Source organism: Phaseolus vulgaris, chromosome 7, assembly GCF_000499845.2.
Source record: "Phaseolus vulgaris cultivar G19833 chromosome 7, P. vulgaris v2.0, whole genome shotgun sequence".
NCBI classification, from domain to species: Eukaryota; Viridiplantae; Streptophyta; class Magnoliopsida; order Fabales; family Fabaceae; genus Phaseolus; species Phaseolus vulgaris.
The window spans coordinates 35180297-35316259 of record NC_023753.2 but is presented as its reverse complement, the minus strand read 5'-3'; the positions used below and the strand labels follow the sequence as shown (position 1 = coordinate 35316259).

Sequence of the window (135963 nt, the reverse complement as noted above, 5' to 3'; positions counted from 1 at the left end):
TAATTATAGTAAAAAATTATTAAAATGCATTTTTATCAGTGTTTATCATGTAAAAGATTTTAGTAGTTTTCATTTTCTTATTTAGTATTTAAGAGATATAAAATTTAAATTAAGAATGAAAATCAATTTTAAATATAAGGAGAGAAACGAGAAACATATTGAACTCTTTAAAAATATAGAATTCATTATTTTTTATATAAACTATAGAATTCATTACTTCTAATCATTATCATTATTTCACAATTATCTTATTAATTAATTATTTAAAGTTGGGCATAAGTTCATATTAAAATATTTTTTAGTTAACAACTATTCTTTGAAAATATTGATTGATATTAATTTTTTAAACCCTTTGTGTGTGTGTGCGCGAGAGAGAATGTAGGGGACCAGAAAGAGATCTATTATGTATGAAGAATATTAAAAAACTTATGTGTAGTAAAAAACATGAAGCAATGTATGTGTATAAATATCATTAATACACTATAAAAATTAATTCATATAATAATACTGAGACTTCGTGCCTTTCTTGTTTTTGTGGTAAATAAAGAGATACTATAAGAAGAAGGGGAAAACAGAGACGAAAATGGATAGAAAATATAAATCAGTTTTGAGAAATGACACCTTAAAAGAAAAATGAGAGAATATAGATCAAATAATAAATTAGAAAATTGGAAATCAAAATAGAGGACTTTCTTTTAATGAGACCAAAATAGGATACCATAAGTGTCATAATAATATTAATTGCCACATATCTTTTAATCTAAAATCCGATAAATAACATAACTAAAATCAATTATTTTATTTAAGATATTGTCTGAAAGTATAAAAAATATATAAAATTTGTTACAATTTTATCTTTAATTTTTTTTTACAAATTAAATATAAAGAAGTATATAAACTATCTTTAACCTTAGTTTCGGAACAATGTTAAATTATATACGAAATAATAATAATATTAATTATAAATAATATAAACTAAATCAATTGAAAAAAAAATATTATTTACCTTTTTGAGATAAAACACCATTGATATATTTTTTTTTAATTTTTTAATAAGTTTTAAATTTTTCACAAAATAAATATGACATATTTCCAACTTACATTATATATTAAATTAATATTTTAATCATGTCTTTTTATTTATAATTTAAAAACATATTATTATATTATTAAAATGAGTTGTAAAGTAAGTATTTTTTTTTTAGAATATGAACGTACATATTGGTATTTTAAAATGAGTAGTGATTAAATATGGGTGAAATGGTGGTTTATTAGAAAAACATACTTTTAATTAAAAACATCTTATAATGAAGACAAAAATGTTTGAAACATAAGTATAATATTTTTTTCATATTCAAAGTATTAAATAAATGTTTTGTTGACCGAATGTAAATTTGATTTATAGGAAAGGTCTCAAGTCCCAATAAGGAGATATTTTTTTTTAAAAGTATGGTTGGGATAAATTCTTTAAATAAAATTATTAAATAGAATCTTCGATGCATATTATCTAATATAGTTTATATTGTATGATGAATATAATTAAAATTATTAAGAGTATATTATTGGAAGAAGAAATAAAAGATTCATTCTGTGATAAAACAGAAAGGATTTGACAAGTTGCTAAAGGTAGGATGTACGAACATGCATTATTACGCATACTGCTTTTTCTGACTCCAACCACTACCCAATCAACAACCGATTCAATGGACCCCTACGATACTTAATTATATTTCTTAAATTCAAATCACATATTCATCTTAATTATATTTTCTTAATAACATTAATTGTTGAAGTAGAGATTAAAACTTTTCATTAAGAGGTTTTATGAGATTAAATTAGATTTAAAGTTTATTTTTATAATAAAAAAATTTAAAATTAGTTTATAGACCCGTAAAAGTGTAAGAAAATAAGAATTTGGCATGCTTTTAAAAGTACTAGCTAATCCAATAATAAAATATTTATAAAATTAACATTGGTATTATGGTTAGAAAAGAAGATAGTATCTTTAATAAAAATTGATGTGGGTATTAGATTCCCTCAACATTTGGTTATGAAGAGCAAAGAGTGTCCCAATTTTTGGCTGCAACTCATGTACCTACACGTGTAATGATTTGGGTATGACTGTATAAATTGCTCTCGACACTTGTCGAACACTCTAAACTGATGACGTCAGCGTTCGCATTCCACACATTTTATGTGCTTCTAACCCTAAATTATCGACAGGTAGATTCAAATTGTACTACTCCTATTTGGAGTATATTTTTATTATAGATACTAATATTTTATTCATTACTTTTCTAATCTAATACTTTATTAATTCATTAGAATATATATATATGTATATTATTAAAGTAAGTACGCATTAAATTCTTTATAGTTTTATTTATCATTTTAATAATAAATAAACTTTAAACCTAATCTAATTCCTTTCCATCATCAGTTCAATAAATATAGCTTATAAATAGTTTGATACTATATTAAAAAATAACTTTAAATTTAATTCAATTTTATAAAACAAATGTACTTAGCTTATTTTTTTTTCAATACATTTTATTTTATTTTCACATGTCATTCAACAACAATTCATTTCACAATAAAAATATAAAAGAAAATATTTTAAATCAGAAAGAGGAAAGTTATATATAATATATACATATTAAAATTTAAAAAACAATTTATATTATTATTTATTTATAAATATTTTTTTTATTGACAAAAAATTAAATATATAAAAGTATTTAAATAATAGTTCAACCTTTATTAAAAAAAAAAACTATATACTCATAATCTCCACACACCTAAATTCCTGATAACAATGATTATTCCATTGATATAAAACATGAGTAAAAACTTTAAACTAGGATAATGCTGATAAGTTTAACTTTAATAATAATTATCTCTAAAAATATAAAGAGAATATATTGACTATTTTATTAATTTTTTTAGATTAACAATACAGCCAATGAAATATTCTATGATTAAAAAAATCAAATATAATTTTGTTGAGTATATATATTTATTTTGGATATTTTTTTTTAATTTTATGATGTATATTTTATGAATTTCAAAAGATATATTTGGTTTTTATAAATATTTTCATTAATAATAATAATAATAATAATAATAAGTTTTCATTCAATGTTATTAATGAAAAATATTCATTATAAATTGTTTATTAAACAAATAAAGAATATTCAATGTCATTGTTTTGTTAACACTGCTTTTATTTTACAAAAACGAAATTGTTTGCATAGATTCTTCTCTCTCGTAGTTTTATACTAATAGTATGATGCAACACATTTATTACATATATTATTTTTTTCTTAACAATAAATTTATTTGATAATATTATATGTAACTTTTAAATAAAGACTAGTATTTAATATTTAATGATATTTATAATTGTTTTAAAATTTTAAAAGGTCAATTTTTCATTAATTAAATTTCTTGCATTTTAGTTATATGTTTTACCATTTATAAATAACCTCTTAAAGGTCTTCCCCAAAAATTTATTAAATTTGTTTATATTTTACTCATATTTATAAATATTAAATTTTCAGAATTCTTGAACGAAGTTCCAAGGTTGGAGTTCCGTACTTCTGTTAATTCTCAGAAGTTTCTTATTCAACTCACCTCTTCCATCATCTACACCGTCATTTCCAACTCTTTTTAATTTATTATTAACTCTTTTCTTTATTTTAAAAGCGGTATCCGAATGGAAATTCACACACACATATATATATATATATATAAATAATGGTTACACTGATAATAATTAAGTTAATATACCAGAGTCACACACAAAAAACAAACACTATTCATCAAGTCAATTTTAAACTATGATTTTTGAAATTAATTATAAAGATTCAAATTAAACAAAATTTAACAGATAATTTTACTACCAACGAATCTAAATTTTCTTATTTTTGTACACCTTCATAATACAGAAAGTCATTTACAAATTTTAGTTTTCAAACACTGAATCTTCAAGCTTATCCTCAACAACCCTAGAAAACTTTGTCTTGCTATTTATTTTTAACCGGAATAACTTTTAGTCAAGGATTGAGATAAATTTAGATAGCAATATCTATAATGGGATTTTATTTATACTCATAACTTAAAAATTATATCTCGAATCATACATTTAAAAGTTATATTTCGAATCATACATTTTAAAATTAAGATTATTTATCAACCATATTAACCATAACTTCTTTCTCTTACATTGAGTATGTAATATAGTTTAAAGTGAAATATTTTGCCCGTATTAAAAGAAATTATGATTGAAATTGAAAATCTCTTTTCACAGTGATTTCTTTGACATAAAGTTTATAGATTTATTTCTAACCGAAATATAGCAACGTTTTTGAGAGATGATTCTTATTTGAGTATTGATGGAATAAAAAATGTGCTTTGCAACATTTTTTTAGGTAACATAGTGGGGAGGAGGGGAAAATGTTAATAATTAATCTTATTAACACTACCTCAACAAAATAATTAAATTGTAATTAATGTTAAAAATCAAAATAATTAATTACTATTGAACTAAATTAGAGATAATTTTAAAAATTAAAAAAATTATTAGTATATAAAATAATTTTTATTATTAATAAAAATGTATAAAATAATTTTTAAATTGATATTTAACTATTAGTTACCAAGATCTTAGTAACAAATATTTTAGATTTTAAATTAGTTTTTAAATTACTAATTAAGATTAATTTATAATTTAAAATATTAGTAGCTAAAACTGTTAATTTAAATATCAATTTAAAATTATTCTATAAATTTTTATTAATAATAAAAATTATTTTAAATATAAATAATATTTTAATTTTTAAAATAATATTTAATTTAATTATTATAGTAATTAATTAATTTTTTTTCTCTAATTTTAATTACTATTTAATAAATAGATTTATCATGTAAAGTATAATTATACCCACATTAATCGTGAGAATATGCAGAGGTAAAACAGGAACAGAATGAACAAAGAACAACCTTCTCTCTTCTCAGTGCCGGAATAAAATTTACCAATTTATTCATTTATATTTACTGCAACTTTTATTCTTCCTCTTCGTTCAAAATGACAGGTTTTGAGATGTTTAATTGTCAATTAAGACTCAGTTAATTAACAACATCAATGTCACGTAAATGCATGCATTTCATTAATTAAGATAGTAAAAAAATGAAAAATACTGCTAAAAGTTAAGCTAAAAAAACTACAGTAAGATAAAAGATGAAGAACAAAACATGTATTTTTGTTAAAAAGAAAAAAAAAAGGAGAAACCTATCTTAATAGTAGCCTTGGAGAGGATATAAATATGTAGTTCATGCTCCCATTTTCTTCACCATTAATCAAGTAATATTTTCTATTTTTTTCCCACTCTTCTATTTCCTCTTTTTCCTTGTTGCTGTAACGATGGCAAGGGTATCGACAGATCCACTAGTTATTGGGAGAGTCATAGGAGATGTTCTTGATTCTTTCACTCCAAACATAAAAATGACTGTGACTTACAGTATGAAGCAAGTCTACAATGGCAGTGAACTCTTCCCTTCCACAGTCACCACAAGGCCCAGGGTTGAGATTGGTGGAGGAGATATGAGGTCCTTCTTTACACTGGTATATATATACACACACATATATGTATATTTTTATAACCCCTTAATCTCGTTTTCCTCGCATTTTATTTTCTTTATTGAATAAAAAAGAACTTTATATGTATGTGTGTTTTTTTATTCATAATTCTTTCGAAACTTCAATCATGTACGCATAACTTCAATCATTTGAAATAAATGTCTCCTTTTCTCTTTGCAGATTATGACAGACCCAGATGTTCCTGGCCCTAGTGACCCTTATCTGAGAGAGCATTTGCACTGGTACTTGAATAGATATTGCCTGAAATTAACCATTTATATTTTGCTTGATTTATTGGCTGAATAATCTGTATCATCATTACCTGAAAACCAAACCAATTCTAAATGAGAGAAGGAAAAACTCTGAAACAGTAAACTTAGAAGAATTAATGTCAATGCCATTCAGAATTTGGTGTGTAGTCGTTGGTAGAATTAATCTTAAGAAAATTCAGGTTATATAATATATATATATATATATATATATATATATATATATATATACTACTGTGCAAAGCAAACAAAGCAAAGCAATTCTAAGGTTTCAGCCTAGACTATTTAAATGGTTGAAATTGAGCCCTTTTGCAGGATGGTGACAGACATTCCAGGCACAACAAATGCCTCATTTGGTAACTTTCTATCTATTAATATCTACTAAAAATGAAAAATGTATGCTCACACATATATATACTTAATCCATATTTTGCACCCTTCTTTTTTGGGTAGGGAATGTGTTGGTGAGCTATGAAATGCCAAAGCCTTACATAGGGATACACAGGTTTGTGTTTGTCCTGTTCCAACAAACACGTAGGCAGTGTGTTACTCCACCCTCTTCAAGGGATCACTTTAACACTCGCAAATTCTCATCTGAGAACGATCTTGGCCTCCCTGTTGCTGCTGTCTACTTCAATGCACGGAGGGAAACTGCTGCAAGAAGACGCTAGTATGGCTAACCAATGTACTCAATAAGTTATCTTCACGTAGGGGCCTATATGTGAGTAGTTTCAGTTCTAACCCTCATGTGCCTTCAAATAGCTTGCAGAAATCTTATCTTTTATTCTATTAACTCTTTGAAGCAGATAAAATTTAGATGGGTGTGTGTTTTGATCTGTGTTTGGTGAAAAATCATACATGGTGTTGAGAAAAATTATGTTGTGTCGTAAGGGTGGAGTTGTGGAAATTAAACGTTCCTATAACTATATATAACCCTTCATAAAAAATGGAGCTCTCTTCAATTCTCCATGTCACGTATTTGAGTTAATTTGAAGGTGGTGCATGTATCCTTATCCGTTCCATCATGCTTATAACCTAGAGATTTATATTTCTATGTGAAATAATAATTTTTATTTCTATCTGTAACCTAGAGTTTAAATTCACTTTGTTTCCTTGTTTTTTTAAAGTCTGTGGAAATGGAAGTTTTTTGCAAGGAAACGAATCTTGATTAAGCAAGGAGGAGAGATTATAATATAGTCTAATTTTAAGTGTTAATTATTATTTCTTTCGTATAAATTGAAAATTTTAACTTGTAATCAATCAGAGATCTGAGATTCACTAGAATCTTTAACACATGATAGTACGACGTACGAGAGGGTTGAATAATTTTTCTTCCAAAAAACCAAATTATTTGTCAATTTTGTATTGGAATGAAATTTTGTCTACCTCTTCAATCATGAGCAACTTTCCAGTGCAAGCTTCCAAATATATATTGAATATTTGATTAACCATATCTTTACTGTGAAGTTGACACTGCTGAGTGTAATTCAATAAATTAATATAAATGAAGATGATGAAATCTTTCAGTCGTAATTCGATTGAACAAAAGCAGAAAGTATGCATCACTAAGTGACTATTAAGAATATCAAAATACACTTCATATGATAGTTTCAACACAATTGTGACATGAACTTACTCAACATGAAAATTGTTAAAAGAGTATGAAAACTTTAGATAAAGGGGACTAAGTCTTTATTAATAACTTACAAAATATTTATATAAATTATCTGCAATATCTGTTTAAAATTGATGTTGGCTAGAGATAAGTCAGGTATATAGGGAAAAGAAAAGTAAAGCTATGAAAAGTATATAGCAACACCCAAATTCCAAGCATAAATTTTTATTTGCTGACTCTACTATATGCGGTTGGAATGAATTTGTTAACGTGGACCAATACTCTCTCACCTCACCTAATAATTGAAGTATGCAAAAATTGCTTACTCTAACTTCTAATGGATGTGAATCTGTTTTGCATCAAAACGCAGACAGTTTTCTATATCTATATATATATATATATAGTCAAGAAAGCATATAGGATATTTCAGCTTGGAATATATAACATGGCAGTTAAAAAGGGTTTTTCAGAAAATTTAGGAGGATGAGCATTATAGCTTTGAAAGTATCGTGCAGACAAGATTTTAGGTAAAGAATCAGATATTCCAAAGCTCAATTATGTAAAGCTTGTGTGAGAGAAGCTTCGCCTTCATCCAGTGGTGCCTTTTAATCCTCCCCATGTCTCAAGCAAATGACACAATGGTGGAAAACTATTTTATTCCATATGTTTTTATCAGCAAAAATTTAAGTAAATTAAATGAGCAATGCTCCAATTCTTATACAAAACACAAACAAAGACAGTATACATTTCTTATTAAACTATAAGCTTTTCCAGTCACTGTTTAGAACAACAAGCATTAAGAATAAGGGTTTTGGACATTTATGAAATTAAAAAGAAAAAAAATTAACCAGACCATATAATCATTCAGTTTTTGTTCCTCTATTTACTGTGTAAGCTAGAAAACGTAGCTCTTCTGCACCTTTTAATCTTCAGCTTTCTCACATATCTGGATGCGTTTGAATTCTTTAACAATTGTAAGGTACACTGGGTTGGTTGAAGGATAGTTCAGAAACAAAATTTAGCATGACAGTTCATCTAGTTGGTATTGAAGAGTTATACAATATAAACATGACACTAAGAAATATTAGATATTAAGTTGACAAAGAACATTGTGAAAGAGCACAGGTATGATTCTTTAAATTATAATTGAAGCAACAATTGTATTTAAGGATGTAATAATTTTACTAATTTGTTTGCAATTTTAAGATTATTCGGTTTAAAAGTAATAAATTGATAAAGTGATACAAATTTCACAAAATTATTGGAGTTGTTGACAGAGATGCTTTTAGAAGTTAACATGTTACCTAATTACAACTATAAAGCAAAAAAAGATATTATGTGTGATAAGTATGGAGTACAAGAAGATATATGCATGACCTGCTGATTGTGAATTATAGGATAATGACTTGATAATGAGTTTGTTGGATTAAAGGTGTGTTTCACATGTGGATTATTATGATTCAAAAAGAAACTTGATGAAAATAATGGTGAGAAAGAAATAAATGACCCCTTCTAAAGTATTATAGTACTTGCCAATAAAACCTCAGTTTAAAAGATTGTTAGTCATTATAAAAGATGCAAAACTCGATATTCTTTTATAATGCAAAACTCGATATAACACGTAAATGGTAGAAAATGTGACAAACTTCATCATCCTTTTAATTTTTCACAATGAAAAAATATTGATAAAACATTTTCATAATGTGAAATTAAGAAAATTAAGAATTGGACTAATGCATGAGATGAATCTGGATAAAAACTTAAATAATAAATACAATTAAGACCAACTTTGTTTAATATCCCTCCTTAGCTATCATGCAAATGGTAGAAAATACACTCGTATGACATTATTATACTTTTTTACTCATCAATTATTATTAGTATTAAAAAAATTATGTAATAACAACTCAAAGTATAAGAATGTTCCAAAATATTGAATTGAAGCCTAATGAAATTTACAATTTGTTTAAAATAAAAATTGTTTACTAGTACACCATTTTAGTATTTTTTTTGTTTTTTATGCACGGTAGACGATGTGGTCTCTAGTTGTATATAAATTCCTTAGCTTGATATATAAAAGAAAGGAATTGAAGTGTCTTTCTTATGTCTCTTCAAAACATTATCTTGACTGAGGCATCGAAACCTAGGGATAGAAACTGTGTAGTGAGTTCATTCGTATCCACTCCAATGGTGTGTACTACGCAAACCAGATAGAAGACACATATGTTGTACTTCTACTTCCTTTTCCGCATCCATTGGTTTTTTTATAACCCTACATTGCTAGCTGCTGCATACTCTACTTTATTCAGTAACAGGAAACTAGAATAAATAAACAACTATGAAACTCCCATGAAACTGGCAAACCTACGTTTAAACCTTTTTTACCCTAACCAAACATTATCTCTAGCTTCTGGTATCAGATTCTTCTGATTTTTATTTTTTAGCGTCTGTAAAAATTAAACTAACAAAACCAAGTTCTTAGATGAATATCTCTCCGAGATTGTTCTACATCAAAACCTAACAAGGGTCTAGGAATTGACTTGGCTTCACTCGTTGTATGTATAATTAATGGCAAAATCTGACACGAAACCAAAGGAGCCCCCAAGTAAGACCTAGCTGCTCATTAGATACAAATTACAGAAGTTTTCTCCAGAATAAACCTTTTATTATATATTGAAATAAACCCTTCTCTACTTTGATTAATTAAGCTGACCCCTTTCATCATGTTAGGAATTTGATATTTTCAAGATCTTCTAGTGCTACAAAACCTATCAAAATTTTATTATTAGAGCTACATTCCGGTCGGACTTTTTTTTTTAATTTCCTTTTCAAAATAGAAAAAAAGAGGGTAAGAGAAAAAAATAAAAATAATTAAATTTAAATAAGTATTTAAATTTTTTGAAATTAATATTAATTTTGATTGGAAAGGAAACAAAAAAGTTTGAACGTAAGTAATTTATAGAAAAGTTTAGTATGATTTTAATTTGAGTTTTGTAATTTTTAGAAGAAAAATTATAGATGTTATATAAATACATGTGTAAAATATACATTAATAACACTATTACTAGAAAATCATTAAAGAAAAATCAATTTTAGAGACAAAAATTATTAATATCTAAATTAGTTTCTATTATTGATAAATAGTTATTTAATTAACTATCAAAATTTTAGTTATCAACTTTAAAATCTAGATAATTGGTAGCTAAAACATATGTAACTCATTAAATAACAATTTAAAAACTAATTTGGATACCAATATTTTTTTATCTCTAAAATAGTATTTAAAATTGGTTTTTTTTTTAAATATTTTGTTAGTAGTGTTAGTTTTTTTATATATAGATTGTGAAAAAATAATATATATATATATATATATATATATATATATCGAAAATCATGAAATAGAAATCAATTTTTACAAAAAAAAATAATTAGTTAATATAGTGACTAAATTAAAGACCATTTTAAAAACTAAAAAAAAATAGTTTCTAAATTAGAGATGTGTAACATAAAAACTTTTATTAAAATATATATATATATATATATATTTTATTATTTTTATTTCCCGATAACGTGACTTAAAAATATGTGAAAGTTATAGTCAATCAATTATTAAATGATTAAAAAAATTGTTCAAGCCTATGGAATGTATTGTCTAGAGCTAGCAGAGAATGGGCAAAGAAATACTAGTGGGTTTGATTTGAAATGTATAATCTCATATTCCCAAACACTATGCATATTAGCAGTGGTTCTTGATAGTTTGTTGTCTTTTACGGTTTGGATACAGATTTATTTTTTTTATGTGTTTGGAATCATCAGCACCAATCAAACTTAGACACTTTTCTTAAATGACGTATTGATGTTAGATACTCATATCAAACACCAAATACCGACACTCTGTATGACATTTGTAGGACATGTATTCGTGAAGTATCAAATTCAAAAAGTATTTATTGAATTTCTGACAATTCTAGTACTGTTCTAATACAATTTTAAAAAGGAAAAATACATTAATTTTCTAAAAACTCAAACTTATTGTATAAATTTTTATTATGATTATAAAAATAAAAAACAAATCATTTTGAACCAGTTATGATAAACATTTTTAGATATTATACGTATTTTCGTGTCCTGTATCGTATCAGTGTCTGTCAATGTTACATAGATCAAGACTAATCAGATGTGTGGATGACTTTCTTTTATCAGAATTTTTTTATTTGTAATAGGATATAAAATATCCTCAAATACTTTTATTTATTATATTTATTATTATCAATGAAAAAGAAATATATTAATCATATTTTTTAAATTATTTTAAATACAAGGACAAATTTATAATGCTATACTTTTATCCATTAAAAATAATTTCAATTTCAATTCCACGTCATTTCACTTACAAATTTTCATAATTTTTTTTCACTTTTCACTTTATATATCTTAATTCAAATAACTTTATTTTTTTCTCAAATTTACTCCTTTAAATTTACTTTTTAATTTAAAGACAAAGGGGTATGCATGATTTCAAATAATATCTAATGACACAAATTTTTGTTTTGTTTTTAGTATTCAGGATAAAAAAAATTGTCAACTCTTCCTCGGAATTTCATTAAAGAGAAAAGGGAAGGAACACAACTATGATTCAACATAGAAAAAAACATGTAAAAGACTGAAAAGATCATGAAAGCAAGAATGCTTTTCAATTCTTATCATATCTAAAATGTCGAAGAAGCAGATTTTCAAAATATTTCTCAATGTAAAGATTTCTCTTCATAAAGTATAATGAAGAAAAAGTACCGTATATAAAAAACAACTATGTAGATATTTTCCTCTTCTTTAATTAAAATTAAAATCCCAACATGTATAAAACTTGCAATCAGATATTACAAGTCTCTTGCTATCGCTGAAATTGGAAATGAAACTGCGGTTCCATTTTCTGGTGTATAATCCCCAAGAACGGTAGCCTAAGATACTCCCCCAACGATGTGGCCTCTGCAATCAACACAACACTGCTCTTCCCTGCACAACACACTACTGGAACAGCACTTGAGACATCAGATTTTGGTAGCAAACAATTCGCCAAAAGTGCAATGTTCCCTGTCGAAGTGTAGCAACTTTCCCAGAAACCAGGTGGTGAAACACAGTTCACAGCCTCAAGGTCAATCTCAAACAGATCCTCTTCCTCTTCCAGTTCAAAAGTTTCGGAAACTTTTCCATGATGTTCTGAAGCTCTAAGTGAAGAAGTTGCCATGGTCTCCTTGGGAATACTGTAACATAACATGTAACATAACATGCATATATATAGTGGCAATTTGATGATGTTGAGGTGGATGGTGGCAAGTATAACGCTCCCCAACAAATGTGCAACGGTCAAAAAGGATCAAAGAGAGAGGTGATTATGTTAGCAATATGTTTTCAGAGAATCAAATAGTCCTCTGAGCTGCTCCACCATAATTCAACGCTCCTGCTGCTGACTTATATTTTATTCACTTTCACCAAAATCATAACATATGAAGTCAAACGTAGAGCTACCTACCCAACAGAATCGTAAACTCATGCCATTGTTAAATGGTAATGAAGTAGCAATGGAAGAGTTCCACTTTTCTTTTTCTAACTTACAACTAAAAGATTCATAGAAATCTAAAAGAAAAAATTGTGATGATTTGGACATGGGAGAAACAACAACCAACACACAAGTGACCAAACTCACATTCAAGCTTTGTCGTATATGGCTTATAGTTAGAAGTCATAAATTTCTAAAAGTAGAAGCAGGCCACATTGACAACACCAATTTGGACTCAATTTATCTATGGACGAAACGTTAAATAATTATTTTAAAATTTATATGAAATACTTCACATGTTTAAGGGAGATAAATTTAGAATATGGATTGAGGGAAAATGATTATGAACCCAGTGGTGGTGTGTAGTAGTAGCGAACAAAAACAATTAAGGAGTCCGAAAATGGAAACACGAGACTGAGGAGGTGACAATTTTTTTTTATATATAATTATATTACAATTCTTAATATTATTATTTTAATATTTTTTATATTATTTAATTATAATTTTTTTTATTATATATATTTATATCTAAATAATCACATTAGTAATTATATACATCTTAGTTGTCAAATTATTATTTTTCATTTATTTTTGCTTTTTTCACCCTCAACAATTTTTTTTGTGTGAAACTCTTTTAATATCTATTTCTTCATACCTGCCCTGCATCCCCTCATCTCGCGCAGTAGCGTTGTCTCCTTCTCTTCTTTAAATATCTTCTCGATATATTATTTGAGTCGTTAATTACTTTTATGTCCTAATGACACATTAATAATATATAATTTTGAATAATAAATTAAATAAATTATAAGAACATCATAATGTAAATATTTTGATGAAAAAAATATTTTTATTATAAGTATGAGATTCTTTTGTATATTTTTAATGGGAAGACAATGAATTACAATAGTTACATTATTATATGTAAATTTAAATAATTAAAAGAATTTAAAAAGTGCATATTATTAATTATATATATTATTTGTTATTAGTGGACCTTTATTTAATGGAATAAATTTGTAAACGATGAATTCGTTTATATGAATAAAAAATATAATTATGAGCATCATTATTTCAAAATATTCTTATAAGGTCGGGTATTTTTTAAAATGATTCAGGTACCTTTCGTCTTCTTGTCCTCGCGGCTCTTGTGTTAGGCGTCTCTCTGTCTTGCAAGTCTTTCTCCAAGTACGGCAGGGCGGGGTACCTGCGAAGACACTCCGACGCTCAAGTCAGTTTGGGTATAATATGTAAATGTGTTAGAGATCAAAAAATTAGGTCCATTCTGATATTTATAGCCTTGTGTTGGGCTTCAGCTGTTATGGGCCTTCTTTTGGGCTCAGGCGAAGGTCCATTTATGCCTTAATCATGATTTATGATTAAACTGGCTTAATTATGGTTAATCATGATTTATCATCTGCTTCTACGTTCGTTCGGTCTTATCGACTATTCGGCCTTTCGACCTCTCAGTGATACATACTATATTTTATTGTCAATTGGCAAAATATGAATAAAGAAAATATAATTATCAGCATCATTATTTAAAATCACTATATTTTATTGTCAATTGGCAGATGTATCAGTGCTTTGTTTTTAGATCTTCATTGAATTGAATGGTAAGATATTTATTATGCAGATAATGCAAAACAATAGAATGATAGGCTCTATTGTAAAAATGTGTTTAGTGAAGATAAGATATTGAAAAAAAATTCAAACATTTACTAAAAAAAACATGTAATTATTAATATATGTATATTTTATTGTTTTGTAATTTTTAATAATTGACATTCCTACCTATGAAATTGAATTTATAAAGCAATAAAACACTTGAAAAGATGTCAAATCATTAATATTGGTGGTTAAGTCAAATGACAACAAAATAAGAAAATTAATTAAAGTTTACAATAATACATGTGATGGTTAAATATACTTTCTTTGTTGAATGATTTATATAATGATAATGTCAACAACTTTTTTATTCATATAGATCGTATTATTCATTATAACAATAAATAAAACTAAACTATTTGATAAAAAATAATTACTCTTCCAAAAGATAAACACATAATATATATATATTCTAAAAAAATTTAATTGTTCAAATTTACATATAATAATGTATATAGTATATAAAAGAATTAAATATCAAAACTCAATATAAATCATACTCACTGTAATAACAAACCTTATGAAAAAAAAAATCTACATTATATTATTAAGGTGTCTAAATACATGATATTAGTTTTTTTTTATGTAAGTTGTTAAAACTCAACAAATGAATTACGTATTCTAAAAAAAAAGCCTAGATGAAATCACATAAAATCTTGAATTTAATTGTTATTTAATCTCCTACTTAAAAAAATAATTTATTATTATAAATTTATGAGATCATCAGTTAGTACTTTGTTTAGAACATATGTCTCTAAAATATATATTAAAATTTGTAAATTTAATAAACTTATAATGTAATAATATTTATAAAAAAATAAAACATAATAAACTTTAAAAAATATAAACATATTTACACGTGTTTTTCTGCTAGAAAGATAACGAGATTATAAAAGATATAAAATTATATATATATATTAATATAATAAATATGTTTTCGCTAATTTGTTTAATATTTTTAGTTTGTAGTTCTATTGTCTAAGATGATATAAAAATTATCCTGAGAATAAAATGACTTATCACGTCATCACCAGATAATTTCGTAAAATGTTTTTGATGACCAAAATTGCATAAAAAGTGAATTTACATTGAATTAACTCAGAAACAAACGTCAATAACTAAGAGAAAGTTACAAATATTTTTTTAGAAAAGAAAACACCAAAATGTATCCTTTGCTTAAAGTTGATCCTTTGACGGCCTTTTGAGGTGAGGAACATATATTTACCGTTCTCAGGTAGTCAACCTAAGTCCTAAACAAATTGAAATTGGATTCAGACTTTGATTCCCAATTCTCACAAACCCTAATTTATGCCCCTTTTCCTCCTTCCTCTCTAGGTTTCTGCAACTGCAGCATTAAGCTTCCGCAATGGGGGAAGAAGGCGTTGTTTCGGATTCAATGGCGTTGATTGCTTGCATAACAATGGCCCTCTTCTACGTCGCCATCCTCTACGCTCCCACCCTCCTCCTCCGTCTCCCGCCTCCTTCTTCTTTCGAAACCTACATGATTCGACGCTTCCTGTGCGCCATCGTTTCGTCTGTCCTCTCCCTCTTCCTCTCCGTATTCATCCTCCCCGTATGCACGTCCCTTCTCCTATCATTTTGGTTATGGTTACAATTTTTTTCCTTGTAGTTTTAGGTCCTGTAGTTAAAATCATTCTCTTTTACTTCCTATGATTAAAAGTACTCTCATTTAGTTCTTACAAGTATCGTTTTTAATTCCCATATAAGTAGTCTCTATACATTACATTGTAGTATTTTTGGTCCTTGAGGTTATGACTAAAAGAGTTATAAAAAATACTTGAAGGGACTAAAATATATTTAAAAGCATAGAGACTATTTTTATTTCATTTTTGTAACTATAGAAAGATATAAGTAATTAAATATAATACTACTATTAATTATTATTTTTATTAAAATGATTAGATGCATTTGTCTTATATTTAGTGTCTAATAGTGTGGTAGTGGAAGGATTGCCGTTGAAGGAAAATAAAGTTTGGAACAAGAAAACTTAGATGCTTCTGTTTAGATACTTTTGGTGTATTCCAATTTTCATTACAGTTTAACTTTTATAGTTTTGATATTTTTTTCTGCAAATATATATCATAGGGATTCCTTAGGTGAAATTTTAGCTTTAGTTAAGTACCAAAATACATATAAGTTTATGAAATTGGTGAGGGTTTTAGAGTTATTTTGGAAAAATTAGCTGAGATGGTCACAATGTTTGAGTTTACTCTCGTGATCATTTATGGCTTTATTTTACTATGTGTTCAGGTGCAAACTAAGGAACTGCATCACATTGTTGGTGTATTTGGCATCCGGAGGGACCATATTGTGAGTAATGTGTATGAGATTCACTGGTTCAATTGAGGGACAAAAGAGCATTTTCTCTTGTGTGGTGATGTAAAGTTGTATTTCTTGCTACATTATGCAGATTTGGAAAAAAAGGTCATTGCTGAATTTTCTTTCTGAAACGTGGTTTTCTGTATGAAACAGTGGCAAGCTGTGGTCCTTCCTCTTTGCTTGACCTCCCTAATGTATGCTGGGTCTATCTTTGACAAGTGTCTTTTGTTTCTGGCTTCTTGGGGGCAACACACAAGTTCTGGAGATGCCCTGTCCTTTGATTCCTGCAAATTTGCCTTACAGCGGTTTCTTGACTGGTTATCTGTGATTTCGTCAAATATTTTGGTGTGGCGAAACTATGTTGTGGTTAGTACCATTGTCATCATTGTTCATGTTGAGCCTTAATGCTTCCAACAAGCCACTGAGCTTGTAGCTTATTTTTCTCTCGTGTTATAGTGAGAAACTGAAAGCACAGTAATAAATAGTTTAGTTTGGTAACTTGTGAATACAGCTTAAGTAATGTGCGTTTTATAGAATCAGTTTCATATCTCACATGCATTATGTGAATGATTTGTTATGGTATACCTTACAGGCACCCCTTACCGAGGAGTTGGTGTTTAGGGCATGCATGATACCTTTACTTCTGTGTGGAGGATTTAAAACATACAGTGTTACTCTTCTTTGCCCTATTTTCTTCAGCTTGGGTAAGTACGTGGAAGATGTTTAAGATTTTTAGGTAGTAGAATTTTCTATTCTTACATGTATACGAGTATCTTTTGTCTTTTAAGAGAAGTCATCAATCATCCATAGTACTACAACCAAGGTTGTCAAACTCTCGAGTTAAGTCTTAAACTCTCACGAGTATACGGTCTTCGGTGGATGAAACGAGTGAACTCTTCCTTTTCTAAGTAAACTCATATACACTCATGTAAATTCACATAAATTCTCTAGTCATGATTCGACTTGACGAGTTTGAAATCAATGTAATTTTTACCTACATTAACACCACAGTGACTTTTTTTAGGACTCAAACTATGTGAAGAAATTAGCTCCTTTTTTTTAAAGGTTTTCACTTTAAGAACTTATGTTTTTATCAATTTATATATGATTAGGTCATTTATGTAAATTTAATCTTATTATACACTATTGTACTATCTTACTTTATTAATTGTAGTTTGCTACTTTTCTTTGCTATGAAGTTGAAATGTTGAATTATTGTTATGTCAAAAGTATCATGATACGCATATAGGCCATCAATAATAGATTTTATAATATTGTTTTTATTTCAGGTAAACTCTTACGAGTTTATGAGTCAAATCTACAAAAGTTTCACAAGTTTACATAGACTTTTAAGTTTGAAATCCCTGAGTACAACAATGGCATTGTACCAAGTTTTGTTAAGCTGAAGTTCATCAGGCTTTCGAAGTGCTTATTTTTAATAATAAATTTTCCAGATACTTCTGGAAGGACTTATACATGAGAATTTGTCTTCTAACTGAGTCCGGTGGTGTCATTTGATTCATGTAATTAATCTCACCTACTGGGATAAGGCTGTTGTTGTTGTTGTTTGGAAGACTTTCGAAGGGACACAATAAATTCATTTTATGGTTGTAAGCTGAAGAAGCATGTGTGTATGCATGAATGGGGATGCATATTTATACAAGAGATTTCTTTGTACATTTCTTAGTAGTGTATCACTACTCTAATAATGAATTAGCAGACAATGTTTTAACTGTCATTTAATTAGAATATATGTGCAAAATAACTTGCTGCCTTTATATTTTACACAAGATACATGAATAAATGTTAACTACTAATTGGTAAAGATTACATGTACCCTAACAAAAAGGAAATGTAGTGGATAAGATTCTGTTCAGTATTCGTACTATGTCTAATGCACAACCCTTTTCAGCAGTGTTGTCCTAAGATGTAAGCACAGAAACAGTTTTGGTTTACACTTGAGTGAAACTAATGCATGTTTCACATAGCATAGATGCCAGATAAAAGTTTTAACAGTGAGATAAATTCCCTTACAATATTCAGCAAATTTTCATTTGCCTGTAGATTGAAGAAAATAATGAGCAGATATTATTGTTTTCTTTTTCAAATGCAAGGTTTATTGAGAAGTTTTACTGCATTATTGGTTTGCAGCACATTTAAATCATTTTGTGGAGATTTACACCAAGCAAAATTACAGAATAATGAAGGCTGTTATGGTTATAGGTAAGGTTATGTTTATGTTATTCATCAGCTCCTGGACTTGTTATATGTTTATGTCACACTGGCTAAGTCCAAGTATCTTTTGTAGAGTATTTAAGATTTTAGGGCATTTCATAGAATCTCACTGCAAAATAAAATTTGTTCACAGGTCTCCAGCTTGGCTACACTGTTGTCTTTGGGTCATACGCATCTTTTCTTTTCATTCGAACTGGTATGTGGTATTTTTGAGCATTTGATGCATGGTTATGAGCTTATGGCTTTCATATATTTGGTCTGACTACTATTGATGATAGAATACGCTTCTGAAACACAAATTTAGATACATTCAGCGTTGCTAAAGAATTGAATGGATAATGACTATGGGGGGTAAATTACTCAAATTTACCCTTTCTACAGGAAAGTGAATGCACTTTAAGTTCAAAATACAGTGAACCTTTTTTATAAGGTTTAAATACCTTTTTAATCCCTGTAGTCTACCTTTAGCATAGGTCCCTATAATAGTTTGAGTTCTAGTCCCTGTAGTTTGGGTTTTGTTCGTGTCACTAACAACATAACACCACACATTCTTCGAGAGACAAGTCATACAATCATCAAGGCTAATGTTTGGTATACTATAGAAACCAAAACCTTAACAGAATTAAACTATGGGGACCAAAAACTTAAAAAATAAAGCTATAGTAACTGAACCAAATATTTGTGGGACAAATGTAACGTAATGCACTTGCCTTAATGTACAGAAAGTTTCTCTGTTGTCGGTTGAGGTTGACATGGTAGGAAAGACATCATGAAATTATATTACTATGACTTGGTATAATTTTATTCACACTGTTCACTTAGCCTTCTTTTTCTGAGCCGTAAAAGGTGTTGTTATTTTTGGGCATTGGATCAATTCTAGTAAGCTATTTTTGGGGATTAGTTCAGTTCTAACGAGGAACCAACGTATGTTAGGGTGGCCTATTCTTCCTTTTTTTGTCTCTTATATTTGTTTTTCGCTGATGGTTTTCAGGACACCTTGTGGCTCCTTTAGTGGCGCACATATACTGTAATTTTATGGGACTGCCTGTATTGTATTCGCAGAGAAGTAGTAAGTTGCCTATTGAAGTAAATTGCAAATGTGACTTCTATGGTTATAATATATCAATTTATCAAACTACCATATATTCTCTCTTCATCGCCTTTTATTTTCATTCCAAGACTCTTTGCTAATTTTTTCTTTTCTTTGAATTATTCTGATCTTAGTATAATGTAAAGCTTAAAAAGGTACTGCAAGATATAATAGTTTTTGAAATTTAGTTTCAGTCGGACTTCTGACTGTAAGTATAATTGTAAAATTTAAGTTATTAGGAATGACTTACGTTGTACTATGAATTAATATTCTTCTATACCTCTTGTCATCATGGATTATTTGCTAAAATATGAAGCAAAGAATGGAGAACTGTAATGTAGAAAAGTACTTTTATATGTTACAATTTGTTTAGCTTTCTGAAATTGATGTTACTTGTAGATCACTAAAATATCGGGGCAACTAAGAAATTTCACTTGCAATAGACAACTTTAATTTTTAAAGCTTGGTACATACTTGACAACATTACATGGTTGGCTGAAGTTTTACACCAACAGTGAATCAGGATTAGAAGTATGTTTATTTAACTAAAAGCCTGTTCTGTGATTGGAAGTATGTTTATTTTAACTAAGGTTTCTCCAGCATGAAAGTTGAGATAGATTCTGATTCTTCCGTGGACATTATTAAAGTTTTAGATCTAATATCTGATAGTGACACACTAAGAACTGGCACTCTTGGTAAGACCTATATTGTGCATGTACAGGAAGATTTATTTTATTTTTTTAAAAGAAAAGAGGGGGCCAGGGGAGGAAAACAGTGTTACTTAGTACGATAAACTGTACTCATGGTCTGCTCATTTTTTGTCATGGAACTATGGATAAGGTGATCTATGGCTTACTATTCATTTCCATATAAATGTGGTTTTGGACTTATTCATTTGTTTCTGTTTCTGTTTCAGGGATTGTAAGTGTAACATTCATAATAGGATTCCTGGGCTTTTTGTGGCTTCTTTTCCCAATGACGGGCCCAGATTTGTATAATGAAAGAATAGATAACTGCAGTTGTTGGCAAGGGTACTGCACATGGAGAGAAAGGATAAGAATGCCCCAGATGTAAATGTTAGTGTTTTTTTTAGGAGGGGTTGGTGGCCAAGTAAGAAAGAATTCTATATGTACAGAGTTTTCCTTAAAATTGCTTCAAGTTAAAATTTTCCAAAGGGTTTTAAAAGACTCCACATCATTACATGATTATAGTTTTCAAGAATTTTGCTCCTCTAAAGTAAAGTAATAATCAAGATGTTAAAATCAACAATTAAGATTATAACTAGAATAGTATAAACAAATAATAAATTGTAAAATGGTTCAATTTCAAATTTTGATATATAAAAGGGTTTAATTTTAATGTGGGTCAGACTGTCGTGTTTTGAAAAAAATTTAGAATTTCTTATTATTGACGGTTGTTTTCATCTAAAATTTGTATTCTTTCAAATAAATATCCCTTTGTTGAAAAAATGGAGATAAACATTTGAAGATTTTTTTATTAACTACAAGTAACTAGGAAAATATACCATGCAGAGTATAATAATACAATATTAATGAAATAATGAATATATACTAATAAAGTAGAAATAAAATAATAAATAAAATTGTTTAAATGTATTTAACACAAACAATTAATATGACAATGAAAGAGCTAAAACACACTCATTACTTATTTGTCTTTCAATTGCTCAACTACCGACTTAATTCTTTGTGCACTTCAGTAGTCTGAGGCTATGCAAGCCATTTTCGAAGCTCAGAAATGGTGAGTTTCTTCATGTGCATGAGGAAAATAATACTGTTTTGATTCTGTAGTTAGAAATGAGTTTTGTACACCTCTCTTTTTTTCAAAATGAGCATTAAAAAACTGCATGAATCACCAACACCACCTCCTTTTCTGTGGAGCAATCATAGTTTTCACTGTATTTTTTTTCTACTAAATGGCAGGTGGTTGGAATTTTTTTAATGATTACTTTCACTCAAAACATCCTTCTTATATTCATTCATTCACATAATTTGAAGGTTCCCCACTTTTCTTTTCTATATGTTCCACAGTTGTTATTTGCAAACTTAAAATTTCAAACTGGGATTCAATATTACAGCTCACTAAAAACCAATAGCAGTGTGACATGGAGGAGCAATTGAAAACCCCAGCAAAAAGATACTTTGGAGTCAACTTAAAATTATTGAGATTCCTTTTAAATTTTCAGTTTGCTACTTGAGTTAATAATTTATGTTTTCAAAAGGCAAAAGTTATTTATGGAGAAAGAAAATATAGTTTTCTGTTTTGGTATTGATTTTGGTTTGTGAAACTCGTCCTATAACTCCATAATATGGTGTTAGATATGGTTATGATGGCCGAATCTGCAGGCTGCAGATACTCTGTAACAAAGAGAATATAGTTTCAAGAAACATTTAATACAGCTAAGTTAAATCCAAGAGCAGCAGTGGTAAATATGTGGATATGTTGGTCCTGCTCTGAGGCATCTCTTGGTTAAGCCATATGCTTCTGTTATACTTCCAACTCCACCTTACTGTTGGTGAATTTATTTATTGTTTTGCAATAATATCAAAAAAATTTAAGTATCTTTCCTCATATTTGGACCCATTTATTAAAATTTTGACTGACTTGTGGGTCTTCAAAGGGAATCTCAGTCATCATGCCCCTCTCCTTAATTCCATATCAAAACTTCACACACTCACCTGCTTTCGTGACCTTAAGACCTCAGTTTCAGTTAGCTGCAGAATTACATGATGAAATTTTGTGAAATCCCTTTCAATTTTTATTCTGACACTCTTTATTCTATTCTATATTTATTTATTTTATCCCCTCTTAATGGAAACTTCAATCAGGTTCTTCAAATCTTTCAAAAATCACCACTTTTCATCCAATTAGGTATGAACATATAAAACTACTACAATTTTACTTTAATGATTTATTTGAATTAAAGAGTGGAATTGAAGAGGTAAATTTGAGATGATAAAGTAAAAATATAGAAAAAACTCATGAAAAATTGTAAATTATAGTTTTTTAATTGATAAAAATTGTAAGTTTACACATTTATCTTTATATTTAATTTTTTTTATAAGAGTTACATTTACATTTAAAATTTCAGAATTTAATTAAATATTTTATTAATAGAGAGATTAAATTGAAAAAAACAACATAATTACAATAACTACTTGTTGAAGACCATTTTTTAAAAATTTAAATAATAAAACTCTTAAAAAATTCTGTAGTATGACATTAAACAGCACTAAAATAATAAAAAAAAAATGAAATGAATATATGAGATATTTTAATTACTCCCTGTGCAAACCTAAGATGAGGAACAAGTTTGGTTGGAGTTTTGAACTCATCAATCCATTTTAACTCTCTTTGCTTAACCGGTCAACGAAACAAGTGAGACAAGTTGACTAGTCAGGTTAAATAAAAGTGAGATATTTCTATGAAAATAAAAGTTATTCTCTATAATAATTACTTATATTTACTATATTCTTCTATTTTTATTTTACTCTTATCTAGTTTTTAATTAAATGTCTTTGTGCTAAAATTACTAAATCCTAACCTATGACATTTTTTTACTATAATATTCCTAAAAATGTGATTTCTACTGTTACTGTGTATCTTACTTTGTTGCATGATAAACCTAAGTCATGATTAATTATTGATATAATTCGATACTCTATTTTTACTCATAATTTTTTTATAGAATAGTAATAAAAAATATAATTAAATAATTTTTAATATTTTATATTATTATTGAGTCCATTATTAATTAACTTTTTTTTCCTTAATAAATGAACTCATCAATATCATTGCTATATAGAGTTGGTAAAGATAAATTTCCTCCTACGCACTTTTTGGAATAAAGAAATATATATATATATATATATAGTGTTTTTCATAAATTAAAAATGTAATAATAAATAATAATTTTAGTCCTTTTAATTTTACTTCTATTCAATTCCGTCATTTATATTTTAAAAAGTTCATTTTAAAAATTTATTGTTTAAATTACTCAAAATAGTTATTCCATCCATTTAGAATTAATTTTACTAATAATTTAAAAATATTAGCAATTTAAAACTGAATATTTCTTTTTTAAATCACTAAACATATATAATGCTACTTTTAATCGCCACTATAGTTTTAAAAAACCACTCATTTCTCCTGTCTCCCATCGCATTGCACCCCGATTCATTGCAGGATATGGATCCTTCTTGTCCGCAACAATTTCTTCCATTGCTCTTCACAGGGTTAAATTTTAAAATACAGAAAAAAGAAATACATATGAGTTCAGATTTAAAAAGTAAAGAAATAATAATTTTATGAGTACCATTTAAGTTTAAATAATAATACTAAAGTGGATGTTCCGATTTCAAGTCTCATTTTTTTTTGTCACTGAAGTTTTGTTTCGGTAAGTTTAATAGTTTCACATTAATATTAAGGATATTTTATGATTGACCTAGTGATGTCATCTCAACGTGAAAATAATTGATATTGAAATTTTAGATTTATTGATTTCAATAATAAAATAAATAAATATATAGTATTATTTATTTAAACTCTTAAGTAATGTTTTGAAACTCTTATTTTTATTTTCATAGATGGAACCAACATTTTGACCTTAAATCATTTAAGATAAAATGTTTATGACTAATTATTATATTTGAAGTATGGTTAGTTAAATTTATTTATTTTTTCTTAAAAAACACATCGATGGGTTAACATAAGTTATATATAAGTTATTCTTAATCTCAATTCCTAAATAATATAAGACTTTTTCTATAATACTTTATAATATATGTGAGAATAATATACAACAACAAATATAAAGAATAAGCAAATTAACAATAAATAGATACTTACATAAAATAACATGATATGTGTTATACAATATTATAAATAAACTATAACAAAGAAATACTTTATACAGTATAAAACTATATAACTGTATATTAATTTATGAAAGAAAATATACAAAGTCCTTCCAAAAATATAACTAAGAGACTTATGAAGTTGTATCAAAATTAAAAAATTTGCTTAATATTTTTAACAATACAATTTACTTTTGAACCTATTCATCTGAAATACATAATATATGTGAGATTAATTGAGTAGGTGATAAAATAAAATAAAGTAAATTAATCTATCATAATCCATTTCATAACTTGTTTCAAAAGTAATAAGAAGTTATATTTAAATTGTACATAAATAATCAAAATTTAACTTATGAAATAATAATGTGTGTTTGCCTATAAAATTTTTTTTAATCTTTTTGGTTTTTTTCTATTGGAATAATGTTGAAATCAAACATTATGAGAGGTGTCTCTCATATTCCTTATATTTATACTCATGAGGAATTTGAACTAAAGGACTCTCATATCCTTTTAAAGTCATTTAGTTTAGTGATAAAGACAAATACTTTTATAGTGATATATTTGAAACAATCATACTTACAATTGACTTTCTCAAATTTCTTAAAAAATATTATTAAACTTAAAATTTCCACATATAAAGAACTATATTTCATGACAATAGGGATTTTAAAAATAACTTATTATATGAAGGTTCAAATACAACCTTTATTTTAAAAAAAAGAAAAAGATTATAGGATTAAGGTCTCCCAACCCATGATTCTATACTACTCCTAGGACACATCTCACACCATAAAGACACACCTTAAAGAGGAGAAAAGATAGAAATAGGAAAACCACTTACCTAAAGAGAATTATTATTGGAAGAATTTAGAGAGGAGGAAGAAAAGAGCAGATTGACAAGCATCATTAGGGTCAATTATTGCATTTGAGATATTGTCTACTTTGAAAGTCGGTGTTTCATCACGGTTTTGTTTTTAAAAGGCACCTGAGTGGGTTGGAGGAGAAGGGAGTATATAAACTACCATTGGTCTCGACTCCTGAGCGATATGAGACTATATTGACAAACCGGAACAAGCCCCCCAGTCAAGGTCTAAGGGGAGTTTATATACTCTCTCCTCCTCCAACCCACTAAGACGCCTTATAAGGACAAAATCGTGACATAACACCGACCTCCAAAGCAGACAATACCTCGAATGTAGTGATTGTCCCTAACGATGCTATCTCTCGAACTTGAGGTCAAAACACTTGGTATCCTCTTCCTTTGGCTGATAAGAAAACATTTTTTTCTCCCATTTCTTAGCTCTATTTTTTGTCAAATGAAAAAAAGACACAAACTTATGGCTATATATATCTAAAATCACTTAGAGGGTTGCTAAAAGCAATTTGTCTCTGCCTTAGTTTTGTTTAATAGATATCAAAATGTAGATTCACTTCAAAGAGCAAAGTTGGAAATTAGGAATTTAACAAGCTATATTCATTGACCATATTTCAAAACGTTGAGTGGATTAGCTTTGGAGAAAAAAAACTTGATTTTTTAAGTGCAAAGCTCAAAAGAACTTATCGAATTGAGAAGGGTTAGGCATTGGGAAATAACTGAGTGAACTATGCAAAAAATCTTCCAAATTCATTTTTTGCATAATTTCATTGAGCGAAAATAAAATAACGAGATTTTCTTCCAATAAAGACATTCTGAAATTGAATTTGAAAGATGTTGAATTACTTTCCTACCTAATGTCCTAAACATCAGTTTTGAATGTTACGATACTTCTCGCCTTCTGAATTTTTCCTTTAATAACGTTCTTTGAATGCATTGTATTCTAATTTTAGTTTAAATAATAAGAATAATTTTTTTAATTATAATTATAGAGATAAATCTAATAAACGGGAAGGAAAAGAAATTTTAAATAAAGAACGTACTTAACATAATTTATGAAAAAATATTTTTAATTTATATACAAAATTATTTAATTTTTTTTATTTTCTTCTCTTAAAATTACTTTTTGAGAGTGATTTTCAATTCTTTCTATCAATGCGTACTAATTTACTCCTCTTCGTAAATGAATGACGAAATGAATTACTCTATTTTTTATTTTTAACATTAAAGTTTTGACATCATTACTTAAAAAATGAATTTATAAATAAATATAATGACAATATTTATTTTTGATTAAGAGAGGATAAGAGAAAGGAATGAATTTATAAATAAATATAATGACAATAGTTATTTTTGAATTAAGAGAGGATATATAAGAGATCATTTTCATTAAAATATACATAATGAAAAAAAAAACTCACAAGATCATATTGAACTGATGTTTGAAAATATAATTAGATAAATTTATTTATAAGATAGCTCTAATTTTAATAAAGAACATAAGTCCATCAAATAAAGTAGTTATTATAAATATATTTTTAGGCCATTACAATCTTAAGTGTTGTGCTCGCATTCTATTTTATTGCTTATTGAGAACAAATGTCTATTAAGAGCCTTTAATTAGACATTCGTCTTATTAAGCGTGAATTAAGTACCATGTGCTTGTTTTAATGTTATTTTCTTTATTGCGGACTGTTTGTGTAAATGATAATAAAATTATAAATATTTTATTATTAATAATAACCAATGTTAAAAAAATCTAGCATATGTAATGCACTACTGAAAAAAAAAAGACTTTTAATATTAGTTATATTTTACATTCTACATCAATTAAAGACCTAGTAGCTGATACCTTTCTATATTGAGTTTTAATCAAAGTTATTTATCTCTTTTTATATCGATTCATGTTATAATGGATGTAAAATGATCCTATAATCAATGTAGTATGTAACTTATTTTTAATGTTACTTCTATTTATGTGTTCCCCAACATGTAATTAAAAATAATTTGAATTAGCTATATCAAATATATATTTCTCAGCAATATACATCCTAATATTCATTCCAGATAATAAATTATAAAATGTATAAATGATTCTACTTAAAGTACATCAACATTTAAATAAAAAAGTTAAATCAAAACTAACAATAAATTATTTACTAATCAAAACTAAATTAACTTACTAATCAAAACTAAAAATTAAATACAATAACTAATTTTTTTTAGCAAAAAATGAAATAATTAATATTAAAGCGGAACATTTTAGGGATGCTTCAACCCTTATACAATATCCGAATAATAAGTAAAAACACCCAAAAAGCTAACTTAACAAGATATAGTATTCTCATAGATAATATAATTGCTTATAAATTATAGCATCCTCTAGTTTACTCTACTACGAAAGGATTATGCACAATCTACAATAACGTTTTTTGCCATTACTCTTTAGAAATGGTTTTCATATTGCTTCCAATCCAGGTGATCTATGAGATCAAATGATTATCATCAACAAACAAAAGCAATAAGAATGGGGCTGCATATGTGTAATTCTTCACACCAACTGCAATTATGCTTATTTGCAAATAAATTTCACTTTCTTTACACTGCTAGGCGTTTCTTCTTTTGTCGCTGCTTCCCAACATAACAAGTACATTCCCCAGACTTATTCCTTTGCAGCCTCCTTGATGCATTGCACCACTCAAGCATAACCTGCACTAAAAAAACTCAACCTTCCGCACCTCTTAGCTCAAAGATACAAAATGAACCCATAATATTTGACAACAACAACACATGCAACAACTTATTACATCAATACTAACAACACAAATAAGTGAATAATGAAATATGGAGCAAGTAAAGCTTATATGCACTATTGTACTTGAACCATCTGTTTTCGCACCATCTGGATTTATACTTGTTTCAAACCGATATACTTGAATTTGTCATCCTCCACAAATCATATTTCGATTCTAGGACATTCTTCCAAAGGCCAGTTTCAGGGAAACCTATTTTCCATAACCATTTAGTCAAGAGTGCCTTACTAAATAGATCAATGTGCCTAACACCAAGGTCACCCTTAATATATTTTTCCACTATTAATATATTTTTTTAATTTTCTATATCTTCTAGGTAGAAAAATGTTTGTTTCACTAATTCCCTCGTAATCAATGTAATATATATATATATATATATATATATATATTTACATTAATTGTATATTTAACCATTGTGACAAAGACTATTAATAATTATGATAAAAACATGATATTTTTATTCATATTTTTTTAGCTTAAAGTGACTTATTTATGGGTGATCATAGATCGGAAATAAAAAATATAATAAAATATATTAGATTTAAAATTAATATCTATTTTAATTAGCTTAAATTGATTTGTATTTTTCCAATTTCCATTTAAATTTAAATTTAAACTAAATTGAATATAGTTTGTGATGGTCATTTGGACTGGATCAGTTTGTCAACTAAATTAAATTTATATTAATTTTTTAAAATTAAATTTGAATTGGTCTGATTTGTGCTTGACTCAGTGACCCAACTTAACATAGATTTGGTCCATCTATATTCAACTTGATGTGGGCTTAGCCCGACCAAACCTAACTCACCCTAAACTAATCTAGCTTATCTAAATCTTAGCTCAACTCAACGAAGTTTAACCTGAGCTTGACCCATTCAACGCATCCTAACCTAGGTTAAGCCTAACCAAGCTTAACATGGGCTTAACCTGGCCCGACCATATTGAACTAAGCTCGACTAGACTAAATCGAAGCTTGACATCGACTTGACCCAACCCAATTCAACCTAAACATGGGTTTGACACAACCTAAATACGTGAGTCCAACCTGAGAAATCTTAACTTGAGCTCAACCCGACCCGACTTGACCTTGGAAGACTTGTGCCTTAACCACCTTAACCTCTCTTTACTTGGACCCAATCTGACTTAACCTGAGTTAGATCTGACATGACTCAACCTAAGCTAATCTTGACTTTGCCTAACCTAAGTCATACTCTACCTAACTTAGGTCCGACCAAACTCAATCTAACATGGACCTAACTCAACTTTGATTAACATAGGCTCATCTTTACTCCAAAAACATGGGATTAACTCAACCTGACATGCCCCCTTCCAACTCCTCCTAACTTAGGCACCTTTTGACTCAACGTGATCTAGACCCAGCCCAACATCGTCCAACCTAGGCCCACCTAACTCATAAGGATTTGCCTCGACTCAGTTTGACATGTACCCGATTGATTGAGCTTGACATAGACCCAAGCCAACTCAACCTGACGAGGACCCAAGCTAACTCAACCTGGCATGGACCCGGGCTTACTCAACCAACGTGGACCCAAGCCGAATCAGGCTAACCCTTGCCTAACTCAAATTAGTCTGACAGGAACCCAAACTAACTTGGCCTAACCTGAGCCTTCCCAACTTAGCTCCATATGGGTCTGCCTCATTTTGGCTCAACTAGTTCCTCGCCATCTTGGCTTGACTTAGTCTTAACCCGATTTAGCCTAATGTGAGCATTCCCTAACTTGGCTTAACATGGATTTTAGGCAAACTCAACCTGAATTGGGCCTGGGCCAATTCAGCTTGAAGTGGGCCCGTGTTGATTCTACCTTAAGGACCCATAATAAATCGACACTACTTGAGCCTGGACTTACTCAAAGTGATGTGGACCTAGCTTAACAGGGCTCAGCCCTGTCGACTTGGCCAGACTTGGACTCGACAAAACTCTACTTGACGTGGGTTAACCCTAATTTGGCTTGACATGTATGACGTGACTTAACTTGATTTGTGTTTGGTCCACCCCAACCAACTTGACATGGTTCTAGCTTTACCTAAACTGACTTGATCCTATTCCAACTTGAGGCTTAGCCTGATGTAAGTTTTGCTTGGTTCAACCTAACCTAGTCAGACCTAGTCTAGTTTGACTTTTGTGTGGCCTAATCTTACTTGTCTTGGGCTCCACTCAACCCATCCTTACTTAACTTAAACCCAACATGGTTGACCTTGCATGAGTTAAGTCCAATCTAACCCAACATTTTCTTAGTCGGATTTGGCCTAACCTAACAATTCATAACTTTAAGTAAGCTAGACTAGTAACTTAATTTTGAATTTTCAAAGTCTAAATAATTATTAAATATATATTCAATCCAATTATTTTTTGAATTTTCAAAATCTAAATAATTATTCAATTTCTATTTAATTCAAATTCAATTAAATGGAATGAACTCAAAATTAAAAGATATAAATTTGGATTAGAGATAAATCTATTAAATTAGATTTAAAATAATATGAATTTAAATAATTATAAATTGAATTTGATGATTTTTGAATTTATTTTCTTACCACTATGTAAAATAAATTTTCCACCCTAATGAAATGTTTAACATTAATAGATTGAATAAAAATAAAAACTGTTTGAAGTTATAAAAAGTAACAAAAAAATACGTGTAATGATAGGATGTACTTAAGAAGATGGGTAAATAAAAAAGTAGAGAAGAGAGGTTTATTTTTCTGAATGGGATGAAAATACTCTTAACACTAATATCGGTTAACTATACATAATTTTGAAGACTTATTTGACCTACTAATCATAATACGATCTTCATCTACATTATAGTCAACCATACGAGGCATTGACAATGTCATGTCCTGCACTCTGATATTTTCTGGGTTACCTTTGTTTCTTCCTCACATATTCTAATGAATCCTCATTGACTTTCATTCCTGAATCTTTTGATGACTTCTTTTCTGATAAGAAGATCTCTTCTAAAAAGAATCTGAACGATAAGCCATCTCTGTCACCCTTCATTTTCATTTTCTAATTTTCATAAAAAATGTAACATTTCTTTTCACTTTGAATGTGGACTGACTGACAGACTACCCACGTTTTCTTTTTATTCCATAAACTTTATTTGTTTAGTATTTTGTCATCGAACTAATACACTACCAACAATTATTTGTGTGTCAAGCCAAGTGAAAAGAATAAAATAAAGCATGCAACACGACACCATTGATCCCGATTATCACTTTGCTTCATGGGGGAGCTTCATGTAATAATTACCATTTTCCATAGAAATTTCATCCAATTCATGAATTTTAAAATCAACTAGAATTCATGGAATTGATTATGTTAGTGTATATATTATTTCACGACATGGAAAACCAGAGGCAGTGGCAATCAGAGCTAAGCATATAATAACTTTATATTCCTTTCTAGCAGATAGACCTGATACACCATCTTACAACCTTGTAGTTCAGAAATTCACATCTAACCCCCCAAAAAAGAAAAGTTGATTAAACATGGAAATGGAAGTAATAGTGCCCTGGTAGAGGATTGCTAGTATTGTCCTATGGAACAGAAACTACAACTACACTGCTCACATTGGTTTTACACAAAAAAAGATTAAAAAAAACAATTACTGTCACTAGAGGGGTCAATGCTTCTCATCGCTAAGCACATTAGTTGGAGGAACTAGAAGGATTTTGACTGCCACTTGAGCTGAGACTCAGGTCAAGAATGGAGTTTGAAGCATTAGCTTTCTGATTTCCCTTGGAGAGTTTCTGTTTGAGCTCAGACAACAGTGCCTGGTTCTCTTGATTAAGAAGCTGTGCCTTCTTCCTTAGTCTCTCGTTTTCTTTCATTATGTAACAGTTCTGCAGGTACAGCTTTGAGTTCAACCTCTCCATCACGGCTAATCAAATCTCCAAATTTTCCTGCACTGACCCTGAAACCAGAAAATAATTGTTATTGTTTGATCCACAGGATATGATATCGAGCAAAGAATCCAAAGACTTAAAGGGGTAGATTCATATACAGATATATATTATATTGGATTGAAAAGAAGAAGAAGAAGAAGGAAAATATAAAGTAAGAAAACAAGAAAGGAACAGAACCACCTTAATAATAAGTGAATGGAAAAAAAAGAAAGAAAGAAAGAAGAATATGCAAGCTTCCTAGTGAATGTGTTGCTTTATGAATTGCTTTGGTAGATATAATTATGACACTTAAGAGAAGAAGGCAAGATGAACAGGGAAAAGCATAGGGGGGGTGGAGGGCAGAACAATTGAGTCTTTTGGACCACCTTGTCAAATAAATAGAGCATATGGGGTTGTCTGAAAAACTAAAGAAGATGGATGATGCAGGGGGGGGAGGGGGGGGAATAAGTTAATAACAGTTGTCCAAACCTGCACTGACTTGAAAGCAGAAAAAGAAGATGGCTTCTTTCGGCTATCCCAAGAGGGAAGAAAAGGATAAAGGTCCTACCTACGTAAAAGAGACAAGCTTCGTACACCGAGATCTTCTGTGTGTTTGTATGTCTATGCAAAAACACAGTTCTTGGTGTTCCAAGCACACATAAGAGGCATTCCAAAAGGTTTTTAATATCCTCAGTAGTGCCAAAAGTTGCCAAAAGTAAAATGGAAATAAATAAATAACTAAATAACTTAATGGAAGGCTATGGCTAGAGAAAGACAAAGAAACCATTGAGGGTGTTTTCCTTTCTTTTTATTCTTTTAAAAAACTATAAAATAAAAATAAAATAAAATAAACGAAACAGAATCTACAGAGAAAAAGGTTTGATAGGCCAAAAACATTCCCTCCACAAAACAAGGTGGAGTGAAACTAAGATACCTCAAACTATGTGAAAGCCTTAAGTTAGAAGAAGCAAGCATGAGTACAGGTGATTTGGACTCAGATATCTAAACCAAAAAACACTAACTTTGCAACAGCCTAAAATACCATGTCTACATTTGTTTGTGAAAGTAATGAGGAAAACAAAACAGCACAACAACAACAACAAGAGGATGGATAATGTGTGTGTGAGAGAGAGAGAAAGAGAGAGAGAGAGAGAGGTGGGGTCCCCTTGTCTTTCCCCCCTGAACTTTTCGAAAAAGATCACCTTTTGAAGGAGGTTGGGAGACTTTGGTGGAGGAAGCAGAGTCTGGATTGTGGAAGGAGTAGCAGTGTGAAAAGGGTGAGTTTAGGGATGAGGAAGTGAGGGACAAGGGGAACAAAGGGTGTTAATTTATAGAGGAAAAAACACACAAGAGAGAGGAAGAGCACAGAGTCACAGACAGACACAATGGATGAAAATAAAAAAGAGAGAGGGTGGGGGGACGTGCCCCTCTTCTCTCTGACACAACAATCATGCATGTGTAAGCATGGAAGGCGGCCGGTTAGTAGCCTAAAAGATTTTATGTTTCGCTTCTATGATGATGCTTATGGCGTCATGCCAATCATGATGCTCTACCTTTCATTTTGCTTTTCTATTTTTTTAAGGGTACGTTCCTTCTTCTTTTCTTTTATCACCCAAATGTTGGTTAGGATCACATTTCCCACCAACTATGCTTTCACATGATTGGTGTACATATATCTAATCTACATTATACACATACACAACATGTATGTATCTGTGTATAACTTTATGTCCAAGATATCCTATTCAGCAGAAACAAAGTGTTTTGTTAAGAAACTGATCTGGTTTAAGTATGGCAGAAGAAGCAAAGCAATCCCTGTTGGGGGAGGGTAGAGTGGGAATAAAAGTGGTTATAATGGGGAGGAGAGGAACAATAATGGGGGCTTTCAGTTAGGGTTTGTAAAATGATGATGGGCTAGGCCGTCCCAAGATATGCAATGATGGTTTGGATTGGGTCCAAAACCACCATCAGCACCCTTCCTTACCCCCTCACCCCTATCATCAATTACTCTTTTGTTTTATTTATGCTGTGGTTCTTCTATTTTTAGGCCTCCATAATTTACACTTTCGTTTGTGTAATTTTCATGTGTTGGGAAGTGTTGGCAGTAATCATTCTTGTTGCCGTAATGTTATTCCTCCTTTTGTTGAAAATGGCGATTTTTGTGCATTGAGACCTGAGTGAGAGAAAGATAGAGAGAGAGAAGAAGAGACTGCCACTTGTTTATGGACTTGTCTCCACTACACGGCACTACTTAGCTACTAGTAGCTACTTGTGTGTTTAATTGTTTACCATCATCGTTTCCCATATTAATTATGAATATCCCTCATTTTACATTTGAGTGATGATACCAAATTTTGTTCATTTATGTAGGTGTATCATATGATATGATATGATAGGATATGATATGAGTGAGTGAGATGCCCAAAATCCGTTGCCTTACCTCCTGTTAATTCACTTTCTTTGTTTCTATATGCTTGTGCCTGAGAGAGAGTGCTTTAACTTTTTAACAAACTAAATGTGAAATCATTAAAAAGGTTCCACAAAAAGGGCAAAAAAGAAAAGGATGGGAGGAGTGTTATGCATTGTGATTATACTAAAGCAGGGCTGTGTTTGAGAATTAGTGAGATTCCATTCACATTCATTACCCTGTGGCTTATATGAGGTAATTAGAAGCACTGATGGTGTTTTGTTTTACGTTATTATATATAATGATAAAAAAAAATAGTAATAATTATGAGGAAATGTGTATGGTAGTGTGTTAAGTAAAGCAGTGGTTTTGTTGCCAAATTAAGGAGAAGAGGTTGAGATAATAATTGTTTGGGGGAAAAAAAGATGGTTGGATGAGAGTTTGGGCCAGGCAGCCCCGAAGTCCCTCGTGGGTTATGAGTGGTAGAAACGTGAAACATGATGGTTGACAGATGGTATTTTGGATGCGTCTATTTTTCTTATGTGAGTCAATTTGTCAAGCACTTCGTGGGTGTGCCCCCCCTTCTTCCTTCCCCCTTTCAATCCCCTCTTTCGGACTTTCCTTCCATCAATCTATCTTATCTATTTCTGGGGTTTCAATTTTCATCTTCTTTTACTAAATAAAATTACTTTTTTTAACTACAATTATCTTATGCATAAATTCTAAACTAATTTTAAAAAACCTATATTAATGAAGAAGTTTGTTGATGTTCACCATCAATCGTTTTTATATATCATGTTTAAACTCTAACTAAGTTTGTTTAATAAATCATAAGAATTATTACTTGAGTAACGAAGTTAATTTGATTAGATTTTTAGGATTCAATCATTTATTTTTATTTTTATCAGAGTTATGCATTAGAGATTTTTTTTTTAATTTTTTGTCTTTTTTTCGTTTATACATTGTTTAGATTATTTTTGGAAGTATATTTGTTTCTTTTTCATAAGTTTAGTCTACTATTTTTTTTATATCATTTTCATGTGATGACACATGCTCTCTAGCATGACTTTCATGAAAAAAAAAACATATAATTTTTCTTATGTCAACTATCTTATACTTTTTTTTATAATTGTTTTTTAGATATTAATATTTAATTTTAATTATTTTTTGACGTATTAATTAATCAAATTAATAAGCTTAGACTGAATTTTTATTTCTAAATTGTTTTTATAATTTTATTTTCAATTTCAAAAGTCTCAAATCTCTTTAATTTATTCATATATATATATAATAATGAAGGATTAAATATACAATTGAATTTTTCTAAGAATAAAAATTTCACATTTGTAAGATTATAAGAACCAAAAGTGGATTTTAGCTTTAAATTTTTATGTATTTGATGAAAGTATCCAAATGACATTAATTAATTTGTGTAATGCAATGCTAATACATTAGTTTTGTAATTTCTTTTATATTCAGTAATAAATAACATGAATTATGAACATGTGGTGCTCCCCTAAACATGCTATTCTATATCTGAATTTTACTTTTATTTTTATAAAAATTAAAAATAAGTTTAAACCAAGGAAAAAAAACAGAGAAACAAATTAAACCATATATAAGTACATAATAAATAGGAAATAAATTAACAACTATTTTAGTTTTGGTTAATTGAAAATTACTATAAAAAGTTAGATTTCAATTTTTTGAAATTATTTAAATTTTATTATCTAATTTTATATGACTATGCAAACATTAAAATATAATTAATAGGTTAAAATGAAATTTTAAACTTCAATCTCATTATTTAATATTTTATGTAGAAAAATTATTATATAAAAATCAATTTTTTTTAAAAATAATTAGTTATTATATTGACTAAATTAGATATTTTTGTAAAAATTGAAATAATAATTAAAACTTTAATAATTAATTGGATATTAATTTATAAATTTTAATATTAAAAAATATTTTAAATATTAATAATTTTTTAATATTTATAATAATATCTAATCTAATCAATATAATGATTAACTATTTTTAAAAAATAATAATTTTTATTTAATAATTATAAATATTAGTTGGGTGGGTACCTATATATTTATATTTTAAAATGATGTTAAAAACGTCTTTACATTACATAAAAAAAACGTTAGTAGTTATGAAAAATGTTAGAAACATAACTTATTATTTAAATATTTTGAATATGTTTTCAATTTTTATTCTACCTTCTATAAAAAAAAATGCTTATTTTTCAGTTCTCTAAATATACAACTTGTTTTTAGTTTCTACTATGAATGACACTCGTGACTTATACGTTTAAAGAAAGATCATGTGTCTATCTTATATAGTAGTCACTATTGTATTTTATGATGACAAATTCGATACCTCCAAAAAAATTCTAGATTTATAAAAGAAATTGTATTTATATATATTAGATTAAACTACAGGAATCAAAAGCAATAATTTCAGATTTTGGAGGGATCCACGTTGAAAAAAAAAACCTTTTACAATTAAAATAAATAAAAAATGATTCCATAACGATTACAATTAATATTTTTAAATTTGTGAGTAAACAAATTCTAATTCAAAATCAAAACACACTAATATTATAGGGACAAATGTTTATTTAAGTTGTTATTTTAATTGTTAGCTAAATTTTATATTAAATTATATTTCTCAATCCGCTCGTAAGCTAGAAAAATATTAAATAATTATATAAAATAACAAAAGAAAAATAAGTTACCTCATTGATGATGATGCATTTCTAATAAGTTAAACGTATTGTCCAATAAAAGTTACACACATTAAAAAAAGTTTAACACTTTTTTTTTATATAATAAATTTCAAGGATAAATTTAACAATTTTAAAAGTGTGTTTGAGAAAACCAATGATAATATAAAAAATAGGTTATAAACTAGTTTAATATATAAAAGGATTTATAAACTAAGAGATATAGATATAAGACTTTTAGAAGTAAATTAATATTAATTTTGTCTTTTTAAATTCTTAGTTGTTTCTCTTTATACACATGTTTAGCATTTATTTTGTCTTTTCTTATTCTAGTCTTTATTGACTCTTTATTTTACATTATGTCTCTTTAGTTACCCAGGATGAGTGTACTCCTTCTATATATATTTAGACTCTTTGCTTTGATTTAATTAAGGAAAATAAAATAGAAGAAATATTTGTTCTCAAATCTTTTGTCTTCATTTTTCTCTTTTGTTTATCTAAATTCTTTTTTATAATATGATAATTTTAACGAGAGTTTGTTGGGTTTATCATGTCATCTGTTATTGGATCGTTATCGGAATATATTGTCCCACACACGAGCTGTCACTCTCGGGGTGTGAGTGGTGTGTGTTAGAGATCCCACATCGATTAGAAATTAAGACATTTCATAGTATGTAAGTGGGTGCAACCCTTACCTTATAAGCTGATTTTATGAGGTTGAATTAAGCTTAAAGTTTATTTCTTAATTCTTAATATGCTATCGGAGTCTAGTTAATAGATGCATGACTTTTGGAAGAAAATTAATATTAATTTTGTATTTCTAATTCTTAGTTGTTTATATTTGTATATATGTCAAGCTTTTGTTTTATCTTACTATTTTTTTCACATTTTGTCTCTTTAACTATCTAGAATGATTGTACTGTTTGGATTTTACTTTGATTTAATTAAAAAAATAAAATAGAAGAAATATTTCTTCTCATATTCTTTATCTTCTTCTTTTTTTATCTAAGTTGTTTTTTATAATATAAATACTTCAAAATAATTTATTATAGACTTTTTTCTTATATAAACTATAAAATAGTTCAACTTACTTAAATTATAATTTGTAGTTTATTAAATTTTATTTAATTATTATATTTAATAATTTAATATATTTTTTATTATCTTTAATTTCGTTTTACTTATTATTATTTTAATCTTATAAATATAATTAATGATACAAACTATTACTTGTTAATTTCCTTTTTAATTTTTCGTGCAATTTGTATTAAAAATAATTTAATATTACAAATTAAAATAATAAATATTTTATTAAATAATTATATGTAAAAGTCACACATAATAAAAATTGTAAAAAGGAAATTTAATATATAATAATTTAAATTAAAAAATTAAAATTTTGAAAACATGTATAATTTAAAAAATATATATTGAAAAGTTTAATAAAAATATTAATTATATTAAAAAGTTTAAAAATATTATTATTGTTGTTTAAAAATATAAATTTCATTTATATAATAATATTTGTATAGTCCTATTTTTATTTATTTCATATTTATCAGCTAATTTATTAAATAAAAACTTATTAGTACTAACTGGCTTATGAGATAAAAACTAATTTATCAATTATAAGCTCCTTAAAGAACTTAAATCTGGACGAGAACATGGGAAGATTATGATTACACAATGGAATGAAATGCAAATTATAATTTTTTTATTGGTTTTGTACTTTCATCTACTTTGTACAACGAAATCCATAACATTTTAGTTCAAACAGGGCCTGCTTTCAATTATTTTGTTTCTCACTACTTTCACTCTCTATACAGTCAAATAAATTTTATGTTTTTTTAATTATTTAATATTATTGGTATATCTCCTATAAAATATATAGTCTTATATTTGAAGTATCTACAGTAAAATGATTAAGTTTTTTTTCATATCTATATTCAAACTTTATTCAATGGATATAGTCCATTATTAAGTTCTTTTTATGTTTTATTCTAAATGACTTTATCTATACTAGTGGGAACATAGGACACTCGCTACGATAGGTCCAAAATGACTCTAATACCATATTACAAAGTGGACTTTAAGCCTAACTCAATCCCATAAAACCGGCTCATGAGGTTGAGGTTTGCACCCACTTATATACAATGAAAGACTTTAATCTCTAGTCGATGGATCTCCAACATAATTAATAATAGTTTTATTAAGATTTTATGTTAATTTTTTTATATTTTCATTTTATTATTTTTGAATATTAAATTTTGATTTAACTTGGATGTAGTCTTGAACTTTGTAAGGTTATCAAGATTAAAATTAAGGTTTAAAAAAAATGGACTAGCAAACAATGTCAAAACATGATGCAAATGGTTGTATGTTGGAAGTGGTATAATCTATCACCATATCAATTGAATCCCCATCTTCCATGGCAAAGAAGTTGAAAAAAATAAAATAATAAACTAAATACAAATTACCAAACTTCCAACTTATGTAATATCTAATAGATCAAAGCATCAGTAGACATAAAAACTTTGCCTGCAAAGCTGGGCTTAGGATTCATACAAAAATATAAAAAAAAATTAAGAAAGCAATAGAAACAAAAAGGTACAAATCCTATAACAATGAGACACGTCTCTGCTTCGAACGCTTTGGGAAGTGCGAGAAGGAGGAAACAATGGTGGTTGTTGTTGTATAGTGGTGATTGAAGAGGGACTAAGATGGGTGAGAGTAGGAGAAGAACATGGAGCGTGAAAGAAGAAGGTTCAAAATGTGTCAAAATTTATGAGCATTTTTTTTCTTTGGATACAACTGGGGAAAACTACTCCTTATAAGGAAGTGGAAGAAAGTGGTAACCGCTCAACTACTCCTTATAAGGGAGTGGATGTAACTGGTGAAAACTACTCCTTCGTAAGAAAGTGGATGTAAATGGTGACGGTGAAAACTACTCTAGAAAGTGGTAACCGCTCAGTAATAATCAAATTGTTCACGTTTGACCACTACTCACATTTCCTAATATTTATTTTTCTTTCATAAAACAAACACCTTCATTTTCAATTCAAACGGTTGTTCCATTTATTTAAAATATTTTATTAAATTTATTTCTCTCTCACACAACAGACACTCTCTCATTATGTAATTCATTTTCAAAATAAATTATCTCTTTCAATTCATAACCACTCTTTCACCTCTCTTTCAATCAATTCATAATTGTTCCTCCACCTCTCTTTCAATTCATCAATTCATAATTGTTCCTCCACATCTCTTTCAATTCAAAACCGCCCCCACTACGTATACCAAATATTGTATAAAAAATAAGAAAGGGCACAATGACCATAATACAATAATAAAATTAAATATTAATATAAGGATAAAATGAGAAAAAAATTAAGAGCATTTAAGAAGGGAATAAGAAATAACACAATGACCATAATACAATAATAAAATTAAATATTAATATAAGGATAAAATAGGAAAAAAATTAAGAGCAGTTAAGAGAGGAATCCCCTTTATAGGTATAGGTATAAAATATATTCAATTTCCCAAAGTTAATTCAAGACTTATAAAATAACAGTTAGATGTACAACAAGTTATATTTTTTTTTATCAGCAATAAAAAATCAATAAATGAGAACCACTTCAGGGGTGGTCCAACCCTTTTACAAACACACATACAATTTAACTCCTAACTCGACACCCAAAACCGCCGGTCAAAAGACCAACCAAACCAAGCGCTAACTAGCTTTACCGAATCAGCCGTATACAGGCCAAAGGATCCAGAACCCAACAGGGATAGGAAAAATAAACTTCGCGGGACTTTGCAGCAAACCAAGACCACACCTTTACTTGTGCTGAGGCAAAAACTTCTAACGCATCTGCCACTCCTCCATTAAAGACGACCGAGTTCCTATGCTTCCAAATTTCACTCACAATTCCAACCCAAATTGCCCCCCAAACATCATTAACTGAAACAGATGCCTGACTCAACCTGAATTGAATAAAATTTTGCATTGGATCCGAATGGATTACGAACGACACTCCAAGCCACTCAAAGCAAAGGCACCATACCCTCCAAGCAAAGTCACAAACGGCGAACAAGTGACTCGACGACTCATCGACCTTCCCACACAAGCAACATACAGGATTTTCAACCACCATCCCGCGCCTTACCAAATTAACCCTAGTTGCAATCCTATTTTCCAAAACTCTCCAGGCCAAGAATACAGCAGAAGGCAAGGCTTTACACCTCCACAACCTACAGTAGGTCGGAGAGGACTCCCCATCACTAACCCTCCTTACCTTGCTATAAGCTGAGTTAACAGTAAAACTTTGAGACCCCTCAGCCTTCCAGATCCAGCTATCCACCCCTCCCACATCCATCTTCACCCCTTGCAGCAACTGACTCAACTGCTCCTCCAACAACTTCTCCCAGTCAAAGAGGGATCTACGCCAGCACAAATGCCAAATCCAAACACCATTAAACCAGTTCCCGAACTCGGCCACCTTAGCAGCTTTAGCTGTGCTAAGCGAATATAATCTCAGAAACATTCCCTTCAGAGCACCACAATTCAACCAGCTGTCCTCCCAGAATGAAATATTTCCTCCATCACCAACTTTCCACTCAACCCCATCTTCAAAACTTCTGCCCCAGCCCACCGAGGCCCAAACCTCCTTCAAGTCTCTCCACCAAAGAGAACCCCTACAGGGTTTACCTTCCGCTCTCAAATTCCTCTATCCACCATATTTAGAGTCAAGAATCTCTTTCCACAAACCTCCCTTGGCCGACCCCCACCTCCAAATCCACTTGCCTAGCAGGGCCAGGTTAAAAGTCTTTAAGTCAATGATTCCAAGACCCCCGTAGTCCCGAGGCTCGCAAACCTTATTCCAAGAGGCCCAAGCAATCTTCCTTCTGTCAGAACCCCACCCCCAAAGGAAATTTCTTTGGATCCGAACTAACTTGTCAACCACCCCAGATGGCAGTTTGAATAGGGACATAAAGAATAACGGAACTGAGGAGAGGACTGACTTAATCAAACAGATCCTCCCAGCCATCGACAAACACCTGCCTTTCCACCTCGACAACTTGCCCTGAACTCTCTCTAACACCCCGTTCCAGAAAACACTGCGCTTATGGCATCCTCCTACCGGTAACCCTAAATAGACAAAAGGAACATTTTTTTATATCTCCTTCCTATTTTGTCATTTATTAAATGTCCTTATAAAAGAAGATACATAGATAAAAAAAATTATGTTGTATATACATCATATCTATTGCATTATTGTTTGACTAAATATAATTTTAAGAATACTTCAATCCTATAAAATTAATCTTCAAGGGAAGTTTGTTTTCAATTAGAATTAACTACATATCTAATACAAGACTAAAGCCTTATTCTTGAAGTATTTTGAATGACTTTAAAAAATGTTAACTTAACTAGTTAAGAATAATTAAGATAATTTTTCATCATTTCACTATAAAACTTGAAGTTTGAAAAGACGATTCTACATTAAATTTATATAATTTTTAATATTATATTAAAAATTGAAATAAAGTAATTGTAAGATCATAGGTCTCACTCATTTTTCTTTATTATCTCTTTTTTTTATCATTTTTTTATTTTTTTTCTAGTTCTTGTCCTATATATGCTCTTTTCCTTTTATTTTTTAAACCGTTTATTTTTTTATTTTTCATAAACATATCTTACGTTTATAAGATAACTAGAGATATAGAGTATTTTTAGTTTATTAAAATAACTAGATATAAAGTATTTTTAGTTTATTAAAAATTAATTTAAAGTAAGTTGTCTTTTACTCTAACATTTTTCTACCCCCATGCTCTAACATTTTTCTACCTCCTTACTCTTCTAACTTTATTTATGAATATTATAAAGTTTCATTCATTAACTCATAAATGTTAAATTTTTTAGTTAGTTCATCTTATTAGGTGTGTTTTGGTTATCTTAGGTGATGCTTTCTTCTCTTAGATATGTGGTGTTTTTAAGTTATCTTTTGTTTATTGCATTATAAAAAATTATTTTGAATTTATAATATTCCTATATTTTCCCATATTTAATAATTAAAATCTGCAATATATATAACTCTTCATACAATTCTACAAAATATATCTCTTTTCATTAAACAAAATATTCAAAATAAAATAAATATTTCATTCCTTCAGCTTCTCACCAAGGAGTTCTATCACCAGCATTTGCTCTCGTGTAAATACACGATCATCACATATTAAGAAAAACAATCCACAAAACAAAGCAAATGGTAAGCTAAATATTTTTAAGAATTCTAATATAAATATAACTTTAAATATTCGCATAAAGTCATCAATTCTCATGCATTTCCACATAACCATCAAGTGTCTATCAAAATTCACAATTTATTTTTCTCATGTCACACTTCTACTCACTGAGAACACATAAACACTTGACTTTGCTTTTGGAAGACTCGTGTATTGAAATTAGCATCCAGAGACCTGCAATTAATCCTAAAACAAAATTTGAAACTGGTGACCACGTTACCCCCACATCCATATTTTCTAGCCTAAGGTTTTATTGAAAATTTAAACTAGTTTCTCTTACCTGAACTTGAGCAGATACTCACTAAGTGTTCCAAATCTATCAAAAGTTTAAAGGTAACTTAACCTACACCATAGAGTCCTGATAAAAAAAATCTAACTATATCACTAGGGCCTTGAGCTATCAGAGATTAACCCTGAAGCTAAAAGGGTCACATGCAAAGCCTATGCAGAGACAAATCTAACAAATTCAAAATTTAACTCAAAGAGAAGAGCAAAAATGAACTTACTCTATTAAAGATTATGATCAGGTAGTCTTGTAGTATTTACTGCTAGGAGTTTGATGATGGCGGACTCCAATCGTTAAACTCATGAGCGAGGAGATCATAATCTTAGAAAGAAGGCAGAGGAAATGAAAAAAGACTTTTTAGAGAGATGATGGTTCTTTTAAAATGAAACCTGAATAACTGAATTTCTATTTATATGCTCTTTTAAATTTAATAATAAAATATTTATGTGTCATTTTAATTGTACCTCTTCTACTCTAAGACTATTTTTCTCGGTCCTTACAGAATTTGGTTATGAATTGTTATTCATGTTGAAAATCAAAATGAATTATTAATTATTATTAATGTTGAAATTGTTAAAAATTTTGATTGGGAATGTTTGACTTGAATTGGATGTGATATGCTTTCACTGGTTTTAAACATAATTTTTAGTTTGGCATAATCAAATTAAGTTGTATTGTACATTTTTATATAAGTGTATATAGACATCCAAACATGTTTGAGTTGATAGAACAATAAATTATGGATTGTAAAATTGTTTCGTTAATTTTTCAGATTTGTTATTTATGCATATTCTAATTGAGTTATGCTTAAGATTTTGAGCGTAGAGCATTATTATTTTAGCAACTAAGTTGACACTCAAGTAATAACACTTCTCACTTAAGTTCGGGTTGAAAATTAGGGTGAGAGAAACATCATAACAATTCTATCTCTTCTAGAACTTTAATCGTTACATAATCATTTAAGTGATGAAGTACCACTGAATTACATGATATTCTTAAATTCTTTTAAAGTAAATACAAAGTCTCATTGCTAAAATGTAATCTATATCATTCAAGTAATATAGTATATTGTCCGATAGCTTGATCAAGATAAAGTTAACAAATTCTACTCTAGTTCGTTAGAGTATCTCTCTCAAGTGATAAATACTTGCTCAATTCACTTTGTAAATGTATATTTCACTCTAGATGGTTTATGTAATGTATGTAACTATTTAATGACATAATATTTAATCCATTTGAACTTTGAAGTTTGATACCTCAAATGGTATTAAGTATAAAAAACATGTATCATTGTTTTTATTTATGGAAATTATATAAATTAACAAAGCACATGTTTTTTAATAACTGTTCTTGGTTGTATACCCTGAAGGTTGATCTTGATCTTCATGTAGTAAAAATGTGTCATGTCTTACTAAAATAAATTTAAACCTCCTTATTGATAGAAGAATATTATTGATAATATATTAATAAACACTTGTTAGAAGGTTTTATTGAGATTAGTAAACCCCTGAAGCCAATCTAAACTTGATATGAAAAAAAGTTCCAGTCTTTAACTTGTGATATTTTGCAAAGAATCTACTGTTAGTTCTAAAATTTCTTGCTCTGTGTTTCCTTCAGAAGAGTAGTGTGTAGCTAGCTAGTTTCTGGTGCATAGTTTAGTTTGTAGAGTTGGACTGAATTAGAAGTTGGGGAAAAAATTGCAATTAGTAGTAATAGTAGTAGTGAAATCCATAATTGAGTTAGTGTGGCTTTCTGCAAATGAATGACTACCCCTTTGTAACGGCGATATAGCTGCGGCTAAGGGCTTCCTCTGCTCAACAAAAGTAGTAGCCTCATGAGTTCCTACCCCAAACATCTTCACTACTACCCCAACATGTGCTTAGTCAAAATGCCATTCAACTTGACAAAAAATAAATAAAAAATCATGGTAACAAAAACAATGATGATGAGGATGGCAGTGAAAGAAGTGAATGGAAGCAAGAGCATAAGCACAAAACACAGAGAGTAAATTGGATTAAATGCTTGTGTGAATCTAATAAAAGGGTGTTATAAATCTGGTCAGAGTGAAACAATGATGGCAAAGGGCCAACAATAATGGTTCTCTTCCCCTGCTAATCCACTCCTTCTTAAATAACCATTTTGCTTTTCTCCTGCAGAATTGAGTCCCATTTAATAGTTTATTCATTCATGATTTAAGGGTGGTTAGTTTTTTCATAAATGAGCATGACAGTGGTAAAGATTTTTGTTTATAATATTTGCATGGCCACAGAAAATAACTACCACTCATCAATACCCTACCCATCATCATATACCTTCTCTATAATTACAATTATGCAGCGTGGTAATGACCCATCTTTATTTTTTACCAAAAGGAAAAAAATAGAAATTGAAAAGAGTTTGAGATGATTGCATGAAGCAGTGAGAAAGTGAGAAGAAGCATAAGAAGTGATTTGTGGAGCATTTTGAAGCAACACACGTGAAGGGTTTGAAATTTCATCCCCTTCTCTTATTTATATGTGCTCATCATGGGTGAGCGTGTGAGAGAAAGATCACAGAAGGGTAATGAGTTGTGGAAGAAAGAAAGATAAAAAGGTTAGGCATTTAACGAGACCAACCCCAAATGCCATGATTTCATGAATATTTCAAACCTTCCATTACTTCTTTTTCTGAGGTCATTTACAATGATTTCGCATAATACCAATCCCTGCACTGCTAATGATGGTTTTTTACATTATTACGGTCCGTAAGTGCATTGAACCCTACACGTGAGCTTAGGGGTTCCATCAATTTTTTTACCCTCTCTGGGGGACCACACCTCACCCCTTCTCCTTCTCCTTCTCCTTCTTCTCTTCACTCTTTGCTACTTTACTAACTCCCATAACCACATTTTTCCATTACTAATCTTTCCAATTCCCTGCATGGCATAATAATCTCTTCAACTACTCACTTTTTTTCTAACTTTCCTGCAAAATACCAACTCAAAGTTTCATAGCAATAGTAAGTTAATCTTTCTTACCACATAAAAGAATTCCACGAAATTGAACATCCTTGTACAGATTAATAAATTTATTATTTATTTTTCTTGAAAATCTCAATTTTTTTAGTTATTAATTTTTAATAAAATGTTAATGTTTTATTTTTAAATTATATAAACCTAATATATTCATCGATAGAGTGAAATTATTTTAGTAAAATCATTTTTACTTTTAATTTGTGCTAGAATTTTTAACCCAGTAAGTATATAGTGGTTTGTGATTTACATTGTTGTTACAACTTTTTTTTCTATTTTGAAAGCAGTCTTAAAATATGGTTAGATGCTTTTAAGTTAAACAGTGATTTTGACTTTGAACTCTGGCATGTGTATCTACAATAAATAATTGTAAAAAATACTTTTTTGTTTGTATGGTGATCTTATCCATTTGACAAACATTAATTCTATATGTGCTTTAGTCTTAAAAAATGTATTTTATTATAAAAGAAATACGAAATGTTGCAAAATGTTCTCAGGTGGAAAATTTTTGGATGAATTAAATGTGGATTAAATGAAATTGTATTATTATTATTATTATTATTATTATTATTATTATTTAATAACAAATACAGAAACCATGAGAAAAGTATGGGAGTTGAAGAATATTGGTGTGTTAAAATAAAATAAAGATATGAGGTCTGTTGTTTCTCTCTTTTCCTTTTGCATTTTTAGGCAAAAACTATTTTTGTCTTTTTTCTTACCTAGATTTAGCCTTTTCAGATACGAGGCACGTTTTCGTTCTTTCTTTATGTTCTTTCTTTATTTAAAGATGAGGCGCATTTATAGTACTACAAGGATTTTTCTTTATTACATCACTTCGTCCACCATACATCATTTCCTGTAACACTATAAATTATTATTATTATATTTTTAAAGCATTGAATATTTTTATAAAATAATAAAAAATGCAAGAAAAAAATAGAACATTACTCTAGTATCAATGAATTCATTAGTTATACAAACTAGTTAAGGAAATAAAGGTCAATGTAACACTAAAATAAAGGTTCTGTCATTAGCCGTTCAACTTTTTTACCCTCTCTTAGGTTTCATGATACATTTCCTAAATTTACTTATGCTAATTATAAGTTTGTGGTAAAATATTTTACCTGATACTATATGAGTGTTTTGGTTTTGGTTATTTTTATTTTCTATTTGACTTCAATTAGGCTTTTGTTATTCTTAATTTATTTTACTTTTAGTCTTGATTGTTAGTTCTTTCTGTTAACTACAATGATGTTGTAATCTTATCATGTGTTAGTAAAATTGTCAACTTCAAGAACATCAAAAATATTATGTCAGTATATGACATCATTAAAAAAATGTATTTATATGGTTGATTAAATAAGAATTAAAATTTTGAAAACTTCTTCCTTCTTCTCTTCTTTTTCAATAAACCTTTATTGAGTGAGAAAAAATTGAATTATCTAAGAAACTTGGGAGAGTTTATAAGTTTTCTTTCATTGCATGGTGACTGAATGTGTTTCCATTATTGTCAAAGTTTAGATTCTACTTAGATAAAAGTCAACAAAGTAAAAAATGGATTCACATCTCAGGTGGATTATTGCATTGCACAATTGTTTTTTTTTTTAAGAGATATGTTTGACGAGATTCATCATACACACCTTTAACAGAATGTTTTTTAAACTTATTTTTACAAAACTTTCATTTTTCTATTAGATTCAGATAAAAACATGCAAAATAAACAGATAAAGTATAAAAAAATATTTACATAAGATATTTTTAATTCATATTAGTTAATGTTATTCATCAACATAATCAAGGTTCACTAACAGAGAGTTACAAGATAAATATTGATCTTGAAGAAATTCCTAATCTTCTTAATAGTCTTCAGTCTTGCAAACATTCTTTTATTATTTTTTATAAAACCACATAAGCAAGTACATTGCTGTATTATTTATCTATACGTTAAATACATGAGAAGGGGATTGTATTGTGTATTAAAAAAATATAATATAAATGAGTTTAAAAAAAAAAAAAGATTTACTCTTGTTGCTTGTTATTTTTATAACGCTTGATATTTTTATAATGATTAGTTTGTAAAGCATAATTCAAACTACATCAGCAATTGAATTTTAGGAAATCCTCCAGTTCCAAATTATGCAGATTGATAAAAAGACTTCAATATTTTAATTATAAGAGAACACATATATTTTTACGAAAAAGTATTTTTATGAAAGATTTTACTTTAATTTTTAAAAAAAACATATATTTTAATTAAGCATAATTACATTATAATAATTTCAAAATTTAATTATAATAATATTATAATAATATATATTTAAATGTACTTATTATTTTAACATTCACATCATAATTAATATTACCTACAATAATTAAATATGAAGGTTGGATGTAATGTTATGAGTTTATTAAAATTATTAAGAAATCTTATATTTATTTATATTTTAATCAGTTTTAATAATTTAAAATTTATCTTTTAAATAAAAATCTTGTTTCAAATATTAACTATTTTTTAAATAATGATAAAATAAATAATAAAACATATAGTAATATTTAAATGCAACTATATTTAAATTTAATCCTGTTTTTATTAAATTTTGTATTCTAGTTTCTATTCAACAACTAACAATTATATATGAATATTTATTTTAAATACAATTTGAATCAAAATATACATTTGTTTAGTATTTCTACAAGATCAAAATCATGATAGAAATACATTTGATTTTTCATTTAAGAATGTGGTAGAGAAAGTTGAAATGGTTTAGGATCTTGTAATCCTCTGTTGATAGCTTTTATAGAGAAAGACAAGAAAATGAATGTCCTTAGAAAGTGATTTAGAAAACCATAAACCTTTGGCCACAGAATTGTGTTACAACACAACTTTATCCAATGATATTTGGTAGGGTAAAGCAGGTTAACGTCACATCAAAGTAAAAGGTGCAGTCACAAACGATTAAGAACATAAACATATCTTTGACTTATTTACAGAACATAGTTATGGTACTATGAACAAATTAGTTTGTTTTAGGATTCTTAAAAGGGGGGCAAAAACCACTTTAATTACTACAGGGGAATCATTACAACCTACGAATAAATGTGTATCGATTTGTAGCAATCACAATTCAACTTCAAATAGGAACACTTTCACTTTGCATGTGGCATGAACTATGTAGCCTTCATTATAAGGATGCCATTTCCTAATCATAAATTTTCACTCTCTAACTTCTTGTCGCAATCCTATCGAGTGCCCATCATGAATCTCACATATAAACTATAATAACCAAATAAATAAACCCTTTTTTTTCTTTATATATTCCAAAGATATTGTTGTATAACGATACAAGATGAATATGCTAATTTCAAAATTTTGAAGCCTTTCTTTGCAGAAAGTTAAACATATACAGACATAATATTTTAGATATTATATCCAATAAATTACTTAAAAAATAGTAATGAATGAATAAATTTGTGACACTTGGCACCACAAGTGTGTACACTATGTCTAAGCCAAAAAAAAATTGATGATGGCAAAATATAAGATGCATATTTCATTGCTCATGAATCACATGAGAGTGGAGAAAACATCTTGTAACCATTATTTCTCATACGAGTTTGACAAGATCCACACGATGAGGTAAGTGGGTTTCTTTTGGCCCAATATAATTTACTACAATAGAACCGGAGGAAAAGGGCCTGAGCTTTCTTTTAAGACACCTCCATCAACGTTGCCTATTCCATTTTGGAAAATTCTTTCTGCACCAATATCTAAATTACCTTTTGATATTTTTTATTAAACTTTTTTTTAAAATTTAGAGTGTGGAATTCAAAGATTTTCATAATTATAGAATCAAAAGGTTAAAATTTGTGGGTTTTTTTGTTCTGTATTACACAATATGTAATATAAAAAATAAATAATTTTAACATTTTTTAAAGTATGGGTATAGGAATAAATCATGGGGTGTAGGAAGAAAACTCCTTTGAATGTGTTATTGAATTTGTTATCGTAGGTTGGTTTAGTTTCTTTACATTCACAACTTGTGTTTTGTTCCTTTTTTTCTTTAATTAATTATCTTGAGTTCTATGATATATCTTTAAAGATGTAAATTTTATTTGTTGAACTAATAAATTCAACATCTTGACTAAAATAAATTGTTGGAAAAAATTATTAGATTGATTTTCAATTAAACCAATTAAAAATCACTTAAAATAATTTTTTTTTGTGGTTTTGTCAATTGATTCATATTTCAATTTATTGAAACAAATTATATTTGATTTTAAACAAACACTTTGTAATTTTAATTGATTACTTTTTTTTAATTAATTAAAGCATTTAAGTTTGTGTTTATAATAAGGGTATGAACATTTGAACATGTTAAAATTCATTTCACGCAATTGAAATTTTTTTGAAAAAATATTTAGCAGACAAAATATTAAGATCCAGCATTACATATCCATTCAAACATAACTTAAATCTAAGAATTATAATTCAACACAAGGTTAACTAAATAATCATCTCTTCAATACATTCATCATCAAATTCAAGAGGTTGGGAATATCAAATCAATTCAAAGAAACTAGCTTGAATCTTCAAGGTTAGCATGTGATTCACTTGAAACTTATCTCACCTAACCTTCACCACAAGACAATTGATTCAACCTAAATCTTCCTTTTAGTAATTACCTCCTTAGAAATCAAACACAATTTGATTATGACAATCTATTTAGCTTTCATCACGAGACAATCAATGCAACTTTTAACAAATTTTCTTTTAGCACTTCTCCTGATATTAATAAAATATGTAACATTGTCTTTGATACTCATTGTTGGATCAAATTAGAGATGATAAACAAAACTCGCACAAATGAATATTACCTGAACTTGTCCAGACTCTGATGGAGAATACCTGTATTGACCAAACACAAGTATCGATGATGATCGATTTTTCTAATTTGGTACATGAGAATCGATATTTACTATCCCACCCTAATTTTCATCTCTATTTTTATTTACTAAATACCCTTAAGTTATTAGTTAATCTTAAAATTTATATTTCACTATTATTTTTTATTCTTTGACTACTTTCATTTGAAGAACTCTTTTTCCATTACATTTTTCACTATTTCTCTACTCTTAAACTCATTTAATATGCATAATTTCACTAAAAATCCAAGATATTTTTCCTTTCATCACATCTTCAATTACACATTTTTTTTATTGTGTAATTTTTATTTAAACAAGTATATTGTATTTCATGAAATACAATCTCCAATTTCATTCAATTAAATTGTTTCATGGGCACTTATTTAATAATTTTTACTGCTTCTAAGTTTTCATTTGTTTACTCTTTTTTTTTCATATGAGAATATAAAACTCTTAATTTCGATCAACACTATAAAACCTTAGTAGATTATTAGTCTAAAAAATTTATCTTTACTTTTTCTTAATTTCTTAGCTCCTTTCACTAAAAAAAACTCTTTATTCGTTATATATATTTTTATTTAATTTCAAAGATTTAATATGTTTAAAATTCATTATAGTTTTCCAAAATATCTAAAGTATTTTCCCTCCAATCATTTGTAAAATAATAAATTTTATAACTATCATAAAATTCCAATTATACATAATGAGTTATAGTTATCTGTCCTTTATACAAATATTATTTAATTAATATTTATATAAAGAAAATAAGATGTGACATTAAAAATATATACTTTTCATATTTCATTTTTTCCTAAAATAATTATTTAATCAATACAACTCGTAACAATTTTTAATAATAAGAATAAATAATAACAATCTACAATTATTAATAAAAGAAATTTCTTTATACCTTTTTATATAATTTATTAATATGTTTACCTTTATTAATGTAATTTATTTTATTACTTTATCCTTTAGATCTTGTAGTTACTTTTTTATTATCATAAACATAAACAATATTAAGAACGATAATAATAATAATAGTATGAACACAATCCTAAATGAATAATGATTGTAACGCATCCAATTTAAGTCGACATAATATGAATGAGTTTACAAAGAAAAGAAACTAATCTAATACAATTAAAATTTAAAAAGATGAAGGACTAAAATAATCACTTTAAAAGGTAAACGAACTTAAAAGGTGAATGACTTTTATTCATTTAACAATATATTAACGAAAAATTACCTTAAATTATTTCAAGATTAACAACGTTATCTGGTGTTTTAAAAAAAATGCGTACAAATGATTGAGGATTGAAAAAAAAAACCATAAAATCGTGGAGAGTAAAGAACGAATATTGGTGACACTTACGACGAGTTCACTCTCACATTCATTACCGAAAGCACAATAAAACGCTCCACCGCACTGCGCTGCCCGGAGACTCTAATCACAAATCATTTCAACCACTACTGACGGTGGTGGACCTACAAATTTTAATCTGAGTGCTGTTTTTTTTTTTTTCTTTTTTCTCCCATTTTACAAAGCCAAATAAAAATATGACTTATTCATTTCAATCCCTTCTATACGAGACAAACCGACTATTTAAGTTTTATCTTAACATTGAAGACAGATCATCATCATCATCATCATCATATTCATAACATCATACATAACGACATCTCTCTCTCCCTCCCTCGCAGTACACGTGGACGCTTGTTATCAAATCATCAAACTCCGGTCCCATCGGACGGATGAGATCGAATCATATCCTCCGCAGCTTCTCTGCTTTGATCACGGGGTTAGCCCGAGCAATCTCCTCTCGCCCCACCGTCTTAAAGTCGAACCCGCACGCGTGCTTCTCCGGATACCTGTGAGCCCCACAGAACGTGACTCCGCACCTGCACTTGAACCCAGTCAACCCCACGCGCTTCCGACACGCGGCGCACCGGTTCGGTTGCGCCGAACCTGTTATAGAACTAGACGTCACCGGGACCTGAACCGGAACCGCGACCGTAACTTCTGCCGGAAGCGGAGGCGATGCTTTGACAAGGACATCGACCGCCGCCGCCGGAGGCGACGTGGAAAGCGGCGTCTTAGCGGAGGAAGAGAGCGCGGCCTCGATCGTGGATTTGGTTGTCGCGTCGTCCTGCTCCTTCAAACGGATCGCGCCGTAGCATTTGGAGCAGAGGTTCATGGTGGCGGAGCTACCGAAGAAGCCGCAGTTGTTGACGCAGAGACGGTGACCTTCCGGAGTCTCGCATCGGTGTTCTTCCGCCATGTTTCTGAGTTCGGATCTGTCGATTTAGGTTTTTATTTTCTCTTTCTTCTTCTAGGAATCGGAAATTCGCGACGGAATCGGAAAGGTCTTCGAACCTGCCGGAATTTCCCGGAAAAAGAAAGAGAAACAAAAAAGAGAACACGATTAAGATTCCGTTTGAATCCGAGAAAATTTAAAGGAGAAAAAATTGAAACTCTGGGTCTAGCTGGAAGGAAATAGTGCATATAAGTAGAAACCGAAAATACGAAAAATACAGGTTGTGAAATTAAACAAGGTAGGGTTATAAATAGCCGAAATTAGTTGCTGTAACGAAATTTGATCAAATAATGAGAAACAAATTAAAATAAGAAAATAGAGGGTTAGAAGGAAATAGAAATAGTACCTTGTTGAGGTTGAGGATGAGAAGAATGAGAAGAATGAAAGGGGAAGAGAGGGATAATAAGAACCACGGTGGAAAGAGAAATGCGAGAAGAATCTTAAGGGGGAAGGATTGATTAACAGAGTCAGAAAGGGTGTGTGAGAGAAAAAGGAAAAGACGCCGAAACTCGACAAATCTTAATAATCATTCTCGATTATTAATATTTTCTATACTTTATAAATTAAATTTAATCATTTCTATAAATATTCAATACATATATTTATTATAATACTTTTACACGGGAATGATCCATCTTCAGACTCACAACGCAAGTGGTGACAACGACGTCATAACTACGTCTTTATCACTTTTTTCAACTTCAATTCCAATTTCTCGCTTATTTTATTAGCCTGTTTCATTTGACAAAAAATAAAATAACAAAATTCCAACATTTTCCATTTTAAAAAAATAAAATACTAAATAAGTCTGTCTATATGTACTAGTGGCCTATTTACTTTTTTTTACATTAACAATTAAAAACTAGATATTGTAATATTATTAAAATAGTAATTTATAAATATAATTATAAATAGTGGAGGGTAAATTATATTAATAAGGATAAAATTAGTGACATTTTTTTTATATAAAAGATGGATACAATGATAAATGTTTTTTTATTAATGATTATATATATTACATATTTTTTATTAAAAACTTTATTTTTAACATAACTTTTTTATTTATTGAATGATATTAAATATTTTACTATTACTGTAGTTTACTTTCTTTGCTTTTCTCTTTTTTTCTTAAACGAAACTTAGCATGACTTATGAGCTTTTTCTGGATTTCAATTCTTCTTTCTTCTCCCAATGATGGAACGGATGCTGTACCATAGCTTTTTGAGCATTTTAAGCCATTAGATTAAACTAATGTTTTAAATTGTAACACGTGTCCTAAAACAAATAAGTAAAGACTAAATAAAAACATATTAATTTTGATTTTTCAGTCATTAATTAACAAATCAAAATCTATAGCTATATATAAAAAGTATTTTCCAACTATTTTTATGTACACAATTTATTATTATTATTAAACTTTTATAGTTATGTATAAATGTTAAATATAACTCTTTAGCTTTTTTTATTTGCTCTAATTTAAACTTTTTTAACTGTATGGGTTTTAATTTTGGTCACGTATTTTTTATTATAGTTTTGTTGTTAATAAATAAATATGAGATGTTAATCAATGTGAATTTCATATATTTTTTTTATCTTGAACGATGTCTTTAAAAGATTAAATTAAAATAAAATTTTAAGTTTAAATTTGTAAATAGAAAGATTCTACTGTGAATAAAAGAATTTGTAATGAAAAAAAATGAATGTAAATACCTTTTCAGGACATCTAGCACAATTTAAAACATTAAGTTAACTAATGGTTGATAATGCTTCAAATTCACTGAATCCATTCTTCATTATCATGGTAGTTGTGCTTTTTATTTATTTATTTTATCAAAATTTTGTCTATTACTTTATCCATCTCCGTACGCACAATCTATTTGAATTTAATGTTTTTGTCAATAAATTAGGTATTACATTTTATTAGGAATTAAATAATTTAAAATATATAACATTGACTTCTAATAAAATAAAATAGTAGATATATTTAGTTAATTATAGAAATCTGTGTATAACTATTGTATCCTCAAAAGATTTGGGAGTTAGATGATTAAAGACGGCAAATTCTGATAGTTGAGTTAGATGCATTCGTAATAGTTATTTTAGCAAATTCTGATTATTGCTTAAATTTTATAAAAAGTAAATAAATATTTCAAAAAAAAAAAATTTACAAAGAGTTTCATTCATTACTTTTCCATACAAAGTAATTGTTTTTTATTTATTTTTATTCACAATATTTTTTTATTTTTTTCACATTGATTTCCTTTATTGTAAATTTTATATTAATGTAATTATAATTTTTAAGTAAAACAGGAAACAAGTTGTGCAAACTCAATTGATGAATCTTATTATATATTATTATAGATTTAATATAAACATATATTTAAATTTAAATTCAAATATAACTATATAATTAATTTAAATTTAAATTTACTGATTAAATTAATATAATTTTATACCAACTGATTCAGTGTTTAATTATGGTGGGGTTGATGAAAAATGATAAATATATGTATTATATTTTTTAAAATAGCAGAGCACTTAAAAAATAGTGTTATGAAGAGAAATAGAGAGAGGCCAAAAAAAATCAAAGGTTAAGAAATGATTAAAAACCTAATGTACTAAAACAAGTTGTTAATGTACCAAAAAAAATCATTAAAAACTTTTTGATAATATTATATAGAATGAAAGGGACACGCTGGCAGTGGTGGTACTGAATATGGATTTGGTAAGCACTTTTTAAGTTCAGCGTCTTTCTAGAATTCAGAAAAGCATTTGTTGAAAAATAAATAATAAATAAATAAAGTGTTGGACAATATGTCAATACATAATAAATAATAATGTTTTTCTTGCCATAAATTTTGTCTAATCTTCAAATATTTTTCAAATGTGTTGTCTATAAATATTCTTTAATTCTTTAAAAAACTTTTTTAACAGTGGAACTGACATGATTAAAAACAGTAATGATTACTTAAAAATCGTAATCATTGATTAAACCTGCTAAATTAAGATAGTTTGGATGCTTTAGTTTCTCAATTTCTCATATTTTTAAATTTATATTATTTTCTGCAGTATGCGGTTATTATGATTCATCCATGTGGGACTTTATAGATTATAGTTTTTGAATGAATAGTATTATCTGTAAGAAAAATTGATAACTGCAGAATAAATCAGTTTACTACGTGAATAAGGTAATTTTAAAATAATATTTTTGTTTTCAATTATAATTATAATCCAGTGCAAAATTTTCAACATTATGAATATTATTTGAAATAGACTTGAGGAAAATAACAAGGAGGGTTTATTGTGTCGAGTCCGTGTCCAACGCGTGGCTTCAAGTTGGGGCAGAAGTGACAAGGAAAGAAAGAAAATAAAGAGTGAAAGGTTGAGGCAGAGATATTTTGTTAGATGAGTTTGTGTTGTGTGCTTAGCTGGATGCACTCTGGTTTAGTTCTTGATAGAATGAATCCACTCAGGTAAAGTAAGCAATGAGTTGGTCACTCACTGGATCCCTTTCAACACATATCTTCATGCATTCTTTTACTTGTTAGGTATCTTATTACTATATATATTGTACTTTTAATTGTTTTTTTTTTTCTTTTCCAAATTTTCACTTATTTATACCATTGTTTTTCTTCCTTTATTTATTCTAATAGGATACTTTGCAGACTATTTATTTAGATAGATACTACACTTCATTATTTATAGCTGAAATTTGGAAGTCGAATTCTGGATGTCATTTTTGCATTTGAGAACGGAATTCCCATATAATTTTTTCAAAACATTAATTTAAATTTAATAATTTAAAAAATGAAATAAATATTTAAAAAATAGTTAAAGTATGTTTATTTAAATGTAATAAATATGATAACTAAAATATAAATAAAAGTAATAATTATTTAGTTTTCTGTTTAATTGACATATTTAATATTAATATTGAATAATTTATAATATAAAAATGAAGAAAAAGGAAAAATAGATAAACTAAGTAATTGAAATATAAAAAATTAAATGATATTTTAAAAAAATTGTAAAAAAATAAAAAATTATACTTGACCAATTAATGAAAAAATAATTAAATAATAAAGTTAAATTTTGTTTATTGACTAATAATATTTACAGCATATAAAAATATAGATAAATAAAATGTGTGTTTAATAAATGATTCGATCGGTCATCGGTAGTCGATGACGTCAGCAGCAGAAAACCACGTGGACCACTCGAAGGGTGACACGTGGACCAGGTGGCAGAGAGGTCGGGGGGACGATCGCCAAGAGAGGTGATCGGTGGTCAGTAACCAAGTGACCACCAGCAGACCAGTTCCCAGACTCGCGCCTGGAGGCAGAGCGCGATAAGCGAATAAACACTGATCAGTCATCGGGTGTATAGTCATCGGGGTCTCGTGTTACACGCAGTTAAACTGGGACTGAGGTTCCCAGCGAGAGCGTTACGCATGGACCTCGCATGAGCACACCTTAGGGAATCATGCACGAGAGTGGCCTGAGGGAACTAGTAAGCCAATCAGTGATTGGTGATTCCCTCAACCCATTACGTGCGTGGTATCGTGAAGGGTAAGTCGCCTGCACAGAGAGCAACGTTTGGTGAGTGTGCCTAGACCAGCCACACCCGACGTTTTCCTAAGAGTATGCGATTTACCCAGATAAGAGAAGCATCCTAAGTTACTCCGCAAGGGCGTAACTTAGGCAGACAAAGAGAGGCGCTAGAGCCCTTCCAGTAAGTGACACGTGTGTGGTTAGATGTGAGTTGCAGGCCTCCACGTGTCATCATCTGAGAGGGGTGCGGTCCAGACAAAAGAGCACTCCGTACCACTAAAGGTACAGACAGGCGCAGCCAAGTGCAGACATGCGCAGACTCTCACGCTCCCCATTGCTGATTCTGAAGGTACGCTTTCTCTGAAAAGCATAACAGGGTTCTAACACATGCCAGAAAAGCATAACAGAATTCTGTTATGCCCAGAAGCAGGGAAAGAGAGATAAAAGAAAGAATCGGGGTGAGAGTGAGGGGGAGAAAAAAAACAGAGAGCAAGATTTTTACACACACACATTACTAGTTTCCAGTTTCTGGTGGTTCTGTTGGACTAACTTGATCGTCGGAGTGCAAACGGCCGCTAGAGGCGCCGTCTGTGTGTTTTGCAGGTCACATTTGAAGACATCTGAGAGAAAGTTCGGAGGGTGATTCTGCAGAAGACGCAGTCGCGTAGATAGGGCAGAGAGTGCCACGAAGCGATTCCTCCACGTTCGAGTTGCCGGCAGGATCATTTGGCGCCCACCGTGGGGCCCGAGTGAATCGATGTCCCATATATACCACAGTTTTAAAGCTCACCAGAGTTTTATCAGTTTCTTTGATAGAGAAGATGCCTAGAAACAGACAACCATCACCTGCGCCATCCGCTGACGAAGGAGCTGTGACAATGGCGCAGGTCGTGGAAATGGTGCGCACGCTGCAGGATAACGCTGCAGCGTCGAAAGTTGAACAAGAAAGGATGCAGATGGAGTTGGCTGCGTCGCAAAGCAGGAACGACGAGCTGAATCGTATCAACAAAGAGTTGAGAAGGACGCTGCAGGCGCAGAGGGAGCACGTTGTTGACGAAAGGGTGTCTAGGCAGCCCTCACCTCCAAGGGCATTTCCCATGCCATTCTCCCCTGAGATCATGGGAACCATGGTGCCTCCCAACCTGGTGGGGGTAAAAGCGTCGTTCAAGGGGGTAGAAGACCCGGAGGCGCATCTGACGGCATTCCACACCCAGATGATGTTGTCTGGGGGCTCAGATGCTGTGTACTGCAAGATGTTCATGAGCACATTGAGCGGAATCGCCATGGAGTGGTTCGTGAGTTTACCAGAAGGGCATATCACGTCTTTCTCTCAGTTCTCGAAGCTCTTCACTGAACAATACATCGTCAACAAGGCACCTGCAGTGGTGTCCTACGATCTGTTCGACGTGCGCCAATACCAGGGGGAGTCGCTGAAGGACTACCTCAACCGCTTTGGGGCACAAGTAGTTAGACTGCCCAACAAAGATGAAGATATGCTTGTGCACGCGTTTAAGAAGGGAGTGCTGCCTGGCCCTTTCAGCGAGTCTCTCATCAGGAGCCATCCCAGCACTTTTGCAGAGATTCGACGACGTGCGGTGGCGCACATAGTGGCAGAAACAGAGGTTTCTGAGAAGAGGGGAAGTGCTGCACCACCCAGATCGCGTGGAGGGCAAGGAAAGCCACAACAAGCAAGGGTGCATGAGGCCAAGGAGGGGAAGAAGGTGCGAGAGAAACCTCGTCCCTATGCACCAGGCAAAGACCAGAGCAGGGGGCGTGCAAGGGAGAACAACGCACCCCCGAGATATAACTTCATGGTAGGATTGGCGGATCTCATCGCCCTTCCTGCTGTAGCAGCAAGACTACGAGTACCAGAGAAGACAGATAAGGTGTTTGGAAGGAAGAAGAACGAATGGTGTGAGTTTCATCAAGCTTTTGGCCATACACTTCATTCCTGTTTGGCGCTGGGACACCAACTGGCAGAGTTGGTGAAGTCTGGTTTCCTAGCAGATTACCTGCGTGAGCCGCAGGGTGATCGCGCGTCAGGATCCCAGACTGGAGAACAGCAGCATGAAGTCCCAGTCCATGGGGAAGTGCAGACGATCGCAGGAGGCTTCTCGGGTGGGGGATGCACAACTTCACAGAGAAGGAGATACGCTCGGTCAGTAATGGCGGTAGATGCGGTGAATGAGAGTCATTACCCGGAAGTGGACATCATCTTTAGGAAGGCTGATCTACGGGACGTTGTCCCACACGACAACGACCCTGTGGTCATTTCTCTCATCACTGCGGGAAGGCGAGTGCACAGAGTACTCGTAGATCAAGGAAGTTCGGCAGACGTCATGTTCTGGCCAACATTCAACAAGTTACAGTTATCCCCTGACCAGTTAAGACCGTATACTGGTTGTCTCTACGGTTTTGCAGGGGATCAGGTAGAGGTGCGGGGATACATCGAGCTGAGGACAACGTTCACTGACGGAACGACAGCCCGCACTGAAAAGATAAAGTACCTGGTGGTGAACGCCCCTTCTGCGTACAATGTCCTGCTGGGGAGGTCGACACTCAATAGACTGGGCGCAATACCATCGACAAGGCATATGAAGTTGAAGCTGCCATCGATGGAAGGGACCGTGATAACCATCAAGTCGGATCAGGCTGAGGCAAGACGCTGTTACGAGAACAGCTTGAAGCAAAAAAGAAGTGTGTGCCATGTCACCACAAAACCCCCTTCGGGCGTGCGCGAAGAGCGATCGGTGGTCAGAGAGACACAGGGCGCTCAGAGGATGGAGGATGCTGCGGTGGGGGGCTCCCAAGTAGCCCAAGTTGAAGAAGAAGAGGAAGGCACGATCACTCCTCGCGAGTCAGGGATCGCGAGAGCGGTCATTGCCAGTGAGAGAAGGCCCCACCCAGCTGAAGGATGGGTCGAAGTGGACATCGGGGGAAGAAAATTCAAGTTGGGGGGATCCCTCGTTGAAGAAGAGCGAAGACTGATCATGGGTGTGATTGAGAAGCACATGAACGCCTTTGCATGGTCAGCATCCGACATGCCAGGAATCGACCCCGATTTCCTCTGCCATCGTCTGTCGATGGACCCCATGGTTCGACCGGTGCGACAGAGGAGAAGGAAATTCAACGAGGAGAAGAGGAAGGTGATCCACGACGAAGCGCAGAAGCTCCTTGTCGCAGGGCATATCAGAGAAATCCAGTACCCCGAGTGGCTAGCGAATGTGGTACTGATGCAGAAGGCAAGCGGCAAGTGGAGAATGTGCGTGGACTTCACTGACCTCAACAAGGCGTGCCCCAAGGATTCTTACCCCTTGCCCAGTATAGATGCTCTAGTCGATAGCGCATCGGGGGGAAAGCTGCTCAGCTTCTTGGACGCTTTCTCGGGGTACAACCAGATCAGGATGCACCCCATGGATGAGTGCAAGACTGCGTTTATGACGGAACGGTCTTGCTATTGCTACAAGGTCATGCCATTCGGGTTAAAGAATGCGGGGGCTACCTACCAGAGGCTCATGGATAGGGTGCTCTCGCCCATGCTGGGAAGGAACGTACACGCCTATGTAGATGACATGGTGGTTACGTCCCAAGAGAAGAAGCATCATGCAGCTGATCTGGAAGAGCTATTCACCACCATTGCCAAGTACAGGCTGAAGCTCAACCCTGAGAAATGCATTTTTTGTGTGGAGGCTGGGAAGTTCTTGGGTTTCCTCTTAACAGAGCGGGGAATCGAAGCTAACCCAGAGAAGTGCGCAGCAATCGTGGCAATGAGGAGCCCAACGACGGTAAAGGAAGTACAGCAGCTCACCGGTCGCTTGGCAGCCTTGTCCCGGTTTATGTCCGCTGGAGGGGAGAAAGGTCACCCATACTTCTAGTGTCTCAAGCGCAACAGCAGATTTCTCTGGACACAGGAGTGCGAGGAGGCCTTCATTAAGTTGAAGGGGTATCTGGCAAGCCCACCAGTCTTGCGAAAACCTCAGGTAGGCATCCCTCTTCGTCTATATTTTGCTGTGACGGAGAGAGCAGTCAGCTCAGTCCTGGTGCAAGAGCAGGACCAGGCCCAGAGGCCTGTTTACTTCGTGAGTAAAGTGTTGCAAGGCCCTGAAACGAGGTACCAAGCCCTCGAGAAGGCTGCTCTGGCGATGGTATTCTCAGCCAGAAGACTCAGGCATTATTTCCACAGCTTCACAGTGGTGGTGATGACTGACCTGCCTATCCAGAATGTATTGAAGAAACCTGATGTAGCAGGCAGGATGGTCAAATGGGCAGTGGAATTGTCAGAATTTGATATTCAGTACGAGCCCCGAGGACCGATCAAGGGGCAGGTGTTCGCGGACTTTGTAGTCGAGCTATCATCAGTCGCGACACCTGCAGAAGGGCTAGATTTCCGATGGGTGTTATTGGTGGATGGCTCCTCTAATCAGCAGGGAAGCGGCGCTGGAGTCATCCTGGAAGAACCAAACGGGGTACTGATCGAGCAGTCCCTCCGTTTTGCCTTCAAAGCTAGCAACAATCAGGCGGAGTATGAGGCCCTGATCGCAGGAATGTTGCTAGCAAGAGAAATGGGAGCAAGAAATCTGCTGGCCAAGAGCGATTCGTTACTGGTCACTGGGCAGGTTACGGGGGAGTTCCAAGCAAAGGATCTCCAGATGACAGCCTACCTGGAGTATGTGCAGCTCCTGAAGACGTCCTTCACTGAGTTTGAGTTAGTGCATGTGCCAAGAGAGCAAAATGCCCGAGCAGACCTGCTTGCCAAGCTGGCCAGCTCTGGCAAGGGGGGGAAGCAGAGGACTGTCATTCAGGAGACCCTGAAGGTGCCGCGCGCGTTCGTATCAGACAACCAGGTGCTTCATGTATACAAGTCAATGGAGCGCCTAACGATCAGTCATCGGTCGTTGACTCAAGAAACGCTAAGAGCACCGAGGGTGAGATCGCGACCCTCAAAGACCGATGAGTCGATGGAGGTCCATGTGGAGAAGGAACCCGACACCTGGATGACGCCATACCACCTATACTTAGAAGATGGTGTACTCCCGCTCGATCTGGCAGAGGCAAAAAGGATAAAGAGGAGTTCAAGTAAGTTCACTCTTATAGATGGAAACCTCTTTAGATTTGGATTTTCTCATCCTGTGCAGATCTGTGTGCACGGCGAGCAATGCACCAGACTCATGTCTGAGCTGCACGAGGGGGTGTGCGGAAGCCACGTAGGTGGTCGCGCTTTGGCAAGTAGAGTACTCCGCGCGGGGTATTACTGGCCAAAGCTGAAGGGAGATTGCATAAGGTTTGCTCAGCGATGCAAACAGTGTCAACTGCATGCAGACTGGCACAAGGCACCCCCCGAGGAGTTGAGGTCCATCCATAGCCCGTGACCATTCCATACATGGGGGATTGACATCCTAGGACCTTTTCCCCTGGCGACAAGGCAGATGAAATTCCTCATTGTGGCTATCGAATATTTCACCAAGTGGGTGGAGGCAGAGCCAGTTGCACACATCACCGCATAGAAAGTCAAACACTTCGTCTGGAAGAACATTGTCTGCCGCTTCGGAATACCCAAGAGGCTGGTTTCCGACAATGGCACCCAGTTCACAAGTCATCAGTTGAGGAAGATGTGTGAAGTGTTAAAGATACAACAGGTTTTCGCTTCAGTGGAGCACCCACAAACAAATGGGCAGGTGGAGTCAGCAAATCGAGTGCTGCTCAGGGGGCTGAAGCGAAGACTAGACAAGGCCAAAGGAGGCTGGGCAGAGGAGGTCCCCAGAATTGTATGGTCTTATCACACCACCCCACAGTCCAGCACCCATGAGACACCCTTCAGCCTTGTCTATGGGACAGACGCCATGATTCCTGTGGAAATACAGGAGAGCTCCCCCAGATTCTTGAACTTCGTTGCTGAAGAGTCCAATGAAGAGCGTAAGGTGAATCTGGATCTGCTAGACGAAGTGCGGGAAGAGGCCAGAGTCAGTGCCGAAGCTGTGAAGAGAAGAGTAGAGCGGAGGCACAACTCTAAAGTGAGGCCCAGGCGTTTCCAGGAAGGTGATCTGGTGATGAGAAAGGCGCATCAGAATGACATGAAGAACAAGTTATCCCCAAAGTGGACAGGCCCATACAGAGTGGTGGAGACATTAGAGAACGGAGCCTATCGCCTAGAGACTTTGGAAGGAGGAGCAATCCCAAGAACATGGAACGCCACCCATTTAAAATTTTATTTCAGTTAAAGTTGTACAGTAATAGGCGTTCTCGCGCTAAAAGATGCATGTTTGTATGTGGTGGAAACAGTTGAACAGACAAGGGGCACTCTTTTCCCTAAGGAGGGTTTTTAACGAGGCCACCCAATTAAAGAAAAAATTCCAGCATATAAAGCGTGCTCAAGTATTAAAGTTAAAATCCTCCTTGCCCCAGGTGCAAGTGCAGGTGATTGGTTAGGCCCTACTTGCCCTAGGCGCAAGTACTGGCACCGATCTAAGTCTTCCTCACCCCAGGTGTGAGCGCAAGCAGTTAAAGGTTTGAAAAGCCAGGGGTGCTAGTAAGACCAAGGGGGGGGGGAAAGGAAAGGTTTTGAAAAAACGTCCTTACCCACTTGGCATACACCAATATTGGCCCAGTAAGACTCTTAGTCAGAAACCCTTCTCACCCCAGGAGTGAGACAGAGAATGAGCGACTCAACCCGCCAAAGGGTGATGACCTTGGGGAAAGTAAAAGGGGTTAGCGAGAAACACTTTTCTTTCCCCAAGACGAGGCATCACCTTGAGCGATCGATGTCAAAGTCCTTTATGCACTTAGCGCTAGAGCGACAGAGAAAGCTAAGTAAAGGCTAAAGAGCGATCACTGATGAGTCGTCAGTAATTGGCTAGTGGTGCAAAGCAGCGCACGAGGACTGTTAAACACCAAGCTGAGGGAATAGCCAGTTGTGATCAAGTAGAAGCAAAAGAGTAAGAGAAGCAGATCGCGCTAAGCCTAAGCTGGTTAACACTTAGTCGTGCGCAAAGAGTAAGAGAAGCAGATCGCGCTGAGCCTAAGCTGGTTAACACTTAGTCGTGTGCGAAAGGAAAGGTAAAGCCCAAGACCGCGCTGAACCTAAGCTAGCTAACAGTTAGTCGCGCACATAAAGATAAGTGAAGTTCAAAGAAAATACAAGGGAAGAAACTTATGCAACAAAAGAAGCTCATACAAATTGAGAGTTTACATTCATAGCCAAGTCTTATACAATTCCAAAGTGCGAAGAAAGAAAAACTGTACAGAAGCTAAATTTACAGAGAAAAGAAGGGTTTAAGGAGCAGGGGGGATGAGCTTTCCATCCACCACTTCATGGTAGATGCTGAACTGCGAGAGGTCCAGGTCCGGGAGAACGCATTTGATTTGCTCGAGTGCTAGCTCGAATCCGTCTGTAAGGGCATCAGCACCCACGTTCATCAAATCAGCCTTCTCCACCTCCAGTTCTTGCTTTGAAGCCTCCGCAGCATCTCTCTCAGTGGTGACGGCAGCAAGGGAGGAGGCAGCCTCAGACAGTTTGCCCACCACCTCCTCAAGTCTTTTCTTCCCAGCAGCAGCTGCTTCTTTGGCGGACTCGAGCTCCCTCAATAGCTGAGTGTTCTGTTGGCGCAGGGAGGAAGTCTCGGCCTTAAGCTCCACCACCGTGCAGTCCAAGGAGCTAACAGCTTGCCCCATCAAGATCTCTGTCTTGATGGTCTCTTGGACCTGCGCTAGGTACTCCCTCCTAGCTTTCTCCACCATGCCCCGCATCAACTCCACAGATCCTTGGGCAGCCTCAAAGTCACTTCGCAGTGACTCCTTGTCGTGCTCAAGATCCTTCACCCTCTTCTCCAGGGTTAGTTGCTTGCGATGCTGGGTGGAAAACTCCAGAGAGAGCACTACCTGCTTGGCCAGGTGCATATCCACCTCATCACCACTCCACTCGACAAGCTCCCGGTTGCTTATAAGTTGTCGGACTAGGGTGATGACCCTGCTGAAGTTTTCGTGGTTGGCCCCAGAAGTGCTTGGGCGCAAGCTGGACCCCCCACCTTCAGCAGTGGCGGTGGGGATTGGCAGTGGTGGTGGTGGACCCACAGCAAGATGAGCAGGTGGACCAGGTGATTGGCCTGCTGGGGGGAAGATGGCAGTTGGGTAGTTAGAGGCAGCTGGTGGCCTGGAGAAGGAAGGTTGATGGGCTCTGTGGCAGTTTGAACGCAGGGAGGAGGGGAAGACCCTTCCTCTACTTCCACCACCTCAATCTCTCCAGGCTGGAGAGATGAGGCCCCCTCAACTGCTGACCTTTTCCTTTGGCGGTGTACCAGAGGAGAGCTTGAGCTCTCCTCTTCAGTTGAAGCAGCAGTAGCAGCAGCGATTGAAGCGGAAGCCTTCACCAGCCTCTTCCTTTTCTTCCCTGGCTCGGGGCCTTCAGCTGGCACGACCGAGAGTGGAGGGGCTGCGATGGGCTCTGTTGTGGAAGAAGAGGAGCCAGTGCCCTTGGCCCCCCTACGTTTGGCAAGCTCCAGTAAAGCTAGCCTCCTGTCCTTCCCTGTCATTGAGTCTGCACAGATGGAAAAAGGAAGAGTTAGAGGACCAAGGTATGCAAGTAAGTTAAGAAGCACATAAAAGCATACATGAAAAGGTGCAGGTATCTTAAAAGGAGAATGAAGAGCTACCTATGTACTTTTTTAAGGCCACCACATCGAACTCGTCTTTGATGAGACTAGCAGAACTGTACTTGGCCCCCAGGAGCAGCCCGCACAGCTCGCGCTCATAGGGGGCCATAGCTTCGAGGTCCCTGGATTTTTTGAACTCAACTCCAGGAACCCAGTAGAGGGGGTACCTCTCGAGCAGACTTGGACTTTGAGGGGTAACAGATATCATGTAGAATCTGCCCTTCCAATCTTTGAAGGATTGCTGGTACAGGCCCAGGAGCACCCGTCCAGCAACCCCGTTCAGGCTGACCCAGGACCTGTCCCCAGGATTCTTCGCTTCGAAGAAATAGAGGAACACGTCCACGGAGGCGTTGTGCCCGAAATAGTTGCAGAGGATTTGAAACGTCCGGATGAAGGCCCAGGCATTTGGATGGAGTTGGCAGGGCGCGACGTTTAACTCCATCATCAGCTCCTTTTCGAAGAAAGTGAAAGGGAGGCGCAACTTTAGTCTTTTGAAAATGGCGGAGTAGATGAAGACAAAGGGCACCCCATTGGTGGCCCTGTCATCTACGCAGATAGGCATCCCTTGAGGAGGGATGCGGATTTGAATGTTGAAGTCGTTCTCCCTGTCGATGGAGCAGGAAGGCTCATCGGGGTTGCGACTTAGCAGGGACGTGAGATGACCCTCGGGCAGCAGGGTGGAGGTTTCGGCGAGCAATGCCAGAGGAGCCCATTGATAGACCCTGGCATTGTCGTGGTAGGAGGTAGCCACAGGCGGTGGTGGAGCTGGCGCACTCGCGGAAGGCTGTGCACCAGAAGAAGAAGCAATGACGCGCGCAGTTTGTTTCAAGCGAGCCATCGTGAGATAGTTGCAAATGGAGGAAAAACGAAAAAGTCAGAATAAATGGGAGAAGGAGGAATGATGAATGTTTCGGTGAAAACAGAAAAGGGAAAGGAAAAGGAGATGCCCAGATGAAAAGAAGAAGAAGAAGAAGCAGAAGCCAGAGTAAGAGCCTGAAAAAACCCTAGCGCGGGTTTGAGAGAGGGAAATGGGGAAGATGAATGCATGATAACTAGAATGATAAATGCAATCGGTAAAGATGACCAAAAAGGGGCCAGGGAAAAGAAAAACCATACCTTTGAATGATCGCAAGAGATTGGGAAGCAGAGAATTTGAAGAAAGATGGGTGCGCAGAAGAGAAGTTCGCAGAGAGTCTTGGAGTTGAATGAAGAAGATGAAGGAACAGTGGAAGGGCGCGCCAATTTGAATAAGAGAAGCGCTAGCGACGCGCAGCGCTGGCCGTTGATGGGGCCACGTGTCGCGGGATTAAGAGAAGAAGCCCAAACGTTAAAGAGGCAGCACGTGAGGTGGCACGTGAGGCGGCCCCACTTGCCACGTGGACTGGGGGCACGACCACTTAGTCTCTTCGCTGAGAACGAGTTCTCGACTCGAGACTGGGGGGCTTGTGATCCGATCGGTCATCGGTAGTCGATGACGTCAGCAGCAGAAAACCACGTGGACCACTCGAAGGGTGACACGTGGACCAGGTGGCAGAGAGGTCGGGGGGACGATCGCCAAGAGAGGTGATCGGTGGTCAGTAACCAAGTGACCACCAGCAGACCAGTTCCCAGACTCGCGCCTGGAGGCAGAGCGCGATAAGCGAATAAACACTGATCAGTCATCGGGTGTATAGTCATCGGGGTCTCGTGTTACACGCAGTTAAACTGGGACTGAGGTTCCCAGCGAGAGCGTTACGCATGGACCTCGCATGAGCACACCTCAGGGAATCATGCACGAGAGTGGCCTGAGGGAACTAGTAAGCCAATCAGTGATTGGTGATTCCCTCAACCCATTACGTGCGTGGTATCGTGAAGGGTAAGTCGCCTGCACAGAGAGCAACGTTTGGTGAGTGTGCCTAGACCAGCCACACCCGACGTTTTCCTAAGAGTATGCGATTTACCCAGATAAGAGAAGCATCCTAAGTTACTCCGCAAGGGCGTAACTTAGGCAGACAAAGAGAGGCGCTAGAGCCCTTCCAGTAAGTGACACGTGTGTGGTTAGATGTGAGTTGCAGGCCTCCACGTGTCATCATCTGAGAGGGGTGCGGTCCAGACAAAAGAGCACTCCGTACCACTAAAGGTACAGACAGGCGCAGCCAAGTGCAGACATGCGCAGACTCTCACGCTCCCCATTGCTGATTCTGAAGGTACGCTTTTTCTGAAAAGCATAACAGGGTTCTGACACATGCCAGAAAAGCATAACAGAATTTTGTTATGCCCAGAAGCAGGGAAAGAGAGATAAAAGAAAGAATCGGGGTGAGAGTGAGGGGGAGAAAAAAAACAGAGAGCAAGAGTTTTACACACACACATTACTAGTTTCCAGTTTCTGGTGGTTCTGTTGGACTAACTTGATCGTCGGAGTGCAAACGGCCGCTAGAGGCGCCGTCTGTGTGTTTTGCAGGTCACATTTGAAGACATTTGAGAGAAAGTTCGGAGGGTGATTCTGCAGAAGACGCAGTCGCGTAGAAAGGGCAGAGAGTGCTACGAAGCGATTCGTCCACGTTCGAGTTGCCGGCAGGATCAATAAATATGGTGAAAGAGATTAAAGATTTATTATTATATTTTTTTAAAAACATTCAAATCTAAAGAATTTAACAACGAAGTTTTTATAATTTTTTACATTAATTTAATAATATTAATAATGGTTTAAATAAAATAAAATAAAAATGAAGAAGTAAAATGAAATTTCGTATTTGACTTAAAATTATGAGCATAATTAAATGATTTATTGATTTTTATATTAATGACATATTAGAAAAAATAACATAATTATTGATTGAAAGTATAATCTCTAAGGTTAAATGGTTGGAATAATGGTTTCTCGTGTGTTTTATGTTTGATAATAAGATTATCACTTTGGTTGACTTGGTTCTCTAATGTCGATTTCAATCCTAATTCTTGATTATTTTGAACGACCTTTGAAAATTATTTTAATTATAGCATTTAGTCAAATTTGTTGACCTTCATTGTATTGGTCAATACCTTTAGTGTTTAAGCTCTTCGAACAAACTAACGTATATTTTATCTACTTCATCCAATATGTATAAAAGATTGATATACATGTTGGAATCACTGTATATGTATATTCTGATACAAATTTTCTATTTCGTCGAACTTATCTTAGGTTCATAATCTCCTCCACCAACAACATTCATATTTATATCAAATTCAAACATTTTGTGAGTGTTTGATTTTGAATGGGCATCTTCCAGTGTCTTTGGTGCAACCTTGAAATAAACATGACTAACATTACTCATTGTAGTAATTTATCTTTCTTTTTGTGTGAAAAAATTGGTACACCTCTTATATGTAGCAATGTTCATGAAAAAATGTTGAAAAAATTATTTTTTTAGGGATGACTTGATGGATTCAACTAGGTTTGTTGTCAAGTGTACCATCTATTACAGTAAATGAAGATGAATATTCCTTGTTTGATGTGATGCTTTAATGTAGCGTACGTAATCGTAATGAAGAAAAAGAGGTTTTGATAAACCCTAATTGTAGAGAAAAATATATATAAAAGAAACTTTTATTCACTTGTATATTAGTGAGTAAAATACATGGTATATATATAAGAAAAAGATTAAGACCTAGCTGAAACAGAAAAGGAAAGTTGGGTCAAACTAACAAAGCCCAATAATTTAAAATAGAAAATTAAATATATTAACACCCCCTCAAGCTGGGGAGTAGATATTTGTCAGGCCCAGCTTGGATTTGAGAGTAGAGAATTGTGCGGAAGCAAGGGGCTTGGTGAATATGTCAGCAACTTGCATTGCAGAAGTAATGGGTAGTAGTTTGAGGAGACCAGAGTTAAGTTTTTCACGAACTAGGTGACAATCAATTTCGATATGCTTGGTTCGTTCATGAAAAACTTGATTGGAAGCTATTTGAAGGACAGATTTGTTGTCACAGTACAGGGTTGCAGGCTGGGAGAGAGGAAGATGTAAATCCTGAAGGAGGTAAGACAACCATTGTAACTCACATGTGGTGGTGGCAAGGGCTCTATACTCGGCTTCAGCTGCGGGAGATAGTTGACTGCTTCTTTAATTTTCATGATATTAGGGAGTCTCCTAAGTAGATGGAATATCCAGTGACAAATTTGCGTGTGGTAGGACATGTTGCCCAGTCAGAGTCACTAAAACCACAAAGGTGAAGTGAACTAGTGTGAGAAAAATATAGTCTTTCACCAGGGGTGCCCTTGAGGTAACGCAAAAGACGTGAGACAGCTTGCTGATGATGAGTTGTGGATGCAGATATGAATTGGCTTAAATTGTGGACAGCGAAGGCGATGTCTGGTTGCGTGTTGGTTAAGTAAATTAGACGTCCAAGGAGTCTTCTGTATTGAGAAGTGGCATCAACATCGAGAGGTGAGCCTTGGTCGGGAGAGAGACGGGAGGTGTGAGTCATAGGAGTGGCCACAGGTGCAGAGTCAAGCATGCCAGTTTCTTGAAGGAGATCAAGAGTATACTTGCGTTGACTTAAATGAAGACCAGTACTGTTGCGAGCAATTTCCAGTCCCAAAAAGTAAGTGAGATTACCTAAATTTTTTATCTTGAAGTGATGGTGAAGGGATGCAGTAATTGTATTGATTTCCTCCGTGTCATCACCAGTTAAGCGCAAGTCATCAACATAAACAAGAATAATAGTGAGTTTATCATTATTATATTTAAGAAAAAGAGAGTGATCAGCAACAGAAATAGAGTAATTATTTGATAAAAGAAAAGTAGAAAGTTTAGCGTACCATTGGCGTCCAGCTTGACGAAGGCCATACAAAGACCGTTGAAGCTTGCAAACATGCTAGGGAGAAGGAAGAGAGAGGCCAGGTGGGGGGGTCATGTATATCTCTTCATGGAGATCACCATGAAGAAATGCCTTATTTACATCAAGTTGTTTTAAAATCCAATTTTTGGTAGTGGCAATAGCAAGCAGAAGGCGGAGGGTAGTGAGTTTATCAACAGGTGCAAAAGTGTCTAAGAAATCAAGTCCTTCAAGTTGGGTAAACCCTTTGGCAACAACTCTAGCTTTGTGGCGCTCAACAGTGCCATCAGAATGGTATTTGATTTTATATACCCATTTACAACCAATAGTTTTCTTTCCTGGAGGGAGAGGGGTAAGTTGCCAAGTATTGTTAACAGTAAGAGCTTGAAGCTCATCTTGCATGGCAGATTGCCAAGAAGCATGTTTGGAGGCTTCGTTATATGTCCGAGGTTCAGGATGAGAATTGATAGAGGAAATAACATTTCTAAAATTGGAAGATAAGGAATTGTAAGACAAGTAATTATGAATAGGATATCTACTACTTACAGTGTTGGTTGCAGTGTGGAAATCTGCAAGATAGGTAGGTTGTCGGTGAGGACGAGCTGATCTTCTTGGAAATTGGGGTGAGATGCTTCCTGGAGATGCAGGCGGTGATAATTCTGATGGAGGTGCAATGTTGGATGCAGGAGCAGAGGCACTATTTGTTGGAAGATCATAGGATAATGAGGCTGGTGGAGGAACAATATTGGGTGCAGGAGTAGAGGCACATGGCTCGACAGGAGGTGCAGTATCAGAAAAAAAATCAAAAGCAGAATTATATGCATTAGAAATAGGGAGAGATAAAGTGTTAGGGTCCTTAGGCAAGCCACTGTCCAATTTATATAGAAAGTGGTTTTCATAAAAGATTACATGTCTTGATATCTCTATGCTATGAAACTTTAAATTTAAGATAATATAACCTTTTGTATTTTGCGGGAAGCCAAGAAAAATACCTTTGATAGATCTATCATCTAATTTTTTTTCCTATGTGCAGTAATGGTACTAGCATAACAGAGACAACCAAACACTTTTAGAAAGGAAATGTCATATGGTTTTCCAAACAACTTTTCATGAGGAGTGATGTTATCAAGTAATGGAGTAGGAATAACAATTATTAAGAAAACAACATGATTTACAGCAAATTCCCAAAAAATAGGAGGAAGATTTGCTTGAAAAAGTAAAGCCCGGGTTACATTTAGTATGTGTTGATGTTTACGTTCTACAATGCCATTTTGTTGTGGTGTTTCAACACAAGATTTTTGATGTATAACTCCCTTTGAAGCATAAAAATTTGACATAGCAAACTCAACACCATTGTCAGTACGAATCGTTTTGATATTAGTTTTGAAATGATTTTGAACGAAAACAGTGAAGTTAATGATGTGTTGACGCACTTCAGATTTGTTATGCAGCGGAATAACCCAAGTATAACGCGAGTAATCATCAACAATAGTCAAGAAATAACGAAAATCTTGCATAGAAATTATGGAACATGGTCCCCAAATATCAAAGTGTACAAGATCAAAAATAGCAGAGGTAACAGTATTACTTAAAGTGAAAGGAAGTTTTCTCTGTTTTGCACGACTACAAGTGTCACATACATGATGAGTATCACCAGTAATAAAAGAGTATTGTTTGCTTAAGACATGTAATCTTTCATGTGAAGGGTGTCCTAGTCTATAATGCCATAGTGTTTTGTTTGTGATATTACAATTAATAAAAGGAGCAAAACAATGCGGTTTAGAATGACTAGAAGCAGGCAAGGTAGTGACAAGGTACAAGCCAGCGGTGGCTTTAACTGTACCAATCCGCTCTTGAGTGAGGTTGTCTTGTATAATGCAGTAGGTTGAAGTAAAAGTTAAAGTGCATTTAAGTTGGTGTGTGAGTTTAGAAACAGATATTAAGTTTAGTTGAAAATGAGGCACGTATAACACATCAGACAAATAAAACTGATCAGAAAATCGTACTAAACCAGAATATGTGGCATAAACAGTTTGGCCATTTGGAAGACTAATTAAGACAGGTTTAATTTTAGTATAAGTAGTAAAAACGTTCAAATTGTGACAAACATGATCAGTGGCACCAGAATCAATAATCCAAGATTCTTTTATAGAAGATAGTGAAGAGAGAAACTTACCTGTTGAAGAATGCTCAGTATTGGGATTTCATCCGTAGAGATGGTGCCGACTTGATTAATTTGAGTGTGAGGGCAGGATCCTCAAGGTTTTGCTGACGCAAAATGTTGGTAAGGAATTGACACTGTTGTGATGTAAGTTGAATCCCCTTTACATCTTGTTCTTTAGGAAAAAGCTCAGAAAAAGTGTCAGTAGTAATCATATTATTGGCTTGAGATGTCCAATTGGTGAATTTGTAGCCAGGAGGAAACCCATGCTTTTTATAACAGGTGTCAACAGTGTGGCCAAGACGGTTAGAAAAAGTGCAGACTTTTCTAGTAAAAGAAAACTTTGAGGTTTTAACATTACCACAAGGAAAACCCACTTTACGAAAACAAACAGTCTCAATATGACCATATTTACCACCACAAAAATTGCATGTAATAGTGTGACTACTATTAAGACTATGAAGACTAGGGTTTTCATTAAACATTGTCTAAAAGATTCTTAAAACCAATCAAGATTTTGAAAGAGAACAGAAAAAAAAACCAAGAACAGCAAAGAGGGAAATAAAAATCAGAGAGATCGTCCTATATAAGTGGGCACTTATTTATAAGGACCTCATCAATCTAATTTGCGACTTTTGGATTAGCTTCCTTTATTATGTTGTAATAGTAGTTTGGGTGAGACTCATGCATTATGTACGTTATATATGCAAGTAACAAGCTAAATTACAAAGTGGTGCATTTAATTTAAAAACGTTGTTTTGAAATATAGTACTAACCCACAGTGACAAGGACCTTCTTGGGTTTTGCATTCTTGAAATGTCTCATGAAATTCTTTGCAATATGTCGAATGCAACACAGATGCACAAAGTTACCTTCACTTCATCCACTATGGACAAAGTTATGATGGTAAAAAATTAAGCACAATCAAGACATTGTGTATGTTGCATATTAAACATAACAAGTTAAGTTACAAAGTGGTACATTTAATTTAAAAAATGTTATTTTTAAAGATATATACTTACCCATATTGACACGGTCCTTTTTTCGAGTTTTGCATTTTTTAAGCACCTCATGAAGTTCTCTACTATGTGTCAAATGTAATATACATGCATAAAATTACATTCACTTCATCCATTCCTATCTCTTGTATACGTGTTATGGATGGAGTTTAGAAATTAAAATTTATCAAATGCTTTTATATTCTATTATGTTTTAGAATGTCCTTTCTCGATCTTTGATGGCTTACTAACAACTTCTTTTTTAGATGTTCTCTCTTATGTCATCCTTCTTTAACGAATATGAAGCAAATGTATCAAAAATGTAAGCACGAAACTCTATTTTCTTTATTCATCTCCTAGAAAATAGGAAGTTACTCATCATATGGGGATCAAAGGTGGAAAGATAGACTTTGATATCATATTGTCTGTTGGCTCTAATACCACATATTGTCATGTTATGTAAGAAAAACTACTTAATGAAGTAGTCAAATCATCAAGCTTCTTTGGAGGCTTTCTCTGAACCAGAGTCATAGACATATCCATGTAATAAGATCTTATTTTTACTCTCCCTCCTTTAATAAAGACAAATTAAATTACATGATAACACCGATAAAACATTGTGAATCCATTGACATTCGATGAGTTGCATTACCAACTTAAACATTAGAGAGACAAAGGCTATCCTGAAATCATCGTCTAACAAATGTGTGTATATAGGTGTGTGTATGTAAATGTATATGTGTATGATGAGCTTCAAATCAAGTTTTAGGCTACAACTACTAAACACATTTATATAAAGTATATGTATCATTAAACTAGTCCAAAGACTTTCCTCTCTGTGGTTCATATTCTTTCACCACTAATACAGTTTGGGTCTTCATTGCCTCAGACCCTCCCCGTCTTAAGGACTTACATGACATAAATTTCTTCATACTAAAGTAACGATTAAGAGACTTAACTTAATACATGAGTCAGACCCTCTTAATTAACTATGGCGATGCTCATCGAGATCACCATTGACTATGTGATTTCTTCTGTCCCTCATGTTAAAACTCGAATAATATGTACTTGTTTAGTCCCACTAAACTACCTCTCTACGAGAAGTTTTAATGAAAATAAATATGAACAAACTATGTTATATAATGGTTATAAACTTTTAACTTGTTATTTGAAGAAGTGATCATGTAAACCTTCTAATAATATATGTTTTAAGCAAAAGACAATCTAGCATATCTCATCGTAATTATTAATCCAAAACATGCTGTAAGAGCATAATTATACATAAAAGAAACAGCTATATTAGTTAAGTTCATATTTGTCCAAATAAACTTAAACACTGTACTCACTATTCAATGTGTTAGTTTTATAAATACGAAAACACAGTGATTTTAGCAACATTTGAAAACAACTATATCAAGAATCAATTGATCTTTTAAAACACAAAGACTTGTAATTTTGTTTAACATCAAATGCAATTATCTCAAATATTCTTGCATACTTTCTTGTTTACATCAGGCAGTATCTACAAGAAATTGCAGTATTTACCTATTTTTTTTTTTTTTTTCATTTTCTACTTCTAAAAAAAAGAGAAAGAAAGATTTGGGAAGGTTAGTGAAAATTTTGTAAGATTGTTTGGGTTAAAGAGAAGACATAGAAGGTTAATGAAAATTTTGTAATAAATGTAATTAATTAAAAATAGTTTGTAAAGTAAATTTTTAAAAATAATCTGACATGGACATAATTTTTAAGATATAAATTAGAGTTTAAATGAATTTTAAATTAAAATAAAAACTTATTTTCAAATCTTAATAAATAAAAAATTATATTTAAAAATAAATAAATAAAAACAAATTATATGAAAATTTAAATTAATTAGTTTATTTTAATGATTTATTTTATTATAATTTTATTTGGTATCAATAGTTCAATATTTTTTTTAATTATTTATTCTTATTTATAAAAACAAAAATGTAAAATAACAAAACACCATGAATTTCTCCCTAATCAATGAATTTTTTTTGTTTTAAAAACCTTAATAAGGAGCTCACCAATCTTTGATGTAGCTGTTTGGGTATTTACTCTTTCTTTTCAAGTTTCTCTTTTCTTCTCGCGTACCCCCCCAACTTACCAATCACGCATTATCATGTAAATTTCAAGCAATATCAGAGCGCGTTCAGGCAGTGACATTCCTCTGTTTCAAAATTTCAATTGCATTCTCATTTCTGGATGGATTCTCAAGCTCCGGCAACGGGCGCCACCGCCCGGAGTGCCGCTGAACCCTCACAACCTCAACCAGCAAAATCATCCCCTCCTTTACCTCAATCTTCCACATCATCAACTCCTCCTATCTCAGCCCCAACACACTCTTCCCCAAACCCTAACCCTGGCCCTAGCCCAAGCCCAGGCCCTAGCCAGAACCAACCCCCGAACCCCAAACCTCCCACTCCCACGCCTCCCCAACCTCGCCCTCCCCAGTCCTTCAACCGCACTTTGCCGCCGTCGCAGCCTCAGTTCCAGCACTTCTCTTCCGCTCCTCCGCCTGCCTCCGCTCCCGGCGCCGCCGCAGCGCCGAGGGGCGGTATGGCAATCGGTGTGCCCGCGCACCACCAAAGCCCCTCTCCTCCGTTTTCATCCTCCTTCGGTCAACACTTTGGCGGGCTGGGCCGAACTGGAGTCAATGTCGCAGAATCTGCCTCCAATTCAAGCACCTCTCAAGTATTATTATGCATCTTTTCGTTATTTTGGATATGCATGTTTTCCTGCTTTTTGACTAGGGCAATTTCTTGTATATGAATGTGACTACGCTTAGGTGAGAACGCCCGTGCAAGGAATGGGGATGTTAGGGTCTCAAATGAGGCCTGGTGGAATCGCTGCTCATCAACAGAGACCCGTGCAATCGTCTCTTAGACCTCCTTCCTCTGCCCCGAATACTCAACCTGGTGGTTCACAAGTTAGTGTGAATGTTTTTGACTATGCCCATTTCTGCATTTTTTGTGTGTTGGCCTAGTTAGAGGGTTTGCGCCGTTTAAGGCTTTAAATCGCGTTTGTGTTTTTGTGGCATTTCTTGATATTGCGGGAAAAAATGTGGCCGATATGACCAAAATGGGGATCGAGTCGTGGTCATTAAATTAAAACCTTGAAGTTGTGGCTGAAATCTCTGTCATGGGCTGTTTCTTAAAACATTTGGGCCGATTGACTTAAGCTGGGTTGAATGTGTTTAGAAATATAGTGATATAGTTAGGTCCTTTCTATGAATTAGTGTTGAATTTTGCTGTTTTGCCTTCCATATGAAATTATATTATCATCTGGACATCGGCTGAATTTTATATCAACTCTTATGTGGGATCCTTGAATGCACTTTAGACTTCCAATATAGCAGGTTTTGGTTCTGCCTGAAGGAAGAGTGTTCTCCTTAGTTTAAGGGTGGTGAAGGAATATGACTTGTTAGAGTGTAAGATTTAAAATATATTGAGAATTTCTTCATATCATTAGTTAAGTGTATCTGAGAGATTTGCTCACTTTCATGTGTCATGCTGTAATGCTCGTGCTTTTCTTGCAACATGCATATTTTGAGGGAAAAAGGGTAGGTAGTTTTGTAATTCATTGCATTCTCTTCAGAGCTTCCAAGGTCATGGTATTATGAGACCGTCATCAGTGGGATCACCTGCTACTCCATCTCAAGGTGCATCACAAAGTGTGCAGTCACTTAATCAGCCATGGTTGTCATCTGGACCACTAGGGAAACCTCCTTTGCCATCCACAGCTTATAGGCAGCAATTGAACCCACCATCAATGCAGCAGAGGTCACATATTCCTCCACAACAGCAATCCACACCGATATCTTCGCAGCAACAACAACAACAACAACCATCTTTGTCTAATCAATCACAAGAGCATTTCGGGCAACAAGTTCAGCCATCCAGGGCTCCTCATCATGTGCCTCACCAGCAACAGGTTACTAGGCTACAGGGACCAGGAAATCAGAAACCTTCATCTCTTGTGGCGGCACAAACCAGTGCAGTTCAAACAGGGAGTCAAAGTAGATTGACAAATGTAGATACCGAGGAATCTTGTAATAGTATTCTCAGCAAAAGAAGTATCCATGAGCTAGTCAATCAGGTGAAGTGTTCTACTTTCTTGTTTTCCATAGAAGATTTTCTGGGCTTATATTCTAATTTCTACAACATATTGTTCAATAAGTTAGGAGTGGAACTCTCCAGATCTATTGGTCCTTGTAGGTATGCTGAAGGTGTCTACTTGTATGAATTTCTTGACTAAAGAGAAATATTTAACATGCAATGGACTTGCATTAATCATTTTGATCATTTCCCATTCTATGTTCCCTGATTTAATTCTAAAGAATTTCATGGATTCTCATAATTTATGAAATTTTATAATTCCTTGACTAAAGAGAAATATTTAACATGCAACGGACTTGCATTAATCATTTTGATCATTTCCCATTCTATGTTTCCTGATTTAATTCTAAAGAATTTCATGGATTCTCATAATTTATGAAATTTTATAATTCCCCAGGTCCCACATTAGATGTTTAAGGAATTGGATGGTGGCTTACAAATTCTTAAAGCTCTTAAGATAACTTGGGCTAGCTTTTATAATTTGTGCTATGTTATAGAAGTTGTATTAGGACTTGGAACTTGGAATCAAGGTTATAATAATGTTTTAATGTCTAAATGGAGCTATGCAAGGTAACAACCACTTTAGCTAGTAATTAGGTATGCATGTTGTATATTATTCTTAGTAGCTATTATGATGACAGAAATAAATAATTGATCCTATATATTTAAGAATATCTAGATTATATATGTTGTTGGGCTTTTTTTGTGGGAAAACGCCGAGGAGATTCGACACTAATGAGCCATGGACATTTCATATAAGAAAGTTTTTTCTAACCCAAATCATTAAGGCATTGACTATGTGAGTCTTCTTTCTTTTATATTGCTCTTGAAACACATTCCCACTCAATGTGGGACAAACTCACTTGGAATCCTAACAATCAACCGTTCAAGTGCGAGTTTTTTTCCACATTGGTACTTCTGCACAAGCGTGGTTACCCACTTGTACCGCCACGCCGTTATTATCACAACGGGACACACTTACCTGTAACCCCTTGTTGGGAAGACTTTTGATACAAGGAATTCTAACAATATAGGATTCAACCACTCGTGTTTGAACCATGCTCACCGCACCAGTTTGTTGAACATAAACACAATTCGCTGGATATCTTTGTTATTAGAGGATATAAAATTTCTTCTATTTATTGGATTAATTCCTTTTTCTCAATATAAACAAAGCACTTGTGTTGGGTCAGAAACATAATTTTAGCTTAGTTTTTTCTCTCTTTCTTAGAGTTTAAAATGGTATCTAGAGTTTTTTTTTTTTTCAAAATCGTGTTGGCCTGTTAGACTCGTTGTCTCTCAAGGATATATATGTTTTTTTCAAATCTTTCTCACAGGTTTGTGTTTATTGCGTTGCCTCTAGCGAGTTTTTTTGGTGAAGTTTCTAGCAACCTCTTTTTTCTTTGACCAACCTTTGCCCAAGCTACCTCTTGTGTGCTCCTACCACTTTGGTGGTGGGTCCATCAAAGTTCGTTTGGTAGTTTGATCTACTTTACCCTCTATTAAGGTTATTCTTTTTCTAGCTTTCTAGAAAAAAAAATGTCTTCCATCGTCAATCTCCAGAACAAATTCTCCCATATTTTCCAACCATATTGTTAGTACTGAGAAGATAGATGGGTCTAACTATTCCACTTGGGCTTCTGAAATCATGTTATGGATAAGTGGGTTAGGCTAGAAATCCTATCTCACTACCACTGCTGAATCCGTTCCAACAGAAAATCAAGAACAATGGATAAACTTGATGCAACACTATAGTGTTATTAAATCCACTGTTGACATCTCACTCAAACCTATTTTCCATCCCCATGAGATGTGTGCATCGGTTTGGAGTGAGGCTCGTTGCCTTTATGCTTGCTTATCATGGGCGGCTTGCTGCCTTACATGATTTTAATAAGCTGCTTCCACCATTTGCAGATGTGAATAAGGAACATGAGAACTGCAGTATGTTCTTTATGACCTTGGGCTTTTATGGCTTGGTACAAGAGTATGTTGCTACCTATGATAAGATTTTGGGATCACTAGTAAACCCTACTACGACTTCTGCATCATTTGCATTGCTTTGTATTCTTCAGAAAATAAACACGGAGACACATACTTTGTCTGCAGAGGAAAACACTGTCTTTGCATCGCTGAGTAATAATTCTGGACCTTCTCATGAAGGTGTTTATAAAAACCATCCAAAATGCGATCATTGTCACTGCATTGGACATACACTGGATAAGTGTTGGAAGTTGCGTAGGAAACCCTCTCGTTCACTCAATATTCCCTAGGTATCTGTTGTTGAGTCACCTGTTGTTCCTACACTACCAGTTGATCTATCTCCAACAACATTTGAAGACTTTTATCGAATGGAGTGAGACACTGCAATCCACTAGTAATTGATTGTTTTTATCAGTGTTAGTGTGGCCATTATACTCATAGGATCTCATGATTGCTCTAGTTCCGTTACCACCCTTCTGTGCTGCAACCAGCTAGGATTGCAACTGTAAGAATGGAATGAAATCACTGGTCTTACACGCTATGTCATAGGATCTGCAATGCAATTGTTCCCAATCTGGATACATTTATTGTAGCTGGGCTCATGGGTCTGGTTTTGAGAACCATGTTTCAAAAATCCATAAGTTCTTACCCATATTGGTCTAGTTTGTTTAAACTTTAATTAAGTGTTTTTCAAATAAGTGATTTTTAAAGTAATCACGTATATAAGCAGATAGGATTTGCTTACTAAAATAAGCAGAGGCTTAATCCAAATCTCTTCCACCTTCCCATTCACATACACACTTTCATCCCCTCCATGTTTGAACTTTGTAGAGAGGATTTCAAAGCTTCTGTCTGAATTCTGCTCTATGGATCATCTCCTGCCGTTTCTTAGCCATGTCTGTTTCTGCTTTCAAAGCTTCTGACCTGATATTTCTGATATGGTTTGTGTTGGTATGCCATAGTGGCCCTTTATTTGGTTTGGTAAGTGGGAGTTTTCCTATGGCATACCAAAGAAACTCCTTTTTTTTTATATTTTATTTTAGAGTTATTTCTTGCTTCTAAGAAACTGAGTTTCCGAATGAAATTTTAATGATCAGATCAGATGCACTTTTTAGCATGGAGCACCCAAGTTTCTGGACAAATTTTCAATGTTCTGACGTACTTTTGAGCATGGAGCACCCCAAACTAAACCAAACGTAACCTGAATTTAGGAACTTATATGCAGGTCAATTCTTTTGAAGTCACTGGCCTAACCTAGTGTGTGATTGAAGTTGCTTATTTTGAGAAAATTATTTCTTTTTGCAACTTCCTGAGACTAAGAGAGCTTTCACAGAAAAACCAATTATTTTCCTGAAATTCAGCTGAAAAAATGCCAGTATATGGGTGTGTTCTATTTATTGATTCTCTATTGGTTGTAGCTTATGGTTATCATAAATTTTTACCCCGAACTACTCAACTGCTTACAGTTGCCATTGCCCTCTGTTTCTCAATAGATGATACCTTAAGCACTTAGTTCCGCAAAAATATAGCTCTACTTTAATTTACAATTTGACGTTGGTCATTAGATGGTATGGCTTGAGGCATTTCAAATTTCATAACTTAAATGATTTGGAAAGCTTGTAACAGCCCTATTTTTCCCAAAAAATGTTTGTTGTTTTCCCTATATTTACATTTATGCTTTATTGGCAGGTAGATCCATTGGAGAAGTTGGATCCTGAAGTTGCAGATATTCTTGTGGACATTGCAGAAAATTTTCTTGAGTCTGTGGGTATTTACATTTTAGTCTGTGATGGAATTGTTCACTTTTGCAAGTTCATAAAATTATTCTGTCTCTCTCCTTATTAATGTTAGGACTCATCATTTTTCCTTTTCAGCAAAGTACATTATTTTGAGCCATTAGGTTAATTTAAATCAATGGTCAGGTGTTTTAATTCTTCAGAATTACACGGATGTTAACCTAGTGTACGACAATTCCTTCCCTCTGTGTTGTGTTTGTATATAAAACCAAGGCTTTTTAAGGATGTGTTTTTTGAAAATAAAAAAAAATACGAAAAGACATGTTCTTAGAAGGTGCTTACTTGTGAACAATGATTATAATTGTTTCTCTTTATTGATGATGATTAATTTCTTTAGAAATGAATTATGTTCTCAATTGTTCTTGGTCTTCTTTTAGATAATTTTCTTATCCTACATTTTTACTCTTTGGATTGTTTCAGTAATATTCATTCTTTTTTCTCTATTTTAAATAGATAATCAGGTCTGGTTGTTCATTGGCCAAGCATAGGAAATCGACAACTTTGGAGGCAAAGGACATACTTCTCCATCTTGGTTAGTTACTAAAGTTCTGTTCTCAGATTTAATTGTCAGCAGATTTCACATCTAACGCTATTGACATATTATACAGAGAAAAATTGGAATATGACACTTCCTGGATTTGGCGGTGATGAGATTAAAAGCTACAGAAGACAGGTAAGAATGATCTGAATCTTTGTTGCATCTTTATGTTTTTCATTAATTGGTTTGTACTCTTTTGAATTTCATATTATTGGCTTGGAATTTGTGATGATTTTGCAGATTACAAGTGATATTCACAAGGAGCGTCTATCAGCTGTAAGTTTTGTTCTCTTTTCTTCCTCTTCTTATTTTGGCAGTTGTTATATCTGTTAGTGGTTTCTTGTGATTGCACATTTCTGCCAGCATGAAGACGTGTTGGTAGACTTTTTGCAATACCCTTACTATTCCTATATACTCTTTATTTTCTTGACCTTTTTTTGTTACTATTGTTAATGTGATGATGGTGATTATATATTATTTCATTTGTAATGGTTTGGCAGATAAAGAAATCAATGACAGCTACTGAGTTGGCACATGCTAAGGGCTCTGCTGGCCAGGCTTCTGGTAGTGCAAAGGGTAATCAGGCAAAGACACCTATGAATATCATTGGCTCGCCAAACCTAAAAAATTCGTAGGATGCACGCTTTGTTTATGCTTTACACAGTAATGGAGGAACCACTTTGGTGAAGGTAATTGAACTTCGTTATATAAATTAAACAGGTATTCCTGTTTGAAATCTTGCATCGTGAACAAAATGGCATACACATGTCATTTCACAGTTCACAAATTGAATGCCTTAAACTTTAAAGTAGTTTCAGACTTATCACCAAATTGTTGCATGTAGTGATGCGTTTAATTTTTTGACCCTGATTCCTGAGGAAGATGGTAGAAATTCACAACTTTGATTTAACTTTAAACTAGGCATTCCTATATCTGTCATTCACTGTTCAGAAATTGAATGCCTAGAAATGCTTTAAACTTTGAAGTTGTATCCCACTTAGCACCAAATTGTTGCATGGAGTGATGCGTTTAATTTTTTGACCCTGATTCCTGAGGATGATGATAGTTATTTTCAGGCTGTTCCTGAGCATTCCATGTGCACGTTGCGTAGTCTGAGCAATGGTCGAACTCAGAAGCATTGCAGAATACCAGGTAAAGGGTGTCACGATGCATATGAATTCTTACATCTGAAAACCGAAAAGAGAGAATAGAAAGAGCAGAATTGGCTTCAGCAACATCTATTCTTTTGTACTGATAATAGTAAGAGAGCCATTGGTTGGTTAGGCTGGATCATTTTTTATTCCGATCAGCTTTCTAATTTAGATGCAAACAGAATCCTGAAATATATATGCAATCACTTTTCCTGTAAGCTAACATTTCCTACACCATCTGAAATTCCGTGGCATTGTGGCTTAACAGTTTTTGTTTATTCATTTTTATTTCCCGCACCCATTTTCAAAATTGTTGAAATACCGTCTTTCTGCAGTGATTTTGACATTGGCTGTATATAAAGTACATATTTATATAATAAATTTATATGAAATATGAACTTTATATATCCAATGGTTGAAAGATAATCAAATAATTGTTATTTTGTATGTTTTACAAGTATACATTGCATCAAATATGTTTTATTGATATAATTGTATTTGTAAATACAATTAATGTGAAGATAATTATAAATTATTGAGTAGCGTAATACCAACATTCAATCTACTGAACTTAACTGGTAATTTGATCTAACTTTGTATAGTATATAGTTCCATTAAGAGAATCAGAAGTTTTTTTAAGTTTTTACAATTTATACTCTAAAATTTTAGTTAAGTGTGGAACGAATTTCACGTTGAATAATCATAAATGACAAATGAGAAAAATCAGAAACATTTTAATTTGTGTCCACCTCACAACACATTGAGGATTATTGTTTTCTGTAATATTTATCTTAAAAATCACATTTAATTAATTTCTAATTAATTTATAATCGCAATATAAAAATTAATCCTTATTTCCCAGGAACCTTAATCATAATTAGGGGGTTCGACCTTTCACAAGTTTTTAAGATGCTTTACAAGCAACACAAAACCTTGTTCTTGTACGGTGAATGAGTCAACATTCTTCATTATTACTTTTCTTCCTTCGCTTTTCATCAACATCAACCGAGCGAATCGCATTTCATCACAGAAATTCACGTTGCTCTTCATTCTGTTATCTTTTTCTTCTAGGTAGATTTCGTGTCAGTCAATTGCACATCGAAATCTTAAGCTTATTCTATAATAATGCCTAAGATTATAGGATTATCTGTTAGTATTTATTTAATGGATAACTTAGTGAAGAAAGCATCTGCGAAGGTGATTACTTTTGTTAAATGAAGTCAATGCTTAAAATTTGCCCTGAAAAACAACTATATATGCATGTCACAGTAAAACTGGGCAACCTTAAAATGCTATTTTCAAAGTAAACCAAAAGCTAAAGATAATATTAAACTACACTAACCCTTAATTATTTAAACGATAGATTAAAAAAGATGTAGTTACTTTTATTGCTGTTTTACATATAACTAGAATTAAAATTTTAAATAATGGTCTGCATTAAGTTCTTGTGATTTTTTTGCAGGGCAAATTTGTATTAGTAAAACTCTAATTTTGATTATAGAATAATTGTTTATAAAATTAACACTTAAAAGTTTTATTTTTGTGAAAAATATTACTTATCTATAAATAAACGGAGATGCTGTATATATCTAAATGTATGTTAAGTCAGCTACTATTATCTTCCAGTCTTAATGTTTGTGACGTGAATAACAATTAAAACATTTTACTTTGAGTAATTATTGGATGTCAACCACAGGTTGTTCGTAGTAGGTAATTACTTTTAGGATTTTGCGGTTTTTGAAGTCAATCCATGCACACTTATTGGTCGAGAATTGTTGGTGTTATTTATACAGCCAAAAATCAGTTTATCTTGTTCATGAATGAAATGTGTACCAAAAGCTTCAAGGACAGGTGGATGATTGCAATTTAAGATCACCAATCATCCCTTATCAGCCATTTCAGTTGCTCAACTAAACCTTAATCATGTCTTACAAAGTTCTTCTGCATCAACCTTTTGTGACATCCGTAATGATCTTAATATTCCAAATTCTCTCAAATCAAAGGGGCACCTGTCCTAGTTTGCTGACACATATACCATAAAGGGTTTTAAGTCTTTCATAATAAAGGGAAAAGGAAAAAAATGCCCTAAAACAAACAAGTCAAAACCAAGACCATCATCCCATTTAATAAAGCAGATAAACCAACTCTTTCCCATCTTAAATTTTGGGTCATACCCTTTGTGCACTTAACCATTACCTACTTTCTTGAAGGTGCCATTTCAACCCCCACATAAAACTCTACCACTCCAACAACAAACTATTGAGGAAACACCTCTCATTTTATCTATATCCATGCTACTCTATATATACATATATGTTCCTCTAAAACCAAATATATTATTCCATTGGCATTCTAAGAGGGATCTTTTGCAATCAAGAAGCTGAAAAACCAACTAAGGGTGCATAAATTGTTGACAACTTAGACATGGCAGCAGCAACGGCAGAGAAGATTTCATGGAATTGTGCAGTGTTTGTGGCAGTAATGCTGGTGTTGAGTAGCTGCGAGTCAAACACAAGAGATTTTACGAATCAGGTGTTTCAGGAGAATGTCAAGAACAGAAATTACAACAAGGTGTGTGATGAGATTTACGTGGTTCGTGAGGGAGAGACCCTTCAAACAATCAGTGAAAAATGTGGAGATCCTTATATTGTTGAAGAGAACCCACATATTCATGACCCTGATGATGTTTTCCCTGGCCTAGTTATCAAGATTAACCCCTTCACCAATAGATCATAAAATGTTCCACTGTGGGATGTTTTTTTCAACCCCAGATTCTGCTGTGACAAATGAAGGTTACAGGTAAAACTTTGTCATGGAAAAAGCTTCTTATAATGTAACCATTTACCATTTTACGGTTTTAATTTCTGTGCCAATTGCTAGTCTTCAGAAGGATAGATGCATGATACATGAACTCAAAGTGGTTATGAATTTCAATGTTTCTGAATATGAGAACACATATTGTAGTGAAGTTTTTGTATAAGATATATTTAGTTTAAAATAGAAGGGAGAGAAATGAGAGGGATGTGTTACAAACATCAACCTTTATGGTTGAAACGTTGATAAAAAGAAGAAGAATTAGATTACAACTATTTTATGAATAAACTATTCTTAATTTATAAAAATATTAGATTTAATTTTGTTTATATTTTATCTCTTAAAAGTGTTTCAAAGAATCTTACAAGGGTTGTCGGAGTGAATTGGATTGAAGATTAGAATGTACATTATTATCATTAAATGTTAGGTTTAATACATTATTTAGTATCACACTACTTTAAATGCTAAGTTTAATATGTTATTTAGTCTCACACTATTTCTAGCAAATAGTTAATTAATATGATTCCTTAATTTTTTTTCTCAACTCTCCGTTTTTGTTAAAATTATAAATCAATGTAATTTTTTTTAACAGAATAATATTTGACACATATATAGTATTTTAAACTTAGAAGATATTGCGTGATTTTTTAATTATTTACAAAAGTAAAAAATAAATTATTTTGTAAAGATTAAAAACAGAATACTGAAATCACATTAAATTGTAACAAATATTAAATCCACTTTAAACCTAAATTTTATCTTGTTTGTCCATTTATCTTACTCTGGTGTTTCACAAAAATAAAAACACATGACGCAAAAATTAATGACAACAATAAAAATCACACATTTTTGGTTGATTTAGTAGACACAACTATCTTATTGTCAGTATAAACTTTTTTAAAAATTGGGTTATTTATATTTTTCCTTTCTGGGGTCCGGTAGTCTATTACGTTTCTTTACGGAAAATTTCTTCCTATAGAAAACATAAAATGATAATTTTACCATTTTTTTATTCACTTTTTTTTTTCTATTTTAGGATTCTAAAATTCCAAACTTTATAATTTAGAATACAAATTTATATTCTGAATTTTAGAGATTGAAAAGTATTTTCTATATTAAAAAATATTTTATAAATTCTAGAATTTAAAATACAATTGCATTTCAAATTTTAGAATACAGATTTTTTTTTTTTGAAAAATAACTTTCGAATTTTAAAATTTAAAATATAAGATTGTATTTTGAATTTAAGAGTTGAAATATATTTTTGAACTCACAAAATATCTTAGACTTTGTAAGGTTTACAGATTATACAATTTGAAAATGAAAAAAAAACCCTACACCTTTTGCTGAAGGGTAGTTTTGGAATAAAAATATTTATGGTGATGCAGGCAGAAACTATGGAGGTGGTGGAAGAAATTTCCTTCTTTATGTAGTAAGTAGACTTGAACGTGTTTTATCATAAGGACTTCTGTTATTCTCACCCCTTTAGCACTAAGTTCATCCCTTCCAGCTCCTCAAATTGTTTTTCCAGAATATATATATATATATATATATATATATATATATATATATATATATATATATATATTGTAAAATCCAAAATATAGCTAGTTTCATTTTATCCACAGACCCATTTATTGTCAAAAGTCATAATTCCATACTAGAATAGTTGAAATTTTGACTTTCGTTTTCTTTTAGATCGCAAAACCAGCCACAGTTTTGAGTATCTGGTAATTGAATTCTAATTTGATTTTTTTTTAATTTATTTTTATAAAGTATAAAAATGAGAGAAATTTAAATAAATAATAAATAATAAAGAAATGAAATATAATAATTTTTTACTACATTTTTTGTTTTTGAGTTTTAAAATAATGAATTAAGTTATAAATAATTAAATAAAGAGCAAACTATTTAAAATAAATCAATATTAGTAATGATTGATAAAGTTTAATAAATCAAAACATGATGAAAACTTATGTTGACAATAATAATTAATCATGGTAAAAAATACAATAAAAACTTAAAGTGTTTAAATAATGCATTAGCGATATAAAACTCTTTTAATATATTATTAATTATAGTTTAAGTAATTTTTAAAAAATTATTTTATAAATTCCGCTCATAAAATTTGAAAATTATTATTATAGATATAAAATAATCAATGTAGTTGGGAAATATAATTTTAAATATACAAAAATTTCTATTTAAAAATAAAATATATTTATAATTAATAAACATTTGATTACTAAAAAAGAAGTATTTAACAGAGATTTTTTATTTATATTTATTGAAGTATAATAAATTAAATATTGTAAAAAATTATTTTACAAATATATCAAATAACATTTAATGCTAAAACAAACATTTAAAGTAGAGGGATTTAAATATTTATACGAAGATAAGTGAAATTTCCTTTATTTATTTGAAAGAAAAGGAAAGTAAATGGAATTAAAAGAACAAATTCAAATGAAACGAGTCAACATTCAATCAATGGTGTATCTTCACATGCCATGTTGTTAATGTAGTATGGTCTTGTAAGCTATGAACAATTTCATGAGTTGTTGTACACACAAATTTCTAGTTTGGAAAAATAATTCAATCTCACCCCATGATTATTCACATTACACATTTGAATGAACATCTTAAGTTTTTTTTTGGCGCATAATCATTTAGTTCATCGTAACGTTAGTTTTGATTTCTACAAAATTGTAGACAATCTTTTGATTAACAACTTGAAAGTGACGTTAATAGTTGACTTTTGTGACTTGTTTATGGTTTCTATATTAAAGTACTTCAATGTCTTTCTAAAATAGCTGAACAAAATAGTAAATGTTATGTTGATAACCATTGTTTTAAGGTTACAACATTTGTAGATAATACTATAACCATTTAGACTTTTCATTATAATGACTCATTCAAAAAGTCAAGTAAAGTACTATTTGAATGAATATAATGGAATTAAAGTTTGTGAAAGAGCTAATTTAAAGTGAATCTAAACACATCATAATTTGATCTAACACTGAAATCAGAGTCTTCAATAAAAAATTAACTTGGAGAAGATAGCTTAAGAAGACCTAAAAAAATGTAAAAGTTATTGAAGAAAACCTTCTATATAGAAATAATAGCTTGAAAGAAAAAGAATAAAAGAATAATTTCAAAAATAGCTTATTCTAGGGTAAAATAAGAGTAAGGAGGTGCACTAACTCCTTATCAATTCCTATACTTAGGGAAATTATTAAATAATAATTAATTTAAAGATAAAATAATATTAGTCATTAGGTTAAATATCACTTTATAAACAAACAAATTATTAATATTTAAAATAGTTTTCGTTAATAATAAAAGTTTATAAAATAATTTCTAAATTGATATATAATACTAAAGTTTTAATTACTAATTACTTTAGATTATCTTATTTTTATCAGAGTCTATGAAGCTGATTTTCATTTGCAATTTGATCTGTCCCTTGATGTCAAATATATATAATGTTGTAGATATTGTTACCATATGCAAGATGCACTTCAAATCTTCAAAGTAGAAGGGACTCTATAAAGCAGAAACAAAATATGCTAATTGTATTGAGATAAATGCAGTTTCACAAAACTGTGCAACACATGTTTTTGGATTTGTAGTTACCAATTATGAAGGAGGTTGTTTTTCTAGATCTAGGCACTTTGACAAAGGAATTTTGGTTAATTGTTTGTTGATGTAATGAGATGCATGAACAAAGTTTAGAATTATAAAACACATTTAAGCCAATTAAATGTTGAAATATTATATAAGTAGACAAAATTTGGACACAAAAATGTCTCTTTCCATATGCGCACATAGTTTAATATAAGACCATTTCAATAGAATACACAAGCACGTAGCAGTTCCCTTGCTGCGTTGGGAATAACCTGGTCTACTCTGGAATCACTTATTTTACAATATCATTAATCCTCATGGAAAATATATAATTGCAATAAGCCATCATGATTAAGGTTTAAGTACTTTTCTCTTCACAAATACAAAAAAACACGTTATTATATATATACACGCCGCGCATATAATTTTACATTATAATTTATTTAATTACAAATGAAATATTTATTAACTTTGTTTATAAAAAAAAATGATACATTTGCAAAAAAATAATAATTTAAACTTATTTTTTTAAACACGTGATTGAAATGAATAATGTTTAACATTTGTTCCGTAACTTCCCGAGCGTTATAAAATAGACCGGACCAGGTATATTGGAGTCAGTCTCGTGGACTCTCTCCGTGTTTCTTCCAACAACAAATCAAACCCTAAAATTCTTCATTCAATTCTTTATCACTATCAAAATCCCCAAATTCCAAGTCCCCACTTCTTTCTCCTTTCACTATAAAAACCCCATCTACACCCATTAATTAATCTTCATCGTCTACTTCTTCATCATTCTCTCACCCTCAAACTATCTCCAAACACATTCATTATAGTTCCATGATGGATTCACACAAGCAACTACTTTCCCTCTTATGTCTTTCTCTACCACTTCTACTTCTCTCAGGTATATATCCATGCATGATTACAAGATTATATACATGAAAAGATGAACAAGATTATGTATAATGAGTCTTCGATACGATCCTATAATTAATGATTTTCCCTGTCTTTTTAATCAAAATCATGTAATAGGTTTGCAAGCCGAGGCTAGGTTGCAACATCATGAGCACCTGGAAAAATTGTTTGTTTTTGGTGACTCCTACGTGGATACTGGGAACACGAGAATAGGTCAACCTGGATCCTGGAAAAACCCTTACGGCATAACTTTTCCCGGAAAACCTGCCGGAAGATTCTCCGATGGTAGAGTTCTAACGGACTACATTGGTACGTCTCGCTCTTTCTCTCTCCTCATGCTGTCAATTCATTGGAACACTGGAAAGTGCATGCTTTTTCCTTCATTTTTATTAACTTTTTTTCTTTACCAACAAAAGCTGCATGTTTTGAATTCAGATGCTTTGATCAATTCCTTTGCCTAATAAATTAAGCAAAGTTCGTGTCAATACTTCTAAAATTGCTTTTGGAGAGAGAGAGATAAAAGAAGAAAAGATAGAAATTAACAAATAAAATATATAATGACGTCAAAAATTAGAGTTAGTATAATAAAAACTGAATGTAAATGAGAATTGATGAATAACAGTACAACGCAATGTTTTGCTGATAAAAAAAAACAGTACAACGCAATGTGACACATTGATTATGTTTTTTTTAAAGGTGGGGTTCGTTTTTCTGCTGGCTTGCCACTTTATCTTTCTTGTGCCATTATCTATAAGATTTGTGGATATATATATATATATATATATATATATATATATATTTATATATGGAGCATTATTAAATTGTTAAAAAAAATACTAAAGATAACATTATTGTGTTGGTGCTGTCTTCTTTCGAAGACAATATTCAATATTACAATCATGTTTCACGATCCAACACCTACTCTTCGTGCATCGCATTTGTTTTTTTTTTTTGAGGAAATTAAAAATAAAACATTGTTTTATTGTCTGTCGGTTTAGGTCAGAAATAATAAGTTGTTTTTTTCATTGCAAAGCTAAAATGTAACTATAATCTATGAATAATAATTCAAATAAAATAGTTAAATTGTAAATGACTATACATTAAAATATGGTAAAAGAAATACAAACTTGCAGTGAAATAAAATAATTATTAACATTTTAAAAAATATAAATGAAATACCAAATGCAAATTATAAAAAATATAAATTATCATGGATAAAAAGTGATTTTGTATAAGACTCGTGATCAACAATATGAATACTATTTCTTTTGTCACTGTTTCCAATTTTGGTATTGTAAAGTATATAGTACAGTAATTTTTGTCACCTTAAACTACGAATAAAAAATACTATATATAGTTATAATTTTGTGTTAAGACTTTATTTATTTTGCACAAAAATCTACACTATATTTCATTAGCAGTCCACTTGTCCCTTTTTGCAAAGACACATATCTACTAATAGATTCAACTCCTATATTACCCATTTGCCAATAAATAAGTGATCCCTTTTCGATTTATTTTAACTTTTTTATGTGTTTTTCAAAATATATATTTTAATAAATAACATAATCATTTCTTCTTGAATCTTTATTAAACCAATAAATCTACCTTGAAATGAATCATTCTCCTCTATATATTACTCCAACATCACCATAGATTAAAATTTATTCTTTAACTAAATCCATTCTCATTACATTTACTCACAAAAAGTACTTACACAATTTGATTTTATTCCTGTCTCTGATCGAAATCTCCACTAATGGTTTTACTTTTTCATTATATTAATTTTATAGAATAGAATCTATTCTTGTGCACTATTTCGTAGTATTTGGATTTTTTTGAGATTCCGACATAAAAGTATTTTTTGAAAAAAAAAATGTAGCCACTATTTTTCATTTAGAACGAGTCTTCTCCTAACTTTTTGTTCATATAAAAAATGACCCTTGGTTTTGCATATCAATCATTTTCTCCATACTATTCTAGCTGGATAAGCTTTGTCGTAAAAGTGATCGTTATGTTATGAATCACAATTTTGTATTCATTTGTTTATTGGAAAAGTGTTAAATGATAAGAACCAAATAAAAGTAAAGACGAACGAAAATAATACTATAAATATTTTTATCAGTTTGTGTTGCTACTACTCTTTTCTTTGTACCCATAATCATGCCATAATGTTTTATAATTTTTTATTCATGGAGTTATATCAAATCAATCATTGATAGCACACCTTTTCTCTTTGGTATTACTTGTACAAGTAATGCATTTCATCTTGCAACACACTTGATTAATTATGAAACTGTATCTACTGGTGCATGCAGCTAAGTTTCTGGGACTCAAATCGCCTGTTCCCTACAAATTTAGGAAATTCATTCCACAAAATTTGAAATATGGGATGAATTTTGCATATGGTGGTACTGGTGTGTTTGACACATCCTCCAAAAACCCAAACATGACAATCCAAATCGATTTCTTCAAGCAGTTGATAAAAGAAAATGTGTACACTGCTTCAGACCTCACCAGATCAGTGGCACTTGTTTCTGTGGCAGGAAATGATTACAATTTCTACTTGGCAAGAAATGGCTCTCTTCAGGTCAGTTAGTTCCACCACTATACATACACACACACACACATATATATATATATATATATATATATGGTTTTGTTCTTTCCTTCTGCACAATTATTTTATCTTCTATCTTTTACAAGAATGTTAACATCTTCTAGTTATTAAGATTCACTTTTTCATTGAATGCATGTAGGGTTTTCCGTCTTTCATCGCTTCAGTGGTTAATCAAACTGCGACCAACTTGCTTCGCATCCAAAGTCTGGGAGTGAAGAAAATTGTGGTGGGTGGTCTACAACCCCTTGGATGTCTTCCTGGAACCACAGCATCATCTTCATTCCAAAAGTGTAACAGTACCTTCAATGACCTCGTAGTGCTCCACAACAACTTATTGAACCAAGCTGTGACCAAGTTGAACCAACAAACCAAGAACCAATCCCCCATCATAATTCTTGACCTTTACGACAGTTTCATATCAGTGCTGAACCAGCCATCTACCAACAACATCAAGGACGAACTCAAGCCTTGTTGCGTTGGAATAAGCAGCGAATTTTCTTGTGGAAGTGTGGATGAAAACAATGTTAAGAAATATAAGGTCTGTGATGATCCCAAATCATCTTTCTTTTGGGATCTTTTGCATCCAACTCAAGCTGGTTGGCAAGCAGTGTATAACAAGTTGCAAACCACAAATGCTCTTCAACAAATCCGATACTAAAGAGCTTTCCATGCAGCTATTTCTAGGGCTCTGTTTGTTGTGTAATAATTCTGCACCCTCATTTCATTTCTCAATTTATCCTCAAATTGTGTTTTATTTGTATTTTGTTAAAAAATGTCTATGGTGAAATGTTTAAATAGACTTTTCTTTTCGTGACCGATATAAATCTGTAAGTTAACGAATATGTTGTTTAGATTAATAATTTGTAAGGATTTTCAATTTAAATATAAAAAACTAAATTTATAGAGCAACCAAATTTTTCTGATAAAGACATTTCAATAGAATATGTTATATCTTTAAAATTCAAATTAAGGTAGCACTAGTAAATTATATTGATAGAAATTTTGTATTTAAACGTTTAATATTAAGGAGATTTTACGTAAAAAGAAATAATTGATGGAAAGTAAACCGAAACATTAAAACTCCAAAACATACATTTTGAGCATATTTCAATCAAGAAGTTTAATGTAATTTAAAGGAAAAATGTAAAACCAAAAAATAAAATTTAAATGCACTTGAGTAAAAGTTCAATGAATATATGAATTCAAGAAAAAGACAATAATCCCAAAATTAATAAAAATCATAAAGTAAAGACAATCTTTTGAAAATTAAAAATGTACGCTATAAAAGAATAATTGGAAAACTATATATAATGAAAGGCTCTAATCTCTAGTCGATGTGGGATCTCCTACCATATTATGAAGTGGACTTTAAGCCTAACTCAACCCCATAAAACCGGCTCATAGGGTTGAAGTTTGCACTCACTTATATACAATGAAATGTCTTAATCTCTAGTCGATGTGGGATCTCCAACAAAATTCATGAACAAGAATAATATTGATATTGATACTTCTTTTGTCATTTATGTTCGACTTTTTAAAAAGAAATTGTATGTATTATTTTTATCCTTTAAAAATTATATCAAGATCATGTATATAAACATTTTGCGCATTCTAGGTTTTTTTTATCAACAATAATAAATTAATTAAAATTATATAAAGTATTTTGGGTGTTCTATCATATAAAAATTATATACAAGTAATTCTGTCAAAATATTCATGTTTTCAAGTGTAATGATGAAACAAATATCTGCACAAAAGTTAAAAGAGACACAAGATACACACTTAGTCATTCCACTCTTACAGGTCAAACTACTGAAAGTTGGATGAGATTTTCCCCTTGCAGTGGGCGTGACCATATTTCCTGCACAGTGAGCACTAAACTAAACCAGAACAGAAACTAGCAAACAGAAACAACAACCTATTGATGAAGCACTACAAGAAATTTGATATTTATATATATGGATTTAAATTCGTATGTAAATTGAACATTATATACGGATTTGAATCCGTATAAAATGATGTTATATATGAATTTTTACATACGAATCTTGATCCGTATGTAAAATAAATATTATATATAAACTTTTACATACGAATTTAGATCCGTATATAAAGTAAACATTACATATGGATTTTTACATACGGATCTGGATCCATATGTAAAGTGAGCATTACATACGAATTTTTACATACAGATTTGGATCCGTATATAAAATTAGCATTACATATGGATTTTTATATACGGATATGTAAAGTTAACATTATATATGAATTTTTACATACAGATTTAGATTAAATATTTTAATAATTATAATAATAATATTGATATTAATAATATTAATAATATTTAAAATATTAATAATATTTAAAATATTAATAATATTAATAATATTTAAAATATTAATATTATTTATAATATTAATATTATTTATAATATTAACAATAGTTAATAATATTAATAATTTTAATAATATAAATTATATTAATAATAATAATAAGTATAATAAAAATCATAATATAACAAAAAGATTTGTCTGGTGTAGTGGTTAAAACTTCTTTGATAACTGAAGGGACTTGGGTTTGAGGCTTTCTATAATGGTACACATTTTTCATTATTTGATTGTTAATATTTACAAAAAAAACTGATTTCATTTTCACTTAGTAAAACCTATGAAATAGAGATACAAGGAAGAGACAAACTATGTCTTTGTCAAGAAGAAGATATATCTTGGTATTTTTTTACTTATATTATGCTATTTGTTTTAATATATTAAAATTTTTGATTTTTATATTTATATATTTTTTTTGAACATATAGAAAATTGAGACTTTTGGTAAGAATATTTGGCGAGCTAAAATGTGAAAGATCACACATAAGAGGAAAAATGACACCAATGTGAATGATGAGATTATGAAAATTGGGGGTTATTGTTATTATAATTTGAAAATATGGATTGCTTGTTTCCTATAATGTTAATTAGTTAGTTGGACAATTGTTGTTGATTTCTGAATTTTATATTGATCATGTTATACTGAAGTATTAGTTTGACACAACAAATGATGTTCTAATTGGTTGATTGTTGGTCTGAAATTTTTGATTACTAAACTTATGTGTTGTTTTGATTATAAGTATTAGACAATAAATTGATATTAGAGATAACTATATGCATATATTGTTGCTTAGTCTTCATTCATATTATAATGTGTTTATACCAAGAGGAGACAATTTGTCACTTATTTTTTAAGTGTAGAATTGTGTGAAAAATTTGGGGTTTGTGTTTGTCTTGGTTGGGTTGTTTGTCAGTGAACCACTATGATGCAAAGGTACACTTCATGATGTTCTACCCTCTAAATGTTAATGGTCAGACTCTCAGAATCTGGGGAGTGGTGTGGATTGTAAGTATAGGTGAAATTTGGAAATATCAAAATAGGTGTGTTTTTAATAATGGGAGAGTTGAACATATAGAGGTGTTTACGGTGGTTCAAAGAAAAACCTGGGCTTGGTTAACTAGTAAAGAAAATGATGCATAATTCTCTTATTCTGATTGGTGTCTGGAACTTCTGGTATGTATGAAAACTATGAATTACATTTGTTTCTATTTCTTTGGTATGCTTCTCTAACTCCTTTGCAAGAAGGAAGAAGTTGTGTGTTTTGCAGAATGGTCATCGTTTGGAGGTTCTGTCTTGGTTCTTGGGTTAAGTGACTCTAAGGTGGAGCTTTTGTGAAGTGAAAAGGGTTATCTTTGGTTTGTTGAGGTAGTGGGTTACATGGTTGTTGTGTTAGTTGTAAAAAGGAGTCTTTTAAGTTTTTCTATTTGTTGGAGATTTGTGCTTGGTGGTTTGTTTATGTTTTATGTTCTTTTGGATTTTGATGTGTTAGTATACTCTGGCTCTTGCCAAGGGTGGGTTCTTGTGTAGGTGATATTCTTGAGTTTTGGGTTTCTCGACAACTTTTGTTGGGAGATTGGTTTAGGTTGGAGTGTAAGGTTTTATCTTATTTTTCTCTTTATTTTTGTATAAGGGTTGAGTCACTCCTAAAATGATCCATATTTATTTATTATTTCTTGCTGATAAAAAGAAACTTGAATTCTTATTTGTCTAAGCATATCTTGTGACCACTAATGCATGCAAATATGCTATGATTCTCCATTTTTGTTTGATTGAATTAAGAATTTTAAATGGTATGGTCCAACATCTAGTGCTTATGTTTCTCTCTTTCATATGGATTAAGGGTACATTGCATTTAAAACCAAGTTCTAATTAGTTTATTATTGGTATGAAATGCTTGATTACTAAACCTATGGTTTTGATTGACAATGAATTAATATTAGAGATAACTATATACTTATATTGATGCTTAGACTTCTTTAAATTTATAATGGTTGATTGTTGGTATATATGAAATTCTTGATTACTAAACTTATTGGTTGATTATTGGTCTGATATGTTTGATTGTTGGTCTAAAATGTTTGATTGTTGGTATGACAATATGTTGCTTTTACAATATTGATCATTACTTCCAATTTTATCTAGGAAAATATTGATGAGCTAATGTTGACAAATCTATAAACTGCTTCAGAATATCTCCAGATGATCCAAGTGGTTCCATATATGGTAAGGAGCATCCTGGTCGAGTTAGAGGACTATCATATGTAGCTTGTCCTAGCCTTGCTTTTAAAAGATCCACAATAGGACTAAGTGGTATAAACTATGCTTCCTCTAATGCAACTTTTTTAGTAAATGTGGAGGACAAGGTAGTCCAAATGGAAAGTGAGTTCACAACTCTTAAGAATCAAATGCAAACATTTTTTGCATATATTGCGTCGAGAAAAGATGTTTCAAAATATTTTGCTGTAATGACAACTTATTTGGTACATGCATTTGTCAATGATGAATAACTTAGTACACTTAAATCTTTATTATTGGTGTCTTCCTTTATTTTATAATTATAAACATTGAAAATTCTTAACTTGAAATTATTTTTTTATCTATTTTAGACATCAGATGTTGGAAGTGGTGCTCCATCACCCAATCAAGTACTAAGATCAAGTGGTGGAAGCAAAACTGATTAAAGGAAAAACAAAACTGATTAAGGAAGATGGTTGTAATAGTCTAAGAGCATGTTATGATATTGATTTTTTTTTCTATATTTACATTTGGTGTACTTTTGAACTATCAACTTTTTCAATGCAATGAATGAATGGTTATTATAACTTTGTGTAGTATATAATTTTTTTATTAAGATCTAATTAAATGGTATTATAAATTTGTTTAGCTGTTTAATTATGAAATTACGTAAGTTGAAGCTAACTTGTTATTTTTCACAATTTTATTACAATAATAATAGTTAAAAAGTCAAATTATACTGTATGTAATGACATTTACCTGCATTGTGTGTTTTGGGTTGAAATAATTTCCTAGTCTTATAAATTATAATTTTAACTAATACTAATTACTTACATAAAAATACCATTTTATACAAAGAGTTAAATAATGGATGTTGTGAGTGATGGCATAAAACTGTTATATGACATTTTATAGCGACTAAATATATAACAGTATGTAAAACTACCACACATATATTGTAATATTTATAAACTCTGTTTTATACAAAAAAATAATTAACATCACGCACAATTATTTTCTGAAATCTTAATAATACACAAGTCATCATATACAGGGAACACGTAATTTTTATTGCTTATATAAATTTTAGATGCGAAGGTCTATGTTATTCTTTGGCATGTGTTGCAAACGTTGTTTTAATCTTCAGTGACACCATCATCTAATTAAAGGCAGGATAAAGTATGCTCCCAGCAACAACTGCAAAACAAAACATCATAAATTATGATGTTCCACTTTGAATAATAACATAATTTAATACACAAATTTCGAAATAATATACAAATAAAGTGGAAATAGTTCATATTGTTGTAACTTTAAATTATATTGAATTTTTAACTAAAAGATGGGATTAGTTTAATATATGAAAATTACAAGAGAATCATGAAATAGAAACTAATTTGTAGAAACCAAAATAATTAGTTGCAATAGTAATTAAATTAGAGACATTTTAAAAACTAAAAAGAAATTTGGTTTCTAAATTAGTTTCTATTATTTTTTATTATTGTTAAATAGTTTTTAAATTGGTATCTAATTAGCAATTAAGATTTTAATTACCAATTATTTAGTTTCTAAATTTGGTAGAAAAACCTTGGTTGCTAATTAGATACCAATTTAAAAACTATTTAACAATAATAGAAACTAATTTAGAAACCAAATTTCTTTTTAGTTTCTAAAATGGTCTCTAATTTAATTATTATTGTAACTAATTATTTTGGTCTCTCAAAAATTAGTTTCTATTTCATGATTTTCTTGTAGTGGATTAATTGTTGAAATATTAGGCTTTAAAACGAACACAAAATAAAAGGTTTCCCGAGACGTGAGTAATCACTGTCCGTAAGGACTTATCCGCGGTGTATTGCGTAAGTCCCCCAGGATACAACAGGAACTTCCCGGATATTTTCGAGGATCAAAACTAGCAAGTTACTCCTTAAAAGAGTAATATCCAATGGAACCCAATATAAAACTTAAAAATATAATAAAGTAAGTGAGGAGAGAGAAAGTGAAAAAAGAAAAAGAGAGAAGAAAAGAAGCTTCACGGTGGGTGAAGAAGATGAAGAGAGTGAATGAGAGAGATGTGCATTTGGAGAGGATGGAACCCCTCTTTATATAGGGATAGGAAGCAAAGATATTTTCCATCTCCATAGCTGATTTCAATTTGCTGTTGCACCTAATTTATTTTCTTGTTGCACTCATAACAACATTTGACATCTTCAATCAACTTCCTCCAAAATCTTGCGCAACTCTAGGCACGTGGGTTCACAATTGTTTTTAAGATATTTTGCAATATCTACTTCGTTTTACAACATTAATTACATCATTTTGAATTTCAATTAAGAAATTTATACCATGGTTTTGAATTTAATTTGGAAATTGGAAGACAATAGAAATCAACTAAACCTTAGTTTTCGAAAAGAGTTGGAAAATTAATTAGATAACTGTTTCCTTTGAATTATAATGTGGATATTGAAGTATAAAATGGTAAATAAAATAATTACCTTCCAGTTCAGTGAATAGAAGGATCTAGTGGAAGCTGGATTTGTGACATCTACATATTTGGTCTGGTACCACATAATTGAAGCAAGAGCAAAACTTCCCACACTCTAAAACATACCACACATTCAACTTTTAAATAGTCTCTCATTTTTAAGGACATCTGAAAAAACAATAAACCTATGCTCTGTCCTAAAATAATGCTTATTTAAAGATCAATTTTATCCCTTCCCATCCACATTAACAAGTAAGATTCTGCTTAATTTACTAGAAACAAAACAGAGTACTATTAGAAGACATTTGTTTATCATAATCAAAGTCCATGTTGAGGAAAAAAAACAAAGAAAATGATGCATACCTAAAATTCCAACTATATACATATAATAAAGATATATTACCGTGACCATTTTAATCCAAAAGGGAGATGAAGATGTTGCTCCTGCCAGAAAGACAACTCCAAATGCCATTTCATAAAGGAAAACACAAATCCAAAATACCTATATAGAAGATTTAGAATGAGTCAAGTGTTATAGAAGAGAGCATAACCATATCTGCCAAGATATGTTGAATTTAATAAGAAAGATACCTTTTTCTGGCCTAAACTCATTGTGAAAGAATCAATGCCATGTTGTTTATCTCTTCTATGTCAGGTATATCCTACATAAAAATCCAGTTGAAGGTTTAACATTAATGGAACAAAAGCTTGATGTTGGAAAACAAATATATGTCCTGAGAAAATAAAGAGATTTTACCTTGGATAATGCTATACCAGCAGAGTAGAAAGCCATGAATAACATAGAAACAATCAGTGATCTTGGAAAGACAACTGGCCTCTTGAACACAAACGTCTGAACATTTGTTACATCAATTAGCAAATAAATAATATACCACTTTCATTTCATATTTCTTTCTTTAACTAATAACATGATGAAAGGGTTGTTTATGTTTTTTTATGTGCAAAAGAATGAATAAATATGATGAAAGGGTTGTTTATATAATATAGCATTTCTTGGGATGATTTAGAGAAAATATACTCAAGTACATATTAGGCTATAGTTACAATATTATAGATTATTTCTAATATAAAAATGTAAGTCAATGTAATTCTTCTGTTAACATCTTCAACTTTCTCAACTAATACTTTTAAATCCATTTCTGATTGGTGGATTGAAATGATTGATTGTGGATCTAATGAAATTAAAGCAAAAATCTTAGGATGAAGATTTATTATTCACGATAAAATCATGAAATAGAAATCAATTTTAGAGACTAAAATAATTAGTTGCAATAGTAACTAAATTAGAAACCATTTTAAAAATTAAAAAAAAAGAAGTTTCTAAATTAGTTTATATTATTGTTAAATAATTTTTAAATTGGTATGTAATTAGCAACCAAGGTTTTAACTGTCAATTATTTAGTTTCTAAATTTAGTCTCTAAAACCTTAGTTGCTAATTAGATATCAATTTAGAAACTATTTAACAATGATAAAAATTAATTTAGAATTTTTTTTTTAAAATGGTTTCTAGTTTAGTTACTATTTTAACTAATTATTTTGGTTTTTAAAATTTGATTTTTATTTTATAATTTTTTTGTAGTGATTATTTTCGTTAAAAAACATAAGCTAAAACAAAACTAAGGATGTATAAAAGGCATGATTAGTTAAAGGAGAGAACCTGCATATGAAGGAAGTATGTAATTGGAAATATAAATGTCCAACTAACAAATATGATTAATGCTGCAGCCAGAGGATATCGCTTCCAACGTAAGAAAGGCGCCTGAAGAGTTTCAAAACAGTGTTATCAAATATAAATATAAATATAAATATTAATATGAACCTTTCTTATTAGTGTGTTCATTTAGTAGCTTAATTGGTATTTGAATAATGAATTTCAAAGAGTAAATGAGTTTGTTTACAAGAATTTTATACGATTTAGCATCAGATATCTTACATTTCAAAGATATTAAAAATATATTTTTAAAAATGTCAGTTCTCGAGAATTAACGTTTGTGTTTGGATATATAAGGTGGGGAAACTTTTATAGTGAATGATTAAATGGTCAACCTATCTTATTTATCCAAACAAAATCTTTCATAAAGTATAACTATATCCATAAACTTAATCTCCTTATTTATTTATATATAAAATTCTATTATTTTTGGTTTGGAGGGTTGTTTTGGGCAAAATAGCTACAAGAACTAGTGTAGGAAGTAGATGTATTAGTCTAGATTCAAGAGTTTGTCTTCGATGTCTGCCAAGAAAATGAAAATGTGGAGAAGAAGCAGTTTTGATATGACGGGATTTTTTACCAAATATCTTTGATTTTTTACCAAGTATTTTTACCAAATACTCTGCTCATTTTTTACCAAGCATGAGCGCTCCCCTCAGCTCAAGTCACAGCTTGGAGAGTAATTGAAAACAAGGTTGCTTGTAGGGTTAATCTAGAGAGAAGAGGAATCGAGATCGAGAGTAATTTGTGTTGCTTGTGTAGGAGGTCAGAGGAGACAACAAATCATTTGTTTTGCGAATGCAGAATTGTTTGGCTAATTTGGAATCTCTGTTATAACTGGTTAGGAATAAGATCAGTGGATTGTATGGATCCTGGGTCTCATTTTGAACATTTTAAGATTCTGGATGCACCTATTTCAGTTAATCTTATTATGGGAAACCTGTGGATTGCGTTGGTTAGTGAGATATGGAGGCACATGAATAATTGTTTATTTAAAGGTGGAGTGGTTGATCACACTGAAATTTTCTCTCTAACACAGATTAAGGTTTGGTCATGGATCTCATCAAAGATACCATCAGCTAATTTCTCATTCTCTGATTGGTGTCTTGAACCCTTGGTATGTATGTATTCTGTTTAGTTTTTATGTAAAAGGTTGTTTCTTGGGATTCTTTTATTATTGATTGAGATGGGAAAGAGAGTAGGAGGTCTTTTGGTTGATATGTAGATGGAAAGGCTCTTTGAGAAAATCTGTATTGTTGTATAAGGGTTGGACCACCCCTGAAGTGGTCTTATTTAATTTCATTGCTATTTGCTGATAAAAAAAATATGAAACATAAAACAATATTTTTATTTTCTCCTTCTCGGATTGACACATATGTTTGTTACATTGTTTGAAAATCATAAGGTAATTGTTTGCTAGGTAACCTATCCTAGAATGGAGTGTTAATGTGTGTGAAATTTGTTGGTATGTTTTTGTACGGTTTTACTTGACCTGGCTAAGAGGAGGGGAAGGTACATGGGTGAGTACATGATGCAATTGTGATCAGATTTTCTATGGCACAAAAATTAGAAGCTAATGAGCAGAAGTAGAATCAATGCTCAATTACAACTCTTTGTTATGGAGGATAATACAACTTCACTTGTTATGATACATTTTGTTGACCTTTGCTATCTTTTGGGAATTATGCAGATACTTGTCTTTTTTATAATAGGGTTTAGGTAACCCTAAAATACATCTTATTTATTCATTCTCTTACTGATAAAAATAAAATAAGAGTCTATTATTTGTTTGGGTGTATCTGTTTGATTATTCATCTTATTAGTGATGACTGACAGATGGAAGGTAAGTTTTTTTTATCAGTAATAAATAATATATACATGTAAACCATTTCAAAAGTGATCCAACCCTTATACCAAGAAGAATGGACGACTTCACAACATAATACCTTCCAAACATCTACTAAAAATACTAATCCTAACAAAAACGAACTCCGTCACCAAACTAAATCGAATAAAAAAAACCCAAAGGATCAAGATATCAATCAAAGAAAGAAAAACAAGCAGATGGAAACTTAAAAGTGAGTTAAGACCAAACCTTAAAAATCTCAAAAAAACTCATAACTCCACATTTAAAAATAATCTTATTTCTTATGAAACAAAATCTCACTAACCACGACAATCCATATATTTCTCATCCCTAAAATGACCGACTCCGGATGGAAGGTAAGTAACACTTCACAATAAAAAGATAGACATTAAATAAGATTTTTTTTATAAATTATTTAACTTTTATTCCTAATATTTTTTTTTTAAATTTTTTTTGTTGTCGTTTCTAATAATTTTTATTTCATTTGTTTCCTAAGCACTATTTTAGAAAACTTTATTTTATGGTTTCCTTCTGTTTTTTTAAAAAAACCTAAAAGAAGAATAATCATGGACAACAACTGCAACCAGACCATGATTTCCCCTCGTAATCTTTGATACTTATATACCTTAAAACATATTTTAACGAGAAAAAAGAAGTTTAAATGCAATTGGAAAGAACTTACATTGACAGAATAGCCAGTCCACAATATAAAGTTCAACAAAATGTTCGAAATCAATGCCGGAGAACCTATCATCAAGTTAAGCCCAAAACCCTGTAAAAGAGAATAAAACAATAACTCTTCCTTGTCTCTCAACCTCATCTTAAAAAGTACTATTATAGAAAGGGATGAATCATTATGGCACCAAAATTGCAGATGAAGCAACAATAAAGGCACAATTTCTAAAGGATAATTTCCCAGATGCCAATGGAAGATATGGTTTGTTTATCTGCAATAAAACATGTAATTATATATTAGTTATAAAACCAATATCTACTTTCTCCAAAACCTTTCTAAACTACAAAAACCATATTCAAAATTATAAAGGGATTACTTTTTTACAAGAAATTATAAAGTGACTTCTTAAATATTCTCACCTTTTTAGGTTTAAGTACATTAATAAACTGTAACAAAAGTCCTACTATGTTTTCTCTTATATTATTCAGTTATATATAAAATAAACGTCAAAACTACTGTAATATCCATAAACTTAATTAATTAAAATAAGAAGAATAGTTAGTTTTTTTGGTCAATTTTTGGTGACGTACTCCCATTAAGAAAAGGGTAGGAGTATGTTAGTAAACTTCAATTATAAAAAGGAGTCGGGTAGCAAAAATTATTTAAATTGTTGAAATTATTGTACATGTTCTTGTGTAAACTTAGTCATATGTTTCTGAATATTTAACTTTAGATAAATCTTATTAGTCAATTTCCTCATATTATTTTATGGAATATATATAAAATGAACAAATAAAAAATAATTTATCAATGATCTAATTTTTTATTTATTTATAGTAAGTTTCGTACCTTATCTATTTCAAAGTCAAACACTTGATTCACACCATTAACATAAATATCCATGAACAAGTGAGGTAACAAAGCCTGAAACATTAAAAAAAAATAGCAAGTCATATATAAAAAAAAAAACTATTATTGAGGTTAAAGGTTTATTTTCAATTGTCTATATTTTTTTAAGAAAAAGAAGAACATATTTGGAGTCTCACCTGTAACAAACCAACCAAAAATAATGGAGATATATCTGAGAGTTTTTGTACAGCAATGAGAGACGCAGAAATTGCAGCGGATAACTAGTAAAATACAAATAAAGTTAATTTAAAAATAGAAAAGGCAATTATTATTTATCCAAATAACTATAATACAAAGGAACAAGATTCAGCATAACTTTTGAAAATTAATTGTGAGAGTAAGAGGGAAGTTATACTTACTCGTGCATACATTACATAAGGTAAATAAATTGGTACAAAATGGTGAATAAATTTTTGATAGAGTCTCCTGTATTTTTGGAGATGGAAGGTTGAGATTCTGATTCAGAAGAAGGTAGAGTGACGGCTTTCACAACATATTTTGTATTGTTTTCTTCATATGTTCGTCCTCCTTCAATACTTTTGAAATGATGATTAAAAGAGGATTGTTGAAACTTCAAAAGATTATATTGTATTTGAACTTTTATTTTGTGCTGAGAAGCTTTTGATCCTGGAAAACCTAATTTACCAAGTGTTTGAAGTTATATTATAACTTTTTTAATTAATAATAAAAATTAATTAAAAAAAAAGCTCTTAAGGTGCTTCTACCTATATACATATTTGTATGTATTTACAAAAAAATCCTACAAAATAGAAATATGGTTGCAATAAGCTCATTTGACCCAATATGCATATGAAGTTGTATTATAGTATCATGCACAACAAAAGTATATTTCTATTTTAAAATTATTGCTACTAAATCATGACAATGACAAGATGATGATTTGAGAGAATAATAACTTTGAAAAATTATTATTCTATTAACACATTTCAGCTCATTGATGAAGAAAAAGATGTGAAAGAATGAGAAAGTGAGAAAGGTAGTGAAATAAAGAAACAAAGGTTAATGAAAGGAATAGGGGATAAGTGATGAGACATACTTGCATAGTAAATACTATTGATATTGGTGGAGAGTTTCCTGCTCCAAATATTTGCACCTACAAACCAAGTTTCCATTATATTACTCAACAATGAAAAATGGACCAAATTAGAACATAGTGAATATAGGTACCACTTATAAGTGAAGAGACGTTAGGAGAAGATACAGCATATGCCCTATCCATGAAAACTGAAAACTGAGGATATGGAATACACTATATTCTCCAGAAAGCTAAGAACTTATAGATTATCCTGACGAATGTAGAAGAGAAAGAGAGGAATGAGAGATTTTATAGACAAAAGGAAGGACTCTGTGAGATTTAATTATTCTTAAGAACAGATAAAATATGATTGAAGATACATATTGATACACCATGCACACAGTCCACGTGTTTTAGGGAAATCCTTGCAAAATAATCAAATCAAACATAACCGTCACATATAAGAAATACTTAGAAGACTTTCTAACAGGATTTTAGTATAGTTTAGATTTTAATAAATTTATAAATGTTTAAACGGTTTGGAAAGACTTTGTAAATTGCATAGGTTTTTATAATATATATTCAAAGCTAAAAGAGCTCTTTAATTATAAATAAGATATTATAAGGTCAAGGGCTGATGAGATTAACCATGAGGAATTTTTCTGCAGGATTTAATCTACTATACATAAAGTTTGGTAACACGAATAGGGAAGATATATATTCTTTTTTTAAACTATAAAACCAGATTCAAAGTTATAAAGGGATTACTTTTTTTACAATAAACTATAAAGTGACTTCTTAAAATTCTCACCTTTTTCTTGGTTGAAGTACATTAATAAACTGTAACAAAAATCCAACTATATTTTCTCTTATTTTAACTAATTCAGTTATATATAAAATAAATATCAAATTACTGTAATGTCCATACACTGAATTAATTAAAATAAGAAGAAGAATAGATAGTTTTTTGGTCAATTTTGTCGACGTAATCCCATTAAAAAAAGGGTTGGAGTATGTTAGTATAAACCTCAATTATGAAAAGGAGTTTGACAGAAAATTATATAAATTGTTAAAATATTTGCACGAGTATTGTTCTTGTGTAAACTTATAGTCTTTATATGTTTCTGAATATTTAACTTTATAAATCTTATACCACAACTATGTTATCAATGATCTAAATTTTTTTATTTATAGGAAGTTTCATACCTTATCTATTTCAAAGTCAAAAACTTGATTCACACCATTCACATAAACATCCATAAACAAGTGAGGTAATAATGTCTGAAACATTAAAAAACAAAAAAAAACACGTCAACAAAAATGTACTAATGTGGTGAAAGGTAGTTTTCAGCTGTCTATTTTTAGAAAAAAAAAACGCATGTAGAGTCTCACATGTAACAAACCAATAAAAAATATTGGAGATAAATCTGATAGTTTTTGTACTGCAATGAGAGACGCAGAAACTGCAGCTGATAACTAGTAAAATATAAATAAAGTTAATTTAAAACAACAAGCTATTATATATTAACCTATTGAATACAAAGCAACAATGATAATTATAGGAAGCTTTTATATATTAATTATGAGAATGATAAAAAAGTTGTACTTACTCGACCATACATTGCATGAGGATAAATAAATTGATTTTCATACATTGCATGAGGATAAATAAATTGGTACAAATCGGTCAGGAAATTTTTGATAGAGTTTACAATGTTTTTGGAGTTGGAAGGTTGAGATTTTGACTCGGAAGATGATCCACTGACGACTTTCACAATGCATTTTGTATTACTTTGTGGGTTTTGACCATTATGGGATTTTTTTTTTTGTTTTTTATCAAAATGGGGTCCGTTTAAAAAAAATTACAAATTTAGGCAAGTCGTGCCAATTCGGCACGACTTCATATGCACAAATCGTCCTAATTAGGCACGACTTCTGCCTTGTCATACTGAAGTCGTCCCAATTAGGCACGACTTCTGTCCTATCATATTGAAGTCGTGCCAACTTGACACGACTTCTGCCACGTCATAATTTGTTTAGTTCTAATTAATCTCTTCTCATCATTACGTGTTCTGTAAAATCATTACTTCTCAAGTTATTTATTTTGCAAATTCACAACAATAATTCTCTATTTATTTTCCAAATACAATAAATTTTCATTTATCTATTTATTTCTAAATTCAATAACAATTTTCTTCATTTTTTAATTAATCAAATAATCAAGTTATTGTATTACATTACCGTCAAACATGATCCATACACGATTATCCAATTTTTTGTTCCTTAAAACTAACACTCTTAGAAAATTATGTATCAAATTAATTTTTAACATTACATAACTTACTACTCAATATATAAACAATAAAATAAAAAAAATTATGACGTGGCAGAAGTCGTGTCAAGTTGTCACAACTTCAATATGACAAGGCAAAAGTCGTGCCTAATTGGGACGATTTGTGCATATGAAGTCGTGCCGAATTGGCACGACTTGCCTAAATTTGTAATTTTTTTTAAACGGACCTCATTTTAGTAAAAAGCAAAAAAAAATAACCCCATCATGGTCAAAAACCCTTACTTTGTTCATATGTTTGTTCTCTTTCAGTACTTTTGTAACAATGATTAAAATATGATTGTTAAAACTTCAAAGGATTATATTGTATTTGAATTTTTATTTTGTGTTGAGAAGTTTTTGATCCTCGACAACTTGAAAAAAAATATATTCTTATTTTAAAATTATTGCTACTAAATCATGACAAGATGATGATCGAGAGAATATAATAACTTTGGAATTTATTTTTCTATTAACACATTTGAGCTAATTGATGAACAAAAAGATGAGAAAGAGTGAGAAAGTGAGCAAGTAGTGAAATAAAGAAATAAAGGTTAATGAAAGAAATAGGGGATATACTTGCACCTACAAACCATGTTTCCATATATTATTCACCAAATAATTTTGCAATGAAAAATGGAACAAATTAGAACATAGTGAGTATAGGTATCACCTATGATTGAAGAGACGTTAAGAGAAGATATAACATGTGACTTATCCATGAAAACTGAAAATTGAGGAGACACAGTACACACTATATTTTAAGAAGAGGTAAGAACTTATAGACACTCTGTAGAATGTAAAATGTATAATGTACACTACAATATCGACAGGGGCGTGGTAGATGCGCTTGAGGTATTTGCACTGGTACAGGTAAATGTTTGGTCTTGGATTTTTGTAAAGTCCTGTTGTAATTCCTTTACGTACCCCAACTGGGTTTTGAACCCAGTGGATTGTATGAGGCTGATTGTTTAATGTTTTCTTGAGTTGGTTTGGTTGTTCCTTTTTAAGTTGGAAGGTGTTCCTTGGTTGGAGGTTGGTAAGGCGCTAGCTCTTTATGTATAAGGGTTGGCCTACCCCTGAAGTGGTTCCCATTTATTTATTTTTTATTGCTGATAACAAAAAAATGTATACTACAAGAAAATCATGAAATAGAAACCAATTTTCAGAGATAAAAAATAATTTGTTGTTATAGTGACTAAATTAGAAACCGTTTTAAACACTAAAATTTTTTTGGTTTCTAAATTAGTTTTTATTAGTTTATAATTTATGAGTTTCATAATTTTCAAGCATTAAAAAATCCGCATACCTTATATCTCTTTAAAATAATTCAGAAATTTAAAACATTGAACATGAAAGTTATAAACTTGCGAAATAGTTATACTATTCATATAGTAAAACTTAATAGTATTTCTTATTAATCATTTACATCTTTATTTCTTTATTTTTAAAATATTTCTTTATTTTTAAAATATTAATAGACATTTTGAAATAGTTATCCTATTCATATAGTAAAACTTAATAGTATTTCTTATTAATAATTTACATCCTTATTTCTTTATTTTTAAAATATTAATAGACATTTTCTAGAAGTTTTTTTCTAATTAAATTATTACAAAAAAGTCCACAAAATTTGACCTTGTAACCTGATTAATAGAGTACATGCATAATAATATACAATGATTATATGCAATATAACAAAATACAATCATCAAAAAAATCATAAAATCTATAAAAATAAAAAATGTTAAAAAAGAAAATGATCATATAAATTACGAATTTCACATTGATTTATTTAAAAAGTTTTGTGTTCCTTCATTTTTAATTGACAACCCTTTTATTCTCTGTTAGCACCACCACAAATTGCTGTGGCTAAATATTGCTTAAATCAATTTTAGATGCGAAGGGTCTATGTTCTTCTGTGGCATGTGTTGCAAACTTCCGTGACACCATTATCTAATTAAAGGCAGGAGAAAGTATGCTCCCATCAACAACTACAAGGAAAAAAAACATCATAAATTATGATGTTCCACTTTGAATAATAACATAATTTAATACACAAATTTCGAAATAATATTCAGATAAAGTGGCAATAGTTCACGTTGTTCTAAGCTTTACATTATATTGAATTTTTTAACTAAAAGATGAAATTAGTTTGATATATAATTAATTACATCATTTTGAATTTCAATTAAGATATTTACACCATGGTTTTGAATTTAATTTGGAAATTTGAAGACAATAGAAATCAACTAACCTTGTCTCCAAAAACAGTTGGAAAATTAATTAGATAACTGTTTTTGAATTATAATGTGGATATTGAAGTATAAAATGGTAAATAAAAGAATTACCTTCCAGTTGAATGAATAGAAGGATCTAGTGGAAGCTGGATTTGTGACATCTACATATTTGGTCTGGTACCACAGAATTGAAGCAAGAGCAAAACTTCCCACACTCTAAAACATACCACACATTCAACTTTTAAATAGTCTCTCATTTTTTAAGGATATCTGAAAAACAATAAACCTATGCTCTGTCCTAAAATAATGCTTATTTAAAGATATTTTTTCACTTCACATGGACATTAACAAGTTGGAATAATCTACACAATAAAGACAACTTTTCCAGAGAAATGTTTCTTTATTTAAAGATATATTACCGTGACAATTTTAATCCCAAAGGGAGATGAAGATGTTGCTCCTGCCAAAAAGGCAACTCCAAATGCCATTTCATAAAGGAAAACACAAATCCAAAATACCTATATAAAATATTTAGAATGAGTCAAGTATTACAGAAGAAAGCATAAGCATATCTGCCAAGATATATTGAATTTAATAAGAAACATACTTTTTTCTGGCCTAAACGAATTGAGAAAGAATCAATGCCATGTTGTTTATCTCCTTCTATGTCAGGTATATCCTACATAAAAATCCAGTTGAAGGTTTAACATTAATGGAACAAAAGTTTGATGTTGGAAAACAAATATATGTCCTGAGAAAATAAAGACATTTACCTTGGATAATGCTATCCCAGCAGAGTAGAAAGCCATGAATAACATAGAAACAATCAGTGATCTTGGAAAGACAACTGGCCTCTTGAACACAAACGTCTGAACATTTGTTACATGAATTAGCAAATAAATAATATAACCCTTTCAAAGTTATGTTACATTTATACAATATAGCATTTCCTAGGATGATTTGGAGAAAATGTATTCAAGTACATATTAGGCTCTTGATTATTGAAATAAGATAGTTATAACTATTATTGATTATTTTCAACATAAAAATGTAAGTCAATTTAAAACACATAAGCTAAGACATGGTTATTTAAAACTAAGAATGTATAGTTACCCTAAACCCTAGACATATGGGAGTGAAATTTAAGGTGGAGAAGGAGTTTGTTCGCGTGGGAGGAGGATCAAGTAAGCCAGCTCTTAGAAACAATTTCTAATAGGAGGATTGAGTCAGAGATAAGGGATAAATGAGTCTGGAAGGATAGTGAGACAACAGTGTTCTCAGTCAAGTCTGCTTACGGGCTTTTAAAGGGAGAAGGAGAAGAGGAAAATTCGAGATTTTACAAATCTTTCTGGAGAATTAAAGTGTTGCCTTCAGCTCATGTCAGAGCTTGGAGGGTGATTGAAAACAAGGTAGCCTCCAAGGTAAATCTGGTGAGACGAGGGATATAGATTGAGTGTAATCTTTGCAGCTTATGCAGGTTATCAGAGGAGTCAACAAATCATTTATTCTTCGATTGCAGGGTAGCTTGGCTAATTTGGAACCTATGTTATGACTGGTTAGGAATGAATTCGGTTGATCTTATCGTTCCCGGGTCACGTTTTGAACACTTCAAAATTTTGGATGCACCTAATTCAGTTAATCTTACTATGGGTAATATTTGGATAACTTTGGTCAATGAGATTTGGAGACATAGGAATAATTGTTTGTTTAAAGGAGGAGTGGTTGATCATACTGAAGTATTTTCTTTGGCACAGGTCAAGGTTTGATCTTGGATCAACTCAAGATACCGTCAGTGAGTTTCTCATTCTCTGAATGATGTCTTGAACCCTTGGTATGTATGTACTTGATTTAATACTGGTGTGTTATTTGTTTTTTTCTTCAATTATAGTTATTAGTATTGGGAAGGAAGTAGAGAATTAATCTATGAATTTTAAATACGAAAGTGGAAAGAAATTTTTATCTTTTATTATATGTACAAGAGTTGGATCACCTCTTGAGTGAACCGATCTAATTTAATAGTTTATTGCCGATAAAAAAGAAAAAGTTAAAGTAGAGAACCTGCATATGAAGGAAGTATGTGATTGGAAATATAACTGCCCAACTAACAAATATGAATAATGCTGCAACCACCGGATATTGCTTCCATCGTAACAGAGGCGCCTGAAGAGTTTCAAAACAGAGTTATCACCATCAAATATAAATATAAATATTCAAATTACCCTTTCTTATTAGTGTGTTTGTTAGAAAATATTCATATATTCTCATTTAGTAGCTTAATTGGTATTTCAATAATGAATTTCAAAGAGGATTTTATACGATTTCGCATAAAATATCTTATATTTCAAAAAAGTATTAAAAAATATTTGTAAAAATGTCACTTTTCGATAATTAACGTTTGAGTTTGGATATACAAGGTGGGGAAAACTTATAGTGAATGATTAAATGGTGAACCTATCTTATTTATCCATACAAAATATTTCATAAATAAGTAGATCATTGACAACAACTGCCACCACTGACCTTTTCATACTTATATATCTTAAAACATATTTTAAGGGGAAAAATGCAATTGAAAAGAACTTACATTCACAGAATAGCCGGTCCATAATGTAAAGTTCAACAAAATGTTTGAAATCAATGCCGGAGAACCTATCATCAAGTTAACCCCAAAACTGTAAAAGAGAATAAAACAATAACTCTCCCTTCTCTCTGAACATCATCTTAAAAAGTATTATTAAAGAAAGGGATGAATCAATATGGCACCAAAATTGCAGACGAGGCAACAATAAAGACACAATTTCTAAAGGATAATTTCCCAGATGCCAATGGAAGATATGGCTTGTTTATCTGCAATAAAACATGTAATTATATATTAGTTATAAGAACCAATATTTACTTTCTTCAAAAGCTTTCTAAACTATAAAAACAAGATTCAGAATTATAAAGAGATTACTTCTTTTTACAATAAACTATAAAGTGACTTCTTAGATATTCTCACCACTTTCTACGTTGAAGTACATTAATTGTAACAAAATCCAACTATATTTTCTCTTATTTTAATTAATTCATTTATATATAAAATAAACCTGAGCTGGTTTTTTTTTTTTTTTTTGCTGCATAGATGATTCTAATTGCTGCAGTCTTGGTGCATAATTAAGCATTTTTAAGGAGCTAGCACTGGCGGTTAGTGCGTTGGTTGTTTAAGGTTTTGGCCTAGTTTTAGTGTAGATATATGCCATCTGTTGTGTGTAGGGGCCGTTTTTAGTTTATGTTTATAATTTGTTAAAGTAAGTGTAAAAGGAACTTAGACCTTTGTATTTGTTATCTGTTTTGAAATGTAAGGTGTACTTCGTTTAGTTTAAGGTTGAGACTCCTTTAATATATTTATTATTGTTGATAAAAATAAATAAAATAAATATTAAACTACTGTAATGTCCATAAACTTAATTAATTAAAATTAAAAGAATAGTTAGACTTTTGGTAAATTTTTGGTGACGTACCCCATTAAGAAAAGGGTAGGATATGTTAGTAAGCCTCAATTATGAAAAGGAGTTTGGTAGCAAAAAAATATATAAATTGTTAAAATTGTTGTACGAGTGATGCTCTTGTGTAAACTTAGTCTTTATATTTTTCTAAATATTTAACTAGATAAATCTTATACCACAACTACGTTTTCATCATTTTTATGGAATATATATATATATATATATATATAAAATAATTTTTTTTATCAATAATTATTATTTTTTATTTATAGTAACTTTCTTACCTTATCTATTTCAAAGTCAAACACTTGATTTACACCATTCACATAAAGGTCCATAAACAAGTGAGGTAACAGAGCCTGAAACGTTAAAAAAAAAACATGTCAACAAAAATATATTATTGAGGTTAAAGGGTAGTTTTCGGTTGTCTATTTTTAGAAAAAAAACAACGTATGTGGAGTCTCACCTGCAACAAACCAATAAAAAATAATGGAGATAAATCTGATAGTTTTTCTACCGCAATGAGAGACCCAGAAATTGCAGCGCATAACTAGTAAAATATAAATAAAGTTAATTTCAAACAACATATATATTATGCAAATAAGTGTGGAGTACAAATAAACATAATTTATAACTTTTGAAAATTAATTATGAAAGTAATAGAAAAATTGTACTTACTCGACCATACGTTGCATAAGGATAAATAAATTGGTACAAAACGGTGAAGAAATTTTTGACAGAGTCCACAATGTTTTTGGATTTGGAAGATTGAGATTCTGACTCAGAAGAAGGCATAGTAACTGCTTTCACAACACATTTTGTATTGGTTTCTTTATATTTTCGTCCTCCTTCAATACTTTTGTTATGATGATTAAAAGGTGATTGTTGAAATCTCAGAGGATTATATTGTATTTGAGCTTTTATTTTGTGCTGAGAAGCTTTTGATCTTCGACAACCTAAGGTAGCAAGTGTTTGAAGTTGTATTAGAGTGTTCATGTCCAACAAAAGTGTATATTCTTATTTTAAAATTATTGCTACTAAATCATGACAAGATGATGAATTGAGAGAATAAAACTGAAAATTTATTATACTATTAACACACTTCACCTAATTGAAGAACAAAGAGGTGTGAAAGAGTGAGAAACTGAGAAAGGTAGTGAAATAAACAAATAAAGGAAGGAATAGGGGATAAGTGATGAGACATACTAGCATAGTAAATATTCTTGGTGGAAAGTTTCCTTGTCCAAAAATTTGCACCTACAATTACATGGTTCCACATATTATTCACCAAATAATTTTGCAAAGCAAAATAAAAAAAGGACCAAATTATAACATAGTAGTAAGTATAAGTACCATTTATGAGTGGAGAGACGTTAGGAGAAGATATAACATGTGCCCTGTCCATGAAAACTGACAACACAGAATACACACTACAATCTACAGAAGAGGTAAGAACTTATAGATACCTTCTAAAATGTAGAATGTAGAAGATAAAAGAGGAATGAGAGATTTTATATATAGACAAAAGGACTCTATCAAATTTGATTATTCATGAGATAAATTTTTATGGAAGATACAAATTCATACACTACGCACACAGTCAGGATTTAGTCGTTTAGGGTTTAATAAATTATTATAAGGTAAACGTTTAAAAGGTCTGGAATGACATCGTCAATTGCGCGTACATTTATATATATTCTAAGCTAAAAGAGCCCATCAATGATAAATAAAATCCTATAAGGTTCGAAGAAAAAACAAATTGAAACAATTTTTTAATTCATTTAATAATTGATTGACTATAACTTTCACATATTTTTAAGTCACGTTATCGGGAAATCAATAAATATATATATATATATATATATATATATATTTATTTTTATTTTTATTTTAATAAAAGTTTCTCATGTTAAACATCATTATATAATTTGACATCTCAATTATGCTAACACCTCAAGTAACATCAATTATTTACCATAACATGAAATAAGTATTACTAAAAAAAGAAAAAAGAAACACACGAGGGACTAAATCAAAACGCATATGTTAACTATGTTTTGTTTTTAACTACCAATTATTTAGATTCTAAATTTGGTAGTTAAAACTTTGGTAACTAATTAGATACCAATTTAGAAACTATTTATCAATAATAGAAACTAATTTAGAAATCAATAATTTTTTTTAGTCTTTAAAATAGTCTATAATTTAGTCACTATAGCAACTAATTATTTTTTGTCTCTAATGATTTTCTGGTAGTGAAATGACTTTTATATGGACATCAACATCAATAAAATGATAGAATATTACTATGCTTTTCAAAATACAAACGAGGATGAACCCCAATCTCAATTGAACCAACAAACTCTTTGACTTACTTTCTTTATAATTCTTGCAATAATTATAACAAACTCCCAACAAACTTTATTATTTTGTTTTCTATTTAGTTAATTTTATACTTGATAATTCAATTGTTTCTTGTGGGTTATATCCATCCTTAGAGACAAATTAGTATTTCTGACACAGTACGTAAAAAAAAAACATCACAAGTTCACCACCTTAAGATTTTGGATTAAAAATGGTGTTATAATCTCTTACAAAAGTATATTCACAACTTATAGGTATGAAATCTCTTTGGTGTCCTCGATTGAAAGAACCCAACAAGTAATATCAGAATCATTGATTCGTCTTAGTGACCAAGTCAAACAAGTACAATATGTAGTTAGCCGTCTTGGTGACCGACTCGAAAAAGTATGATATGCAGTTAGTAAAAATCTTATGTTTATGTATTCTTTATATTAAGTCTTCCAAACAACATCATTTTATACTTTTAGGTTAAAAATAATGTCATTATATTTTATGAGTCTTCTCACGACTCATTGATACCAAATCTCTCGGTGTCCCTTTGAAAGAACTAAATAATTAGTATATTAAATACTTATAACATGTTAAATATATTACATATTCTTTTGTATGAGTTTGTGTTTTCTTGTTTGGGTTGAACATCATTACAAATTACTTTAAGTAAAAAAGTTTAAACGTATGGTATCTTTATTATTTACCTAATTACAAATAAAATCGGATAAAATTATGTTTTATTATAGTTTGTATTATTAAGATTTTTCAAAAGTTATTTTAGTATTTAGGAATACTATATTTTAGTATTTACCTTTTTATTATTTATTCTAGAGGAAAATTTTAAAATAGAATAACAATGGTTATTCTTAAATATTATTAAAGATAAAGAGATTTATTATCTTTAAATTTGGATCTTTAAATTAAAAATAATTAATGATTCTTGATCATTTTCAAATATTCATAACATATAAATTAGTCGACTTAACTGACACTAACTTAAATAAATATAATCAAAAATAAAAATATTTAGTGTCACCATAGAGTTGGTTAAGTTAACTCTAGTAGTGTCTAACATTAGATGAACTCTAACACAAACATTTATTTTAAAATTTATTTAATTTAGCATCGGCTTGACCCGCTTTAATGTTTTTTATTTTAAAATTTATTTAAAAATGCCTCTAATATCATATAAAAAGATGTGAACTTTAAGTATAATTTAACTTAGTTTATAAGGTAAAATTTGTACACACTTATATATTATGAAATGTTTTTATTTTTAGTTAATATGAGATTTTCAATAAATAATTCATATTTTACACGATTTTATATGAATTACATATAATTTTATGTTGAGTATATTTATAAAATTACTCTTTGTAGCTCAGAATAAACTCACTTACTTGTCACTCATATTCTTAAAAGATTCATTAAACATAATCTTATCATAACACACGTTGCTTTTTGTAGGGATATCGTATGCGAAAGCGTGATAATTTTAAGTGGAAAACCCCTTTGAATAGAGGTAAAAAATCACCGGCAAAAGAGCCAAAACTTCCACTATAATGGAATGGTATTGAGAGTACAATGAATTTCTCTCAGGCTAATAGATAAATGGCCCCAAAACAAATTATCTCTATATGGGTTAAACACTTAGACCCAAGAGAAGAAATAGAAAGTATAGGAAAAGAGAGAGGAAACAAGTTGTTGTTTGTTATGTGTGTTACATTGCTAAGAGGAAGCCACTATATATAGTGGTTCTAGGAGACAACAATAATAAAAACAATTAATGGTAAATAACCTCACTTTAATAACAATTAATTGTGAGCGGTAAGTAACATCCAAATAATTTCAATTAATTGTCAACTATAAGTAACTTCTCATTATTGCAAGAAAACTGAAAAGGTGAGTCATAACCACACTTCTATTTTCTTATTCCACTTATGAAAGATGTGTCTATAGACATAAAGCTCGATATACTTAGAGAAAATCTTAATGATACAAAACTCATCGTCGTAAATCTAGGGAACACACATATGTGAAATTTTTATTGTTTAAATAAATTTTAGATGCAAACGGTCTGTTATTCTGTGACATGTGTTGCAAACGTTGTTTTAATCTTCAGTGACACCATCATCTAGTTAAAGGCAGGAGAAAGTATGCTCCCATCAACAACTGCAAAAATAAAATAAAACACATAAATTATGATGTTCCACTTTGAATAATAACATAATTTAATACACAAATTTCGAAATAATATATAGATAAAGTGGCAATAGTTCATGTGTTGATTTGTTCTACGCTTTAATTATATAGAGTTTTTAACTAAAAGATAAAATTAGTTTAATATATGATTCATTACATCATTTTACATTTCAATTAAAAAATTTATATCAGGGTTTGAATTTAATTTGGAAATTGGAAAACAATAGAAATCAACTAACCTTGTTTCCGAAAAGAGTTGGAAAATTAATTAGATAACTGTTTCCTTTGAATTATAATGTGGATATTTGAAGTATAAAATGGTAAATAAAAGAATTACCTTCCAGTTGAATGAATAGAAGGATCTAGTGGAAGCTGGATTTGTGACATCTACATATTTGGTCTGGTACCACAAAATTGAAGCAAGAGCAAAACTTCCCACACTCTAAAACATACCACACATTCAACTTTTAAACAGTGTCTCATTTTTAAGGATATCTGAAAAACAATAAACTATGCTCTGTCCTAAAATAATGCTTATTTAAAGATCAATTTTTTCACTTCACATTGACATTAACAAGTTGGAATAATCTACGTAATAAAGACAACTTTTCCCATATTAAACATAATGTAGTTTGTTGGATCTAAGAAACTTCGTATGTATAGAGTGGTTCAAAAGGAAAATAAAACTATTTATTTTTAATATAAAACAGATAAGACACAAATCCTCAAACAAAACAGCATATTATTATAAAACAATTGTTTATCAAAATCAAGCTCCATGTTGAGGAAAAAAAAATATACCTAAAATTTCAACTTATATATACTTATAATAAAGATATATTACCGTGACTATTTTAATCCAAAAGGGAGATGAAGATGTTGCTCCTGCCAAAAAGACAATTCCAAATGCCATTTCGAAAAGGAAAACACAAATCCAAAATACCTATATAAAATATTTAGAATGAGTCAAGTGTTATAGAAGAGGGCATAATATCTGCCAAAATATATTGAATTTAATAAGAAACATACTTTTTCCTGGCCCAAACGCATTGAGAAAGAATCAATGCCATGTTGTTTATCTCCTTCTATGTCAGGTATGTCCTACATAAAAATCCAGTAGAAGGTTTAACATTAATGGAACAAAAGCTTGATGTTGGAAAACAAATATATGTCCTGAGAAAATAAAGACATTACCTTGGATAATGCTAAGCCAATAGAGTAGAAACCCATGAATACGATGGAAACAATCAATGATCTTGGAAACACAACTGGCCTCTTGAACACAAACGTCTGAACATTTGTTACATCAATTAGCAAATAAAAATTGTACCACTTTTAAAAAATAGTACATAGCATTTCCTAGGATGATTTGGAGAAAAAAAATATTCAAGTAAATATAAGGCTCTTTATTATTAAAATCAGATAGTTATAATATTGTAGATTATTAAAAAGAGAACTTTAAGCCTAACTCAATCCTATAAAACTAGTTCATGGGGTAAAGTTTGCACCCACTTATATACAATGAAATGTCCTTATCTCTAGTAGATGTAGGATCTCCAACCTAACCCTCTCACGATAAGAGTGACAGCTCGTGCGTGGGATAACATATTATGGGTGGTCCGATAATGGCCCGATAGCGGGTGACCTGATAAGGCCAACAAACACAAACTAGGATAGAATCAAAATGACTCTGATACCATATTACGAAGTGAACTTTAAACCTAACTCAACTCCATAAAACCGGCTCATGGAGTGAGATTTACACACGCTTAATGAAATGTCTTTATTTCTAGTAGATGTGAGATCTTCGACATAGATATTTTCAATATAAAAATGTGAGTCAATCTAATTCTTCTTTTTAACATCTTCATCATTTCTTCAACTTTCTCACTCATGCTTTTAAATCAATCTCATTGATGGATTCAAATGGTTGATTGCGGATCTAATGAAATTAAAGCAAAAATCTTGGGATGAAGATTTTTTATTATTCCTTAAATTTAAACACATAAGCTAATATTTATTCAAAACTAAGAATGTATGAAAATGAGGATTAGTAAAAGGAGAGAACCTGCATATGAAGGAAGTTTGTAATTGGAAATATAAATGTCGAACTAACAAATAGGATTAATGCTGAAACCACAGGATACTGCTTCCATCGTAAGAAAGGCACCTGAAGAGTTTCAAAACAGTATTATCAAATATAAATATAAATATTAAAATGAGCCTTGCTTATTAGTGTGTTTGTTAGAAAATATTCATATATGTTCAATTAGTAGCTTATTTATGAATAATGAATTTCAAAGAGTAAATGAGTTTTTTTACAAAAATTTTATACGATTTAGCATAAAATATCTTATATTGGAAAAAATATATTTTTTTAAAATGACAGTTTTCGATAATTAACGTTTGAGTTTGGATATACAAGGTGGGGGAAACTTATAGTGAATGATGAAATGGTCAACCTATCTTATTTATCCATAAATACTAACAACTGCCTCCACTGACCATTTCATACTTATATATCTTAAAACTTATTTTAAGGGAAAAAAATAAAATTGAAAAGAACTTACATTGACAGAATAGCCGGTCCATAATATAAAGTTCAACAAAATGTATGAAATCAATGCCGGAGAACCTATCATCAAGTGAAGCCCAAAACACTGTAAAAGAGAATAAAAAACATTAACTCTCCTTTCTCTCTGAACATCATCTTAACAAAGTATTATTCTAGAAAGGGATGAATCAGTATGGCACCAAAATTAGAGATGAGGCAATAATAAAGACACAATTTCTAAAGGATAATTTCCCAGATGCCAATGGAAGATATGGTTTGTTTATCTGCAATAAAACATGTAATTATAGATTAGTTATAAGAATCAATATCTACTTTCTCCAAAAGCTTTTTAAGCTATAAAAACCAGATTCAAAATTATAAGGGGATTACTTTTCTTAAAAGAAATTATAAAGTGACTTCTGCAATATTCTTACTTTTTTCTTGGTTGAAGTACATTAATAAACTGTAACAAAAATTCAGTTATATATAAAATAAATGCCAAACTACTGTAATGTCCATAAACTTAATTAATTAAAATAAGAAGAATAGTTATTTTTTGGTGACGACTCCCATTAAGAGATGGGTGGGAGTATGTTACTAAACTTCAATTATGAAAAGGAGTTTGGTAGCAAAAACTACATAAATTGTTCAAATTACTGTGCGAGTGATGTTCTTGTGTAAACTTAGTCTTTAAAGGTTATAGTAAGTTTCATACCTTATCTATTTCAAGGTCAAACACTTGATTTACACCATTCACATAAACATCCAAAAATAAGTGAGGTGACAAAGCCTGAAAGATTAAAAAAAAAGTCATAAAAATGTATTAATTGAGATTAAAGGGTCGTTTTCAATTGTCTATTTTAAAAAAATAAACAACATATTTGGAGTCTCACCTGTAGCAAACCAATAAAAAATAGTGGAGATATATCTGATAGTTTTTCTACTGCAAGTAGAGTCGCAGAAATTGTAGCAGCAAACTAGTAAATAGAAATAAAGTTAATTTAAAACAACAAGCTATTATATATATTAACCTTATTAGCACAGACATTAACACAAATATTGATACAACACGGACACAGACACATATATTCGTGTAATCTTTAAAATGTAGGACACGAGAACACAAATCTATATATTATATAATTATGAATTATATAAATTGATAATAAAGATTTATGTGCACAAATATGTTTCGGTTTTTTTTGGAACAGAAAGATATTTTTCATGCCTAGTTCAAAATGATTTGTTCTTTATTTTAATAATCATACTAAAAGTTTATATAATAAGTTTGATTTTTTATAAAATTAATGTGTTTCTACTTTTTAAAGTGTTAAAATCGTGCTAGAATTGTCAAAAATCCAACAAATATTTTTTGAATTAGATACTTCACCAATAAGTGTCCTATGAGTGTCTTTCGAGTGTCGGTGTCCAATACATGTATTTGATATGGACACGTCATTTAAGAAGAGTGTCTGAGCCTCATAAATATTAACCAAATAAGTATTGAATACATAGAACATAATTCACTATTTACCATAACTTTTGAATATTAATTAGGAGAGTAATAAAAAAGTTATACTTACTTGACCATACATTGCATAAGGGTAAATAAATTGGTACAAAACGGCCAAGAAATTTTTGATAGAGTCCCCAGTGTTTTTGGAGTTGGAAGATTTGGATTCTGACTCAGAAGATGGTACCGTGACAGCTTTTACAACATATTTTGTATTGTTTTCTGCATATTTTTGTCCTCCTTCAATGCTTTTGTAACGATGATTAAAAGTTGATGGTTGAAACTTCAAAGGATAATATTGTATTTGAACGTTTATTTTATTCTCAGAAGCTTTTGATCCTCGACAACCTAACATATCAAGTGTGTTTGAAGTTGTATTATAATGTTCATACACAAAAAAGATATATTCCTATTTGGAAATCATTGCTACTAAATCATGACAAGATGATGATTGAGAGAATAATAACTTTGAGAATTTATTTTTCTATTAACACATTTTAGCTAATTGATGAACAAAAATATGTGAAAGAGTGAGAAAGTGAGAAAGGTAGTGAAATAAAGAAATAAAGGTGAATGAAAGGAGTAGGGGATAAATGGTGAGACATACTTGGATAGTAAAAACTCTTGGTGGAGAGTTTCCTACCCCAAAAATTTGCACCTACAATTATACCATGTTTCCAATATTACTCACCAAATAATTTTGCAATGGAAATGAACCAAATTAAAACATAGTGAATATAGATACCACTTTTGAGTAATGAGACGTTAGGAGAAGATATAACATATGCTCTATCCATGGAAACTAGAAACTGAGAACACAGACACACTCTATAGAACAAGTAAGAACTTATAGATGCCCTTTAGAATGTAGAAGAGAAGAGAGGAATGGAAGATTTTATAGACAAAAAGACTCCATAATATTTTATTATTCTTAAGGAGAGATTAGATTCGATTGGAGATACAAATTGATATACCACTCACATAGTCAACATTTAGTAGGTTTAAGTTTTAATGAATTATTATAACGTAAACGTTTTAAATGTCTGCTAAGAGATTGTCTATTGCGTAGATTTCTATAATATATATTCTAAGCTGAAAGATCCCATCAATGATAAATAAGATCCTATGAGTTTCGAAGAAAGAAAAAAATTGAAATAGTTTTTTTAATCATTTAATAATTAAATTAAAAAAATTATTAAATAAAAATTAATTTTAGAGTCTAAAATAATTAGTTATTATATTAATTAAATTAGAAACTATTTTATAAATTAAAAAAATATTAGTATATAAAATAGTTTCTATTATTAATAAAAATTTATAAAATAATTTTTAAATTCGTATCTAACAATTAACTATCAATATTTTAGTTAATGACTACTTTACATGCTAAATTAGTTTCTATTAGTTTTTTTAGAATAATTTAAAAAAAAATAAAATTTAAAATATGAGTAATTAAAACTTTGATAACTAATTTAAATATTAATTTAAAAATTATTTTCTAAACTTTTCTTAATAATAAAAATATTTTTAGATATCAATAATTTTTAATTTTTAAAATAATATTTAATCTAGTGAATATAATGATTAATTAATTTTTATATGTAGATTTAATGATTTTTTTTACTTGATTTATTATAACTTTCACATATTTTTAAGTAAGATTACCCGGGTATCAAAATATATTTAGTCTTTCCTGTACTGTAAAGTTAATATAATATATTTACTATTTTGCGTAATTAAAATTATTAAATTAGACTTTATTTTTAAATGTAAACAATATAGATTAAGTTTTCTCGTTCATGAGCTTGAGATAAATATTAGGGAAAATGACACACGGTTAATTTGAAAAACAATTCTTAGACTAATGATTGCATTTTGGAGTATAATCATTCAAAATATTGGTGTATGTGATCTAAGTGTTTTAATTTAAACTTTAGCATACAATTTTCATACTTATTTTTTTAAAATTATTGATAAAATAATGAGTTTCTTTTTATAGTTTTTTTACATGCTTGCATGGATTAAAAAATTACTAATTATTTAAAAGGTAGCAACTCATTAAAAAAATTGATGTGATATAATTGTTTCAAAGAGCAATGCTTGGACATGCTATTTTGGTTAAAATTGATTAAAATAAAACAAACCAGAAGATGAAGTTGTTAAATAAGTTACCTAACCAGTTAAATATTATAATTTTTAATCAATTTGAATCAACCATAGATTATGTTGCCACCTTTCCCTTTATTCAAATTTACAGAAAAAATGTTATAACACAAGTAAGTCAAATTGTTTTTAAGAAAATAAAATGGTTTCCTACGCCGAAAAAATAAATTTATCTAGCCTTATCAATCAACTCGTTCCTAAGATTATATATTTATGGAGGATCCGATAACGTTTTAATGATATGATAAATCCAATAATTTTTTATAAAAAAAATTCTAAATCATTATAATATTATATAAATAAAGGTGAATTTTAAGTGTTATTCAACTTATAAAATAAAATTTACATCTATTTATATTTATATCTAGTTGATATTTAATCTTCAACAAATAATTCATATTTTACATGATTTTATGCTAAGTGTATTTATACAATTACTCTTTGCATTGCAGGGGAGAAGAAACTCACTAATTACCTATGAAGCTCGGACACTCCTTTTAAATGGCGTGTCGGTGTTGGATACTCATATCGAACACCAACACTCGTATGACACTTGTATGACACGTATCCATGAAATGTCCAATTCAAAAAATATTTGTGAGATTTCTGACAATTACAATATAGTTCTAACACAATTTTAAAGAGGAAAAATACATTAATTTTTTAAAATTCAAACTTATTGTATAAATTTTTATTATTGTACCGGCAGGTGCCGGATGAACACACGTGGCCGACTGACCGACCGAACTCATAATAAATGTGAGGGCGCGTGACAAAACTAAGGTAGTTAAAATACAACTCCGAAAAATAAGGAATACGCGTGTGAAGAAGATATATTCCCCGGGTATTCCGGAGCACGATTGGTAAAACCTATCCATAACCACCCTGAGCCCAAGGGGTAGAAAGCCCATTAGACAATCCTATAAATACGGTGCTCAAGCCAGAGAAAGGTACGTTTTTCATAGACTTACTAAACCACACTTAGAATCTCATACTTACTTGAGCGTCGGAGTGCCTTCGCAGGTACCCTCCCCCGCCCGACCGAAAGAGACAGCAAGAAGGAACGACTGACCGAAGGAGAAGAAGATCGACACGTCAGCAATTACACCACGTCAACCGACCGTGCCTGGGCCCCATCTCTCCACTCAGGTACAATTGGCGCCCACCGTGGGGCCGAGGCAAATCTTCAATCTTTGAAGCTATAATGGTTGCGACAAGAAACAACAACGACGCTATGGCCGAACAAATGACTATGATTCAAACCCTCCAAACTCAGATGGAGGAACTGCGACAAAAGGGGATGGAAGACCATAGTCAACACGAAGAGGACAGACGCCGCCAAGAAGAAGAAATCGCCTTATTGAGAGAGCAGAATGCACGACTCCAACGACAGGTCGATAATCCCGAACGAGAAGGTCAATCCCATATGGCCGACCGAATCACCTCTCGCATACCTACACCGACCGATCCTGCTTCCAGAGCTGAAACAGTCGAAAGAAAGTCAAGTAAAAGGGGTCATCCTTTTACATACTAAATTATCACCACACCACTTCCTGACAAATGGAGAGGTCTCGCTATTAAACTCTATGACGGCTCGACCGACCCGGACGAGCATTTAAATGTCTACAAGACACAAATGACTTTGTATACCACAGATAATAATGTGTGGTGTAAAGTTTTCCCCACGTCCCTTCAGGGAGAACCTCTTACCTGGTTTACAGAGCTGCCTCCGAACTACATTGACGACTTTGACATCTTAGCCGTAAAATTCTCCACTCAATATGCCACCAGCCGACCGCATCACATGTCCTCCATGTCTCTCCTAGCGGTACAACAAGAAAAAGGTGAATCTCTCAGAACCTTTCTAGATAGGTTCAACAAAGCATGTATGCACATCCGAGGACTCAAGCAGGAAGTTGCATTGCACCATTTGGTCTCAGCCATCCAGCCGAGCCGTTTCACTGAGAGTCTCATCAAGAAGCCGCCTCAAGACATGGAAGACCTTCGAACTCGAGCAACCAAATTCATGCAAATCGAAGAACACATCGATTACCACCAACGGTTCAAAACCGTTGGATCCGGAGTCCTCAAAGACCAAACCCCGAACAAAGAAAGAGAAGTCAAGACCGAACGAACCATCCAAACCACTCCAAGGTCCGACCGGAACAGAGGAGGCCGAGTCCCCAGGTTTAACAGTTACACCCCCTTAACTGTGCCGAGGGGACGAGCCCTAGATGAAGCACTACAAACAGACTTGATTCCGATATTGAAGCAATATCAAACGCCACCGAATGCAGATACCGCTAAGCATTGTCAATACCATCGAAACTTCGGCCACACGACCGAAAGATGTCAGGCGTTGAAGGACAAAATCGAAGAGCTCATCCAGGCTGGTCATTTGAGGCAGTTCGTTAAGAGGACAAGGAATTCAAGATCCCCACCACGGAGTACCGACCGTCCATCTCCTGGTGTCGACCGGTCATATCGTAACGATTACAAACGCCGAACCGACCATAGCCAGGCTTCGCGGAAACGCAGTGAAAGCCCCGTTCGGCGTACACGCGCCCGCAGCACAAGTCCGCCCTCGCCAACGAGTCCGCGAAGTCATCAACATGATTGCTGGACCCGTTAACTTGGGCGAACCGAATCACGAAGCAAATTATATAGTCGGGGGCTTTGCCGGTGGCGGGTGCTCAAATTCCGCCCGAAAGAAACATCTCCGGGACATCCAGTCCGCTCATGCTACCACAAGGAGGCGTCCACACATACCTCCGATCACCTTCACTAACAATGACTTCACAGCTATAGATCCAGCCCAGGACGACCCTATGGTAATCACCGTAGAAATTGACAAGTTCGCAATTGCCAAGACCTTGGTCGACCAAGGTAGCTCGGTCGACCAAGGTAGCTCGGTCGACATATTATACTGGGAAATTTTCAAGAAAATGCGCATCCCAGAATCAGATATTCAACCCTATAACGAACAAATTGTAGGGTTCTCAGGTGAACGGGTCGACACTAAGGGGTATATAGACTTATATACAACCTTTAGTGAGGAAGACGGTCTCCACAAAACAATAAACGTACGATATCTCCTGGTTAACGCCCAGACTTCCTACAACATCCTGCTCGGCCGACCGTCTATCAACAGATTAAAAGCCATTGTCTCCACCCCACACTTAGCCATGAAATTCCCTTCGGCCACTAACGACATTGCAACCATCCATGTCGATCAAAAAACCGCTAGAGAATGTTATGTCGCAAGTTTGAAAAGTGAGCCAACTCGACGACTCTACACAACCAATCCGGACGACCGAGTCCCACAAAAACGAGGACGATCCCCCACTCGGCGTTCCGGACGGCACATGTCCCGTCGTCAGATGATAGCCCTTGTTGACCTCGACCCTCGTATGGACAATCCCCGTATGGAAGCAGGAGAAGACTTGCATCCATTCCCGCTTCGCGATGATCGCCACACTACGCACATAGGCACTTCGCTGAGACCGGACGACCGAATGGCCATCGATACAACACTTGTTAAAAATGCCGATCTGTTCGCCTGGACGACCGCCGATATGCCTGGCGTAGACCCACAGGTTATCACTCACCGATTATCACTGTATAAAGAGGCTAGGCCAATAGCTCAAAAGAAAAGACATCTAGGCGAGGAACGGCGTCAAGCCGCACGTGACGAAGCGGATAAATTGTTACAAGCTGGATTCATTCGGAAAGCCCATTACACCACATGGCTCGCCAACGTGGTTACGGAAAGAAAGCGAACGGGAAATGGCGAATGTGCGTTGATTACACGGACCTCAATAAGGCATGCCCAAAAGACTCTTACCCTCTACCTACCATTGATCGTCTCGTTGATGGAGCGGCCGGACATCACATCCTCAACTTCCTTGACGCCTACTCAGGTTATAATCAAATCCAAATGCACCCGGCCGACCGAAAGAAGACAGCCTTCATGACTGATTCCAATAATTTCTACTATGAAGTTCTGCCCATCGGACTCAAAAATGCCGGGGCCACTTATCAAAGACTAATGGACCATGTATTCCACGACATGATCGGCAGGAATGTTGAAGTCTATGTCGATGACATTGTCGTCAAGTCCGACTCATGCAAACAACATATTGCTGACCTAAAAGAAGTTTTTTAGGCCCTCCGCCAACACCAGATGTGACTCAATCCTGACAAGTGTGCGTTTGGCGTCGAGGGGGGGAAGTTCTTAGGTTTTATGCTAACTCATAGAGGCATCGAAGCTAACCCCGAGAAATGTAAAGCTATCTCCGAAATGAGAAGTCCCAACTCCATTCAGGAAATTCAGAGACTTATCGGCCGACTCACCGCTCTATCCAGATTTGTTCCCAAACTTGCCGAACGAACTAGACCCATCGTTCGACTATTGAAAAAAGCATCCCGCTTTGAGTGGTCGACCGAATGCGAAGAGATTTTCCTCCAATTGAAAAATTTTCTATCTTTCTCGCTGGTCATCCAGAAACCGGACGTCCGAGAGCCCATTATAGTCTACCTCGCCGTTTCACACGAAGCCCTCAGTTCCGTCTTAGTGCAAGAAATTAATTTTGAAGAACGACTAGTTTATTTCGTCAGCCGCGCCCTCCATGGCGTCGAAATCCGATACCAAACGATCGAAAAAGTAGCTATGGCTCTCGTTATTACCGCCCGACGAATGCGGATGTATTTCCAAAATCATTGCATTATTGTTCGGACAAATTACCCCATAGTAAAGATTCTCACTAAACCAGATTTAGCCGGACAAATGATCGGATGGACGATAGAACTATCCGAATTCCATATTCAGTACCAACCACGAGGGACCATCAAGTCGCAAGCTCTTGCTGATTTCGCAACCGAACTCACTCCTTCTTCAGCCGAGACTAAACACTCATCGTGGATCCTATACGTGGACGGCTCCTCCAACGAAAAGTCGTGCGGCGCTGGAGTCGTTTTAGAAGGCCCTGGCGAGATTGTCATCGAGCAAGCCCTAAAATTCGACTTCAAAACTTCAAACAATCAGGCCGAATATGAAGCCATTTTAGCCGGTCTACGCCTCGCTCAAGAATTGGAAATCACCAAGTTAATTTGTAAAAGTGATTCCAAGCTAGTCATCGGTCAACTTAACGACGAATATGAAGTCCGAGAAAACTTTTTACAGCGATACTATCACTTAGTCAAACAGTCAATGAGCACCTTTTCTGAAATTTCTATGCAGCACGTTCGGCGCGATCACAATACTCGCGCGGACGCCTTGTCCCGGTTAGCAACCACGAAGTGTAAAGGAATGCATAGGTCGGTCATCCATGTTACGCTTGCACGCCCAAGCATCGACCTACAGGAATGCCTAACGACCGACGCGTAATCTACTTGGATTATCCCAATCAAGCAATATTTACTCGACGGCACATGTAGTCCTCTCGGCGAAAAAACCATGAAGTTGCAGGCCGCCCGTTTTGTCTTAATTGGCGACGACCTTTACCGCCGAGGTTATACCCGAACACTCCTTAAATGTTTGACGCCTGACCAAGCTTCCTATGTCGTCCGAGAGTTGCACGAAGGAATTTGCGGAACTCACTCTGGCGCACGAACAATGGCAGTCAAAGTATTCTGAGCCGAATACTACTGGCCGACCGTCCAAGGCGATTGCACCAGTTTCGTCCAAAAATGTCTTAAATGCCAAGAGTTTGGCACTTTATCCCACCAAAAACCTGAGGAACTCCATTTTATGCTATCACCTTGGCCGTTTGTCCAATGGGGTATGGACATCATTGGCCCTTTTGCCCCCGGTAAAGGCCAGTGTAAATTCTTACTGGTCGGCATTGATTACTTCACAAAGTGGATCGAAGTCGAGCCTCTGACTGCGATCACCGCCCGCAATGTTCAAAATTTCGTATGGAAAAATATCGTTTGCCGCTTCGGGCTTCCACAGATCATCATCACCGATAACGGTCGGCAATTCACCGACCGGACGTTATCTGAATTTTACAAGAAGCTCCACATCAAACACATCGCCAGTTCAGTCGAACATCCGCAGACAAACGGACAAGCAGAAGCTGCAAACAAAGTCATCCTGAACGAACTCAAGAAACGTCTCGGCCCAGCCAAGGGTAACTGGACGGAAGAACTCTTAGAGGTCCTATGGGCATACTGCTGTACTCCGCAGACGACTACACAAGAGACGCCGTACAGCCTGACATATGCTACTGAAGCTATGATTCCCGTGGAGATTGGAGAACCTTCTCTCTGCCGACAAACCCTTGATCTTGATCTAAACAAGGAAAGTCTCTCGGGACAAGTGTAGAATCAGAGAAGAACATGCAAAATTCGGGCGGCCAGACGATACAACTCCAAGGTCAAACCGAGACAATTCCACAAAGGCGACTTAGTATGGCGAATGCGGAGTAGCGCCCGGAAGGAAGGAGGCAAGTTCTCTAGCAATTGGGAAGGACCATTTCGCATAGCAGATACGACAGCCAGCGAAGCCTATTACTTAGAACATTTATCTGGGAAGGACATACCGAGAACGTGGAATGCCACGCATCTCAAATTTTATTACAGTTGAACTTAATAATAAAAGTGTACTCTTTCCTCGCTCGGTCGGTTTTTCCCTAAGGAGGGTTTACGACCGAGAAGGTTTTAACGAGGCACTATAAATTAAAATCCAAATCTCCTATTCCTTTTATTACTCAATTTATGCCTCGTCCGGCATCTGAATTATTACTTTAACGTAATTTGAATTATTTATGCCTCGTTCGGCATCTGAATTATTACTTTAACGTAATTTGAATTATTTATGCCTCGTTCGGCATCAGAATTAACTTACTACTTTAACGAAATCGCAATTATTTATTGCTCGTTCGGCGTTCGCATCGTTACTAACGAAATCAACTACGCCTCGTCTGGCATCCAAATAAAAATCTAAACAGCAAACACAAGGTTAAAATATACCAATTCGGTCGATCAGCAAGTAAAAAATTACATCCAAAATAAAATCATTGTACGATGCCCACATGCCGGGTCCAACAATTATCTATGAAATATTCATTAATTCTTCAAACGAGGCGTCCGGCTGTGGTCCCGGAGTCTCCACCTCAGCCTCCTCATTGATGTCACCAGGGTTGGTCGGCACAAGCTTTCCATCGACCACCAATTTCTCAATATCATACCGGTCGTCCTCCAGGGGCGCACCGTGCAGACAAGCCACTTGTTGGATGCCTAACTGGAAGTATTCTTCGCTAATGCGAAGCATGAAGTCCTGACACTTTGCCACTTCCGCCTTCAATGCCTCCTCCCGGTCGGCTCCTTCTTTCAGTTGCGCCTCAAGACTCTTCGTGAGTTCCTCTTGCGCTTTTAAGGCCGTCTGCTTCTCCTCCAACTGAACCTTCAACCTCTCTGCCTTCTCGGCCGACATCTTAGTGGCTTGAGTGGCCTCGGTCACATCCTTCTTTAACCGAGGTATGGTAACGGTCATCACTCTCTCCAGCTCTTCAACCACCGTCTGGCTTGCCATAAGCGCCCGACTTTGCAACTCTAATGTTTCCACCATCAGTTTAGTTGTCGGGATGGTGGCAAAAACCTCATTCTCTTCGGCAGTCAGCTCTGCCTGCAAGTGAGCCGCTATGTCCAGGCCTACCGCCAACAGCATTGGCTCAGAGGCCGTACGGGATGGCCCAGCTCGGCCCTCATGAATTCACTTCGGGGGCCGACCCCTTTTCTTCGCAGCAGTCGAGGCCCCCGCCACAGGAACCGTTGTGGACGGAATGGCTGCCAATGGCCCGGCCGTGTCGACAAAGGCCGACTGACCATCCCTGCTCTGACGCAACTTATTCATATACTCATGCAAAGAAGCGTCCACACGACTCATGATTTCTGCAAAACACACAGGAATTAAACACTATTAATGAAGTTATTCAGTCAAACCAAATTTACAATCACATACCAATAAAATCCGCCCAGGGATCGGACGACGCATATAACGAAATTATCTCCCTCGTAGGTAACTTGTGAGGGAGTTGGTCAAACACCACCATAACGGCCTTATCCAAAGCCGACAGAGCCGTACGAGAACTCGCGTTAAGCACAGTCGGATTCTGGGTCCAATGGAATGGAAACTTGGTAACACCATTATTATAAAAATACTCTCGGCCGTCCGGCTCTA

General features: G+C 32.2%; 11 protein-coding genes and 1 pseudogene across 17 annotated transcripts; 6 read left to right on the top strand and 6 right to left on the bottom strand.

The window, feature by feature from the left end:
• The first annotated feature begins 5264 nt into the window (after window positions 1-5264).
• Window positions 5265-6943, top strand: LOC137828290 (protein CENTRORADIALIS-like). Its single transcript, XM_068634786.1, has 4 exons — window positions 5265-5623; window positions 5819-5880; window positions 6223-6263; window positions 6361-6943. Exons 1-4 carry the CDS (start codon window positions 5423-5425, stop codon window positions 6576-6578), a joined length of 522 nt encoding a protein of 173 aa, XP_068490887.1. The 5' UTR covers window positions 5265-5422; the 3' UTR covers window positions 6579-6943.
• An 8922-nt stretch (window positions 6944-15865) lies between these two features.
• LOC137830344 (CAAX prenyl protease 2) lies at window positions 15866-21614 on the top strand. 2 transcript variants are annotated; one of them, XM_068637627.1, is made up of 9 exons: window positions 15866-15978; window positions 16080-16317; window positions 17016-17075; window positions 17238-17450; window positions 17677-17788; window positions 19236-19307; window positions 19453-19515; window positions 20311-20388; window positions 21326-21614. In XM_068637627.1, the coding sequence occupies exons 2-9, from the start codon at window positions 16111-16113 to the stop codon at window positions 21481-21483; spliced, it is 963 nt and encodes a 320-aa protein (XP_068493728.1). In that variant the 5' UTR covers window positions 15866-15978; window positions 16080-16110; the 3' UTR covers window positions 21484-21614. The 2 variants fall into 2 exon arrangements, with proteins under 2 accessions (XP_068493728.1, XP_068493729.1); XM_068637628.1 differs by having other exon boundaries at window positions 15880-15950.
• A 10760-nt stretch (window positions 21615-32374) lies between these two features.
• On the bottom strand, window positions 32375-34226 carry LOC137830343 (protein LITTLE ZIPPER 3). 5 transcript variants are annotated; one of them, XM_068637622.1, is made up of 2 exons: window positions 34088-34226; window positions 32375-32914 (listed from the first exon to the last, which is right to left on the bottom strand). In XM_068637622.1, the coding sequence occupies exon 2, from the start codon at window positions 32874-32876 to the stop codon at window positions 32649-32651; it is 228 nt and encodes a 75-aa protein (XP_068493723.1). In that variant the 5' UTR covers window positions 32877-32914; window positions 34088-34226; the 3' UTR covers window positions 32375-32648. The 5 variants fall into 5 exon arrangements, with proteins under 5 accessions (XP_068493723.1, XP_068493727.1, XP_068493726.1 ...); XM_068637626.1 differs by lacking the exon at window positions 34088-34226 and adding an exon at window positions 33820-33922; XM_068637625.1 differs by lacking the exon at window positions 34088-34226 and adding an exon at window positions 33454-33580.
• A 19679-nt stretch (window positions 34227-53905) lies between these two features.
• On the bottom strand, window positions 53906-55387 carry LOC137830355 (zinc finger A20 and AN1 domain-containing stress-associated protein 4-like). The gene is made up of 2 exons (XM_068637641.1): window positions 55222-55387; window positions 53906-54934 (listed from the first exon to the last, which is right to left on the bottom strand). Exon 2 carries the CDS (start codon window positions 54837-54839, stop codon window positions 54324-54326), a length of 516 nt encoding a protein of 171 aa, XP_068493742.1. The 5' UTR covers window positions 54840-54934; window positions 55222-55387; the 3' UTR covers window positions 53906-54323.
• A 22695-nt stretch (window positions 55388-78082) lies between these two features.
• Window positions 78083-85895, top strand: LOC137830341 (transcription initiation factor TFIID subunit 12). 2 transcript variants are annotated; one of them, XM_068637620.1, is made up of 9 exons: window positions 78083-78741; window positions 78836-78976; window positions 79645-80145; window positions 83835-83909; window positions 84395-84473; window positions 84550-84614; window positions 84720-84755; window positions 84980-85168; window positions 85556-85895. In XM_068637620.1, exons 1-8 carry the CDS (start codon window positions 78253-78255, stop codon window positions 85112-85114), a joined length of 1521 nt encoding a protein of 506 aa, XP_068493721.1. In that variant the 5' UTR covers window positions 78083-78252; the 3' UTR covers window positions 85115-85168; window positions 85556-85895. The 2 variants fall into 2 exon arrangements, with proteins under 2 accessions (XP_068493721.1, XP_068493722.1); XM_068637621.1 differs by having other exon boundaries at window positions 78089-78741; window positions 83835-83913.
• Window positions 85896-88054: 2159 nt separating this feature from the next.
• LOC137829431 (uncharacterized) lies at window positions 88055-88366 on the top strand. The gene has a single exon (XM_068636233.1). The coding sequence runs from the start codon at window positions 88055-88057 to the stop codon at window positions 88364-88366; it is 312 nt and encodes a 103-aa protein (XP_068492334.1).
• A 4313-nt stretch (window positions 88367-92679) lies between these two features.
• Window positions 92680-96433, top strand: LOC137830340 (GDSL esterase/lipase At5g03610-like). The gene is made up of 4 exons (XM_068637619.1): window positions 92680-92978; window positions 93107-93298; window positions 95308-95579; window positions 95749-96433. Exons 1-4 carry the CDS (start codon window positions 92912-92914, stop codon window positions 96265-96267), a joined length of 1050 nt encoding a protein of 349 aa, XP_068493720.1. The 5' UTR covers window positions 92680-92911; the 3' UTR covers window positions 96268-96433.
• Window positions 96434-101169: 4736 nt separating this feature from the next.
• Window positions 101170-109246, bottom strand: LOC137830353 (glycinol 4-dimethylallyltransferase-like; annotated as a pseudogene).
• Window positions 109247-113551: 4305 nt separating this feature from the next.
• On the bottom strand, window positions 113552-116200 carry LOC137829430 (glycinol 4-dimethylallyltransferase-like). The gene is made up of 6 exons (XM_068636232.1): window positions 116094-116200; window positions 115568-115669; window positions 114283-114378; window positions 114117-114188; window positions 113929-114027; window positions 113552-113725 (listed from the first exon to the last, which is right to left on the bottom strand). The coding sequence occupies exons 1-6, from the start codon at window positions 116163-116165 to the stop codon at window positions 113552-113554; spliced, it is 615 nt and encodes a 204-aa protein (XP_068492333.1). The 5' UTR covers window positions 116166-116200.
• A 60-nt stretch (window positions 116201-116260) lies between these two features.
• LOC137829429 (glycinol 4-dimethylallyltransferase-like) lies at window positions 116261-118399 on the bottom strand. The gene is made up of 6 exons (XM_068636231.1): window positions 118348-118399; window positions 118201-118251; window positions 117661-117950; window positions 117461-117544; window positions 117279-117353; window positions 116261-116356 (listed from the first exon to the last, which is right to left on the bottom strand). The coding sequence occupies exons 1-6, from the start codon at window positions 118397-118399 to the stop codon at window positions 116261-116263; spliced, it is 648 nt and encodes a 215-aa protein (XP_068492332.1).
• A 2852-nt stretch (window positions 118400-121251) lies between these two features.
• On the bottom strand, window positions 121252-125043 carry LOC137830339 (glycinol 4-dimethylallyltransferase-like). The gene is made up of 10 exons (XM_068637618.1): window positions 124999-125043; window positions 124821-124895; window positions 124306-124389; window positions 124122-124211; window positions 123620-123721; window positions 122746-122841; window positions 122581-122652; window positions 122396-122494; window positions 121889-121993; window positions 121252-121521 (listed from the first exon to the last, which is right to left on the bottom strand). Exons 4-10 carry the CDS (start codon window positions 124191-124193, stop codon window positions 121480-121482), a joined length of 588 nt encoding a protein of 195 aa, XP_068493719.1. The 5' UTR covers window positions 124194-124211; window positions 124306-124389; window positions 124821-124895; window positions 124999-125043; the 3' UTR covers window positions 121252-121479.
• Window positions 125044-128985: 3942 nt separating this feature from the next.
• Window positions 128986-130413, top strand: LOC137829428 (uncharacterized). The gene is made up of 2 exons (XM_068636230.1): window positions 128986-129286; window positions 129437-130413. The coding sequence occupies exons 1-2, from the start codon at window positions 128986-128988 to the stop codon at window positions 130411-130413; spliced, it is 1278 nt and encodes a 425-aa protein (XP_068492331.1).
• Window positions 130414-135963: the final 5550 nt, after the last annotated feature.

Coding starts and splice junctions, on each gene's coding strand:
- LOC137830355 (XM_068637641.1), bottom strand. CDS start 54,839: ATGGCGGAAGAACACCGATGCGAGACTCCGGAAGGTCACCGTCTCTGC.
- LOC137829430 (XM_068636232.1), bottom strand. CDS start 116,165: ATGATAGGTTCTCCGGCATTGATTTCAAACATTTTGTTGAACTTTACA. Junction 115,670..116,093: donor GGACCGGCTATTCTGTGAAT/GTAAGTTCTTTT, acceptor GAAACTCTTCAG/GCGCCTCTGTTACGATGGAA. Junction 114,379..115,567: donor CATACTTCCTTCATATGCAG/GTTCTCTACTTT, acceptor ACAAATGTTCAG/ACGTTTGTGTTCAAGAGGCC.
- LOC137829429 (XM_068636231.1), bottom strand. CDS start 118,399: ATGGACAGGGCACATGTTATATCTTCTCCTAACGTCTCTCCACTCATA. Junction 117,951..118,200: donor CAAGAATATTTACTATGCTA/GTATGTCTCATC, acceptor TTGCTACCTTAG/GTTGTCGAAGATCAAAAGCT. Junction 117,354..117,460: donor TTTTTATTGGTTTGTTGCAG/GTGAGACTCCAC, acceptor TTAACGTTTCAG/GCTCTGTTACCTCACTTGTT.
- LOC137830340 (XM_068637619.1), top strand. CDS start 92,912: ATGATGGATTCACACAAGCAACTACTTTCCCTCTTATGTCTTTCTCTA. Junction 93,299..95,307: donor AGTTCTAACGGACTACATTG/GTACGTCTCGCT, acceptor TGGTGCATGCAG/CTAAGTTTCTGGGACTCAAA. Junction 95,580..95,748: donor CAAGAAATGGCTCTCTTCAG/GTCAGTTAGTTC, acceptor GAATGCATGTAG/GGTTTTCCGTCTTTCATCGC.
- LOC137830344 (XM_068637627.1), top strand. CDS start 16,111: ATGGGGGAAGAAGGCGTTGTTTCGGATTCAATGGCGTTGATTGCTTGC. Junction 16,318..17,015: donor TCTCCGTATTCATCCTCCCC/GTATGCACGTCC, acceptor CTATGTGTTCAG/GTGCAAACTAAGGAACTGCA. Junction 17,451..17,676: donor TGTGGCGAAACTATGTTGTG/GTTAGTACCATT, acceptor TATACCTTACAG/GCACCCCTTACCGAGGAGTT.
- LOC137830339 (XM_068637618.1), bottom strand. CDS start 124,193: ATGATAGGTTCTCCGGCATTGATTTCATACATTTTGTTGAACTTTATA. Junction 121,994..122,395: donor TTTGGATTAAAATAGTCACG/GTAATATATCTT, acceptor GGTATGTTTTAG/AGTGTGGGAAGTTTTGCTCT. Junction 121,522..121,888: donor TCTATTCATTCAACTGGAAG/GTAATTCTTTTA, acceptor TTATTTTTGCAG/TTGTTGATGGGAGCATACTT.
- LOC137828290 (XM_068634786.1), top strand. CDS start 5,423: ATGGCAAGGGTATCGACAGATCCACTAGTTATTGGGAGAGTCATAGGA. Junction 5,624..5,818: donor TGAGGTCCTTCTTTACACTG/GTATATATATAC, acceptor TTCTCTTTGCAG/ATTATGACAGACCCAGATGT. Junction 6,264..6,360: donor CACAACAAATGCCTCATTTG/GTAACTTTCTAT, acceptor TTTTTTGGGTAG/GGAATGTGTTGGTGAGCTAT.
- LOC137830343 (XM_068637622.1), bottom strand. CDS start 32,876: ATGGAGAGGTTGAACTCAAAGCTGTACCTGCAGAACTGTTACATAATG.
- LOC137830341 (XM_068637620.1), top strand. CDS start 78,253: ATGGATTCTCAAGCTCCGGCAACGGGCGCCACCGCCCGGAGTGCCGCT. Junction 78,742..78,835: donor CCAATTCAAGCACCTCTCAA/GTATTATTATGC, acceptor GACTACGCTTAG/GTGAGAACGCCCGTGCAAGG. Junction 84,756..84,979: donor ACAAGGAGCGTCTATCAGCT/GTAAGTTTTGTT, acceptor ATGGTTTGGCAG/ATAAAGAAATCAATGACAGC.
- LOC137829428 (XM_068636230.1), top strand. CDS start 128,986: ATGGTTGCGACAAGAAACAACAACGACGCTATGGCCGAACAAATGACT. Junction 129,287..129,436: donor AACAGTCGAAAGAAAGTCAA/GTAAAAGGGGTC, acceptor TGTATACCACAG/ATAATAATGTGTGGTGTAAA.
- LOC137829431 (XM_068636233.1), top strand. CDS start 88,055: ATGGCAGCAGCAACGGCAGAGAAGATTTCATGGAATTGTGCAGTGTTT.